This window comes from Cupressus sempervirens, chromosome 6 (genome assembly GCF_028749045.1).
Source record: "Cupressus sempervirens isolate cs-2001-9-10 chromosome 6, ASM2874904v1, whole genome shotgun sequence".
NCBI classification, from domain to species: domain Eukaryota; kingdom Viridiplantae; phylum Streptophyta; class Pinopsida; order Cupressales; family Cupressaceae; genus Cupressus; species Cupressus sempervirens.
Window position 1 is genome coordinate 195,986,885 of NC_143123.1, and position 144,179 is coordinate 196,131,063.

The window sequence follows — 144,179 nt, forward strand, 5'->3', positions numbered from 1 at the left end:
TACTTGGTTAATATTGGAAAGTCTTCATTAACAAACTACTCGGTTAATACTAAGATATACAAGGTTAATACTACAAACTCTATATTGCTTGGTTATTACTGGCATTTGTGTAATCATAAATGACAATATACAATTGAATAATTGTTTCCAATAAACTCCCTATTTGGCATTGATGGAAACACAACATGCCAACATAATTTGATAAAAGTATGATCAATAATAAAATATTCTTAGTTTCATTCTAATTCTCATGTATATTAGCTCCCTTTGAGATTGTGCTAGGATTTTTCTCTGATGCTTTCCTATCACTTCTTTTCTATCATTTTCTCCTTCTTAGCTATACACTCCATCATCAAGGCGTTCCCTCAATCTCATTAATACTTAATTATTCACAATCTTCCATGTTGACACTAAAATCCCCCTCTTTGACATCAACTACCAAAGGATACAAACATCTAAAATTACAATATACATTTTGTATTGATTCATATACAATATGCTCTACATTTCAATGCATCAACTTGATTGATCTTCAATGGAGCTTGGTTGATGTCACACTATCTTTTTCTTTAGTGGGCATTGGATGGGGAAATAACCCCTAGTGTACCTCTTAGATACATAAATGCATCCTTAGGTAAAGCTTTGGTAACTATAGCTACTATCTACTCCTTGGTCTTCACATATTCTAGTTTCATCTCTTTGTCTTCACCCAATTCCCTTAGGAAATGATATTTGATTGCAATGTGTTTTGTCTTTGAGTGCATCACTAGATTTTTGGATATATTGATTGGACTTGTGTTATCGCAATAGATAATGACTAGCTCCTTGATTTCTTCCTTCATTCCTACCATCAATTGTTTGATCCACATTATGTTAGAAAAATTAACTACTACAACAACATACTCTACTTCTACTGTGGATTGAGAAATATAATTCTATTTCTTTCTTTTCCAAGACACTAGCCTCTTTCCAAGAAAGAATGCTCCTCCACTAGTAGTTTTTATGTCATCAATACTTCCTACCCAATATGCATTAGTGAATCCTCTTAACTCAAGATTTCCTCCTTTACTGTACCATAATCCATAGTCTTCAGTTACTTTTAGATATCTCAAAATTATTTTGACTGCCATCATGTGATTTTGTTTAGGATTAGTAGAAAATCTGACAACTATGCTAACTGCCAATACAATATAAGGTCTTGCATAAACCACATATTGAAGTTTCCCAATCATTGATCTATAAGTAGTTTGATTTACCTCCTTTGAATCATCATTCTTTGAGAGCTTATGTCTACTAGACATAGGTGTACTAACTAGTTTGGAATCTTCCATTCCGAATGCTTTCAATGTTTCTCTGATGTATTTTGATTGAGTGATGAATATTCCATCCTTCATCTAATTAACTTGTAGAACCACAAAAAAATTGATTTCTCCAAACATAGACATTTCAAATTCTTTCATCATTTCTCTAGAGGATGATTTACATAAGTTATCATATCATGTAAATAATATATCATCTACAAATAATTTTGCAAGCAATATCTTGTCATGTGGTCCTTTATTGATATACAAATTGTTATTATCATTTGTCTTCTCAAAACCAATTTTTACTACATATCCATGAAGTTTTTCATATCGTGCTCTAAGAACTTATTTTAATCCATATAAGGCTTTATGAAGTTTACATACCATGTTTCTTTGGCTTGGATCTAGGAAATATTTGGGTTGATCAATGTAAACTTCTTCCTCTAAGACTTCATTTGAGAAAGCTGATTTGACATCCATTTGATATACTTTGAATCCCTTTTGTGTTGCATATGCTACAAGTGTTTTGACTCCTTCAATTATTGCAACAAGGGCTAGTATTTCTCCATAATCAATGCCTTCTTCTTGAGCATAACCTTTGCATGCAAGGCTTGATTTTTCCCTTGTCACTTCTCCTTTCTCATTCATTTTATTTTTGAATATCCATTATGTACCAACTACATTTTTATCCTTGGGTCTAGGAATAAGAGACCAAGTTTTATTCTTTTCTATTTTCTCAATATCTTCATTCATATCTTCTATCCAAGTCTCAGTTTCTAAATCATCTTTTTCAAATCTAGGCTCAACTTCACTAAGTAAACATGTACCTTTTAATTTTTTCTTTGTTAATATTTCCTTTTATCTCTCCTCCAATTATTTGATCAAGAGCATGATGCATTTTGAAATATTTAGCAAGCCTTAGATATATCTTTCTTGATTTTGAATTTGGTTCTCCAAGATCTTCATCCTTTTTCTTGGGCTCCTTTGGCTGATCTAGTTGTAACTCAAGTAGTACTACCTATGACTTGGGTTGAACTGCCTGGGGATGTAACTCAAGTTAAACTAATTGGACCCAGATGCCTTTGTTTATGACTCGAGCTAAACCTCTAGTGAATCTCTAGGTGCACTTGGTTGTTGATTGGCTTCAACCTTCTAAGATAAGGTTTCAGGTTCCTCATAATAATAGACAAATGTTCTATAATCTTTAGGGTCTTTGCTACTTGGTTCTTCACTTCTTTTTACAAACTCATCAATTTTCACATGTGCACTTTCTTTGACTTTGTGAGAGGTAAGAATTTGATATTTGTATGTCTTTATTTAATTAGAGTACCCTAGGAATATTCTTTCATCACTTTTTGCATCAATCTTTCCTTTCCTTAAATCTTTTAACATATAACATTTGCTTCCAAATACTCTAAGATTAAAAAAAAAGGCTTATACCCATACCATAATTCATAAGGTTTTTTTTTGTACCTTTCTTCAATTGAACTCAATTTAGTGTATGAAATATTGTGTTGATTGCTTCTCTTTGATATTTTGGTGCAACATTCTTCTCTATCAATAGTGTTCTTGCACATTCCATGATGGATTAGTTCCTTCTCTCTAATATTCCATTTTGTTTTGGAGTTCTGAGTGATGATACCTATCTTTTGGTTCCCCTTTCATTATAGAACTCATTCAATTAATTTAAGATGAATTCTCCTCCTCTATCTGATCTTAGGCATTTAAGATTATTTCATGTTTCTTTCTTAACTTTAGCCAAGTACCATTTGAACTTTTGAAAAGCATCAGATTTATCCTTCAAAAATATTATAGTCATCAACCTAGAATGATCATCAACAAATAAAATAAAATTATATATATCTCCACAATAACTTTCTACACCAATTGGCTCACAATGATCTACGTGAACTAGTTCCAAAAATTCTTTAGAATTGAAGGACTTTCTTTTGAAACTTCTTTTACTCATTTTTCCAATTTGACATTGTTTGCACATGCCCACCTCAGGGTTCTTCAGATAAGGTATGAATTTTACTCTGTTGTTCTTGATTATGGTGATCATGTTATTGAAGTTAACATGACACATTCTTTTAATCCATAGCCAACATTCTTCAACTTGAGCTAACAAAAAAGTACTTTCATTGAGATCTAGGTAAAAAAATTATTTTTGTTTGATTGCTAGTTCCAACTAGTTTTCCTTTTCCATCCAATAGTTTAGCTTTTCCATTCATGAATTCAACTTTGTATCCTATATTTTTCAACTGTGCTACATTGAGTAGATTATTTCTTAATCCTTCAACCCAATATGTATTCTCATATTTGATTTCATCAGTTAATGCTATGATTACTTTTCCTGTTTACATAAAATGGTTCATTGTTTCCAAATCTAACACTTCCACTATCAGTGTTCCAAATGTTCAATTTTTTTTTTATCACCAGTCATATGATGAGAACAAAAACTATCTATGATCCATGTATCATTTTTTCTAACATGAGAGATAAGTGCCATCTTTTCATTTTCCTCATCATCAGATTCATCTTTATCAACAATATAAACTACTTCATCTTCACTATCATCACTATCAAAAAAAAAATCAATGTAACATGATAACTTACCTTTTCCTTTGTATTCCTTGTATTTTTTGAAGTCTTTCTTTCCTTTGAACTTGTTGAACTTATTTTCATCTTTATCTTCTCTTTTTGTACACCTCATAGCTATGTGACCAACTTTTTCACATGAGAAACAAATGAATGGAATCTTTCCTTTGATTTTTATTTTCCTCTTGCTACCCTCTTTTCTAGGAGAGCTTCAATGAATTCAAGATATTCATCTGAATCATCATCTTCTTTACTATCAACTTGTTTTCCTTTTGAGTTCCCTTATTTTCTACCAAGGGTTAGTTTAGCTTTGAATGTAGATTCAAGATTGTTAGAAGGAGCATTATTATCAAAGTTATTCAACTCAAAAGAAGTCAATCTTTCCACAAGAGTATTTAGGATTAAATAATGTGCAAGATTACATCTCATCTCTTGAATAGCTAAAACTCTAATTGCATATCTAGGAAGAAGAGTTCTTAGTACCTTGTCAATTGTTGTTTCATCACCAATTTTACCTACTGTAGCTCTAATTGACTTTACACTTTCTTTGATCCTTTTAGTATATTGGGTAATGTTCTCACTTTATTTAGATTTTAATCAATCAAACTTACCTCTTAAACATTTTTCCTTAGCTCTTTGCACATTTTTTTCATCTCCAAATACTTTCTTCAACTTTTTCCACATGTCAAATGTAGTAGGATGATCCTTGACTTAATCAAATTTAGAATAGTTCAAAGAGGATGTAATATCGATCATCATAATATTGTGATCCTTTGATTCTTTTATTTGGTCCACAGTCATTGGCTTGGGTGGTGGAATATGTTTTTTCTCCAAGTAGAATACACCAACAACACTGATGCTTGATATATGAAGCCTCATCATTTCCATCCATGCTGAAAATTTTTCTCTGTTAAGTTTAGGGATCTCCCCTTGGTAAGACATCCTGATGTTTATCTTAGGTCTTTAAAATATTTTTCTGTAAGTACCAATTGCTCTAATACCAATTGTTGGAAATGTAACAGGAGTAACTAAGAGAGGAAGGGTAAATTAGTTACCACAAAAAAAAAACTTTTCCCTTAGATGTCAATATAAACTTTCACTGGTCATGCACAACTCGATAACTTGGTTAACACTATAATTATATTGATGCTCAATTAACAAAGAAATCTTAAGATTTATTAAACTATTTTATCCTTTAGTAACTTAGTTGAAGAAATATAAAGCATAAGACAATAACATGAACACAAATGACACCAAGATTTAATGTGGAAGCCCAATTTGGAAAAAACCACTTTGCAATTAGTCACAATAATTTTCACTCTTCTGAAGTGAGCCTTGTTAGAAGCCAACCTTGTTAAAGATTACATAAAATATTGTTAAGTATGACCTTGTTAGAGGGTTTATATCACCCTATTACAAGTGGCTTGGTTAGGGGTCTTCAAACACTTCAATCATGAATTGTCACCTTGTTAGAGGATTTAAAAAATGACTATTAAGTCAACTCTATTCAGATATTTCTTTATTGCTAAAAAAATTAGAAAGAAAAAGTAATTTGACCTAATTTATGAAGAAACTATCTTTGTAGATTCAGATCTCTATTCTGGCTTGACCTCTAGATCCTTCTCAATCAGATGTTTCTTTGCATCTTATCTTCCACATTTTCCTTCTTCGCATTTTCCTTCACTCACATATCCATCTTTTGTATATTATTATTCTTACACTCTATCCTCACAACTTGACCTTTCTTATATATCATAAGATAGGAAAAGTCAGCTTGGATACCCTTTCAAAACATCAATAAACATCCAAATAGTCAACCTCAAATAATAAAACATTTTACAATTTCAATTTATTATCACTCGATCAACACTAGAACTGAATACTTGGTTGACACTTTGACTTCTTCATTGCCCAACCACTCAGTCAATATTGATCTCCTTTGATACCCAACCACTCAGTGAATATTACAAGAAGGTACCCTTCCCCAACTACTCGGTTAATACTAGAAAGTCTTCATTACCCGACTGTTCGGTTAATACTAAGATATCCAAGGTTAATACTAAAAACTCTACATTTCTTAGTTAATATTGTCATTTGTTTAATCATCAATGATAATAGACAATTTAATAATTATTTCCAACAATAATCCCTTGCCGGGGTGGGAAATTGGAACTATAGTTGGGCCCTACAATTCTAAGGGGTCATTGGACCCCTACCATTCTAAGGTAATCGGTATATAGTTGGAGGTCCCCAACCCACCTTGCATAATTCTAGTGGCAACGGGTAGGAGGCTCTAAATGCTAATAGTTTTAGCATGGGTTTCATTTTTTAGGAAGAATTCTAATTATAGTGTTGGGAGATTAAAATTGGTTGTTTGGGTAGCCCTCACAATTCCCTTTCATGATAAGGCTAATTAATTGGAATTCAACTAGGATTGATGCAATGGTTGAGGGCTTGACTAAAAGTATGAATGTTGGGAGCCTTTCATCCAATAGTCCACTTGCCAGCTTTTGTTTCAGGAGTTGGTGAAAGGTTAACACTTTGGGAGGGGCAAGGAGCCTATCATATAATGGGGTACTAATCAAGGAAACAATCTCCTACAAAGATTCATTCCACTACAAACATAATCTCCAAGTATGTCTGGGGGGATTCTCTTTCTCTTGTTGAATCTATGATTAACTTCAACTTAAATATTGGAGAAGGGATTCAATATCCTCTCCTCATTCAATAGTTGAGTGCCTATTATCTATTTCAGAATTTGTGAGTGAGGTTGATCCTATAGTTTCTTGAAGTGATCAAGGGAATGGTGTTGGTGTTCCCAGGGAGAATGAATGGAAAGATTTTATCATCGCTTGACCGGGTGGAGGAAGAACAAGTTGTGGTGATTGACTTGTTGGTGAGTGAAATAGTGGATATGGAAATTAATTGGGTGACGAGAGATAGTAACCATGAATGAAATTATCTAATAGAAGTGGGTAGGAAGTGATTAGATGGAAGAAATTGATATCATTTCCTTACCACCTCCATTTGCTAACCCCCTACTATTTGTTAGGGCCTTAGAGGGGAATATTTTTTTTCTATTATTGATTGATTGTAAGGTAGATGAGATCATTTCTTAACTTCTCATCATAGGGTGGGAGGGACATGGAGGAAATAAAGGAATAGTAGTAATGGGGAAAAATTCATTGGGTCATACTCGACAAAGTAGAGAAATCAAGATTGGGAAGGTCGGTGATTGGAATACCTCTCTATCATGAGGAAGTAGATTATTTGATTCCATACTAGGTGGCAAGTCAATTTTCCTTCTACACCTTTATTGATGTTGGCCAATCACCCCTATCAAATTCCTTGATTGTATCACCTACCAAGTTGTTGATTAAAGCATCCATCCTTACTTCCCAACCCTCGAAAGTAAGCCAATTCCAACTAGCCACCAGAATCTCCTATCCTAGATATCTGAGTGGATCAAATTTCTTCTCATTCCATCCAATCTAATTACTAAAATCAAATTTTAGATTCATAACCTAAACCCATAGAATTTTAGGATCATTGAAACTCCTTTTATATGACTAAATCTACACACTACCAAGCTTGAGTTAGAAATGAAACTAATCTTAGAGATTGAATTACCTTCAAAGGATTTATCTTATCTAGGCTCTATCTGCCTCTACTAATCAATTCCTAGTCTTCATTCACAAAAATAAAATTTTTGGTGTAAATAATTATTCACTATTTACACTTACTTAAGTATACCTAGGTTTATGCATTATTTTATTATTTCTTAGGTGAGACACTTAGGAGTTTGCATATTATTATGAGTTGTCATGTTGACAAAACTGGAGTAAGCAACTCTAATTCAACACATAGTGTCTACAACACTAGAGTTTGCATAATTAACTAAGTTTTCATGTAGAAAACATAGTCATTCACACACATGAGGCCTATTGGGATCTTCAAAGAAAGAAAATGGGTGCTCTCTCAAAATTTGAATTAGCTGGATTGCTTGTAGGTGGGAAATTGGTTGGGGAGAATCTGGTTGGCGGTACTGACCTTGGGGGAATGATAGAGGATGCTGAGAAGTTTATGGGGTCAGAATCTTTGGTTGAGGTGGACAATGGAAAGTCTTTGGGCAATACTGAAATTTTGTGTGGGGTCTATATCCCACCTTTGGGATCCCATTCTGCATCTCATGTGTCAAGACAAGATCTTGAGAAGGAAAAAGAAAATGTTGTCTCTTTCAAGGAAACGACGTTTGCAGAATAGAAGTAAGGGGCCTTGGAGGGAAAATCTTGGTCATCTTTGTTTGGCAAGAAACCAACTTGAAAGTCTCTCTTTATGTCAGTGACTGCGAAAACTTGCTGGGAGAAAGGTGAGTTTCAAGTTTTTATCCCAGACCCTTTAGTTGATTTTTCCATGTCTTCCATGGATTTCACTTTAGTGGGCAAATTTTTAGGTGCTAGACCTGATATTGAAACTCTTAGAAAGATGGTGAAAAGGAAATGGATTATTAGAGGTGAGGTATATGTTTCCCCCATGTTGAATGGCTTCTTTTTGTTTATCTTCAACTGTAAAGAAGACATGGATATAGTTCTTTGTGGAGGGTTGTGGTCTTTTGGCAAAAGTTCTCTTACCATTAGAAAATGGGAACCCAATATGGATCTTTCTCACTCATTCTTCTTAACCACTCCCATTTGGGCTAGACTCCCTGGACTCCCTATTGAATTTTGGCATAAAGATATCTTTAAAGGTATCGCTAGTTCCTTTGGTGAACTAGTGGCTATGGATAATGCTACGGCTTCTAGATCCAAACTTCATTGTGCCAAACTTTTTGTTAAGGTGGTAGACTTGAATCACCTCCCAGCTAAGGTGGATCTAATCTCCAAGTTGGGTAAAAGAACTCAAGAAATCCTATTTGATGATCTGCCTAATTCTTGCTATGCTTGTAAGAAGCAAGGGAATTTGGTTAAAAACTGTCCCTCTGAAAGTGAAAATCAGGCTAGTAGTGGTTTGGAAAGGAAAAAGAAAAAGATTTAGCATAAGAAAGTTTGGAAACTCAAAGAAGGCCAACATCAAGAACAAAAAAGCAATAAAATTTTTCAAAATCAATAGGCTAAGGCAGAGAAAGAGCTCACTTTTGAGGAAGCCAACTCTAAGAAAGAAGGTTCTGGTTTACAATCTGAAACCAGTTTACCTGAAAAAGAATTGGAAAATCAGGCAAATATCTCTAAACAAATTGTTATTTACTAGAGGATAGAAGAACAAAGGGGAGATATTGATGACAAAACTATGCTTGAGGATGGTGAAATCTTGGCTGATATTGGAAACTTACCTAGGGAAGGAGATCTTCCTTCTTCTCAATCCAGGGAGATTCAGATGCAAACCCAATTAGAAAAAGACCCTTCTTTGGTGGAACCTCCTCCCCTGGATGATGCGAAAGAAAATGGCTCAAATCATAAACCTATCCAAAGGAAAAGGGTTGAAAAAAAGAACAACACCAAGGGGGTAGAGACTAGAAGCAGCAAAATAGATCAACATATCAAGGCAAAACCTCCTATTTCTTATCTGGAAAAAATTGGGAAAAAAATAGATCAACACACTAAGGTAAAACTGGATGTTGGATCCCCAGGTAATCCTAGAAGAAGATCTACGAAGAAAACTAGAGAGTTAGAAAGTATGCAAAATATTGTTGATGGTAGGTAGGAAACTATTCTAGATTTTTCTCCTAAAAAATGGATATGAAGATTATAACCTGGAATATTAGGGGGTTGAATAGTACTCATAAACTGGACATTGTTAGGAATTTTGTTACAGGACAAAAGCCTGATTTTCTCCTGCTTCAAGAGACTAAGATGAATAAAGAGAAAGCAGAATAGATTAAAGCTTTTAATAACTATTCTTTAAATGCTAGCAGTTCAGAAGGGGCATCAGGGGAAACTTTGATGTTATGGAAGAAGAATTGTTTCTCTGGAACAATTTTGTTTGCTAGTAAACACCTTATGATAACCAAAATTTCTAGTTTAGACCAGAAGGAAGAGTGGTATATTGTGAATATTTATGCTCCAAACTCAAAGCTTTCAAGGAAAAAGGTCTAGGATTTTGTTTCTAATTTTAAAAGCAAAAACTATTCTGGCTGATGGATCATTATGGGAGATTTTAACATCCCTCTTTATGACCATGAGAAAATGGAAGGCAATGCTACTCAGTTGGAAGGAAGATTGGATCTAAGGGAATTCATCAATAAAGAAGGCTTAATGGATATGGACCTCTATGGTATCTAGTACACATGGAGCAACAAGAGAATTGGTAATGAATGCATTCAGGCTAGGCTTGACTGTGCTCTTATTTCTCCCGATTGGACTAAAGACATCATTAGTAAACTAGAGGCTTGTCAAAAAATCAGATCGGATCATTTCCCTCTTATATTCACTATTGAGAAGATTAATCTCAAGAAGAATTTTCCTTTTAGATTTGAGAAGATGTGGATGCAGCACGCTCAGTTTGAAACTAAATTGAAAGAATGGTGGAATATAGAGTATGAAGGCACTGCCCTCTTTAGAATTGCTTCCAAGCTCAAAAATGTTAAAAGGGAAGTCAAAAAATGGAACAAGAATAGCTTTGGGAACATTTTTGAGAACAAAACTGCTGTTAAGGAGCATATTCTTAATATACAAGAAAAAATACAGAAGGAAGGTTATACCTCTGATCTCCTCCTTGAAGAGAATGAAAAGCTTGTCCAATACCATGACATCATCACTAAAGAAGAAATCTTTTGGAGAAAAAGATCCCAATTGTTATGGTTGAGAGAAGGGGATAAAAATACTAATTTTTTCCATCTTTCCACTCTAAAGCATAGGGCCAAAACTTGCATTTCATATCTTAAAATGGGTAATGTGAAAATTGTTGAAGACAAGGCTATCATGAATGAGATGGTAACATTTTTCTCTTCCCTTATGATGGCTGATTCTAACATTAATGTGGAAAGTTAGGCTAAATTCCTCAAAGTAATTCCTCCACTGATTACTAAGGATTAGAATAAAATGTTGTGTTCTATTCCTAAGGACAATGAAATTCTCAAGGCTATTAGATCTTTGGGAGGAGATAAAGCCCCTAGCCCTAATGGATTCCCCATGTTCTTCTTCTAGAAGCTTTGGAAAGTGGTTGGTAAAGATGTATGTGATGCTATTAAGGAATTCTATGGGGCTAAACAATTGCTCAAAGAAATCAACTCCACCTTTTTGTGCCTCATTCATAAGAAAGTTGGGGCTGATTCTTCAGATCAGTTTCATCCGAATAGCCTTTGTAACTCTTTCTATAAATTTATTTCCAAATTTCTCACTTCAAAACTTGTTTAGGTGATCTCGTTGATCATTTCTGATCAACAGAATGGTTTTGTCCCTGGTAGACAAATCCTTAACTCTATCATCTCTGCTCATGAGAATATTCATTCCTTGTCCTGTTCTAACAATCAAGGCTTCATTATGAAAGTGGACATTACTAAGGCCTATGATAGAGTGGATTAGTCTTTCCTATGTAATATTTTTCTTGCTTTTGGCTTTGATCATAAGGTTGTGGGTCTAATCCGCCAATTGGTCTCTACTGTCTCTATTGCGGTCTTGGTTTATGGCAGCTCCTCTCCCTTCTTTTTTCCTTCTTGAGCGTTGAGACAAGGTGATCCTTTATCCCCCATCCTTTTTGTTATTATGGCTGATTTTTTGGGGAGATTTATTGGGGACTTGGTCCAAAGAGGTTTGCTCAAGGGCTTACAACCTTCTTCTCAACCGTTAACTTGCTCCCATGGACAATTTTTTGATGATACCATCTTCATGGGTAAGGCTGAAGTGAAAGACACTAGGATTTTAAAGGAGGCTATTAACTTATATTCTGGTACTTCTGAAAAAGGGGTTAACTAGAGAAAAAGTGTTGTGTTCTTCATTAACACCCCTATCCACAGACAAGTTAAAATTGCTAAAATCTTGGATTGTTCTATAGGTTCTCTCCCTTCCTCTTACTTGGGGCTCCCCCTAGGTTTGAAGGTCCCTGATGCTTTCTAGGAAGATCTTATTAACAAATTCAGCAAAAAGTTGGTGGGTTGGAAAGGAATTCTTTTAAGCCAAGCTAGTAAGTTAACTCTTCTCAAAGCTTGTCTCCAAAGCATTCCTACTTATGCTTTAAGTCTTTTCATAATTCCTTTTAAATTCTTTGATTCAATTGATAAAATTCAAAGAAACTTATTATGGACTAGCTTAGAGGATAAATAAGAATACCTTTAATTGCTTGGGATCTAGGTTTTAAACCTCACAGTGAAGGGTGACTAGGAATTCAAAAAATTAGTAGTTTGAATAAAGCCCTTCTAGCCAAATGGGGGTGGAGAGTGTACCATGACAATAAAGAGTGGAGCTCCATTTGGAAACATAAGTATCTCTTCAATGCTCACTCCTTTCCAGATTTCCTCGAATCTCCTGATGTTATTCACTCTTCATCCATTTGGGGAGCTGTTCAAGGGACCAAGAAAACTTTTTAAAAAGGATGTTCTTGGAAAGTTGGTAATGGACTTAAAGTGAAATTTTGGGAAGATATCTAGCTTATTGATCACCCTTTGACTAAAGATTTCAATGACAAGGCCTTAATTGATTGATGCAAGCAGAGATTTGGTCTTCTTGTTTGTCATTACTGGTAGAATGATTCATGGGTGAATTTAACTAATGTAAGTCATAGCTTTAGTAATATCCAACTATCCCTTAATGCTGCTTCTCTTTACCCTTATATGGAGGATGAGATTATCTAGCATGCTAATCCTAGTGGGAAATTTAAAGTCTCTTCTATCTTTGCTCCTAAGGATAAGAACAATCAACCTCTCTGGTCTAAAGCTTGGATTAAGGGTCTCATTCCAAAAATCAACATTTTCTTTTGGACACTTCTCCAAAAGAAAATTCTAACTCTTGATAACTTTCAAAAAAGAGGTATAAATTTGGTTAACAGGTGTTCTTTATGCAGAAAGGGACTCGAAGATAGAGATCATATGTTTTTGAATTGCTCTTATACCCAAGAAGTCTGGACCGAGATCTTGAATTTTTGGGGCATGACATGGGTGCTTCAAAACAATGTGGATCTTGCTTTCAAGAGTTGGAGATGCCCCTCAAAGGATCCTGATGCCCAATTTCTTTGGAAAATTACCCTCCCCCACCTCTGGTGGAGCATATGGAAAGAAAGAAATAATAGGATATTAAAAAATAAAGATCTTCCAGGATGGGTGCTTGGTCAGAATATTATCAGAGCCTTCAAGGAGAATTTTATGTCCCAAAGGGAGCCTGCTCAGACCTTCCAACTTGATCACCCTTTAAGATCTCAAGGATGTAAGTTGAAAATTGATAATCCTAGATCAATTATAAAGTGGCTTGTTCCTCCTAGTGGATGGATCAAAGGAAATTTTGACAGAGTTGCCAAGGGTAACCCGAGAAGAGCAGGATGTGGAGGTGTTCTTAGAGATCATATGGGAAATGTTATTGATGCTATTGCTGTCCCTATTGGTCACTCAAATAGTCATATTGCTGAAGCTACTGTTTCCCTTTATACCACTATTGTAGTAGTTTATTTGGGGTACTCCAAATTATGGTTGGAAGGAGATTCTTTGAATATTATAAATATTCTATCTCTTGGTCTATAGAGGCAATGGTTATGAAAATCAAAAACTTATTTCAAAATTTTGAAAAGGTGGTCATTTCCCATACTTATAGAGAAGCCAACGGGGTTGCTGATTGGATAGATAATCACACAGTTCAAATGGGGCAAAAGATGAGGTGGCTCAATGACTTAAATAAACATGTGGATCTTAAAGCAATTATTAATTATGATGTTATTCATTCCAGAGTGGGAAAGATTTACTTGGATTAGAAATTTAATGATTTGTGGGAGTGGCCTTACGACTATCAAATTACAATTCCCAAGGAGGTATATTCATGTGAAGGCTATGTGCTCTCTACATGTATCCTCAAAAAGGCATCCTCGATATCATGTCACAAAAAACTGGTCTCACTTCTACCTCTCTACTTTTGATATCTGGGTGCCTCTAGTTTTTTGTTTGCTCTGCAAGATGGGAGGTGAACCGAGGAAGTAGGAACCCAAAAAATATGATTATTGGAAGGCTAGGCAAGACGTTTGGAAGATTCTCTAGAAAGGGAAGGTGGTCAACTACCTAGAGCAGTTGCATGGTTTCAAACCCCATGTCACCACTACCTTCTTCAAAAATTGGGTGGACAAAAAAGTTACTCTACATGGAGTTTCTACAAAGCTTACAAAGGAATTCATTGTCGAGGTCACTGGCCTTCCCATGAAACGTATCAAGTTTTTGAAGCAAACCAGTATCTCTAATGTGGCCTACAAAAAAATCTCGAAGACATAAGAAGAGGAGTTACAATTGGAAAAGAATGGCGACTTCTATGATGTGCAACAGATAAAAGGTATTTGGTGTGATGTGCTTGGTTGTATTTGTGACTATTTCATCCTTGATGGAAGAAATAAAAGGGTGCACAAATTCAAATTTGTCTTCCTCAACCATTTCAAGTACAAGGACAAAATTTCCTTCCCTTTCTAGTTGCAATTTTCTTTGCTCCAAAGTTTGAATGCCCATAAAAAGAAATAGTCTTGACCTATATTACATGAAGGTTTGATTTTACTCATTGAGGGTTTTTGTAAAAATAAATTCATTTCTTCATCTTCGTCCACTGGTAAGCATAAGAGTCCTAATCCTATAAAAGGTAAAACGGATGAGAGTATTAAAGAGAAAATTAAGGCTAAAATGAAACCCTCTAGCTCTCAAAGACAAATTGAGGAAGAGGATACTGAGGTGGAGAGCACTGAAGCCTCTGATAAGGATGCCCCTAAGGAAGAGGAGGGGACAGATGCTGGGGAGTTTAGCTCTAACCTGGATGGTTACCCAGATTCAAAAGACAAAAATGAGGATGGGAGAGAGGAGGATACTACTAAGGTGAATTCGAAATAGAGCAAGTCTGAAAATGAGGACACTCATATCATGTCTGGGAGAGGTGATAAAGAGAAAGAAAATTTAATTGATGATCTTGCCATTTTGAGTGAGGAGGAAAACATGGGGAAAGCTTCCACTCCTATTAAGGAGACTGAGGGATGTGATAAGGAGGGTTAGAGCCACCATATTGAAGTGAAGTTTGGTGAGGAGGAGACATTGGATGGAGGGATTTATATTGATAAAGTCGGCCCCTTACCACACACCACTGCTGATGACATGGGTGACTCCCTGGGGAGGGAAACCAAACTCTCCTTCCTTCACTCTGCTAAAAAAAAAGCTGACTCTTTCCTTTAGGTCGATTCCTGGTTATATAATGAAATAATGGGACTAAAGAAGAAAGTGGATACCTTGCAACAAAACTAGGAGGTTGACCAGGCTATCATTCAACACATGGAGGTGCAAATGGGAGATATCCTAAAAAAACTAAAGGATTATGAGCAAAATCCTAGAGTGCAAGTATCAGGGAAAGTGGAACAAAAATGGAGCAAGTTACCTCAAGCATTTGTGTAGCTGCTGCGACTTTGGGAAAAAGAGTTAATGAAGGTATCATATCTTTGGAGGGCCCTAGCAAGAGGACATGACAAAGTTCGAGGAAGAAAGCTTTGATTGTTGTTGCTTCTTCGGCTGCTAATTCCATCTAGGACACAACTAAGATTGGTAAGGAGGCTGTGAAGATGATTACAGAACTGCAATAGTTTCCTGGGTCTTCTTTTCTAGTCAGGTTCCTATTCAGGTCCTGTTTGCTAGCTGGTTCTTATGGTTCTTAGGTTTGGTCCTATTTTCTAGCTTTTAGTTTAACTTGTACTATTGGTTCCAGGTCCTTGTAATACTTGGGTACTTTATCTAGACTTATTTAGTGGTTTCAGGTCCCTGTAAAACTTGATTTTGGTTCTACTTTTCAGTATGTTTATGGGCTCTTTCCTGCTGGTTAGCTTATTTTTTCCTTTTTTAAGGATGTGAAAGGGTTTTGGGGTCCCTTCAAAACTTGTTTTTACCGTAATCTAAAACATAGTCATTCACACTACTATTTTAGCACATGGTGCCTATAAAATTATTTTGTGTGCTACACCTTTGTAGGCTTATCCTCTAATCTTCACACTTACTCCTATGCTTAATGAAGGATAATCCACACTTGGTGGACATGTGCCTGGTTGTATGACTTATCATGTTGCTAATTTCTAAGCATTCTAGAGACCTTTATATACATGCACTCCTAGTGAACTTTAACATTGAGCTGAATACATATTGTTATTTTGATCATACTTGTTTTGGTCTAGTGTTGTGTTTGTGCTTGAGTTCCTTGATCTTGGGTGAATTTTTCCCTAAGGAAAATTCTTACATGGTATTAGACCTTGGAGAATTTCTCTTCACATGGTTGTTCAAGACAACTGTTGCTTCAGTACCTCAACCTAGATCTAGAGTATCGTAGTCATTCATAGTGTCTAGAGCTAGAACGAACCTTACCATTGTGTTCAAAACATTGATTCAATGAAAATTGACTATAAATTTTCCTACCCAAGTCCATAGTCAATTTTGAGGAATTTTTTTTTTTGCAAACTGGCACCTGAAGGCATGACTTGCAAGTTTGGTATGCTATTATTTTAGATATGCAATTTATCCTTTAGATCTACATTTAACTTCTCTAAAATTTCTATTTCCATTTTACTACAAATTTTTGAAAAAAATAATTTCCCTTCAAGCTTGCGAAGAAATTTTTTTTGTACAGGCATCAAGAAGTGACACCCCGGACCTACATGAAATATTTTTTTATTAATCACGGCATATTCCTTTTAATAGTGGCATCATACACCCCTATGGACCACTCATTTTCTAGCCACAAACTACATAGTCTGGTAGATGAAATTTCCAACTAGCCACACAACCTACACTAACGGCTTCACTTTCTTACAAGCACCGTGGGCTACATTTTTTAAACAATGCAAAGGTCTTAATTCCCACCAATGTGGGACTAAATTTTAAATCCCACCAGCCATTTTATATTTCACAACATCAATGCACAATGTATTTTTGATATACAAACTCATCATCTCGATAACCATAGATAGTCCTACTGGTGAATCTTGTTCACATATTTTGACAACACTGCATTTATTTCATAGTCATTGTTTCAAACCTCTGGCTATGTGACTCCCTAGCACTAAGATCTATAGAGACACATGGCAATACACAAGGTGTCCATGTGTCCTCTACTCCAAAAACCTATAAGGCCACACAAAATTTGTCTGCATAGACACGTGGCAACAGCTACACCTTTCCCTTCACATACATGTGGATTCACTTAGCCTAGCTCAGATACTGCACCACCCACGTGGCATTGCTAATTTAGACTATCCACATTAGTGTACCATCTCTATCAGCCAACACATAGACAACCACTTTTTTTTCTATACTGTCTATACATTCCAAACAGTCGCCACATCAGCATACGACCTTGCCATGTCATCTAGGGGGTCAATTTTTTGCTGATGTTAGCATTGCATGTCATTAAATTTGACGATCATTTGACTGTTATTTCTAGGCACTTTTGAACTATTATGATGGTTGTTTGACCATCAAATTTAAGTTTGTAGTTTTCTACCTAGACCCCTCTCTAGATGTAGTTTTGATTTGATAGTCTGACTTTGGGAGGCCATAACTTAGTCATTCGGACTCCAAATCAGGTGCAATTTTTTTTTTGTGTAGAATTTCTTGAAATTTTCAATGGTGCAATTCTTTTCTAGATTTAATGCATGGATTTGTTAGAAATTTCATTTTTGGGGAACTATACCTATCTAATCCTACATTTTATAACTTGAAATGCTTCATATGGGCTCATCTAGACATATTTTTAGGTTCTATTTTTTTTTTAAGTGCATTATTTTTCATCTTCTTTCCATATTGACAATCATATTATAGGCTTGTGTCGACAAAAGTCTCACTTTTAGAATTAGGGCCTTTTCTATATTTTATTACTTTTATTACCTTTCAAAATTGTTGTACATTTGAGCTATAGTACTTAGTGACAAATTTGAGCTCAAAAGGTAGTTGTAAACAAAAAAATTAGAAGTCCACTTTATACATTTTGACAAGTGGCCTATTATACACACACTACGTATAAAGTGCCAAAAGCATCCTTTTGGGGGCATTCTTTGATTGAGTGAATAGGGGGGGGGGGGGGGGGGGTGTATTATGTTTTTTGTGTCTCTCTCTTTTACTCTGCATCATGGGTTCACCTAAAGTTCCACTTCTAGCTTCACACAATTATTCTACATGGAAAGATATTGTATGGAGTAGATTAACAGTAAAAGGTTTAAATCTTTATGTTGATGGTACAATCCCCAAACCGACTAATGCTATAGCACTCTCTGATTGGCAAATTAAAGACCAACAAGCTTTAGGAATTATTAGGATTTGTGTACATAGAGATCTCTTCTTCCACATTTCCAGTTTTAAGGAAGCCAAACCTACTTGGGAAAAACTTGAATCATTGTATGGTAAGGTGGATGAGGAAAAGGGATACTAGATTGAGGATGACCTACTTCTCTTGGATCCAAAGAATTTTGACACAATTCAAGATTATATCAACAAAGCCAATGAGTTTAGAGAACTACTTAAAAATTGTGGTAATCCCATGAAGGATGATAGGTTGATTCATCACATCCTAAAGAGGCTACCTTTAGAGTATGCTTCCTTTGTTTCAAGTTATAATACTCACATGTTAACCATGGGAAGCACTTTCCAAAAGCCTACATTTGATGCATTTGCAAAAAATTTGATTTTTGAACAAACCAAGTTGATAGATATGGGACTTCTTATGTCATCAAAGAGAAAAGCACTGGTGGCTAGTGATAATAACTAATCAAGCCAAAGTGGAAAAAGTTCTAACAACAACAAGAAAAAGTAGTGGAAGAAAAAATCACAATCTGAGATAGAACAATCCTCTTCATATCAAGGTGGTTCTTTTTCCATCAAGAAGGGAAATAATGAAAAGAAGGACAAACTTTTTTTGCATATTGCAAAAAACCAAATCATGATGAGCATCATTGCAAGACTAAGAGAATCGATGAGTTGGAAAACCTACTCAAGAAGAACAAAATTCAAGTTCCAAATGCTTCCAAGGATTCAACTCCAACCACTTCAAAGGGAAAAAGGCAAGCACTTATGGTTGGTTCAAGTTTTTCATCAGAATGGATTCTTGACTTAGGTGCCTCATATCATATAGGTTCTTCAAAGGGAGATTTTTCTTCATTGAAGTAGTCACAAGTACCACATATCTTTGTAGGATATGATACAAAAATGGAATTTGAAGGGAAAGGATATGTGGAGATGGAAAATAGGGAATTCAAAGACATTATCTATGTTCCAAACCTTAGCTCTAATCACCTCTCAATTTAGCAAATCACTCACCTTAGGGATGGAAACAAAGTTGAGTTCCTTCCAAATTCAATAATGGTGCGTAGTCTCAAAGATGATTCATTGGTTGTAGTGGGGAAAGTCAATCATGAAAAGAGGCTTTATTCCTTCTCCCACTTTGTGCCCAAGTCTCCTTGACATGCCTTGTTGACTCAATCTAATTCACAAATCAAATTATGGCATGAGTGATATGGACATCTTGCCTTCTACTATCTTTAGCAACTTTGCTCAAAAAACATGGTCAAAGCTCTACCTACAATCAACTCTTCTAAGGGTGAATGTTCAACATGTTCAGTGGATATGTATCTAGAGGAGAAGCTTGATAAAGGGAAGTCTTCAATAGTACTAGTTGTTCTTCAGTTGGTTCACATGGTACTAGCAGGTCCTTTTACAATGACAGCAATCAACCAGAGTCACTACATACTCACTTTCATTGATGACTTTTCATGCTACACATGGGTCTACTTTCTTCATCACAAGAATGAAGTAGTTGATAAGCTTGAAAACTTCAAGAGGCATGTTGAATAGCAATCAAGGAAAGCCATCAAGGTTCTTTGGATGGACAATGAAAGAAAATATTTGAACACAAGACTGAAAGACTTTTGCAAACTTGAGGGTATTGATCTTCAAAATCCACCAGTGTTTAGTCTACACAAAATAAATGTTGCAACACTGAGGATACGAACTCTTAAGTCCATGGCAAGTTGCATGATATAAGCCAAGTCTCTTGATCCTACACTTGAAGTCAAAGCTATAAGAAATGCCACTCACATACCTAATAGGTCTCCTCATAACGCCTTATATGGGAAGACTCCTTTTGAGGCATGGTGCGACAAAAAAATAGTTGTGAAACACTTCAGATTCTTTGGTTTTCTAGCATGGGAAAACATATCTTCCAGGGGATGCAAGGCACCACCACCTAGGCCTTGTACTTTCACCAACTATGAAGGTAGTGTTAAGGCATACATACTTAAGGATCCTGATACTCATGAGATTTTCATAGAGAGGAATGTTCACTTTGAGGAAAGTTCACCCAACTTATCCTCTAATCCTCTCTACACTTCATACATTGTGGAAACTAATAGTGACACCAGTGGTAGTGATTCAATAGACTCAGATATGTGTGATCCTATTGACAGATGTAGAAAGAGGTCACATTATCAGCACATTCCACATGCATATATTTCCATAGTGATAGGACAGTAGGGTACACCTTGTCTTCCAGCTTCAGCATTAGAGGATGACTACATAGAAAATATTTTAGGTTTGTTTGTGGATTCATACATAGCAGATTTGGGAGACATCATTGATGATATACATCTTCTCTTTGATGAAGAAGATCCTTCCTCATTTGTTGTGAGGGCTCACTCTGACCCTCATTTCAATTCTCTACATGATCAATCTTCACAGGTTGATATGTGTAAGAATTTTCCTTAGGGAAAAATTTACCCAAGATCAAGGAACTCAAGCACAAGCACAATAGTAGACCAAAGAAAATATGATTAGAATGATGATATAATATTCATTCAATATTTCAAAGTACACTAGGAGTTCCTATATATAAAGGCCTCTAGAATGCTTCTAGAATGCATAGGAATTAGCAACATGATAAGTCATACAACTAGGCACATCTCCACCAAATATGGGTTATCCTCCATTAAGCACAAGAGTAAGTGCAATGATGAGAGGATAAGCCTACAAAGGTGTAGCATGTAAAATAATCTTGTAGACACTATTTTCACTTAGGTTTGCACCCTTGTATAAAGCCTATGCATGAGGACAACCTAGTGAAACACAGAAACAACCTCCAAGCTGTGGGACTTGAATTGCGAGGTTGAGTCTTTGAAGAAGGCCGACTTCTTCTTACTATCAAGATGCACCTAACTACTCTTGGAGAGGAAAAGGGAGAAGGAGAGCATGAAAGAAAATCTACCTAATCTAATCTAAAGAAGTGATGCACCAAAATAGAGTGTTCAGACCAATCTCTGCCCATATATGCACTATTGAACCAGAATGAAACTAAGGATATACACATTCAGACTTGCTTTAACCTAAAAAACCACATGTAGATTAGAATACCAAGATGAATGACACAAGGAAAGAGAGATTCACTTATATTATCATTCATAGATCCAAGGAGATACAGTCATGCATATTACAGACCTCAACAATAGAGAAAAGTTAGAGAAGGATTGACCTTTACAAAATTTACACAAATTGCCTTTATAATTCAGGCATAACTGAGATTTTTCCTCCAAAACTATCTTGCAACCACCGCCATCAAGGCTCTACCAAGGATAATCATGGGGATATAAAGAAATCTGATCTTTTGTGTCAAATAATGCCTTGAGAGGATGGAAACGGTGCCATAACTATGATCTGATCAGGTAGATCCTAGTTGAAATTGATCATAAAGATTAGATTCATGTAAAATCTTGGCTTTCCCCTATTTTTGGTTCATAAATCAGCATGATCAACAGGTCAACATAACCCTAGCATCGGGATGAGCCACATGGACCAACCAGTTTATTTCATTTTTCCACCTAGCAGATTCTTCTCGAGTTGACCATCTCCTTCTCTAACTAACTGCACCATTTCATCTCAAACCCTGACTGCGATAGCCTACAACATAACCGCTAGCCCTTAACTATCAATTTTGGCTAGGCTCGCAAAGACACGTGTCACCTAGGCACTATGTCGCTATGCATATCATCCTCGCAGCTTCTCATAGCGAGATAACGCCTATCGTGGATCTTCCTTAATCTGACGATCATGAAGACTTGCCATTTCCTACGCTTTGCCTTTAAAATTTTGGGCCCACAATACACCTCAACACACCTGGCATCTGACTCAGTCTGAACTGGTGACCCACAAAGAAAATGGATCCACAGAAACACGTGGTGGCTACCCGCTTTCCTATATTTTTAAATTTCCTCACATATTGATAATGCGGGGAAGCACCAACCCTCGATCCTTGAAGATCTGATGGTAATCAAAATTTGTACTTTCTAAACTTCTGAGAAGATCTATCGTGACATCACCTGGGACACGTGTCATTAATCTGCTTCCCCATAATATTTATATTGCCTACACCTTGATTTTGCAGGAAAGCCTCAGTCGTGGATTAGATCACATCGGACAGCGAGGACTTATCTAGTATTAAGTTGCGAGGAGGGCAGGCAAATGATGTCATATGGGACACGTGCCCTCCACCCATTTTCCCACATTTTTAAATTTCCTTGCATCTTGATAATGTGGGGAAGGGCCAGCCCTTGATCTGTGAAGATTCGACGGTGCTTGTAACTTGTACTTTCTAGACCTACACGACTACACACTGAGACACCACTTGGACACATGTCAACAACCAACTTTCCTGCATTTTTTAGAAGGTTTGACAAAGCTCAGAATGTAGGGAAGTGGGCACCAATAGGATTGCTAGCTTAGCCAGCCACCTTGTCCAACCTACAACCCATAGAAGGGACATAGACCCACCTGCCATGCATTGCAAAAGGGCTTTCCCGCATTATTTAAGGGTCACACATCTTGATAATGTGGGGAAGTGGGAAACCATGGATCTAAACTAATCTGACAATGAGAAAGATAGATCTAGCTTATTAAAGTACCAACCAACAGAAAATGGCCACGTGAAGACACATCTGACAACCCTCATTTGCGGCCCCCCAAGTGAAGCAGGACCCACATTCCGCACAGTCATACCTCAACCAATGAAATAATTGACCACTATCGACGTGTCTGACAAATATTTGCTGATATCTAATGGGGCATACTTGGGGCCCACCCGGCAACTCATGTTACCATAATGTTATTTTTCTTCTGGGCGCTATGTCGCCAATGATGAGAAGAACAAATTTCTCGATAGTACCATAGTGCCCTCAATTGATTTATCCAAAACTGGCACTGGAAAAAAAACCAGGCAAAGAGGGACCTACCTAATATGTGCCAAAAAAGGTGTTATGTTGCTAACACAAAACAACTTGCAACTCTTCATAGCAACATAGTGCCGACCATTGATATGGGGAAGATCTAACGGTGTGAAAGTTGAAAGCTAACGGAAGGAAAAAGTGAAATACACTAAGGTTTAATCATTTAATTTTTTGGTATTTCTCTGGCACTAAAATAACATTAAACCTGGGAACTAGCCATTGGTGGGTAGGTATTCAAAATTCAAATATTTGGCAGGGAGGCACAAAATGCAACTTTTTTGGCAACTCACAAGGGATGTTAGCCTGCTATGCATAAGACCAGTGGCCTAAAGTATCCATTGGGCTACAGAGTCGAGAAGATGTAGATTCTGAGCACTGTGAAACCCTAACCCTACCTCTGAGATAGCAAAACACCAAAACCCCTGTCACTACAACTGGAACCAAAAAACAAAAACCTTCTACAACCTTCAAAATTTCAAAACTTGTTGTCTCACAGAGAGACAAACCTGTGCTTGTGCACTTCTTGGAAAATAGGAAACCAACAGAAAGAAAAACTACTCTAATATGTACAAATATTTACAAAGAAAGGGGTCAAACAAACCCATTGATTGGTTTTCTGAAATAACTGCCCTTCCTTATCAACTGATTTCTTCCTTCATACAAAGGGGCAGCCAAATGGATCAGCAGGTATGACAAGCACACTACTACATGAAATATCTCTTTCCCAATGCTGAAAATAGTGAAGCTTTCTAGCACTGGGGGGTTACCCTATGGAGAAACACATAATTGCTCCTCCTTTTGATAATCTTCCTCATGCTTTGGAGTGAACATGACTAGGGGCAACTTGCTAATTTGTTGCAGAGCTAGAAACCTTATGGGGCACCCTCTTGATGGTGTAGGGCTAGAGGAATCATCCTTGACCACTTGATTGTGCTCTGCAATGGTAGTATTCAACTGGTTTGGAAGTGGCTCCTCCTTTTGATTTTTTTCCACATCTTGTTCATGCTGCCCATGAACCACTTCCTTTGGATCTACTGGGATGGTGTGATCTTCAACTTCTTGCTATTATGGAACATGCTCCTCATATATAGGAGATAATAATTCAATATCTATGGAAGAGTAGAGAGCATCCAACTCGTCCAAAAGATCAGTCTCATCACTAATCTCCTCCATTACAGTTGCAAGGACATGCATAGGTTGAAAAAAAACCTCATGCAGGTTAGCATATTCCTCCTCAAGGACAAAGCTATTCTTGAGGCCTTCTTGTCCATCCTCCACATCATAGAGTGTTGTCTGCTATAGCGAATGATCCTCTTCCTCCTCTAGCAACAGATCCTCATTCACTAGCAAGGGCTCAAAAGCCATGACTTGCTCCTCAAGAGGAGGAACAAACTTATTGTCTTTTTCTTTTTCCTCAACAAAAGAGGGAAGCTCTTCAGGTAAGAGGGTTGGGTCCTCTTCCTTTGGCTCAGCAGCCTCTTCTTTGTTCTCCTTAATAGACTGCAACTTCTCACATGGAATCCTTGTGGGTTTGGATTCACTCTCCCAAAACTCTGTATTTGAACCATCATAAGTCCATACAACTGGCCCACCTAGAAATAATCTAATAGTAATAGGCTTGGGGTTTTCATAACTATTCCAACTCTTCCTTACATGGAGTGGAGGGGCTACAATAATAGGCTCTTGTAAGGGAGGGGGCTTCCTAAAGCTTCAGATGACATATTTTGGAGAAGGGGGGGTATCTACCTCCTTGGTTTGAAAATGAGTTGATTGGAGCCTCATTTACTGCCCTCTTGCTGCAACAACTTCCCTTGCAAGGTTCTCCTCAAAATTTCTTTGTTTCTTCCTCTCTTCTTCTTCTTGTCGAAGATAGGCCATCTCCTTCTATTGTCTGTCAAGTTCCCTTTGCCTTGCAACCTCATTAAGCTACCCATCCATCTCCTCAAGTTGTCTATCCTGAGCCAATAACTGTTCATCTCATTCATCTACCTTCCTATTCCATGAATCCATCCTTCTTTGGAATCCCAGCAACATATATTTAAGGTCTTCAATTAAGGATGTTGGGACTAATGGAGTAGAAGCAGGTGGAGGGTCAAAATTTGGAGTAGCTTGGCTATAAACAACTTGGGGTGGAGATTAAGATTGGCAATATGAGGGCTGAGGAATAAAATTTTCATGATATGGGGGATAATAATAGCTATTTCTATGAAATGAATCCATAACAAGGCTTTCATAAAAGATGATATTTCATAGAAAACTTGAAAATCACAAAAAGATCAAAGGTGATCTTTACATACCAGCACTATTTCTCCTTGAAACAAGTAGATTTGAACTAGAGTCTCCATGGTGTTTGATTGAATGCCTCCAAAGGTTGGTAACACTAAGCATAACACCCAAATCCTTAGTATATCAGGATCAACTAGCTAACTAGCAGACTTAAAATCTTCTGACTAGTGTCCCACCAAGCGTGCCAAAGACTGTTGTCACTTAGGTTAGCACCATTATCCAAAGCCTATGCATGAGGACAACCTAGTGAAACATGGAAACAACCTCCAAGCTGTGGGACTTGAACTGCGAGGTTGAGTCTCTAGAGAAGTTCGGCTTCCTCTTACTATCAAGATGCACCTAAGTACTCTTGGAGAGGAAAAGGGAGAAGGAGAGCATGAAAGCAAATCTACCTAATCTAATCTAAAGAGGTGATGCACCAAAATAGAGTGTTCAGACCAATCTCTGCCCATACATGCACTATTGAACTAGAATGAAACTAAGGATATACACATTTAGACTTGCTTTAATCTAAAAAACCACATGCAGATCATAAGACCAAGATCAATGACAGAAGGAAAGAGAGATTCACTTATATTATCATTCATAGATCCAAGGAGATACAGTCATGCAGATTACAGATCTCTACAAAACATCAATGAGAGGCAAAGAATTCTTGCATTTTCACACCAATGGCTGAAGGAGATAAGGTAGAATATCATTCAGTTCAGAGGCAAAGAGAATTTTTAAATTGAAATTGCAGAGCTACAGTAGAGAAAAGTTAGAGAAGGATTGACCTTTACAAAATTTACAAAAATTGTCTTTATAGTTTAGGCATAACTAAGATTTTCCCTCCAAAACTATCCGGCAACCATTGCCACCAAGGCTCTACCAAGGACAATCATGGGGATCTGAAGAAATCTGATCTTCTGTGTCAAATAATGACTTGAGAGGATGAAAATGGTGCCATAATTGTGCTTTGATCAGGTAGATGGATTAGATTGGAGGTGGAGTGTTCCTCTTTGTTTCATATTTACTTCAGGGTGGTTGAAATCGATCATAAAGATCAGATTCGTGTAAAATCCTAGCTTTCCCATGTTTTTGGTTCATAAATCAGCATGATCAGCAGGTCAACATAACTCTAGCATCAAGATGAGCCACATGGACCAACCAGTTTATTTCATTTTGCCACCTAGCAGAGTCTTCCCAAGTTGACCATCTCCTTCTTTAACTAACCATGCCATTTCCTCTCAAACCCTGACCGTGATGGCCTACAACATAACTGCTAGCCCTTAACTTTCAATCTTGACCAGGCCTGCAAAGACATGTGTCACCTAGGTGCTATGTTGGTATGTGTATCATCCTCATAGCTTCTTATAGTGAGATAGCACCCGTCGTGGATCTTCCTTAATCTGATGATCGTGAAGACTCACCATTTCCTAGGCTTTGCCTTTAAACGCCGGTCTAATGAAACACCTTAGCACACCTAGCATCTAACTCGGTCTGAACTGGCAACCCACAAAGAAATTGGTCCCACAAAAACACATGGTGACTACCCGCTTTCTCACATTTTTAAATTTCCTCGCATCTTGATAACGCGGGGAAGCGCCAACCCTCAATCCTTGAAGATCTGACTATAATCAAAATCTGTTGGAAATGATTGAAATGATCATAAGAACAATTATTGGAATAATATATGGAAGTGGTAAAGAATGTCCTCAATCATTGTTTTGTCGTTGATGTCAAACTTGCTACTTGCAGGGATGACAATTGCTTTAGTGATCCAAATACTATCAATTAGTTGATTGTCAAGGTGGAGGCAATCAATAAGATGTAACTAGAACACCTAGAGAAAGGTTGAAGTTATGATGTTGTAATGAAGTACAAGGATCAGTAAATCCATTAATGAAACAATGTATTGGATGACATACTAAAAGATACAAACAATGAGCACACTAAAACATATCAAAGATCTAAGGTTTTAGCTAAGTCTTTTGTAAAGCTCATACTAAGTTTATTAGAAAGAAGGTGCTGAGCAAGCTAGTAAGTGCCGAGCAAGTTCAAGTACTGAGAAAGTTCAAGTGTCGAGCAAATTCAAGTGCCGAGCAAATTCAAGTGCCGAGCAAGTTCAAATGCCGAGCAAAATCAAGTACCGAGAAAAACCAAGTGTTGAGCACTAGTAACTCAATAATGCTGAGTAACACAGAGGTGCCAAGCACCAGTAACTCAATAATGCTGAGTTGCTGCATTATTTAGAAAATTGAAGATTCGCCAAATCTAAGCCGACAAATTTGTTATCTAGAAATCTGTGAATTAAAAGGAAGATAAGAAAAATGAACTGGTGGCACAGAACACCATGTAGAACGTTTTCAAGATACAATTGGCAAAGTTTCAAGAAGAAAACAAGATATGGGGTAGATACATTGTATCCTACCTAATCCATTTTGAAACCCTAAAATTAGAGAGGGAGAATTGAGTGGCAAAGGAAAATGAGACTTGTATATAAAGACATAAGTTAATGAAGAAAAAGTGTGGAATAGAGGGGATAGTGTGAGAGAGAGCCGTAGTCAAGCATAAAAGCATGAAATGTTGAAGAATGTGCTAAGGAGAAGAAAGCACAGGAACTCTATTTAATAGATGACCTCAAGGATGATTGCATTGGAAAAATGAGTAGGAAGACTCAAGGAAATGAAGATTGAGAGGGAGACAAGAAGTCAGAGCTGAAGTGATTGAAGCTAAGCATAAGGATTGAACTAAAAGAGTGATCTGAAATCTGAAAAGTATGTTGTAAGTTATGTCAGATCAAAAGACCATTATCATTACTTTCTAGCAATTGTAATAGTATGATAAATCCTATGGACTTAGGTTGGTTTAACAGCCATTAGATAAATCCTTTAACAGGGTGACATTCCAAGTGAATGTTCTAAAGACCTTTAACCAAGCCCATTCCTAACAGTTTGGTGAAATCCTCTAACAAGGTCACATTTAAAAGTGTGTTGTAAGCCTTTAACAGGGTAGGCTTTTAATAGGGCATCACTTCAGAAGAGTGAGAATCAAGTAGCATGTTACTGGTGGTTTTTTCCAAATTAGGTTTCCATGTAAATCATTGTGTCATGTGTTAATCTTGAATGTTTTATCTTTGCATGTTGATTTACAGTAATTTTCTTATATGACTGATTTAAATTTGATCATTTGAAAAGGGTATTAATAGGGCATTTGGACCTTGAATAACTGATTCACCCCCCCCCCCCCCCCCTCAGTTATTCTAAAGAATTCTAACAATTGGTATCAGAGCCTGATTGTTGATTCAGTTTAAAGGGACTACTAGTAGAAAAGATAAAAATGCCAAAGAGAGAAGTTCCCAAGCTCAACAAAGACAACTTTGTCGCATGGCAAAGTTTGATGAAGCTACATCTTGGATCCATAAGAGATTATGCCCAAAATTCAATTGTCACTGAACATGTAGATCCAACAGGTGCTCCTACTGCCGAAGACATGAAAAACAAACAAGAACACAACCAGACAATGCTAGAAATTGCCTCTGCACTCAGCTATGCTAAATTTGATGATATCAAAGGATGTGACACTACATTCAAAATGTGGAAAGCCCTATCAGACATCTATGGAGGAGATCAGAATGTACAAAGAGCAAAAAGAGAAAGTCTCAGAGGAAAATTTGATGACATGAAAATGGAAGAAAATGAGAATGCTGCTCAGTATGGTGCAAGAATAAAGGAAGTGGTAAGTGCAATAAGATGCTTGAATGCTCAACTGGATGAAGATATTGTTAATAGTAAGTTCTTAAGAACCTTGCTTCCTATCTATACTATTAGAGTATCAGCAATACAAGAGCTAAGATGTATACCAGGAAACAACCTAAGCTTTGAAGGTATAATAGGTAGACTCACTGCATTTGAGTTATCTAACTTTGACAACTACAAACCTGAAAATGTTGAATCTGCTTTTAAGGCCAAGTTATCACTAAAAGATGTCAAACAGGTGAAATCAAGGAAAGGAAGAAAAATGAAGTATGTATCTAGTGACAGTAGCACTGATCAGGAAGATGTGGAACAATTGGAATCTTACTCACTAGAAGATTTCATAGGGGCAAAGGAAAATTCAAAGGTAAGATGCCTATCATTTGTTTCAATTGCAATGAAGTAGGTCATATTGCTGCAAGATGTCCACAGAAAAAGGATTCCAAGGAAGGCCACAAATACAAGAATAGAAGAGATGATTACAAGAGAGATTACAAAGAAAAAGGTAAGAAGTGTTATATTGTTGAAGAAAATTCTGATGACAATGATGATGAAGTTGTTTATGTAGCCATGAAGGACCAATCTGATGAAGAAGAAGCCACAGCACTGGTGAGATGTATAAACAAGAATGACAGATGGATCATAGACAGTGGATGCTCACATCACATGACAGGAGATAAAAGTAAGTTTGTAAACTTTACTCAGTATGATGGAAATAGTGTTAGATTTGGTAATGATGCTCCATGTCAAATCAGAGGAAAAGGTTCCATTAAGCTCACAGACCAAATTTCATGTGACAATGCATACTATGTTGAAGGATTAAACTACAATTTACTGAGTGTCTCACAATTAGGCAATATAGGTTGCAAAGTGGAATTTGAAAACAAAACTGCAAAAATCTATGACAATGATGGTAAACTAATAGGAAAAGGAGATCAAACAAAGAGTAATTTGTTTTACCTTGATATGGATGATGCTTCTTGTCTATTTGCAAAATTTGATGATGAATGGTTATGGCATAGAAGATTATGTCATGTCAACTTTGACAATCTGGTCAAAATCAGTAAAATGAAGAAAGTCAGAGGACTACCAAAACTAAAAAAGCCTGATAATATCATGTGTAAACAATGTTAGCTAGGAAAGATGACAAAGTCAAGTTTCAAAAGAAAAAACTATACATCTAAAGAGATACTTGAGTTAGTTCACACTGACTTATGTGGTCCAATGGAAATACAAAGCTATAGAGGAGATAAATACATAATGTTATTTGTTGATGACTATTCCAGGATGATGATTGTTATGTTCTTAAAACAAAAATCTGATGCTTTTCAAATGTTTAAGTGGTATGTGGCCAGAGTTGAAAAGGAAACTGAAAAAAGCTTGAAATGTCTAAGATCAGATAGAGTTGGTGAATTTACATCAAATGAATTCAAGATATTCTTTAATGAAAAAGGAATCAAAAGACAGACATCAGCTCCTAGAACTTCCCCATAGAATGAAATTGCTGAAAGAAGAAACAGATCTGTAATTGACTATGCTAGAACATTAATGATGGAAAATAGTGTTGCTCTAAAATACTGGAGAGAAGCTGTAAGTGTAGCTATTCATACATTGAACCGAGTACAAGTCAAGAAAGGTACAAATACAACACCTTTTGAATTATGGTATGGTTACTCACCAAATGTAAAACATTTCAAAATATTTGGTTGCAAATGTTTTATCCTTAAAGATGTTAGAAATGGAAAATTTGATGCAAAAAGTGATGAAGGTATATTTCTTGGTTACTCCACAAGAAGTAAGGCATATAAGTGTTTGAATATTAACACTAACAAAATTGTGGAAAGTGCAAATGTAAATTTTGATGAGTACACAGAAGTCCAAGCTGAAGAACCAAAGAAAATGGAAGAATACAGAACCTTTGTATATTCTTATGAAGGAATGACTGCTGATGAGGATGATGTCAATCAAATTGAAAGTCAACAACAAGTGTCAGTTTCAGCCGATTCACAACCAGTAAATGCCGAGTTGCATTCAGAATTCAAGTTATAGAATGAAGAAAATGCACAATCTGATTCTAAAGACAGCATACATGATGAAGAACAACCTAACAATGAAGTGCATAGTGATCCTGAATCCGAAAGATCAAACATGGAAACAAGGACAGAGCCAAGATTATCCAAATATGTAAAAAGACATCACCCTGTTGAACAAATAATTGGTGACAAAGATGCAAGACCAATGATAAGGAGTAGACTAAGAAATGAATCATGTCTGATCAGCAAATCTGAACCCAAGACAGTATACGGTGCTTTACAAGATGGCGACTAGTATAAAGCTATGGAAGATGAAATTGATCAAATAAGAAAAAATAAAACCTGGAGTTTGGTCCCCAGACCAACTGACAAGAATGTAATTAGCACCAAATGGGTATTCAAAAACAAACTAGATGAGAATGGTGAGATTACCAGAAATAAAGCCAGATTAGTCTGCAAGGTTTATGCTCAAGAAGAAGAAATAGATTATGGAGAAACATTCACTCCTATTGCAAGAATGGAAGGAGTAAGAACTTTACTTGCATATGCTGCCTACAAAGATTTTAAAGTCTATCAGATGGATGTAAAATCTGCCTTCTTAAATGGTATACTAGAAGAAGAAGTCTACATTGAACAACCAGAAGGATTTGTTGATGAAAACAATAGGGATATGGTGTGTAAGTTACATAAAGCACTCTATGGTTTGAAACAAGCACCTAGAGCATGGTATGAGAGACTTCACAAGTATCTAGTGCAAATTAGATTTGAAAGAACTGATGATAACAACAACATGTACATTAAAGCTGAAGAAGGTAAAGACATTATTGTATCTAAAAATTTTGTGGATGACATAGTATTTGGTGGTAAGGAAGTACTTTGCAAAGGCTTTTCTGACAAGATGAAACATGAATTTGAAATGTCTATGTTTGGAGAAATCAAATTTTTTGTTGGATTGCAAGTTCATCAACTCAAACATGGAATATTTATTACACAATCAAAATACATCAAAGAAATTCTTAAAACATTTGGATTGGAGGAATCCAAACCAGTCAGCACACCAATGGCCACAGGAAATAAGCTATCCAAAAATGATGAGTTAGCTGAATTCAATCAAACAATGTATAGATCCATGATTGGAAAACTACAATATGTTGTACATAGTAGACCAGACATAGCATTAGCAATTGGAATAGTGACTAGGTTCTCTGCCAATCCTAAAGAAAATCATCTCATAGCAGTAAAAAGAATAATGAGATATCTCAAAGGGACTGATGATTTTGGTCTATACTACAAAAAGAATGGAAAATTTGAACTCAATGCATATACAGATGCAGACTGGGGAGGAAACATTGATGATAGAAAAAGCACAAGTGGAGGTGCATTATTTCTAGGAAAAAGGCTGGTTACTTGTACTGCAAGAAACAAACATGTATATCCCAATCCACTGCAGAATCAGAATATGTGGCAACTGCAGTCAATTGTACAAACATTGTATGGCTCACACATCTATTGAATGGAATGAAAGAAGAAGTAATAAAATCGGTGATATTGTATTGTGATAATACAAGTGCTATAAACATATCCAAAAATCTAGTGATGCATGCAAAACCCAAGCACATTGCAATCAAGTATCATTATGTCAGGGAATTGGTAGAAGACAAACAAGTGAAGTTGGAATACATTCGCACAAAGGAACAGACAGCAAATATCTTCACCAAACCATTGCCCAAGGATGCCTATGAATATCTTAGAGGCAAGCTGGGGGTTATACCCCTAACTCAAGCAGTTTAAGGCAACAAGGAAGATGCCTTGCATCAACAAGAATAAATCACTAAAATATTAATAGGTTGATGCAAAGGATGATAGCAGGAACAAAAACTCCAAATCAGTCACAAGTATGGTGACAGAGGGAGAAAGACAACAAGAAGCCAAAGCTTATATTTTGCATGATAAAGATGCCGCATCTTTGGCATTTATGTCAAAGAGGGAGAAATATGCTGAAAACTGATCAATGCAAAGAAAGAGGGAGATATATGTGATCAGTAGTGAAGTAAAAATGCAGCAAATCAATACAATCTTGGTGGTAACTGAATTGATTACTTGATCAGTTTGGTTTGCCATCAATGCCAAATAGGGAGATTGTTGGAAATGATTGAAATAATCATAAGAACAATTATTGGAATAATATATGGAACTGGTAAAGAATTTCCTCAATCATTGTTTTGTCATTGATGTCAAACTTTCTACTTGCAGGGATGACAATTGCTTTAGTGATCCAAATACTATCAATTAGTTGATTGTCAAGGTGGAGGCAATCAATAAGACGTAACTAGAACACCTAGAGAAAGGTTGAAGTTATGATGTTGTAATGAAGTACAAGGATCAGTCAAGCCATTAATGAAACAATGTATTGGATGACATACTAAAAGATACAAAGAATGAGCACACTGAAACATATCAAAGATCTAAGGTTTTAGCTAAGTCTTTTGTAAAGCTCATACTAAGTTTATTAGAAAGAAGGTGTCGAGCAAGCTAGTAAGTGCCGAGCAAGTTCAAGTACCGAGAAAGTTCAAGTGCCGAGCAAGTTCAAGTGCCGAGCAAATTCAAATGTCGAGCAAGTTCAAATGCTGAGCAGAATCAAGTACCGAGCAAAACCAAGAGCCGAGCACCAGTAACTCAATAATGTTGAGTAACACAGAGGTGCCGAGCACCAGTAACTCAATAATGCCGAGTTGCTACATTATTTAGAAAATCAAAGATTCGCCAGATCTAAGCCAACAAAGTTGTTATCTAGAAATCTGTGAATTAAAAGGAAGATAAGAATGACGAACTGGTGGCATAGAACACCATGTAGAACATTTTTAAGATACAACTGGCAAAGTTTCTAGAAGAAAACAAGATATGGGGTAGATACATTGTATCCTACCTAATCCATTTTGAAACCCTAAAATTAGAGAGGGAGAATTAAGCAGCAAAGGCAAATCAGACTTGTATATAAAGACATAAGTTAATGAAGAAAAAGTCTAGAATAGAGGGGATAGTGTGAGAGAGAGCCGTAGTCAAGCATAAAAGCATGAAATGCTGAAGAATGTGCTAAGGAGAAGAAAGCACATGAACTGTGTTTAATAAATGACCTCAAGGATGATTGCATTGGCAAAATGAGTAGGAAGACTCAAGGAGACGAAGATTGAGAGGGAGACAAGCAGTCAGAGCTGAAGTGATTGAAGCCAAGCTTAAGGATTGAACTAAAAGAGTGATATGAAATCTACAAAGTATGTTGTAAGTTATGTCAGATCAAAAGACCATTATCATTACTTTCTAGCAATTGTAACAGTATGATAAATCCTATGGACTTAGGTTGGTTTAACGGCCATTAGATAAATCCTTTAACAGGGTGACATTCCAAGTGAATGTTCTAAAGGCCTTTAACTAGGCCCATTCCTAACAGTTTGGTGAAATCCTCTAACAAGGTCACATTTAACAGTGTGTTGTAAGCCTTTAACAGGGCAGGCTTTTAATAGGGCATCACTTTAGAAGAGTGAGAATCAAGTAGCATGTTATTGGTGGTTTTTCCCAAGTTTGGTTTCCACGTAAATCATTGTGTCATGTGTTGATCTTGAATGTTTTATCTTTGCATGTTGGTTTATAGTAATTTGCTTATATGACTAATTTAAGTTTGATCATTTGAAAAGGTTATTAATAGGGCATTTGGACCTTGAATAACTGATTCACCCCCCCCCCCCCCCCCCTCTCAGTTATTCTAAAGAATTCTAACAAAATCTATACTTTCTAAACTTCTGAGAACATCCATCGTGACATCACCTGGGACACGTGTCGTTAATCTACCTCCTCGCAATATTTATCTTGCCTGCACCTTATTTTTTGGGAAAGCCTTAGTCGTGGATTAGATCACATCAGATAGTGAGGACTTTTCTAGTACTATGCTGCGAGGAGGGCGGGCAAATGACGTCATATGGGACATGTGCCATCCACCCGCTTTCTCAAAATTTTTAATTTCCTTGCATCTTGATAATGCAGGGAAGCACCAGCCCTTGATCTATGAAGATCCGACGGTTCCTATAACTTGTATGTTCTGGACTTGCATGACTTCACACTGAGACACCACCTGGATGTGTGTCAACAACCCTCTTTCCCACATTGTCAAAAGGTCTAACAAAGTTCAGAATGCGAGGAAGTGGGAACCAATAGAATTGCTAGCTTAGCCAGTGACCTTGTCCAACCTACGGCCCACAGAAGGGACACGGACCCACCTGCCAAGCGTCGCAAAAGGGATTTCCCACATTATTTAAGGGTTGCACATCTTGATAACGTGGGGAAGTGGGGAATCGTGGATCTAAACTAATTTGACAATGAGCAAGATAGATCTGGCTTATCAAAGTACCAACCAACAAAAATTGGCCATGTGAAGACACATCTGACAACCCTTAGTTGCAGCCCACCAAGTGAAGTAGGACCCACATTCTGCACAGTAATACCTTAGCCAATGAAACAATTGACCACTATCAACATGTCTAACAAATCTTCGCTGATATCTGACGGGGCATACTTGGGGCCCACCCAACAACTGACGTTGCCATAATGTTATTTTCCATCTGGGCACTATGTTACTAAAGGTGAGAAGAACAAATTTCTCGATAGTGCCATAGTGCCCTTAGTTGATTTATCACAAAATCGGTGTCCGAGAAACAACCAGGCAAAGAGGGACCCACCTGATACATGGCAAAAAAGGTGCTATGTCGCTAACACAAAACAATGTGCAACTATTCATAGCAATATAGTGCCGATCGTTGATATGGGGAAGATCTAACAGTGCGAAAGTTGTAGGCTAGCAGAAGAAAAAAGTGAAATACACTAAGGTTTAATCATTTAATTTTTTGGTATTTCTCTGGCATTAAAATAACATTAAACCTGGGAACTAGCCGTTGGCAGGCAGGTATTCAAAATTCAAATATTTGGCAGGGAGGCACAAAATGCAACATTTCTGGTGACTCACAAGGGATGCTAGCCCACTATGCATAAGACCAGTGGCCTAAAGTATCCATTGGGTTATAGAGTCAAGAAGATGTAGATTCTGAGCACTATGAAACCCTAAGCCTACATCTAAGATAGCAAAACATCGAAACCCCTGTCACTACAACTAGAACCAGAAAACAAAAACCTTCTGCAACCTTCAAAATTTTGAAACTTGTTGTCTCACAGAGAGAGAACCCTATACTTGTGCACTTCTTGGAAAATAGGAAACCAACAGAAAGAAAAACTACTCTAATATGTACAAATATTTACAAAGAAAGGGGTCAAAAAAACCAATTGACTGGTTTGCTGAAATAGCTGCCCTTCCTTATCAACTGATTTCTTCCTTCATACAAAGGGGAAACCATATGGATCAGCAAGTATGAAAAGCACACTGCTGCATGAAATATCTCTTTCCCAATGCTGAAAACAGTGAAGCTTTCTAGCACTGGGGGGTTACCCTATGGAGCAAAACATACCTGCTCCTCCTTGTGATAATCTTCCTCATGCTCTGGAGTGAACATGACTGGGGGCAACTTGCTAATTTTTTGTAGAGCTAGATACCTTATGGGGCACCCTCTTGATGGTGTAGGGCTAGAGGAATCATCCTTGACCACTTGATTGTGCTCTGCAATGGTAGTCTTCAACTGGTTTGGAAGTGGCTCTTGTAAGGGAGGGGGGTTCCTAAAGCTTGGTATGACATATTTTGGAGAAGGGGGGGTATCTACCTCCTTGGCTTGAAAATGAGCTGATTGGAGCCTCATTTCCTGCCCTCTTGCTGCAACAACTTGCCTTGCAAGGTTCTCCTCAAAATTTCTCTATTTCTTCCTCTCTGCTTCTTCTTTTTGGAGATAGGCCATCTCCTTCTGTTGTCTGTCAAGTTCCCTTTGCCTTGCAACCTCATCAAGCTGCCCATCCATCTCCTTAAGTTGTCTATCCCAAGCCAATAATTGTTCATCTCGTTCATCTAACTTCCTATCCCATGAATCCATCCTTCTTTGGAATCCCAACAACATATCTTTAAGTTCTTCAATTAAGGATGCTAGGACTAATGGAGTAGAAGCAGGTGGAGGGTCAAAATTTGAGCAGCTTGGTTATAAACAACTTGGGGTGGAGATTGAAATTGGCAATATGAGGGTTGAGGAATAAAATATTTTCATCATATGGGGGAGAATAATAACTATTTCTATGAAATGAATCCATAACAAGGCTTTCATAAAAGCTACAATTTCATAGAAAACTTGAAAATCACAAAAAGATTAAAGGTGATCTTTACATACCAGCACTGTTTCTCCTTGAAACCAGTAGATTTGTACTAGAGTTGCCATATTGTTTGATTGAATGCCTCCAAAGGCTAGTAACACGAGTAATAACACCCAAATCCTTAGTATATCAGGATCAACTGGCTAACCAACGAACTTAAAATCTTTTGACTAGTGTCCCATCGGGCGTGCCAAAAACTGTTGTCACTTAGGTTTGCACCCTTGTCCAAAGTCTATGCATGAGGACAACCTAGTGAAACACGAAAACAACCTTCAAGCTATGGGACTTGAACTGCAAGGTTGAGTCTTCGAAGAAGGTTGGCTTCCTCTTACTATCAGGATGCTATCTACTCTTGGAGAGGAAAAGGGAGAAGGAGAGCATGAAAGAAAATCTACCTAATCTAATCTAAAGAGGTGATGCACCAAAATAGAGTGTTCAGACCAATCTCTGCCCATATATGCACTATTGAACCAGAATGAAACTAAGGATATACATATTTAGACTTGCTTTAATCTAAAAAACCACATGCAGATTAGAAGACCAAGATGAATGACACAAGGAAAGAGAGATTCACTTATATTATCATTCATAGATCCAAGGAGATACAATCATGTAGATTACAAATCTCTACAAAACATCAGTGAGAGGCAAAGAGTTCTTGCACTTTTACACCAATGGCTAAAGGAGATAAGGTAGAATATCATTCAGTTCAGAGGCAAAGGGAATTTTTACATTGAAATTGCAGAGCAATAACAGAGAACAGTCAGAGAAGGATCGACCTTTACAAAATTTACAAAAAGTGCCTTTATAGTTCAGGCATAATTGAGATTTTCCCTCCAAAACTATCTTGCAACCACCGCCATCAAGGCTCTACCAAGGACAATCATGGGGATCTGAAGAAATTTGATCTTCTGTGTCAAATAATGGCTTGAGAGGATGGAAACAGTGCCATAACTATGTTCTAATCAGGTAGATGGATTTGATCGGAGGTGGTGTGTTCCTCTTTGTTCTGTATTTACTTTAGGGTGGTCAAAATCGATCATAAAGATCAGATTCATGTAAAATCTTGGCTTTCTCCTATTTCTAGTTCATAAATCAGCATGATCAGTAGGTCAACATAACCCTGGCACTAGGATGAGCCATGTGGACCAACCAGTTTATTTCATTTTTCCACCTAGCAGAGTCTTCCTGAGTTGAGCATCTCCTTCTCTAACTAACCATGCCATTTCCTCTCAAACCCTAACTGCAACGGCCTACAACATAATTAATCGCCAGCCCTTAACTATCAATCTTGCCCAGGCCTACAAAGACACATGTCACCTAGGCGCTATGTCACTATGCGTATCATCCTCGCAGCTTCTCATAGCGAGATAGTGCCCACCGCGGGTCTTCCTTAATTTAACGATCGTGAAGACTCGCCATTTCCTGTGCTTTACCTTTAAACTTCTGGGCCCATAAAACACCTCAGCACACCTGGCATCTAACTCGGTCCAAACTAGCAACACACAAAGAAACTAGTCCCACAGAAGCACGTGGTGGCTACCTGCTTTCTCGCATTTTTTAATTTCCTCACATCTTGATAATGCAAGGAAGCGCCAACCCTCGATCCTTGAAGATCTGATGGTAATCAAAATTTGTACTTTCTAAAGTTCTGAGAACATCTGTCATGACATCACCTAGGACATGTGTCATTAATCTGCTTCCCCGCAATATTTATCTTTCCTACACCTTGATTTTTCAGGAAAGCCTCAGCCATGGATTAGATCACATCGAACGGTGAGGACTTATCCAGTACTGAGCTGTGAGGAGGGTGCGAAAATGATGTCATATGGAACACGTGCCCTCCACCCATTTTCTCGCATTTTTAAATTTCCTTGCATCTTAATAATGCGGGGAAGTGCCGGCCCTTGATCTGTGAAGATCTAACAGTGCTTGTAACTTGTACTTTCTAGACCTACACGACTACACACTAAGACACCACCTAGATGCATGTCAACAACCCACTTTCTCGCATTGTCAAAAGGTTTGACAAAGCTCAGAATGTAGGGAAGCGGGCACCAATAGAATTGCCAGCTCAGCCAACCACCTTGTCCAACCTGTGGCCCACAGAAGGGACATGGACCCACCTACCATGCATTGCTAAAGGGCTTTCCTGCATTATTTAAGGGTCATGCATCTTGATAATGCGGGGAAGCAAGGAACCGTGGATCTGAACTGATCTGATGGTGAGCAAGATTGATCTGGCTTATCAAAGTACCAACCAACAGAAACTAGCCACATGAAGACATGTCTAACAACCCTCATTTACGACCTGCCAAGTGAAGTAGGACCCACATTCTACACAATCATACCTCAACCAATGAAACAATTGACCACTACTAATGTGTTTCACAAATCTTTGCTGATATTTCATGGGGCATACTAGGGGCCCACTCGACAACTGACGTTGTTGTAATGTTATTTTCTATCTAGGCACTATGTCACTAACGGCGAGAGGAACAAATTTTCCAATAGTGCCATAGCACCCTTAGTTGATTTATCCAAAATCGGCACCTGAGAAACAACCAAGCAAAGAGGGACCCACTTGATACGTGGCAAAAAAGGCCTATGTCTCTAATGCAAAACAATGTGCAACTCTTAATAGAGACATAGCACCGACCGTTGATATGGGGAAGATCTGATGATGTGAAAGTTGCAAGCTAGCGGAAGGAAAAAGTGAAATACACTAAGGTTTAATAATTTAATTTTTTGGTATTTCTTTGGCATTAAAATAACATTAAACCTTGGAACTAGCCATTGGTGGGCAGGTATTCAAAATTCAAATATTTGGCAGGAAGGCACAAAATGAAACAAACACCATGTGCTAAATTAGGAGTGCGAATAATTTTATTGTCTACATGACAAATTAGTTAATTATGCAAACTATAGTGTTGTAGACACCATATGCTAAATTAGAGTTTCTTACTCTAGTGTTGTCAACATGACAACTCATAAGAGTACACAAACTCCTAAGTGTCTCACCTTAGAAATAATAAAATAATGCATTATCCTAAGTAAAGTGTAATAAGTAAATACTTATTTGCACCAACACCCCCCCCTTAAGTGCAACTTAGCCAAATGTGCTTAAGCTTACGAAAGCTAGAATGAAATGCAAGATGGGTATTCTCTACTAGGCCATGTTAGGTACCCATGTGCATAATGAAATGCAATCTCTCATAAAGTGGAGAAAGAGGGAAAGCCTTATGGGAAAAACCCTCCCCCCAAAAGAGAGATAAAAGGACAAGATGCATGGATGGATGGAGTAATCAAGACCCCCCCATTACAACATACATCAAGTATATACAATAGTGAAGAATGAGAAGGACAAAACCCCATAAGAGGAAAAAGTCCCCCCCATAATATAGAAGAAGAGAGACAAGATAGTCCCCCCCCCCAAATGAACAGTCTTGATCAATGATAGCTTCTCCAAGGAAGAAGTTGGTCCATGAGTGATGTATAGTATTCCTCTCCTTTGGAAGAAACAATGGAAAAGGTACAAGTGAGATGCTTCCCCTGTGTGTAGAAAGGATCCCAATGATGAATGATGTCTTTGAAACTTGCTCAACTATCCTTATGTCAATACTGATGGTTGCCCCTTCCAACACCACTGAAAAGAACAAATGCAAATCTAGCAAGGATGTTTGTAGAACCTATCCCAAAGAACCCATTGTCTCCTCAAATGATAAAGTGACCTCCTACAACTTCTATACATAAGGATCCACAATCATATCAACCTGTGAAGATTGATCATGTAGAGAATGGACATGAGAGTTAGAGTGAGTCCTCACAACAACTAGAGAAGGATCTTCTTCATCAAAGAGAAGATGTATATCTTTAATTATGTCCCCAAGTCTGTTGTGTATGACTCCACAAACAAACCTAAAATGTCTACTATGTAGTCATCCTTGTTGCTGGAGTTGGAAGACAAGGTGTACCCTATTGTGTTGGACCTATCATTGTGGCAATGTATGCATATGGACTATCCTGATGATGTGATCTCTCACTACATTTGTCAATAGGATCCCACAAATCTAAGTTTTTTGGATCACTATAATTGGTTTCACTATTAGATTCCACAGTGTATGAAGTGCGAAGAGTAGAGGATAAGCTGGGTGAACTTTCCTCAAAGTGTACATCCTTCTCCACAAAAATCTAATTTTTCTCAAGATCCATAAGTTTGTATGCCTTAACACCATCTTCATATTTGATGAAAGTGCAAGGCTAGGTGGTGGTGCCTTGCATCCCCTAGAAGATATGTTTTCCCATGCTAGATAACCAAAGACTTTGAAGTTTTTCATAGTTGATTTTCTACTGCACCATGCCTCAAAAGGAGTCTTACAATTTAAGGCATTATGAGAAGACCTATTAAGTATGTGATTGGCACTACTTATTACTTCAACTTCAAGAGTTGGATCAAGAGACTTGGCTTGTATCATGCAACTTGACATGGACTTAAGAGTTTGTATCCTCAGTTCTACAACATCTATCTTGTGTGGATTGAATGCTGGTGGATTCTGAAGATGAATACCCTCAAGTTTACAAAAGTATTTAAGTCTTTTATCCACATATATGCTTTCATTTCCCATCCATAGAACCTTGATGGATTTTCTTGATTGTTGTTCAACATGACTCTTGAAGGCTTGAAGCTTATCAACCACTTAATTCTTGTGATGAAGAAAGTAGACCCATGTGTAACATGAAAAGTCATCAATGAAAGTAAGGATGTAGCAGCCTTGGTTGACTGATGTCACTGCAAAAGGACTTTCTAGTACCATGTGAAATAATTGAAGAACAATTGGTGCTCTTGAAGACTTATCTTTATCATACTTCTCCTCTAGATGCATATCCATTGAACATGTTGAACATTCACCCTTACAAAAGTTAATTGTAGGTAGACCCTTGACCATGTTTTTTGAGAAAAGTTGTTGAAGATAATGGAAGGAAAGATGACCATACCACTCATGCCATAAAGTGATGTGTGAATTAGATTGAGTCAACAAGGCATGTGAAGGAGACTTAGGCACAAAGTGGGAGAAGGAATAAAGCCTCTTGTCATGATTGACTTTCCCCACTACAACCAATGAATCATCTTTGATACTTCACACCATTATGGAATCTATAAGGAACTTAACTTTGTTGGCATCTCCAAGCTGAGTGATTTGGTAAATTGAGAGGAGATTAGAGCTTAGGTTTGGAACATAGAGAACATCTTTGAATTCCCCATTTTCCATCTCCACGTGTACTTTCCCTTCAACTTCCATTTTAGTATCATCTCCCACAAAGATGTGTGGTACTTGTGACTACTTCAATGAAGAAAAATCTCCCTTTGAAGAACCCATATGATATGAGGCACCTAAGTCAAGAATCCATTCTGATGAAGAACTTGAACTAGCCATAAGTGCTTGCCCTTTTCCCTTTGAAGTGGTCAGATTTCAATCCTTGGAAGCACTTGGCACTTGAATTTTTTTCTTCTTGAGTAGGTTTTCCAACTCATCGATTCTCTTAGTCTTGCAATGATGCTCATCATGATTTAGTTTCTTGCAATATGCACAAAAAAGTGTATCCTTCTTTTCATTATTTCCCTTCTTGTTGGAAGAAGAATTGCCTTGTTGTGAGGAGGATTTTTGTGTCTCAGATTGTGCTTTTTGCTTCCACTACTTTTTCTTACTATTGTTAGAACTTTTTCCTCCTTGACTTGAGTGGTTCTCATCACTAGCCACCAATTCTTTGGTCTTTGATAATGTAAGAATTCCCATATCTATCAAGTGAGATTGCTCAAAAATCAATATCTCTAAAAATGCATCAAATGTAGGCTTCTGGAAAGCACTTCCCATGGTCAACCTGTGAGTGTTATAACTCAAAAAAAAGGAAGCATACTTTGAAGGCAGCCTCTTCAGGATGTGATGAATCAACCTATCATCTTTCATGGGATTTCCATAATCTTTAAGTAGTGTCCTATACTCATTGGCTTTGTTGATATAATCCTGAATTCTGTCAAAGTTCTTTGGATCCAATAGAAGTAGATCATCCTCAATCTAAAATCCCTTTTCCTCATCCACCTTACCATACAATGTTTCAAGTTTTTCCCATGCAGGTTTGGCTTCCTTGAAATTGGAAATGTGGAAGAAGAGATCTCTATGTACACAACTCCTGATAATTCCTAAAGCCTATTGGTCTTTAACTCTCTAATCATTGAGTGTTGTGGCATCACTAGGTTTTGCAATTGAACCATCAACATAAAGACTTAGACCTTTTACCATTAATCTACTCCATATAATATCTTTCCATGTAGAATAATTGTGTGAAGTTAGAAGTGGACTTTTAGGTGAACCCATGATGCAAAAAATGAAAAGAGAACACAAGAGAGACACAAAAACACAATACACACACCTCCTTTTCACTCAATCAAAGACCCCCTCCCCCCCCCCCCCCCCCCAAAAAAAAAAAGAAGAAGCTTTTGGCAGTTTATATGTAGTGCGTGTACAATAGGCCACTTGTCAAAATGTACAAAGTGGATTTCTAATTTTTTCTATTTACAACTACCTTTTGAGGCTCAAATTTTTCACTAAGCATTGTAGCTCAGATGTACAACAATTCTAAAAAGTAATCAAAGCAATATAATGCAGAAAAGGCCCTAAGTCTGAAAGTGATATTTTTGTCCAAACAACTTTAGAATTTGAATGTAGATCTAGAAGGTAGATGAAAAATAACACAGTTTCAAAAAAAGGAACCTATTTTTTAGTCCAAATGAGCTGATACGAAGCATTTCAAGTTGCAAAATGTAGGATTAGATAGGTATAGTCACCAAAAGATGCAATTTTTGACAAATCCATGTACCAAATCTAGAAAAGAGCACCACCATTGAAAAGTTTAAGAAATTCTACCCAAAATAAAATAAAAATTGCACCTAATTTGGAGTCTGGATGACTGATTTATGGCCTTTCAAAGTCGAACTATCAAATCAAAACAGCATCTGGAGAGGGGTTTGGGTAGAAAACTATGGGCTTAAATATGATGGTCAAATAATCATCACAATAGTTGAAAAGTGCCTAGGAATGATGGTTAGATGACTATCAAATTTAATCTCGTGAAATGATGATGTCAGCCAAAAGAAGGCCACCTAGGTGATGTGGTAGGCTAAGAAGGCATATGGACAGTACAGTCAGATGACTTCACTTGTATGGTTTTGTATGGTAGGTACTGACATGGTTAGGGTACAACTATTGAGTTAGCATAGATGTGGATGCCTACATGTCTTGGTTACATGGTGTACCTATGGCTCACAGTTAGTCTACATGGTCAGGAGTCCAAGTTGGCAATGGGGCCATGTGACATGGTGCAACGGCTATGATGTGGTTGTGTGTCATAGTGTGACTAGTCAGAGTAGTTGCCAGGAAGTTTGTGCCATGCCAAAAAACTAATGCATGGTAGCCAAAACTTTCTCAGAGTGTCAGACTAGAAAAATAGGTGGTGGCTATCGAGATTTATAAGCCAAAGGGTTGCAATGTGGAATAGTCCCACATTGACCATGGGTGGAGCACTAGAAGTAGTAAAAAGAAAACTTGCTGGCATAAAAGTAAATAAAGTGAAGTGACCGAAAAGACTAATATTTTCAGTTGTGGTGTCTGTCAATAGACTATGAAATTTGACAAAATTTGTAAGTCTGATGTTGGATTATGTCGTTGTGAGCCAGAAAATGGTATTAAGCAACTACTTAAAGGAATATTCCTATAGAATATGTTGTACAGGGCCGGGGTGTAACTGCCTAATACCTATGCAAAAAAAAGAATTCTCTATTGCCCAAAGGGCAAAAAAAATTCAAAAAAATAGCTTCAAAAATTTAAAGAGAAAAAAAAAGATTAGAAAATCAATTAAATAGATCAAATAATGACCATACAAATCATGCAAATCGGGGATTTGGGTGCCAATTTGCAAAAAATAATGGACTCAAAATTGACTTTGGCCTAGGGTAGGCAAATTTATAGCCAATTTTCACTAAATCGACATTTCAAACACAATGGCGAGGTCCATTCTAGCTCTAGATGCTCCCAATGACTGCAATACTCTAGATTTGGGCTGAGGTGCTAAAGCAACAATGGTCTCAAATGGCTATGTGAAGAGAAATTCTCCAAGAGCTCTGATACCATGTAAGAATTTTCCTTAGGGAAAAATTCACCCAAGACCAAAGAACTCAAGCACAAGCACAACAATAGACCAAAGAGAGTATGATCAAGATGATGATATAATATTCATTCAATATTTTGAAGTACACTAGGAGTGCCTATATATAAAGGCCTCTAGATGCTTCTAGAATGCATAGGAATCAACAACATGATAAGTCATACAACCAAGCACATGTCCACCATATATGGGTTATCCTCCATTGAGCACAGGAGTAAGTGTGATGATGAGAGGATAAGCCTACAAAGGTGTAGCATGAAAAATAATGTTGTAGGCACCATGTGCTAAATTAGGAGTGTGAATAATTGTGTTGTCTAAATGACAACTCATAAGAGTACGCAAACTCTTAGTGTCTCACCTAAGAAATAATAAAATAATGCAAAATAATAAAATAATGCATTAATGTAAGTAAAGTGTAATAAGTAAATACTTGTTTACACAACAATATGATTGTGGATCCTTGTGTACAGTAGTTGTAGGAGGTCTCTTTATCATTTGAGGAGATAGTAGATTCTTTGGGACATGTTCTACATTCATCCTTGCTTAGTCTAACATTTTTCTTTTTAGCAGCATTAGAAGGGGCAACAATTAGTATCGACATAGGGACAATTGAGCAGGTTTTAGAGGCATCTTTGATCTTTCGAATTCTTTCTACACATCGGGGAAGCATCTCATTTGTACCTATGATATTTTTTCTTCCAAAGGGGAGGAACATTATTTAGTAGTCATGGATCAGCTTCTACATTGGAGCAACTATCATTGATTGAAACTCTTCATTAGGCAGGGGGGACTACCTTGTCTCCTTTCTTCTTCTCTCTTTTATGGGGGGTGACTTTTTCCTCTTATGGGGATTTGTTCTTCTCATACTTCTCTTTTGTATATACTTGATGTATGTCGTAATGGGGGGGTCTTGATTACTCCATCCATCCATGCATCTTGTCTTTTCATCTCTCTTTTTGGGGGAGGGTTTTTCCCATGAGGTTTTCCCTCTTTCTCCACTTTATGAGAGATTGCATTGAATTATGTACATGGGTACCTAACATGGCATAGTGGTTGGGACCCATTATGCATTTCATCCTAGATTTTGTAAGCTTAAGTGCATTCCCCTAAGTTGCACTTAAGGGAAGGTGTTGGTGTAAATAATTATTCACTATTTACAATTACTTAAGTTTACTTATATTAATGCATTATTTTATTATTATTCATTATTTTATTATTTCTTAGGTGAGACACTTAGGAGTTTGCATACTTTTATGAGTTGTCATGTTGATAACACTAGAGTAAGAAACTATAATTTAGCACATGGTGTCTACAACACTAGAGTTTGCATAATTAACTAAGTTGTCATGTAGACAACACAATCATTTGCACTCCTATTTTAGCACATGGTGTTTACAACATTATTTTGCATGCTACACCTTTGTAGGCTTATCCTCTCATCATTTCACTTACTCCTGTGCTTAATAGAGGATAATCCACACCTGGTGGACATGTGCTTGGTTGTATGACTTATCATGTTGCTAATTTCTAGGCATTCTAAAAGCATTCTGAAGGCCTTTATTTACAGGCACTCCTAGTGTACTTTACCATTGAATTGAATACATATTGTTATTTTAATCATACTCTTTTTGGTCTACTATTGTGCTTGTGCTTGAGTTCCTTGATCTTGAGTGAATTTTTCCCTAAGGAAAATTCTTACATAAATGGTGGTTTTTTCCTTGGGGTGGGAGGAGATAGAGGCACCAATTTCAAAGTCTTGACAAGTTTTTTGTTCAACTATATGGTAGGCTATCTTTATGAATGTTCCAGTTGTGACTAACACCTTTGAAATGCATTCAACATTTTGTAGGGGTAGGGTGAGGAGAATAATTCAAAGCCCTTCTAGCCCTAGTATAATTGACTCACCTTGACCTTCCTTCCTTACCTTTTCTTATATTCTCAACCCAGTCGAGTGAAAAGAGAGTGGCTCACCTTCCATCCATGTTACTAGGTGAGTGAAATAGTTTCCTACCAATAGGTGAGAGATGAGTAGTTTAGAGGTATATCTTCCCACCTAGCTTGCTTGATTATAGGTTAGTGAAACACTTTCAACTCTCTTGCCCCACTTGACTTGGATATAAAGGTGTTATAAGCGGTATTCTTAGAAGTAGGCCTTAACTCACCTTCCCTTGAGCGCACTTCCTACCTTCATATGCGTACTCACCTCCTTCCCCTAACTTAATTAATATAGGAAGGCTGGGCTAAGAAGAAACCAATACTTAAGTAAGGTAGATCCATTCTCATTACTACATGTAATTACATAATGATCTCATCATGAGAAGAGATAGGAAGGTTCACAATAGAGAAAGCCTTTCTTTATGTGGTAGGCATGCATAGCTCAATCCTCAACCTAACTCATGTCGGTAGATGAAATGATATACCTCCCTATGCTATGCATAGCTCCATAATGTTGGTGGATGTAGGAAGTGGTATGCCTACCTTACCACTCTATGGATCTATCCACACCTATGTGAACCCCCCCTAGAATAGTAGGGCAACATGATTAGGATAACTCAACTGAATATACCCCTACAATTCTATGGTTTCTTTCCTTGGCCTTGAAGGTTCTCCCAACCTTTACACTAGTAGGGCCAAAGTCTATGTGTAACATGCTAACCCTACTGCCCCACTATAGAGGATAGGGAAAAGGCCTTTAGAATAGTAGGGCTAGATTCTATATGTAACATGCTAACCTTGTTGCCCCACTATAGAGGATAGGGCATATAAAGGTAGGGGTCTAGTTCATATGACTATGCCCTAATATTATATTATCGAAGCATGAATAATCTTCCCTAGAATTATTTAGGGAGGGGGGATTATTGGATTAGCCCCTCCCTTTCCCTTTCAATATAGGGGGTAAGTGGTGAAGAGCCTACCATTATTGTGGTATGATGGGAAAATCATAGGAGGACAGTATTCTAGTTTGAGGTATGATGGTGTACTAGAGTTTAGACTGACAGGATTGGTCAATCAAACATGCAATGAAGGCTCAACTCAAAGGTCATTTGGATAAATATCTTAATTACCAACCTCCCCACAACTACAATAGTATAATTCTCACACTTCCTCACTATCAAAGATCCCTTTCATTTGCCTACAAGCATTGAACAATATGAAAATATTATATTGTAACTATAACAAACCCATTTTGAATTTCTCCAGCCCTTGATCCCATAACTAACTTCATCCTTATCTTTGAAAATTCTCAAGAAATATTTATTTCAATCAAATGTAGGCCTCAAATTAATTACTTTCCAAATTTTTCTTCCTTCCCTTTCTTGCTTAACACTACACTTTTCTTGGTCAATATTAGGCTCGGTTAGCATTGTTTTTGATCAATTAATATTGCACATCCTTTAGTTCATCATTAGCTACTCGATGAAAAAATGTAGTAGCTCAATTAATACTAAGATTCTTCATTGACCAACTAAATTGTCTTCCACTTCATGACTTTATAAATTGTGTATACATGATCTCAACACTTAATCATATCATTAAAAACAATCAAACCAACATTACACTATTAGAATCTAACTCATTCAAGTTTTCATTGAAATCTATACACTTATCATTATACTTTCTTTGAATCTCTTTATTTTTCAAATGATATGGCACTCTACTAAATTAGCATAATATCTTACCAATCAGGCTTGACATCAATGAAAACATAACAACTAATATGAATCTTCTACAAACAATAACATCATTATTAGTTGGGGCTTACACACCCCCTCCCCTCTTGATATTCTTGTATGTTCAATAAAAAACTATACAAATACTTTTCAATAAATATTTTTAAAGAAAGAAATGATTTTTAGTAAAGAAAGAAATTCCATAATAGAATTGATTTACAATACAACCAAGAATCAGAAAGAATAGTAATTTCAGTAGGTAAATTTTGAGTAATAAGATTATGGAATGAAAATTAATTATTCAAATATACATGGGGTAGTTAGATTCCTTCTTTTGATCATAGGCTTGAGGCTAGGTGGTTCCATATAAATGGATATCATAACATGGGTTTTAATAGTGAAATAAGAAGATACCTAGGCCCTTCAAGAGATTTTTGAATTATAGGAAATTATGAAATAATATTAGTAGGTGAAGGTGTAATGCCTTGCCCAGAGATCCTTGGAACACAAGGATAAAACTTGCACTGAATAACATTTTTCTTAAGATAAGTTACTTAACAACAACATAAAGTAACCAAGTGTAAGAATGAAACATCTACTCAAGATAATAAAGTAGGCAACATGGATAAAATCACATGTCCACCTACACTAGAAGAAGTTTTACGAACACTTCCAAAGATCCCCAAGCACCAAGTCATAACTCATAGCCCAAAGATCACACAAATCATGAGAATATACAAAGGAGATGTTATTTTTAAACCCAAAGTAAAAGGTCATAGCATGGTTAAACATGCAGGTCCATTTCCAACTAACCATAACATAATCAAGAATCATAAATGGAGACCCTCAAACAATCATGCACAAGACAAGGGATCAAGATTACAATCACTCATCTACTAGACACCATGCTAAAAGACAAACGTTGATTCCTAAAATTTGGCTAAGTCTAAAATTTTGAAGCCTTAAAATCTAAGTTTGAAATTTTGAAGTCTTGAAATCTAACTAAGTCTAAAATCCTAAAGCACTGGAATTTTCTAGATTCTTTATCTTAACTCCTAGAGGGTTAGAGCCTATCTTAAATGAATCAATGCATATATGAACATGTATCTTAAGTAAAAGAAAGAAGAGTATGCGATAAGAAAGAAGAGTGCACCAACATATACTTTAAATGATAAATTTTATACACCCTATAGCTGATCTATTTTAATATAGGAAGATGCAAGACCCTACAGGGTATTCAAAACTATAATTTACATATTCTCAAAGTGAGTGCAAGCACTCACTATTTTCCATGTGAGAACATAGCCACGATGATCACGCAAGGTAGGATTTACTCTTACACAAGTACTATTCCCTATGATCCACATGAGTTTCCCCATTAGGATTGCACAAGAATTTGTATTTCCACATGAGAGAGTACATACTCATGCAAGATAGTACATACTCCCATGAGATAATTCCAATTCCATGCAACATAAATCTAGAAGCACAACAAGAAAGCAAGAAGAAATGCATAAAAACGTGAAACCTCCACACTAGGGACTACTAGATCAACATAATTCGAGGAATGATCAATCAAGAGCATAGAAGTAGATCTAAGAACTTGAATGAAGATAAAATAAACATTGCAATAACATACATTCATCTATACAAAAACATAAATCTACAAAATGAACATAAACAATATTACAATGAAAAGGAAAGAACACACACATGATATAACCGAATAAAATCAACTGTGCTAATTTCCTCCCTACCATAATGGCATCATAAAACCTCAAGGTCCCTAACCATACCCCCGAGAATAAATATCAAATTTTCAACAAGATTGTTTGGAGTTGTCTCATGAAATCTTTCTTACCAATAAACCATCCATTAGCATCAAATGAAATAAGAACATCTAACATGTTAATCTACCAATACCATCACTAATCCAAAGCATTGGTAAGAAACATCATCAAAGCAATAAGATACAATCATCATGATAAATGAATGTATCAAGTAACATACTAATCATCATCTAAACATGATATCAAATGCATCCAAAGTAAAACATAAATCACAAGAAATCATACTTCGGATACACTAAAGTACCAAGTGAACATCTAGCATCGGCCTCAAACTAGAAGTAGACCATCTCTATACACTAGTCTCAAGTAGTGATAAAGGTAGCTATGCCTCCCAACCACATGGTACCTGTAGGCCCACACCTACCATGCTCATGGAGATAATGACCTGACTACAATCACATAAGAAAATCACCCATGGCTAATGATGAGGCTAAATATTGCCTCTATTTCATGATAGTTTTAAACACTTTGGTAATACTCTATTTCATTTTCATTAGGACATTGTGAACTTCTGTTTACCTAAACCAATGATTAACCTCTTGGTAGATAGTATGTCATCTTTTGCCAATCTCATATATATGATGCAGTATTTCATATAATCATTAGAATGTGTGTTCTTATATTTGAATTTAATTTGATAATGCTTATTTGCAAATATCTCTGCATTATAACTAACTTTTTAGCAATGAAGCTAAAGATGATTGGAAGAATTCAAAGATGAACGTTGAAGACAACCAATAGCATTCAAGGAGAAAAGAATGTTGAAGATCAGCTTCGGTAGAGAAAAATCATAATGGTACCAAAGGACATGACTACAAGTATGGAGGAGCTATGAAGACTACTACATTCTCTACATTTATTATTATGGAAAGTGGTTGTTTAGACTTTATTATTCCTGCCTTGAGCCGTTATCTTTTCTTCCCACCTGGACTTGTTATTTTCCTTCTTTCTCTCCTACGAATTTATAGCTAGGTTGTTTACTTTTCTATTTTAGAATAAGCATCAATCTTCTATATATAGGGATCAGACCAAGTGTGTTATTTTAGTTAGAAGGAGAAAGTTTATGAAAACAAATTGTTAACTTTTGCAGTGAGTTGATTTTACAGTTCTACATATTGTTCCCATGTAATGAATTTCTAAAATATAATGAAATAGTTTTTGGCTTCTATCCTATGTTAGTAGTTTAGTTGAAGCCAACCAAGGGGGACCACTTGGGGGTTGGATTAGATTAGGATAGTATAGATTTATTTCCAAGCATTTTTAGTAGTGCAAGTAGAAGTTGTAAGTTCCTCCCTATAGCATCATACTTTGTGAATGTTCCTGCAACATCTGTGAGAATAGTTATAGTAGATGAAATGAGTTGGAATTTATGTTAGCCTTTCATTGTATTTCCAATATTCATAAAGAGTTAGGTGTGTTAGCTTCTTATAGCAATAGTGTAAGTTCTTTTTCTTGCATTTTACTTTCTTGCAGCATAAGCATAGTGACTCATTAAGAGACCTAGTGCACATATTGTGCCAACCATTTCAAGTATACATCCCTGGGTTGACAAGATTAAATACACCTCATAGTGGGAAAAATAATCCTTAGAATGAATACACTATTCCTAAGCATGGCCTAGAGCATAATTATTATATACCTATTGTGAGGTAGACTAGCTAACACACACACAACAATCAAATATGATACCAACGTCTATATGATCATGGAGAAAATGGATTACATTAGGTCATTGGTCAAGCCTAGTAAAGATAACTATGTAGGGACTCAAGTGGAGTTTAATACGCTTGGCATCAGAAATCCCAAGCTAAACTGGTATGGTAAATCAACTCCCTTGGGAGGTCACTTACCCAGTGTGATAACATCATTTCCCTCAAAGGCCACAAACCATTTCCCTTATATAGCATGGTAAATCAACTCCCTCAAGAGGCCACATACAATACAAGTATTCTCTTATCTTATCTTTAAGTTTTATTCCCATTAATTAATTTTGGTTGTCACTTATTATAACCTCTCCATATTACCTTGTCAACCACTTTCAAGATGTGGTACACAAGAGAAGCCACTCCACTACCTACTTGATGGGGACACAACCCACGCGCAGAATGGACACAATAGGAAAAGATAAATTGTATTAATTGTGAAAATAAGCTAGTACATTCAGTACAGAGAAAATAGACTTCAAAACATGCCCTAAGGGCTTACAATAACATAAATCTAGAGATAATTTCTCCTTTCAGTACCTCCTCTCAAACTCCACTCCAAACTGCCTTTTACAATGCCAGAAATGTCCTTAAATAGACCTCGGAGGGTTAAGGACTAGGAATACATTCTAGAAAGTGCTAGTAGGCATCACTGACCAAGTAGAAGGCTCTAGAAGCTACGTTAGAAGTTGGTGCAAATCTAGAAGAATCCAAAAATGGTAACCGAACTTCTGGGAGGCATAACTTTTGAACCGTAGCTCCGATTGACAAACCGTTTACATTTTTGGAAAGCTCTTGAAGTGCTCTATAGCGCTATGGACCAGCTTTGCTTGTCCCCCATTTTTTGGCCCTTTTCGAGGTCATTTAATTCCCCTAACCTAACTTTGAAGCATTCTTAGGAGGTCTCCAAAACCCAAAAACTGTGATAACTTTCAAACCGTGGGGCCTTTTGACCTAATTCTTTTTATGGAATGCTCTAAATTACAATTACATTCATTTGGCCAATTTACACCTCCTAGTTCACCAAAATGATGGCTCAATTACATACTCCTATTTTTTTGGCATTTACACATATCCCAAGGTGTTCAAATACTCTATCCTAGAACATTGATAGTGGAACTATGAGAGTTGACACTTTTATTTGACCCAAATGGGTATCCAAAAATGAAAACACATGAAACAGAAACTAAGTCTAAGTACATTTTTTTTGGGTGACATAGGATTGCCCTTATACCTCTAGATGCTCCTGCATCACTACTCTACATTTCCATGGTCATTAGATGATGAGTGCTTGTACGTAATGCAAGCTTGTAACCCAACCCCCAAATGAGAAATCCCTCAATTGGCCTATATCCAAGAGTTCGGGTCTCACAAGATCTTATCATACGCATGTGCTTGTGTGTGGGAACAACCAACTTCATGAAATAAATCAAAAAAATCAAATATAAAGTTTCCATTAAACTATTAAATCACAATAATTGATAATTTCTACGACCACCATGGATTCCTAAATGCACAAATACTTCACTGGTCTAGTCACAAATGCATAATGAATCTAGATTTGCGAATCAACCAGATGATTTATTATTTAATTAAGCAAGATACATCACCCATACAGGGATGCCATTGGCTCAGTATGAACAATCAAGTCACTAACTCCATGTACCACTACTAGGGATATGAGTCATGAAAAATAAACAACCCAATCAAATGTAGATGCACAATAATAATATAGCCAAAGAGGCAATTCACAAAATCACATAAAAAATCATTTAATGAATTTCATTAAAATAATCTATTTAAATCATTTATTTGCACCATAATAAAAGTTTACTACAAGAAAAATGTAAATATCCATAGCATAAGCACATCACAATAAATCCAACAATATCTGTATCAATGATCCAAAACCATAATCTCATCAATTAAGCATAAGCATAAACAACCAGCTAAGGCAACAATAATCAAATCACCCCAATGGTGTAGATCACTCATGGGTCCCAATCATGATCACTTATGAAGAAATCTTGATTGTCAAGATTTCATCCCTCAGGATGACTTATATGAATAAAATGGAAGAGGCACTACAAAAGGAGAAAAGATTGATAGTTAGTACAAGAAAAGAAGCATAATTTTAATTACCATTATTTGAGTTCCTAATATACAAAAGTCTGAATATTTAAACATTGCAAATAGAAGGGGTCCTCCTCATAACCATGAATTACCTCCATAATCCTTATACATAAAATGGGAACTTAATAAATCATTGACCTTTCGTTGGGGGTGATTGAACATATTTGAAGATTTCAAGGTAGGAAATGTAACGTGTTTACTGTAATGCTAATAGTGTTGCTAATAGGCTAGCTATCTTGTAACAACTAAAATAAACATGGAATTTTTTTTCCCCTATTGATACTTAGTGTAAAATCCCATCTTGAATGTTGTCAAATATGGGACAAAAAAACTCATCTTTATAAAGACACACTTAAGTTTCTCTCTAAACCAAATGTTAGTAATAAAGAATATAATAGAAGTGTTATTGAGCTTGTTTTATTGCACTTGACATAGATACATTGATTTCCTTCAAGAAAAAAAATATCAAGTTACTTTTAAGGGTGAAGTGTTGAAGCTCTCACTAAAGGATGTATTTAGGACTAGCTCAATGATGTTGTTGCGTGAGATTAAGTTGGTGATGGGAGAGATGCCTTTCTCTCATCTTTACACCCTTACTAAGTAAATACAATTATCTCTTCCATGTTTTTAATAATTCTCCTAAGTATGTAGGGTAATCAAAAGAGACAATTCAAACATTAATAAAAATTGTCATAAATGCTTAGTGGTGTGGCAAATTGAAGAAAGTAATGGATGATCTATTTCTCAAGCTAGGGTTTACCCAAATAACAAAAATTGGTATTAGATCAACTCTTATTTATCTAACCCATAAGCGCCTCTCATTATCAAATCATTGGATGAAATTCTTTGCATCAAAAAGAGAAGTAGGAAATTGAATTCTTAGAGGTGGTTGTAAAAAAGTCCTCAATACTAGAGTTTTATTGAACATTTTATCTAGTGATAAAGTGTGCTTCTAGAAGATGGTCATGTAGAGAAAGGTGGAGAAAATGTTCACACTTAAGAAAAGTCAAGGATAGAATGTGATTGCTAATTTTTTCTTGTTTTATTTACCATTAATGACCATATATTATCACTATAAATATTATGATAATGTAAAGGTCCTTTGGTCGGACAACTAAACCATTCAATCTTGATTTGAAATAACTATACAAGAATAAAACACGTAAAATTAGTTTCACCAATAAAAAATGGATTATAGTAAAAGATCTCAAAACTCGTTTTCCAATCCTCTTCATTCATAAGAGTAGTCTTTAGAATCTCCTCAACATTAGAGGTCAAGCGGTCATTGGCTATGATGCCTAAGTGTGAGGAGTGTAAAGATGGAAGCATAGAGAAAGGTGGGAAAACTATTCACACTCAAGAATAGTTAAAGGTATAACATGATTCTAACTTTTATTTGTTTATAACTAATGACCATTTATTATGATTATAAGCTTTTGATAATATAAAGGTCATCTTGTGGAACAACCAAATGTTGCAATCTTAAATTTAGGAATCAATATACCAAAATACAACTCCCTAAAATAAATTTGACCAATTAAAAAACTAACACATTTAAATATTTGAAAAATATTTCTTGTAATCAACCCTCTTTGTGGATAAAATGGTCTTTGGAATCTTGTCAACATTAGAAGTCTATTGGTCATTCACTTTTTTCCCCTACATGCAAGGATTCCAAAGTTGGTAGTGTAGAGAAAAGTGGGGAAATTGTTTGTGTTCAAGAATAGTTAAAGGTATAATTTCATTGTTTGGTTTATCATTAATAACATATTATGACTAGGTAAACTTTTTATGGTATAAAGCCCTTCCTATAGAACAACTAAATGTTGCTATCTTATATTAGAATCAACATACTGGAACATAACTCCCCAAAACCAATTTCACTGATAAAAAATAAATATATGAATATTTTTGTTGCAATCCTCTTCCTTCATAACCAAAAAGACACCAATGTATAGAAAGACATAATAATCATTTGCATTAGGAATAGTTTAAAGATATACTATGTGTTTTTTTTGCTAATTGCCAATAACCATATATTATTACTAGATAAGTTCCACATAATGTAAAGGCCCTCCCGCTGCAACAATTGAACTATTATTATCTTAAATTTAGAAATTGATATACCAAAATATAACTTCCCAAAACCAATTTCATAGATTAAAAAAAAAAACAAAAACAAATTTAAATATGTGAAAATACGTGTTTTAATTCTCTTCCGGCCTGAGTTAGACTAGAGATAGAATTCATAGTCTTGAAAGAGAGGTCACAAGTTCAAATCCCACAAAAGGTAAGATATGACAAGAGACAATTTCAAATCCAACAAAAGGTAAGATATGACACGAGGCAAGTTCAAATCTCACAAGAAGTAAGATAAGATACGAGGTGAATAAGATATGATATGAGACAACTTAGTACATGTATGTTGACAGATCACGAGTTCAAACTCTACACACAAAAAAGAATGATATAAAACAAGTTCAAATCCCACTAGAGATAAAATATAATACGAAGCAAGCTCAAATCTTATAGACAACAAAATTTAGTACAAGACAAATAAGATATGATATGAAACAAATTAAAAAATATATATGCTTCATATCCTAAACCATTAAAAAATCTCTCTCAATCAGCTCTTCTTGTTGTAAAAATCTCCATAAAGTGAATAGAACCACACAATCAGAACCACACAATCAGGTCTTACTCTAGCAGTGAGAAATTATGAATGAAGTTGACTTGTTTGCTAATATCAAATTGAGTGGATAGAGGAATTGATCACTTTGTTTTTGGTATATGTCAACAAGAGCCATAAAATTTCCATCTGCTTTGGACCGTTCTTTGTTGAAGGTCCTGGTGACTGCCACGCAAGCGTCATGGATACCAACAAATCTTTATCATGGCAGGCGTAGCAAGAAACGATCACATCAACGCTGGTTTCTATCATGTTTTTGTGACTTCTACGACCCCTATCGCTTTGGCTTTGTCTTCAGGAAGGGGACCCAACTTTCCTTTTCTTCTCTACGCTATCATTGACATGTTAAACGATAGCATTGACAAAGAAAACGTCAAGTTCTCTTTCATAAATAACTCCCATGGACCCCTTCTTCTTCATCTTCATATTGGGTTCAAACAAAATTCATACTAGGATCTGCACTTCTATAAGGTGTCATGGATTTGTTGATAAGGATTATGGATTCCTACTTGGTTTCCAGTTTATATATATTTTAGAATAGTGTGTTGTGTATGATTTAGTCTTAACAAGGGATATTGGGTGGATAAGGTTGACAAGATTTTTTTAAAGATTATTTTGTTTTAAATTATTTTAATTTGATTGGTTATGTTTTAATGATTTTAGTGGGTAGTAGGAGAGCTTTTTGATCATTTTCTTTCTAGCTATTTTGAATTGATTGTCTATGTTTAGATGATTTTGTGGATTGTGTCGAGGAGAGCTTCTTATGAGAATTTCGCTTCAAGTTGATTTGAGTTGGTTGGTTATGCTTTAGTGATTTGGTAGAGAGTTGTTGAGTTGTATTTTGATCATTTTGCTTCAAGCTACCTTGAATTGATTCATCATGATTGGATGATTTGGTGAATAGCATCGACTAGAGCTTCTTGGGAGAATCTTGCTTCGAGCTATCTTGAGTTGGTTGGTCATGCTCTACTGAATTGGTGAATGTGTTGAAAAACTCTTCCTAGTAGTATCTAGCTTCAAGCTACCTTGAGTTGGTTGGTTATGCTTAAATGATTTGGTCGATAGCATTGATCAAAGTTGCTTGGGAGAATTTTGCTTCAAGTTATCTTGAAGTGGTTGGTCATGATTGATTGATTTGGCAAATAGTGTTGACTAAAGCTTATTGGGAAAATGTTGTTTTAAGCTATTGTGAGTTGATTGGTCATGTTTCGATGATTTGGTGGATAGTATTGAAGTGGTTGTACTTCAAACTACCTTGAATTGATCGGTCTTTTTCTTTTCTAGATTGAACCACGCGCTTTTTGTTTTCAGCACTTTTGTGTGATACACTAATTACTTGTTGTTTGTTGCAACATCCTTTTATTTTCTCCCATCCAATAATTTTACTTGTTTGGAACATTAACCCTATGCTTGTTGTTTGAAGCATTTAACTATATGGTTTTGTTTTTAACATTTTTTTGTGAAGTACTCATGGTTGTTGCAAGTTGTCAACCTTTATGTTATTTTGTCTTTTATTGATTATTTTTGGAACATTCTTTTATTTGCACTCATCTAATTATATCAATGATTTTTTAACTTCTCTATTACAAATGCACTTTATTTGTAAGATTTTAACTTTTCCAAACATTTATAATAATAAAAAAATCATACTAGGATCTGCACTTCTATAAGGTGTCATGGATTTGTTGATAAGGATTATGGATCCCTACTTGGTTTCTAGCATGAATAAATATATATTTTTAGAATAGTGTGGTGTGTATGATTTAGTTTTAACAAAGGGTGATTTGTTGGATAGAAGTATGTTGTAGTGATTGGGTGGATAAGGTTGACAAGATTTTTTAAAGATTATTTTGTTTTAAACTACTCTATTTTGATTGGTTATGTTTTAATGATTTTAGTGAGTAGTGGAGAGCTTTTTGATCATTTTCTTTTTAGCTATTTTGAATTGATTGTTTGTGTTTAGATGATTTTGTGGATTGTGTCGAGGAGAGCTTCTTATGAGAATTTCACTTCAAGTTAATTTGAGTTGGTTGGTTATGCTTTAGTGATTTGGCAGAGAGTTGTTGAGCTATGTTTTGATCATTTTGCTTCAAGCTACCTTGAATTGATTCATCATGTTTGGATGATTTAGTGAATAACATATAATAGAGCTTATTGGGAGAATCTTGCTTTGAGCTATCTTGAGTTGGTTGGTCATGCTCTAATGAATTGGTGAATGTGTTGAGAAACTCTTCCTAGTAGTATCTAGCTTCAAGCTACCTTGAGTTGGTTGGTTATGCTTAAATGATTTGGTCAATAGCATTGAGCGAAGATTCTTGGGAGAATTTTGCTTCAAGTTATCTTGAATTGGTTGGTCATGATTGAATGATTTGGCAAATAGTGTTGACTAAAGCTTATTGGGAAGCTATTTTGAGTTGATTGGTCATGTTTCGATGATTTGGTGGATAATATTGATGGAAGCTTTCTAAAACTATTATACTTCAAACAAGTGGTTGTACTTCAAACTGCCTTGAATTGATTGGTCTTTTTCTTTTCTAGATTGAACCACATGCTTTTTGTTTTCAGCACTTTCATGTGATACATTAATTACTTGTTGTTTGTTGCAACATCCTTTTATTTTCTCCCATCCAATAATTTTACTTATTTGGAACATTAACCCTATGCTTATTGTTTGAAGCATTTCACTGTATGGTTTTGTTTTTAACATTTTTTTGTGAAGTACTCACAGTTGTTGCAAGTTGTCAACCTTTATGTTATTTTTTCTTTTATTGATTATTTTTGAAACATTCTTATTTGCACTCATCTAATTATATCACTGATTTTTTGAATTTCTCTATTACAAATGAAATTTATTTGTAAGATTTTAACTTTTCTAAACATTTTTAGAAAAACACTTTTATTCTATATATAAAAATTTATTAAATACAATAGTAACTATAATAGTATCTAATATAATTCAAATAAAATAACTTCCTATAACTAGATTATCCTCAAAACAATTCAATATCAAATAAATAAATGCTCACTATCATTTTTATTTCCTTATTAATTTTAATTTCTTATTTATTTATTTAGGAAAAAAAGTTCGCCATTCTTTTATGTTAAAGAAAACTTTCTAATGGCCTGCTTAATAATTCTGCTTCTCAATTGACAGTATGCAGAAAGGTATGATTACTTTTTACAAAGCAACGATGGCAGTCATACAGGCATCAAATTTAAGATTCATATCTATTCATATCGCACGTTGAGATTGGAACTCAATAATAGGATTGAGTTTTTTTTTGCACGTTTTTTATGCCCATTGTGGACAATTTTGTACTTCGGCTATGAGTCATCACAAGCAACCTAAAATTCAATGCACATGGAAAATAACTGGAATATATCTTAAAAGGGCGACCTTTCATCTCAAGCCATATATATGGGAATCCAATTTTGGCATCTAATACTGTTATTATAAGGATAAAATATATTTGAGAAATAAGACTCGTTGAAATTGGAAATGAGATATTGTATTTGTTAATCAATTTCATTTGATTGAAGTTGACAATTCAATTTTTTTAAATAAGTTTAGTGGTAGAAAATAATGGGTGAAAATAGAATTAGAAAAAGATAAATCATATAAAATTAAGAATAGAATGTCTTTTTTTTTTTCTTTTGATCGGTAATGGGTTGGAGTCTAGATTAATTATAATTATTATTGGAACTTAAGATCTTCTTGATGAGAGGCTCACAAGTTACCCTTGTGCTATAGGCTATTGCCTATGAATAAAGAATGTCTTATAAATCTAAAAGATAATTTATTTATTTTTTAAATAAAATGCATATTATATTTTATCATATAATAATTTGTATTAGGTATTTTAAGATATACATTACATTGCATATTGGTGGATGTGACATATATCATTCATGTTGATTATAGTAGGTCATGGAAACAATTTGTGTAATTTGTTACATTAGATAGTGAGCAGTCATCCATTGGATTTAATTTTCCATTGTATTAATATAATGTGGCCTATATACATGAGGTGAATCTTATTATTGTAAGCAATTATGAAGTGTATGATTTTGTATTAGAGATATATCTTAGTGATACAATGTAGGGTGGCTTTTTTCATTATGGATATTCCACAGTGTTACACTACTTCAAGAGTTTAATATAGTTCTACTCATATTGGATATTAGGATATATCAACCTACAAACATCTATTGTGCAGTGTGTGATCTTTTTTTGTATTACATTACTACAATTTGAACCGAGCTTAACAATTCAAATTAGAAAAGTATTGAAAGATTGTGAAACGTCATCTTAATTTTTGTATCTTTATTACAATGAATTATTAAAACTTTACTAATATTAAAAAAAAAACTACTTTTCATTTATTTAACTTGTAATAATAAGTTAACTATGAAACATATTCCACATATCTATATGACAACTTGTTTATTTGATTTATGAACTTAATTTAAACACTAAACGTGTTACATACATGTGTATCATTAAAGTCATCAATATAAATTTTCACTTCCAAATCCTACTACAAATACTATAATGTTAAACTACTTTAATTTTTTCTAGATAGTTTTATTTCATGAGAGCAATAAAGTTCTATGTTAAATTCAAGTGGCCCTTAGTTTATTGGTGAAGATGAATTATTTATACATATGAGGTCTATGTCTTGGATAATTTTGATAGAATGGGACATTTATCATTTCATTGAATTTAACGTTAGTGTGCAAATAAAGATGCATGATAATTGCTATGACAATTATAATTTGGAGAGGTTTAAAGGATATTTTGGAGCTCCATATTCCACAATAGGAATTGTTCTCTAGTATCAATGTTCCTTTTATAGATTAGTGTATTTTGTGTGTTATAGTTGAATGCCTAATCTAAATCCCACTCTTCCTCAACCTCTTTCAAAAGATGTTCTTGCTGTGTTACGTTATCCTCTTATCTTTCATCTTTGCCTCCATTTATGCCTCTATTACCTCTATATTTAGTCCAAGCTCATTCTTGATATTTGTTGAATCAAATGATGAGATTATAAGTAGAGATGAAAACATGAGAAAGACATCTCATTATAAATAATGCACTACTATGAGAGTGATTGAGAAGACAAAAGATATTGTTCTCAAACTACCAACTTCCTCAAAAGTTGGAGCTTAAATTTTTAAGTTGAATTAAAACACATAATTCATGAGAGAGTGAGCTTTAAAATATACCTACAAAATTAATAGAAAGAAACTCTAGCTCTATTTTTAGGAAGCCGCCTTCTATGGGACCCCATCCTAGGACACCTTTCACTAAATATCTCAATGCAATCATTATTCCTAATTTGTAAAGTTGTTGTCAAGCTGACATTGGATCTCAATTCCACATGCATTGCATTGCTCCCCTTATTTGTATCAAACGTGGTTCTATTGTGTTTATTAGGTTAAAGATTGATCCTCATTTATTTCCTTCTCATTTTAGATTTTGATGAACTCTAGCAATCTTTGTAGAAACAATTGGTTTTCTTTATTATCATTGGCATGGGTTTGACCATATAGGCTCTCAAAAGGGTTGATCATGACAAGTCCTTCATTAATTAATTTTTTGAACTTTCCCCTCTAAATCTACAATGTATATTGTTCTACAAGAAAACATTAATCATGAGTTTCTTAGAAAACTCAACTAGCACCCTTCTGCTACCTTGTAATTTCTTCACATTCTTATATAACTTGAATTTCCAAAGATAGCAACAACCAAAATATATCCAAATTTTTAGATAAACCTTTAATAATTTCATAAAAAATTCTTCCCGTTTAATGTTGATATTCTCACCATTAAAGACCATTTCAAATATTTTGTAGATCTCTTTAGTGATAAAACAATAAAAATGTACTTAATAGATTCAAGAACTTCGTAAATGTTAGACAAATCAATATCATTATTTAATAATTAATAGGGAATCCTTTGAAGTAGATGGATTTTTCTAAATCAAGCCTTCTTAAGCTCAATAAATTTACTCCAAGACCTACACAAAATGCTCTACCATTTTTTACTAAACAAATTTAATGCAAACAATTATTAAGATGCATAAATATTGAATTATTATTAAACAAAGAATTATAAATAATCTTAGGATCAATGTTTCACATTTTGGTACCATCTTTGCAAGATTTATTCTTTATTTAATTTTTAATAGTCATGATGTGGAAATAGGGAGATGTATTGTAAATTATTCTATTGAAAGAATGATGGAGCCACTCCCAAGGTTCTCAGTGGTCATGGTACAATCACATGAAGACTCGACTGAATATAATGTAAAAATACAAGGAGCCCTTTCCCAATTTGAAAATCTTGAATCTGGAAACAAAGACACGTGACAATTTTTTTGTATTTTTAGATTTTAGAAACTATGTTCATGTGCATGCAACTAAAGATGTGGTCTAATTTAATCCCTACGATGAATACTAAAATCAAAATCAAAATTTTCAAATAAACTTTAAAAGATAGGAATTATCAATAATGTAAGAAAATTATTGAAAGAAAATTCTAATGGACATAAACCTTGATGAATTCTGCTTGCATATTGAATAACGGATTGAACTAAGAAAACCCACATCAATTTGACTCAAAATACTCAGAAATCATATAAAGTAGATGCAATCATCAAAGGAGCTCTATATAGTAATGACATATTAGAGTTCATCAAATTATGAAACCATACCAGAAATATGCACAAACAAGAAAAATTCATTCTCAAATACAAAAATAATATCCTTTCCAATCATTCACTACAACAAGAAAAACAAATCACAATGAACACCAACTAGTTAATTCATGGGAAAAATAAGAAGAGAAAATACAATTGGCTCTTAAATTCTCAAAATGAATTCTCAAAATTTACATAGATATAAGCTAAACACACCATAAATGCAAAACCAATTGTGTATTAACTTCTAATTCAAATGACACAACCGTTATATTATTATTATTATAGGTAATGGGCCAAAGCCTATATTATTTATTTATTTTATTTATTATTATTGTTGATATTAATTATTATTTGGTGCAAAGCTCAAGTAAATTTGAACCCAAGGCCTCCTAGATGAAAGGATCACAACTTTACCATTATGGTGTAGGCTCTTGCTTAAAGTTTCAACCATTATTACAACACCCATATGGATTTAAATATAGTTTGTACAGTGTGAAACCATGAATCAAGTAACTAGGATTTCTAACTATGCAAAAATGAAAGAATAAAAATATAATTGAATTTTAAATAAATAATTACACTCCTAAGTATTTTCTATCATATTGACTTGGATTTCTACCATTTTTTACACTAGCTCAAAAGATTTAGGAACAACTATAATTCTACTTATTTTAATTTTAAATACCTTATTATGAGCTCAAACAATTGATCCCAATGCCTAGAATTGATGGAATGAAATGATCTTGAGTTATATAACTAATTGAATACCTCAAAAAGTAAAAATGACTCATGAATTAAGATCCACATTCCCCCAAAATCTTCTTCTTCTTCTTTTCTAAAAAATGGGATTCTTTACTAATGTAGGAGCATCTTGGGTTCTTAGCAATCTTGAATCAACCAAAAACATTTCTATTATAGTTTGTTCTTAGTTTTCTAGTTTGTACAATTATTGTAATTTTTTGGATTACCCATCACACATTGGAATTACATATGGAATAGTTGGGTACTTATTTAGGATCTAGTTATAAATCATTTACTAGGATAACATCTTATTTGGTCAACTATTTCTTGATTTATTCCATATTCTCATTAGGTTATTATGTTCTTGCTAGTTTCTCAACCTTTTCATGGAATCCAATCTTGCAATTGAAAATCCTTATATGCAATGGCTAGTGGCACACATTCCTATGTCCATGACTCATATATAGACTTAGTTCTTGAATCGTCGGCTCTTACATGATTTTTTTAATGAGTTCTATATGATTTATGACCTATATTATTTGTGGTAATGTGTTTCCTATTCATGTGTATTGCAATTCATTTCTTAGTTGACATATATGTCATGTGGCATAAATAGTGCATTGTAATAGATCTCTTAAGGAGTATTTTTAATGAATACATATAGTTAGATGATTTGAGGTCTTTTACAAAATATTTCCAAAGTAATCAAGCTTGTTTTTCCAAGTATGTACATGAAGAAATGATGTCAATTCGATGTACTTGGATTTTCCAATTGAATAAACATTGATATGCATTTATCTTGTCATGTTCCTTGTTTATATTGTGTTTACTCTTGATGGATGCTTGGATAGATCTCTTTTAGATCCATCCATTCTTGATTGTACCAAGTGGTATCAAAGTGATGCAAGTAAGGTCAATACAAGGCAAGAGAAGTTCAATTGGTCTAGGTATGTTATTACAAGGCAATTAGCCAACCTTCCCAATGGGTTAGGAAACTAATTAAAAGTGTAATGACACTCCCAAAACCACCAAACATCTCAATGCTCCATGTTCCTAATCCCACACACAAAAATTCACCCAACTCCAACTTGACCCTTCACCTTCCTTTCAACCCCCACTAGCACCCTCCAGAATCTTTCAATAAATTCTCCTAGAAGACATCCTTTTAAGCACTATAGAGGAATTAAAAAAATCAATCAACATGGATATTGTTAGAAACTACAATTGGAACAATTGTTAGATATGTTGTCATTGATGTCAAACCTAGTGGAGAGACATTTACTAACAATGTAGAGTGACGATCTATTGATTGATGAAGAGGATTTGGAAAGAGAAATGACTAGATGAACTAGTGATGTTGAGGAGTAAAGAGGAGCAAGTATGATGAAATTACAGTGGGCACTTAATCAGCTAGTCTTTGAAAAGATGATGTATTGTTCAATCATCTTATGAAGTATGAAAGTATTGAGATAAACACAAGAAATGCCTAGTAAAATGTGGTCAGTCAATGAAGAAGATGAAATAGAATATAAATGAACTTAAGAGTTAGTCAAGAAAATAGTATTCCAACCGAGTGATAGTTATGGATGAGAAAGTTGAAGAATAAAAATATAGTAGCAACCGAGCATAGTGATAACTGAGCCAACTAGTGGAAGCCAAAGGGGACAAAATAATAGAGACTAAGCTACACAATGATGGTTGAGTGTCGGCTAAAGTTAAAATTTATGAAAGATTCAAGTTTGAGGCTGACATAGTTGAATTTTTTGGATTAATGAAAATGTATGGATGATAAGGATTAATGATTTGGCATATTTAATGCATGAATTGAGTTTTTTATGCGATCAAAGGAAAGGATTCAAAGAGAAGTTTCTAAAAACATCAAGAAATGAGTAGAAAGACAAAATGATGGATATGTTTAATGGATCTAACCTAACCCTAAGATCTATGTTGATGTTTAAGTAGAAAAAAATAAAACTACCTATTTAAGGAGGCATAAGAGATGTTTTTAAAGGTTGGTTCATTGTTGATTGGTGATCGTATGGAGAACTTGTGAAGAATAGATCAGTAGAGGTGAAATGCTATTTCTTGAAGGGATGCCAAGAAGATCAATGATGGAGATGTTAATAAAGTCCAATCAATGAACCAATAAATAAGCCAAATGGAGATCTGAATTTGTAAAGTGAGTTATGTTTTATAGATCAAACCTGTTGTTACTTTATAACCATGTAGTAGTCAAAATCCTTTAATCAAGATTGACCTAACAATCATGTTGTAAATCCTTTAATCAAGGTAAAATTCTAATGGAATGATCCAAACTCATCTAACCAGGCCAATCCTAACAAGGTGATTAAATCCTTTAATATGGTCAAGCCTAACAATGTATTTTGTAACCTTTAACAGGGTTGCTCTTAACCAAGCCTACTTCAAAAAAGTGAAAAGTGGTAGCATGTCACTTGGTGGTTTTTCTCAAATTGGATTTCCACATTAATTAATAGTGTCATATATGTGTGATGCATGTTTTTTAGTGTTACTTATTTTATTGTTGGCTAACATATACTAAATAAAGAGTTAAGTAATAAATTGAATGTTAAGTTGTTGATGAGTTGCTATATGGACCGAGTATTTTAATGAGATTGTTTGAGTTATTTGAAGTTAATGAAAATTTAATTAGTACATCTTGACTAGGGGATAATTTATTCAATCCCCCTAATTATTCTTAATATTTCAAAAATTGGCATCAAATTTTTTGGTACTTGTATAAAAAATTTGAAGGACTCAAGCCAAAGATCAAGATGTATTAGAGAGAAGTACCTAAGTTGAACAAGGAGAACTTCCTAGCATGGTAAAGACTAATGAAATTACATCTATCTCGACCTAGAGATTCTACATTGTACTACCTAGAGAATGATTACATTGAAGTTCCTAGACCCATGACTATTGAACAAATGAATATGCAAGAGCATAATCAAATGATGATTGATCTATAATCTTTCATAAGTTATGTTGAATTTTATTATGTGAAGGAATATATGAATGCAAAGAAAATGTGGGACAAGTTGGCACAAATTCATGGTGGGGACGACAATGTGTTAAGAGAAGAAGCTAAGAGTTTAAGAAGTAAATTTGATGACATGAGAACAAAAGGAGAAATTGTTGCACAATATTGTGGCCATATCAAGGAGGTTGTGAATGCTATTAGAGGAGTTGGAGGAATTATATGTGATGAGACTCTAATAATTAAGGTATTAAGGATTTTAATTCACATCTATGCAATTAGAGTATCTACAATTTAAGAACTAAGATGTACACCTGGTAATGATCTAACCTTGGATAGTCTAATTAGTAGACTTGCTACATTTGAGCTATCAATTTTGATAATTATTCACCTTATAGTATTAAATTTTCTTTTGATTATCAACTAACCCTTGATGGATCCAAGATAAAAAAGAAAATAAGATATGTGGACAGTGATAGTGAATCAGATGATGATCTTGAAGTATTATTGGCAAGAAGACTACCAAGAGAAAAAGGGAAATACAAAGGTAAACTCCTTATTATATGTTTTACATGTAACAAAGTTGGTCATATTGTTGCAAGATTTGTTGCTACTAATGAAAATGATGAAGAATTTTCTTATGTTGCAATGAAAGATGAAGCTAATGAAGATGAGAAAACTGCATTGATTTCACAAGTGAGCAAGAATTACATATGGATAATTGATAGTGGTTATTCACTTTATAATGCCTACCCCTACTTGAATTTTCTATTGTAGTGCCAAATTCTTTTAGGTCAATTTTATGATTGTATTTTATGATTATCGGTACTTGATGATTGTATTAGATTAAATGTATTTCATATTCAATGGATGTGTGTGTTGAGTTACTAAGATAATTTAGTTATTTCATGACTATTTTGATAATGATACATGTATGTTCATACAATGATTTCAATTATTTCATGATGTTAGTTAGATGAATTATTTGTATGCATTTCTATGGATACTTACCCCATACTGCATGTGTATGGTGTGTGTGTGTATGTTTTCTTAATGTTTGACATTTCTAATATGGTTGAGGAAGGGAGTCGTAGTCACCTACTAGTCGGGATCTACAAGATTAACCACTTCCTTCCATTGTCTATTTAGTTTAGAATATATGTGTTTGTACATGTGTGGATATTATGCAGATTGTAGGTACCAGGTATCTATTTTCTTGAATTGCCAAGATGAGGGTACCCTATTGTAGCATTTTGATGGTATAAGTGGGGAGATAACTCTTTGAATCCAAATCCTAAACCATATGCCAATTGTCCTAAAAAATAGGACAAGTATTTGAATTAGTTTACCCATCCAAATTTTTCAAGTGACGTGAATTCATGATTTTGACCTTAGAGTTTGATTTTGTCCTTTGTCTTTAGTTGAGTTGTCATTTTTGGTCTTCTGGGCATGTGGTGATTTCCTATTATAATTAAATCGAATTAAAAGATAATTTAATGAAAATGTTATAAAGAAAATTTAATATATATATTTTTAAAGAAGGGTAAATGCTTTGACCTAGAGCTATGAACTAGTGAGGCCACAAATGTGGGACCTCATCCCCATTAGATTTGAACCTTGATGGCAAGGATAACAACTCAACAACTTAACCATCAGAACATGCCACTATTGGCAAAGAAAATTTAATATTTAATTAATTGATAAATTAATTAAATAAAAGAATTAAATTTAAAATATTTAATTAAAGTTCTAATTTTGACATATTTATATTTATTAAATCAAATTATTATTATTGAGGAGTTTTATTTTAATAATAAATCCTAAATAATATTATTAGTTGAGTAATAAATATTATTTGATTAAAAAGAAAATATTAAAATATGTGAATATTTGATTAATTAAAAACTAATTAAATTTATGCTTTAAATAAAAAGTCTAAAATTAGAAATCTAAATTTAGAGGTCTAAAATTAGAAGCCTAAATTTAGAGGTCTAATATTAGAAGTCTAAATTTAGAGGTCTAAATTTAAAAGTCTAAACTTAGAGGTCTAAATTTAAAAAATTGGTTAAAGAGAAATTAAAATTTGATGTTATTTAATTACATTATTAAATATGTACTTTAGTTTAAAATATTTATTTTAAAAGTCTAATTTAACAAGTTGAATAAAAGTAGAATTAAAATATTAAAAGATTAAAGATTTAATATTTTTTCATTATGATTATTTAATTAATAATTATTAGATTAGAGTTGCATTTAAATAGTGAGCTTTAATATTCTTATTAATTTAAATAATGAATTAAGCTTTAAATAGTGCTTGCACTAATTAATAAAGTGGAGGAAAAGAAAATATAAAAGAATATTTAATTAAAAGGTTCTTTACATGTGCATGAAAGAATTAAATTTAAAATACTATATTAATGTTCTATTTTTGACGTATTTATATTTATTTAATTTAATGATAATTATTTTGGAGTTTTATTTTAATAACAAAATCTAAATAATGTTATTAATTGAGTTAATAAATATATTAGTAAAAAAAATGTCTCATGAATTTATTTAAATTAAAGAATAAAAATTTAAAGATAAAGTTATGGTTCTAATTGTGGCATGGTTATATTTATTTAATTTAATGATAATTATTTAGGATTTTTATTTTAATAATAAACTCTAAGTATTATTATTATTAATTAAATCAATAAATATATTATTAAAAATGCTTCAAAAATTAATAAGGGAGAGAAACTTTAATTTAATAAAGTTTATTTTAATTAAATTGCATAAAGTGTGTGCATGAAAATTAAAATATAATAATTAAAGACAAAGAGTTTTCACATGATTGCAAGATCAAAGCCCTGATTTGAGGAAAATAACTCTTTATTAAGGAAATCAGAGCTCATTTCTAGACACACAAGTTTGGAAGAGCCAATTTTTGAAAAGAGGGTTTTTGAAGGAAAAGGAAGATTCTTGTGTTTTTGGGCATTCATTGTCTTAGCATTAGATCCAAGTAGGATGTTATGGGTTTTTGCAGTAGTTGCTCATTCTTCAAATTCCTATCTTCTTTGTGTCTGTTGTGTTTCTATTTTTAAAATTTCTTTGGGTTGAAACCCTTGTTTGAGGAAATTGATTTCCATTATAGAATTGTTTGTGATTTAATCTAAAAACCTTTAGTAAATATTGAACTTTAGAGTTTTCAAAACCTAATGAATTATGAAATTCACTTTTGTATGCACTTTTTTATGATGTGTGATTTTACCAGTTGGGTGTCGGGTTGACTTAACTTTGGCTAGACAGGATGTTTACCAGAGGCTTGGGAGTTTTGTCTGTGATGTCATGATGATGCGTTGTATACGATATTTTATACTCAACCATAGTAATGTGTCTGGCATGCTCTAAGAGGTGTTTTGATCTATTGATTGATATTGTTTTCTAGTGTTCTTGTGTGAAACTAAGGTGAATGGTGTGACCTATTTGATATAACCTTTGAGTGTTCAATTAGTTGTTTTTGGATTACTTTCTAGTCGCTTGTATAGGACTGAGGTGTTTGTATGATTTGTTCTTGGTGATATCATTTATGACATGGTTTGGTTTATGTATACTTGATTTTGGGATCAGTCCTATTAGGATGATCATTTTGGTGGAATCCGTGATTATGATAAGTGTTTTTCAGTACTTGTTAATTGCTTGTTTAAGAATTGATGTATGATATGTGGTCTTTTCTGATATTTTGATTTTATTGAGCTTAGGGTAGGTTATCTGTATGTCATGTTAGGAAGTGGCTTGCAATGGAGGCCAAGGCCCTAAAGAGGTTGAAGGGTAACCCATTATAGGTTGTTTAATAAGTGATAACATTTCATTAAATGGGTCTAAAATGAATGAATAAGAGTCATTATTTTCCTCACCCATGCCTTGAGTGCTAGTACAAGCTAGGATGGGAGTAGAGAGGATGCTTGGTTACAACCATGCTTCGTTAGTATGCCTTGTTAGTACAAAAAGATACTAGTGTCATATAGAGTCACTAGCGGGGCAGAGGATTAAAAGACTAGTCAAGTAACCCTAGAGTTGGTTTATGTGATGACACTTGTCCACATGCATAATAGATTTCCTACATGTCTATGTTGCCTCTGGGTTTAGTTGCTACTTGTGTCTTGGTACCCCTAAGATAGTTTTCTTTTAGGTGATTCCTTGAACCTAGATGTTGGTTTTGATTTGTGAGTTTCCTATCATGTTTGGGACTTGAGAATATCTCCTCGACATGATGGGAGTGGGCCATTTAGGTTCCACGAGGTAGGGTGGTAGTTCTTTTTCTTATATTATTGAGATCCAACTGTCAAATTCCGTTGTTGGATGTGTTTTTGTAGATGTTCCTTTCTATCTATTTCTGTAGTTCTATGATGGGTGGTTATATTTAGTGTATTGTATTTGATTTCATAGATCTTACAAGATGATGTAATTTATTTCATGATGTATATTATTCTAGTCCTTCATACCCTATGACCATATATAGTGGATGATGGTGCATTATGATTATTGCCAAGTGGCACTCGAGATGACTGTATATTATTTAAATAGATTCATACTTGCACATTATTCATTGACGAGGATTTATTAGAGAGTGGATTTAGTCTTAATTAAAATTAAATGTGATTCAATGTCATGGGAGCCTTAAGAGTTTTAACCTATTTATGTGTTGTTGATGTATGAGTGTATGTTAATTGCTTCGACTATTCTATAACTGTTTTTGTATCTTTATCTTTCAAAAAAAATGTTTGTCAAACTTAGTGAAACTTTAGGTTAATTTCTTTTGGGTCACATGGTAGGGTGTTACACACTTCATATGACTGGTGGTGCAAGTAATTTTGAAAAGCTAGAACATTATAATAGAGGTAGTGTTAGGTTTGGAAATGATGCATTATGTTTTGTAAAAAGTAAAAGATTAATTAAACTAAATAATAAAATATGATGTGACAATGCATATTAGGTTGATGGGTTAAAATATAACATGTTGAGTGTGGCATAGTTGATCAATTTAGGCTATTGAGTTGAATTTCAAAATAGGAAGGCAAAGATCTATGATGTTATTAGTGAACTAATTGGAAGTGGTGATCAAACAAGTGGTAACTTATTCTATCTAACCCTATCTAAAGATACTTTTCTATTTGCACAATTTGAAGATGTTTGGTTATGGCATAAGAGGCTATGTCATGTGAACTATGATAATTTGGTAAGAATTAGTAAGATGAAAAGAGTAAAAGGATTACCAAGATTGAAAAAACTTGATAAAGTGATGTGAAAACAATGTCAAATGGGAAAAATGACAAATCTAGTTTCAAGAGTAAGACCTATTGTTTTGATGATATTTTGGAATCCATTCATACTGATTTATGTGGTCTTATTGGAGTGCAAAGCTATTATGGTGACAAATACTTCATTCAATTTGTTGATGAATTTTATAGAATGACTACTTTGTTGTTCCTACAAGAAAATCTAATGAATTTGAAATATTTAAGTGGTATTTGGCTAGAGTTGAGAAAGAAATAGGAAATATTCTAAAGTGCTTGATATTAGATAGAGGTGGTGAATTCATATTAGACAAGTTCAACATATTCAACAATGAAAAAGGAATCAAGAGATAAATGAGTGCACCTAGGACACCACTATAGAATGGTATAGCTAAAAGAAGGAATAGATTATTCATGGATTGTGTAGGGACACTAATGAGGGAGATTAAAGATTCACCAAAGTATTGGAGAGAAGTTGTAAATATTTTAGTCTATACTCTAAACTGAGTTCAAGTGAAGAAAGGCTCAAACAAAACACCTTTTGAACTATGGTATGGTTATGCACCTAATGTGCATTATTTTAAAGTATTTGGAAGAAAGTGTTAGATATTGAAAGATACAAGGAAAGGTAAAATTGATGCAAAAAGTGATGAAGGTATATCTCTAGGATATTTTACTAAGAGAAAGGCTTATAAGTGTTTGAATTGTAACACTAACAAAATTGTGGAAAGTGCAATTGTTAGAGTTGATGAATTTGTAGAAAAGAATGAAGAGGAATGAAAGAAAGAACTTGAAGACCATATGAATTTTGTCTATGTATATGAATATGAGCCTAGCACCTTATCTAAAACATAGAAAGAGGTTGTCAAGCATTAGCAACCAGGCATTACCAAGGTTCTGTAGAAGAGCTATGTCAAGCATCGATAGACTACCACACATCAAGGTATAGGAGTCAAGTCATAGATAGTAGGAGTTGAATATAAAAGAGAGGAAACCAAAAATGAGACAAACTAAGCCAAGTTACAACTAGAGATACCTGAAGTAGAAGAGCAAGCAGAACCAAGTGAAATACATGAAGAAGAAAGAAGACCTAAACTTGTCTTAGCAAAATATGTGAGAATAAATAATACACTAGACCAAATCATTGGAAGAAAATATTCAAGAGTTGTGACAAGAATCAAGTTGAATAATGATACATGTTTACTTTGTGAAGTTGAACCTAAATCAATTAAATATCCATTAGAAAATCAAGATTGGATTAAGATAATGAATGAGGAAATTGATCAAATAGAGAAGAACAAGACATGGACATTGGTACCCAAACCAAAAGATAGGAATGCGATTGGAACTAAGAGGGTATTCAAAAAAAAGATGAATGGGAAAGGTGAAGTCACAAGGAATAAGGAAAGAGTAGTTTAAAATGGATATCCACAAGAGGAAGGAGTTGACTATGGTGAGACATTTGTCCCAGTTGCAAGGTTGGAAGGAGTGAGAACTTTTCTTGCATATGCTTCTTACAAAGGATTCAAGGTATATCAAATATATGCTAAATTTTCATTTTTGAATGGAATCTTAGAAGAATAAGTTTATATTGAATAATTCAAAGGATTTTTTGATTCAAGAAAGAAGAACATGGTAGGTAAGTTGCACAAGGCTTTACATGGTTTGAAGAAAGCCCCTAGAGCATGGTATGAAAGGTTACACAATTATTTGGTGAAAATTAGTTTTGCGAGAGCTAATGACAAGAGAAATCTATACCTAAAAAGTGAATTTGAAATTAGAATATAGGTAGCTGAATTTTTTGTTGATGATATCATATTTGGAGGACGTGATTTTTTTTGCAATTCATTTGCTAATGAGATGAAAAAGGAAGTTGAGATGTCAATGTTTAGAGAGATCAAGTTCTTTATTGGTTTACAAGTTTATCAGATGAAGAAGGGTATTTACATTGCTCAATCAAAGTATGTTAAGGAGATATTAAAAAAATTTAGAATGGATGACTCAAGACCAATTGGAGCACCTATGGTTACTAGTCATAAATTTTCAAAGAGTGATCATTTTTCTTAGTAGAATTAAACATTATACATGTCAATGATTGGAAAGCTACATTCATTTCATAAAAAATTGGTATTGTTTCTATATTTTTTAGAAATAGGGGTGAGTGCACCAAGATGGTGTACAAAAAGGGGGGTATAAGTGGACACCTTTTTTTTGAAATCAAATAAATCTGAACTTAGAGGAGGCACTTGAGGTTCATCCACTCAATATGGAAATTTATGTAAAATATATAAATTTTAGTGCTTTGAATATACTTTCTAAACTACTAGAGTTTGTTAAAAATGGATAAGATTAGGTGGGTCAAACCCTATGCACACAAAAACTAGTTCCTAATTTTTTAGAAAACATGTAGTACAAAAAACATATTTATATTTAGTATTTTTCATAACCCTTTAATAGGATGATAGATAAGAGTCATATGTAGAATTTTTATATTTTTTTGTAATTTTCCAATGAGTACTTTTTTTTTTTATGAATTATTGAACTGACTACATCTTGAATTCTGGTACATGTTTGTGTGCTGAGCATAAGTTCCACCAAAACAATTGAATTTTTTTTTTTTTTTAAGTGTATAGAATCAAGTGTAGAAAAATAATATATAATTTATTTTGAATATGGTTAAGTATATCAAAAGTTATGAAAAAAATGGTAGACATATGTCTGTGAGAAATGTCAAGGCATTGGTGAAAGTAATTCAAGTTTGCATTGTTAATATTGTCCATATATATATATAGTGTTAGAGAGATAAGAAGGCATGTAATATTATGGTACTAATTTTAGAGATACTCACTTCACCATTAGCAAACCCGATGAAGGAAAAGATGAGAATTCATCTAAGAAGATGAAAAAATGTCTAAAGGAAAAAATAAATTGGAGGGAAAACAATCTCCCAAGCCTTTGGGTTGTTTCCCTATGCTATAACCAAGTGATAACCTGGTTATATTTCTAGGATTCAAACAACCCAATTAGGTTATGATAATGAAAAAGTGCATTCAAAACCCAATAAGGCTACTAAAAACCTAATTAGGTTTTGAAGAAGTAAAAGTAGGCTTTACTCCAAAGGTCATAACTTTTACATACAAAGTCCAATTGACTCCATTAAAAATGTGTTGGAGAGATATTGAAGAGATCTACAAAATTATATAGATAAATCAATCCTATGTCATCAAAAATTTATTTTCAATCAGTTTGAATTAAGTATAATCTAAAATAGGTAGTCATTATTTTCTAAATGTATAATCAATAGGTAAGCATGAATGCTAACATATTGTTAATTCTCTCCCTCTAAAACACACATAAACACACTCAAAAAATAACTAAATAATCCTAATATATCTCTCTTACTAACTCCTAACCTCTCGCATTCATTAACTAACTCCTAACCTCTCTCTTTGACTAACTTGTTACCCTTAAGCATTGTCTCTCTCTCTGAGTAACCCCTAATCCTCTCCCTCTCTCTCATCATCCCCCCCCCCCTCTCTCTCTCTCCATGTTATCCCATTCTCTCCATATTCTTTCACTCTCTCCATATCATCCCCTACTCTCTCTCTCTCTCTCTCTCTCTCTCTCTCTCTCTCCACACCCCCTCTCTCTATCCATGCTATCCCATTCTCTCTCTCTCTCTCTCTCTCTCTCTCTCTCTCTCTCTCTCTCTCTCTCTCCCTCCCTCCCTCTCTCTCCCTCCCTCCCTCTCTCTCCCTCCCTCCCTCCTATCCCCCAATATCTCTCTCCTATGTTCCTCTCTCTCCATTACTTCATCTCTCTCTCTCTCTCTCTCTCTCTCTCTCTCTCTCTCTCTCTCACTCTCTCTCTCACTCTCTCTCTCTTATCCTATCATCTCTCTCTCTCTCTCTATGTGAAGTTCCCATTTCAAGAATCATAGATCAAGGAGAGAGAGATGGAGGGTTAGGGATTAGGGGTAAGAGAGAGAGTGGATATGATAAAAGAGAGTGAGAGAGAGATAGGGGGATAGGATGGAGAGAGTGAGAGGGGATTGGACATGGACAAAGAGAGTGAGAAATATGGAGAGAATGAGATGGGATGGAGAGAGCGGGGGGGGGGGGGGGGGGGGATGTATGTACACACATGTGTGTGTGTGTGGGGTTTGTGTTTGTGCATGTGAGTGAGAGTGTGTGTGTGTGTGTGTGTGTGTGTGTGTGTGTGTGTGTGTGTGTGTGTGTGTGTGTGTGTGTGTGTGTGTGAGAGAGAGAGAGAGAGAGAGAGAGAGAGAGAGAGAGAGAGAGAGAGAGAGGTGTGGGGGGGGGGGGGGGGGGGGGTGGCGGGGGTTAGTTGGAGAGAGAGGTTGAAGGATTATGACTTAGATAGAGGATATGAATTTGTAAGAGAGACAAATATTAAGAGTTAAAAAGTGAATGTGTGTGTGTGTGTGTGTGTGTGTGTGAGAGAGAGAGAGAGAGAGAGAGAGAGAGAGAGAGAGAGAGAGAGAGAGAGAGAGAGAGAGAGAGAGAGATGTTAGGAGTTAATGTAAGAATGAGAGAGGCTAAAAGTTAGTAAGAGAGATATTAGGATTTATTGAGAGAATGAGTGAGTGATTTTTTATGTGAGAAAGAGATATAGGGAGTGAGAGAGGTGATATAAATATAAAAACTATGAGGATACTCTTACCTAACTATTTGCTCCATGTTTGGAAAATATTGATTACCTTTTTTAGACCATGATTGATTCTAATGGATGGCATAGAAAATATTGATTTCTTAGTATTATTCTAGTTGCATTATGTTGTTGATCTCTTCAATATATTTCCAACACATTTTGAATGGAGTTAATTAGAGTTCGGATGTGAAAATTATGGCTTCTGGAGTGGAGCCTATTTTTATTTCTTCAAAACCCAATTGGGTTTTGAATAACCCAGTCAGGTTTTGCATAACCCAATAGGGTTTTGAAGATATTTTCCATCCTAGAAAACTGATCAAGTTTTAAAACTTGATCGGGTTTTTTTAAAAAATTTTTTTGCTAGGCTTGGTAACCAATCCTAGCTATTTTTTGAAATTTTATATAACCCGATTGGGTTATTGACGTTTTTGGTTTTTTTTTGTGGTGTTCACTAAATTTTACACCATCTTGGTGCACACACCCATAGGGAATATTGAGATAGGGGGTGGATCAAGATTTTACAAACTTTTTCCCACAATTGAATATTGTTAATTACCTTATAACATGCATATGAAAGTAAACTAACAATGTTGAATAGTAATAATAACCATACACAAAGAGAACTCATAACACCATTTTTTAAAACTATTAAAACCTTGGCCAAGGGGAAACTTCTATGATGATGGTACCCACAAAATGATCCACTAAACAAAAGTATCATGTTAAGGATGTTGACCTTGTTAGGAGTCTATTAAGTACATACAGTGTCTCGGTCCTTGTTAGAGAACTAGGCTTATTAATAGCCTCAACCCTTTTAGGAGTTGCTATTACAATTATAATGTATGCAAGATGAGCCCACTACCCAAACATGTAATATACAATAAATTTTCTTTACACAAAGAGATGAATATAAAAACATCTTTCCTAGTTTTTTCTATTCTTTGCAATCTTCTACTCATACATCAGATTTTGCATTACATTTAGTTTGCATAACATGTATATTGTATGTACATAGGTTCACATGTCACATCTACTTTACATTACATCACATAATACAATCTTTCATCTATACCTCTTCATTTTACAAAACTTTCCCTATCGGCCTTTAAGCTTTCACACTCTTGGCAAAATAAAAAACTATTTTTTTCTATTTTAGGGTTAACATCTAGGATGTCATCCCTAATTAGTTAAATAATTATTTTGTAAATAAAATAATTCTTTAACTAGTAATTCATATTTCTCAGTCATGCTCTAATCTTTCTTGTAAATTGACTGTTTGGTAAATTGACCATAAATATTTTCATACTTTTTGTACTATCATGCACATTTAGCCACATCATCATGAGACTCTTTACTTTGCATAACTAACTGTGCACATGCCAAAGATTAACCAGTGAAGTTTTCCAAAGAAAATTCTATCTTCTCTGCAATATAAACGCCGTGATACTTAGATAATTTTCTAAGTACAACTGTCTTAAATTCAACTTCATGATCTACTTTGTTCATACTAAAATCATGTTGCCATAAATGAAAAGATCAATTTATTACCTTAGCCAAATTTCTAAATATCTCCCCCTTTTTCATTCATGGCAACATGAGGGAAAATTGGCTAAGTCCCAAAAAGAAACTTGTGACTTCAAAAAAAATTCAAAAACTTTTACAAAATTGGCCTTGAAATTTTTTTCAAAACTAGAAAACTATGGATATCATATCAACCATCTTTCCTTATAACTCCTAAATACATTACATTACTCCCCATTTGACTTACATACATTTATTATTTATATATACAATTTTCCATACCTTTTCTCCTTGTTTGACATCAATAGAAAAGATGTCATAACTTATTTACAAGTCAAAATTTGGTTCAATACCTCCGCACTAGGCAAATAGTCATGTCATACAACAATCAAAACTTGACTTTAAAATCTTGAAGTGTTTCTTCCATGAATCTCTAATTCCTTTAGATATGCTAAAAAGGGTGAAAGGTCCATAAGATGCAATCTCAACTACATTTAAGTTTGAATAGAAAAGTTTCTCAAATGATGTCTTAGCCTTAAGACATTCTTCTATCTATTTCTCCAATGTTCCAATTTTTAGAGAAAGATTTTTTTTGAGAAGTGAAAATCTCTTTGCAATTTTGTCTTTGTCCATCTCAATGAGCCTTATATCATCATAAATCTTCTCAATTTGTTCCTCAACATCTTCAATCTTCTGATTTGGCTACTAAATTTGACTTACATCCATTGAATATCATCTTCCAAATGTTTTAGTCAATGGAAGACCTAGATATTTAGCTATAGAGACATGCATTACATTATCAGAAGCTCTTGAATCTATGATGCAATTACTCAACCTATTCCTATTAATAAACAAAGAAATATAGAAAGGATCTAGTTTTTTATTTGGATAAGTGGCTAAGACAAGGGGTTCTCCTTCTTAAAACAACTAAGGAAGTAAAAAAAAATTCATCAGTCAAAGAGATTCTAGAAGTGCTAGCTTTATTGTTATGATCAACACTAGCATTAATATTAACATGATCCACATCCTTATTATTACAATGCTCAACTAATCTTTGCAATTGATCAAGATTAGACTTCAAGTACTCCAATGGAGATATCTGGATTCTTGTCTCTTCACAATATTGTACTATGTCAAAGGAATCATATGACTTACCTTTGTGCTCTTTTTGTGAAGTTGAAGGTACCATACCATTTTCTTTATCAATTTTGTTTGATGGTGTATTATTTTTGATAGGGACTGAATTACTAGTATTGTTTCTATTCTTCTGACCTCTAGTCATTACTATTAATTGAGGTCCTTCTAGAGTTGCAAAGTAGTCACCTCCTATCTCTAAATATGATTCATACTCCAAGAAATTTTTTTTAAAGTTGTCACAAGGAGCATGATCATCCTTATTTTCAGGATATTCAATTGTTTGTTCTTTATTATCCACCATCTACTTGTACTTAATCATATCAACACATGTATCTCCATCATAATCCACCCTTAAATGAAAGGTACACATATTTTGTCTTTTGGGAGGACCCTCGATTGATAATCTCTATTGAATAGTTGGTATTTGCAATGCTTTTCCTCCATTTGGATACCTAGAACCTTCTTGATAAGGTTAATGAAAAGAATGAGCAAGCCTATTCATTTGTTTCTTTAATGAAATAACTTCATTAGATAATTTTTGAAGCATGGCTTCTATATTGTTTGAAGTACTAGTTGTATTACCCATGGTTTGTTAGAAATGCTTTAGAATAACTGAGAGGGGGGGTGAATCAGTTATTCAAGGTCCAAATGTCCTATTCAAACTTTTCACTAAGTATAGTGAGCTCATTCAACTATTCATCCATCCAAACTTTAACTTATCTAGCCATCAACTTACTATAAATCAACATGCAAGCATAACACATAAGAAATCAACACATAACATAGTGATTTACATGGAAACCCAATTTGGAAAAAATCACCAGTAACATGCTACTCAATTCTCACTCTTCTAAAGTGATTGTTGAAAATGATTGAAAAGATCATGAATGGAGAATAATGGAACTAGAAAAGAATGTTTTCAATCATTATTTTGTCATTGATTTCAATTTTTCTACTTGCAGGAATGACAATTGCTTAAGTGATCCAAATACTATCAATTAGTTGATTGACAAGGAGGTGGCAATCAATAAGATGTAACAAGAGCACCTAGAGAAAGGTTGAAGTTATGATGTTGTAATGAAGTATAAGGATCAGCTAAGCCATTGATGAAATAGTGTATTGATGACATACTCTAAGACACAGAGAATGGACACACTAAGACACATCAAAGATGTAAGGTTTAACTAAGTTCATTTGTGAGTTCCGAGCAAACTAGTTGAAGCCAAGAAAATTATCAATTGAAGCTAGCCAAGTTCAACTTCAATGTGTGTTGAGCAATTCTTCAAGTGCTAAGTAACACAAGATTGTTCAAGTGCTGAGTAACACAAGATTGTTCAAGTGTCGAGTAACACAGGATCATTCAAGTGCTAAGTAACTTAGGAAATTTCTTCAGGTGTTGAGCATCAGTAAATAGCAGTAGAAGCCGAGTAACCCAATTAATGTCGAGCATTAGTAAACCAATGATGTAGAGTTGCTGCATTATTTGTTAAGTCAAAAGATTCACCAAATCAGTAACGATAAGTTTGTTACATTGAATTTTGTGAATTAGTTGGATGATAAGGATAATGATTATATGTCATAGAATTTTATGTAAACCATGCAAACCAATTCAAGGAAAATGCTTATGGACTTATCATGAAGTTTCTGGAAGAAACAATTTGGAGGGAAAAAAATATCGTTCTCTCAGATCAAATCAAGTTAATGAGTGGGAAGATTTGAGCGAGAAATGTAGAACAAAAATTCTTTATAAGGAGTTACAGGTCAGAAGATCAAAGTGTGGTAGTGGTCATGGTCATGTGAAGAAGCCAAGAGAAGGCTAGTGTGAAGTGTCAAGAAGAGGATACAGTGAGGAGTAAGCATAGAGCATCAAGACTCTGAGTTGATCAAGTGACCATAGAGTGTATTGGCATAATGAGTGGAATACCTCAAGGAGATAGATCTTGAAGGATGGACAAGCTGTTAGCACTGCAAGGAAGAAAAGCCAAGAAAAGAAAAGAACTGAAGAGAGATCTAAAATTTGCAAGGTTAGAGTTGCAATCTTTATCAGGTCAAAACCTTTCTAATACTTTCTTACCATTTTATTAGATATTGAAATCCTACATTGCTAGGTTAGCTTAACAGCTAGGTGGATAAGCCTCAAGAAAAGGATAGAAGATCCTCAGGAGAAGGATAAGAGATCATTAGGAGGAGGATAGGAGATTGTTAGAGAGGGATAAAAGATTCTTTTGAGAAGGTGACTGTAAATCCCATGGACTTGGGTGGGCCTAATAGCTCTATGTAAATCCTTTAACAGGGTGACATTCTAAGTTGAATGTTCTTAAGTCCTCTAACAAGGCACACTCCTAATAGGGTGTACAAATCCTTTAACAGGGTCACATTTGACAGTGTGTAAAGCCTTTAACAAGGCATGCCTTTAACATTGAAAACCATTGGAAGTGGTTGAAATCAACTATGTAGTTATTTTGTGGGTGTCATCCCCACCCCAGTTTTACCTTCTTATTCCTAGAGGGTTTCTGGGTCACCAAAATCCTTTGTGTTATGATGTGATGCATGTTTACTTTTCATGATTGTTTAATGTTTAACTGCATGCATGATAATTTCAATTATTTTCCATTAAGGATTTGACAAAAAATTTGTATTGGACAATATTGGACCTTGGATAACTAATTTACCCCCCTCTTAGTTATTCTAAAAGAATTCTAACAATTGGTATCAAAGCACACTGCTGATTTGTTTCAAGGTACTAGCAGCAGGAAGATCAAGATGTCCAAGAAAGAAGTTCCCAAGCTAAATAAAGACAACTTTTTTGCATGGAAAAGTTTGATGAAGTTGCACCTTGGATAAATAGGTGACTATGCATAGAAATCAATCACAGTTGATCATGTAGCCCCTATAGGACCCCTCACTACAGAAGACATGAGGAAGAAGAAGGAGCACAATCATGTGATGTTAGATATTGCTTCAGCACTAAGCTATGCCAAGTATGATGACATCAAAGAATGTGATATTGCACATCAGATGTGGAAAACATTATCAAATATCTATGGAGGAGATGATAATGTCAAGAGAACAAAAATAGAGAGCCTAAGAGGAAAGTTTGATGACATGAAAATGGAAGGAGAGAATGCTATTCAATATGGTGCAAGGATGAAAGAAGTGGTAAGTGCCATAAGAAGCCTAGGAGGATAGTTATTAGAAGAAACAATATGTAGCAAATACTTGAGAACTTTACTTCCTATCTATGCTATAAGAGTTTCAGCCATCTAAGAGCTAAGGTGTGTACTAGGCAACACATTGTCATTTAAAGGAATAATTAGAAGACTCACTGCCTTTGAGCTATCCAAATTTGACAACTACAAGCCAGAAAATTTTGAATTTGCATTCAAAGCCAAGATGACAATAAAAGACAATGAGGAGGTGAAAGCAAAGAAAAAGAGTGGAAAAGGAAAGTATGTATCTAGTGACAGCAACACTGATGAAGATGATGTAGATCATTGGAGGCATTAGTAGCAAGAAGATTTCATAGAGGAAGAGGCAAATTCAAAGGTAAGCTACTAATCATTTGTTTCAATTATAATGAAGTTGGTCACATTGTAGCCAGATGCACACAAAAGAAAAATTACAAGGATGGAGGCAACTTCAAGAACAAGAGAGAGGACAACAAGGACTATAGAGGTAAAGGCAAAAGATGCTACATTGTTGAAGAAGACTCGGACGAGAATGATGATGAAGTAGTCTATGTGGCTATAAAAGATGAATCAGATGAAGATGAAGCAACTGCCCTGGTAACTTGTATGAACAACAATGAAAAATGGATCATAGACAATGGATTCTCTCATCACATGATTGGAGATCAAAGTAAGTTCATTACCTTTATTCAATATGAAGGAAATAGTGTTAGATTTGGTATCAATGCACCATGTCAGATTAGAGGGAAAGGTAGTATCAAGCTTATTGAAAAGATATCATGTGATAATGCATACTATGTTGAAGGTCTAAATTATAACTTGTTAAATGTCTCACAGTTAGGCGACATAGGATGTAAGGTTGAATTTGAAAATGGAATTGCCAAGATCTATGATTCTCAAGGAAGTCTAATAGGAAAAGGTGACCCGACTAGGAGTAATTTGTTCTACCTAGACATGGATGATGCTTCTTGTCTCATTGTTCAAACTGATGATGTATGGTTATGGCACAAGAGGCTATGTCATATAAATTTTGACAATCTGATAAGCATCAGCAAAATGAAGAAAGTCAGAGGTCTACCAAAGTTGAAGAAGCTTGATAACACCATGTGTAAACAATGCCAACTAGGGAAGATGACCAAGTCAACTTTCAAAAGCAAGGCTTATACTTCTAATGAAGTATTAGAGCTAGTTCATACTGACTTGTGTGGTCCTATTAAAGTGCAAAGCTACAAAGGTGATAGATACATAATGCTATTTGTAGATGAGTATTCAAGGATGATGATAGTCATGTTCCTGAAACAAAAATCAGATGTGTTCCAAATGTTCAAATGGTACTTGGCTAGAGTTGAGAAAGAGACTGGAAAGAGCCTAAAATGTCTTAGATCTGATGATAAAGGAGGTGAATTCACATCAAGAGAATTTGAAGAATTCTGAAATGAAAGAGGAATCAAAAGGTAGACATCAACACCTAGGACTCCACCTCAGAATGGTATAACAGAAAGAAGGAATAGATCAATCATTGACTATGCCAAAACCTTAATGATGGAGAAAAATGTTGCACTCAAGTATTGGAGAGAAGCTATAAGTACTGTAGTCTACACACTCAATAGAGTTCAAGTCAAGAAAGGTACAAATGCAACACATTTTGAATTATGGTATGGGCATTCTCCTAATGTAAAACATTTCAAAATATTTGGATGCAAATGCTATATATATAAAGAATCTAGAAATGGAAAGTTTGATACAGAGAGTGAGGAAGGCACATTTCTTAGTTATTCTACTAGAAGCAAAGCTTATAAGTGATTGAATGTTAACACTAACAAAGTAGTAGAAAGCACAAATGTGAAATGTGATGAGCTTGCAGAAGTTCAAAGTGTTGAGGACACCAAGAAAGTAGAAGAATACAAGACCTTTGTATACTTTTATGAAGGTATACCTAATAATGGTGAAGTTGCAACTCAGAATGGCAATTAGCAACAAAATCTAGTATTTTTCGAGTCACAGACAGTGAATGCCGAGCAACAGACACATTCAAAAGTTGAGCTGCAGAATACAGACAATGTTCATTCAGACTTTGAGAACTGTCAACATGAAGGAAATGAAGAAATATCTGATGAAGATACACATGAAGATTCAGATTCTAAAAGAGACAACATGCAAACAAGTAAAGAACCAGTATTGGCAAAGTATGTAAGAAAACATCATCCTGCATCAAATTATTGGAAACAAAGAGGCAAGACCAATGACAAGGAATAGACTTAGAAGTGAGACATGTTTTCTTAGCAAAATGGAACCAAAAAAAGTAAGTGAAGCCATAAAAGATGATGACTAGTACAATGCTATGAAAGAAGAAATGGAACAATTTGAAAAGAATAAGACATGGACCTTAGTCTCAAGACCAACTGACAAGAATGTAATTGGAACCAAGTGGGTGTTTAGAATCAAGTTAGATGAGAATGGTGAAATCACAAGGAATAAGGAAAGACTAGTCTATAAAGGGTATGCACAAGAAGAAGGACTAGACTATGGAGAAAATTTTGTTCTAGTTGCCAGAATGGAAGGAGTGAGGGCCTTACTGGCATATGCAGCCTTCGAAGGATTTAAAGTCTATCAAATGGATGTTAAGTCCACATTTTTGAATGGTATACTTGAAGAGGAAGTCTACATAGAGCAACCAAAAGGATTTGTTGATGAAAATAACAAAAACAAGGTATGCAAATTGCATAAGGCTCTATATAGATTAAAGCAAGCCCCTAGAGCTTGGTATGAGAGACTCCATAAATATCTAGTGCAAATAGGATTTTAAAGGACTGATGACAACAACAACATGTACATCAAATTAGAAGAAGGTAAGGATATCCTTGTATCTAAAATCTTTGTGGATGACATAATTTTTGGAGGAAAGGAAGTGCTTTGCAAAAGTTTTACTGACAAAATGAAACATGAGTTTGAGATGTCTATGTTTGGAGAAATGAAGTTCTTTGTTGGATTGCAAGTACATCAACTAAAACATGGTATATTTGTGACACAATCAAAGTACATCAAAGAGATACTCAAGACATTTGGATTGGAAGACTGCAAACCTGTTAGCACACCAATGGCAACAGGTCATAAACTATCCAAAAATGATGAATCAGCTGAAGTCAATCAAATAATGTACAAATCCATGATTGGAAAACTACACTATGTTGTACACAATAGACCAAACATAGCATTAGCAATTGGAATAGTGGCTAGATTCTCTACTAATCCTAGAGAAAATCATCTCATGGCAGTAAAAAAGATAATGAGGTATCTCAAAGGAACTGATGATTTTGGCCTATACTACAAAAAGAATGAGAAGTTTGAGCTCAATGCATACACATACACATATTAGGGAGGCAACATTGATGAAAAGAAAAGCACAAGTGGAGGAGTATTATTCTTAGGTAAAAGGCTAGTTACTTGGACTAGCAAGAAACAAACATGCACATCTCAGTCCACTGCAGAAGCAAAATATGTGGTAGTAGTAGTCAATTGTACAAACATTGTGTGGCTCAAATATCTATTGAAAGGAATGAAAGAAGAGGTAACCAAACCTGTGATACTATATTGTGATAATAAAAGTGCTATAAACATACCCAAGAATCTAGTAATGCATGCAAAAACCAAACATATTACAATCAAGTATCACTATGTCAAAGAATTGGTGAAAGACAAACAAGTAAAGATGGAGTACATTCACACAAAGGAACAAATTGTAGATATCTTCACCAAACCATTGCCCAAGGATACTTATGAATATCTTAGAGGCAAGTTAGGGGTAATCCCCCTAACTCAAGTAGTCTAAAGCAACAAAGAAGCTGCCCTGCATCAATAGGAGTAGACCCTTGCAATATCAGAAGAATAAAGCAGAGGATAACAATAGGAACAAAAATTCTAGATCAGTCACAAGCATGGTGATAGAGGGAGAAAACATGAGATGCAAAGATTATACTTAGCATGATGCTACACCTTTGGCATTTATGTCAAAGAGGGAGATTTATGAGAAACTGATCAATAAAAGGTAAGAGGGAGATGTATGAGAATGTATGAGATCAGTAGTAGACAAAAAATTTATGAGAAACTGATCAATAAAAGGTAAGAGGGAGATGTATGAGATTAGTAGTAGACAAAAAATAGAGAGATGAAAGAGGGAGATTCAGAAGAGATAAGAAACTGATCAGCAAGTAGCTATGAAGGATTAGAAATATAGAGTAAGGATGCAACAGTCAAGAGGGAGAAGTAGAACAAAGGATTCAGTTTGTATCAGCAAAAGAGGGAGACATGATACAAAAAAGAAGATATGTAATGACAAAAATTTTTCTGTTTGGTATATAATTTTGGTGTTAACTAAGTTGATCAACTCAATCAATTGATTAGTTTGGTTTTACATCAATGCCAAAGAGGGAGATTGTTGGAAATGATTGAAAAAATCATGAATGAAGAATAATGGAACTGGAAATGAATTATTTCAATCATTTTTTTGTCATTGATGTCAAACTTTCTACTTGCAGGAATGACAATTGCTTAAGTGATCCAAATATTGTCAATTGGTTGATTGACAAGGAGGTGGCAATCAATAAGATGTAACCAGAGCACCTAAAGAAAGGTTGAAGTTATGATGTTGCAATGAAGTCTAAGGATCAGCTAAGCCATTGATGAAATAGTGTATTGATGACATACTCTAAGACATAGAGAATGGACACACTAAGACACATCAAAGATGTAAGGTTTAACTAAGTTCATTTGTGAGTGCCAAGAAAACTAGTTGAAGCTGAGAAAATTCTCAGTTGAAGCTGAGAAAATTCTCAGTTGAAGCTAAGCAAGTTCAACTTCAGTATGTGCCAAGAAATTCTTCAAGTATTGAGTAACATAGGATTGTTCAAGTGCTGAGTAACATAGGATTGTTCAAGTGTCAAGTAACTCAGGAAATTTCTTTAGGTGTTGAGCATCAGTAAATAGCAGTAGAAGCTGAGTAACCCAATTAATGTCAAGCATCAGTAAACCAATGATGTTGAGTTGCTACATTATTTGTTAAGTCAAAAGATTTTCCAAATTAGTAATGATAAGTTTGTTACATTGAATTTTTTGAATTATTTGGATGATAAGGATAATGAGTAGATGTCACAAAATTTTATGTAAACCATGCAAACCAATTCAAGGCGAATGCTGATGGACTTATCATGAAGTTTCTAGAAGAAACAATTTGGAGGGAAAAAAATATAATTCTCTCAAATCAAATCAAATTAATGAGCAGGAAGATTTGAGTGAGAAATGTAGAACAAAACTTCTTTATAAGGAGTTATAGGTCAGAAGATCAAAGTGTGGTAGTGGTCGTGGTCGTGTGAAGAAGCTAAGAGAAGGCTAGTGTGAAGTGTCAAGAAGAGGACACAATGAGGAGTAAGCACAAAGCATGAAGACTCTGAGTTGATCAAGTGACCATAGAGTGCATTGGCATAATGAGTGGAAGAACTCAAGAAGATAGATCTTGAAGGGTGGACAAGCTGTCAGCACTGCAAGGAAGAAAATGTTAGGAAAAAACCATGGATAGAAATAAAAACTACATGCAAATATAACCAATAATAGAAAATAATAGAACACACAGAAATAAACACAAGGCACCAAGATTTAACATGGTTCACCCAATCCCTGGGCTACGTCCACCAAACAGCAAGTCCGATCTTATTACAATCCAGTGATTACAACCTGATTACAATTCGTAATCCCTTACAGCTCAATACCGCCGCAAGAACCAATTTCGTATCACCACATATAAAAAATACCCAACCCTAAGCCCTTTTTATAGAAGTATTAAACCGCTTTAGGGTTATAACATGTCGGCCATATGTTGGCCATAATATGTCGGCTACTTCAAAAGAAAAAAAATTTCCCCACTATTTATGAAGTATGTACAGTACTTTCCTGATCAGTCACCACAATCTAACAATCTCCCACTTGGGGACTGATCAGGCTCCACACTAAACAACAATCTCCCACTTGGAGACTGATCCTATAGCAATACAACTACCGCATGGGGCTCCCACTGGATCAAACCACCCTGGACTCTGCTGTTCTTTTATTCACATTCAGTCTAAAAGACCAACTGAAGCTGAAGAGGAGTTCAGCTTCTCCCTTGTTACAACCTTTGTCAACATATCTGCTGGATTTTCATTGGTATGTATCTTCTCTAGCTTTAACTGTCCATCCTCCAAAACTGACCGAATGAAATGGTACCACAACTGTATGTGTTTGGTCTTAGAATGTAGAGCTGAATTCTTAGCAAGATGAATGGCACTCTGACTATCTGTGAACAAATAATTATCCTTCTGAGGATGTCCCAATTCTTCCAAGAAGAACTGAAGCCATATCATCTCTTTGGCTGCCTCTGTAGCAGCAACATACTCTGCCTCTACAGTGGAGAGAGCATTAATCTTCTGTAGTCTAGAAACCCAGCTCACAGCTTCCCCACCAACAGTAAAGACATAACCTATAGTACTCCGCCTGGTATCAATATCCTCAGCCAAATCTGAGTCAACATAGCCTAGAGCCCCCAAAGTGTAAACACTTATTGGATGTTCCTCTCAAATATTTGAGAATCCACTTGACAACATTCCACTGCTCAAAACCTGGATGACTCATATACCTGCTAACGACTCCCACTACATGTGCAATATCTGGCCTAGTGCATACCATAGCATACATCAAACTTCTTACAGCTGAAGCATAGGGTACCTTGGACATCTTATCCTCCTCTTCCTGTGTCTTGGGACACATCTCCTTAGTCAATTTCAAATGACCAGGTAAAGGTGTGCTGACAGCTTTAGCATTCTCCATAGAGAAACGTTGCAGCACCTTCTCAACATAATCAGCTTGAGATAACGTCAATGTTCTGTTCTTCCTATCTCTGCAAATCTTCATACCAAGGATTTGTTTTGCTACCCCCAAATCCTTCATAGCAAATGCATGTGCTAATTGGCATTTCAGCCCCTTAATATGATCCATGTTAGACCCAGCTACAAGCATATCATCAACATATAAACATAAAATAATGTAGCTATCATCATCCAACCTCTTAAAATAAACACAGTAATCTAAATGACACCTATTATATCCATGCTCATGCATAAAACTGTCAAATTTTAGATACCATTGCCGAGGTGCTTGCTTCAAGCCATATAAACTTTTCTTCAATTTGCACACTAAGTTCTCCTTACCTTTGACCTCAAAACCCTGTGGCTGAGCCATATATATTTCTTCATCCAAATCACCATGAAGAAAGGTTGTTTTAACATCCATCTGCTCTAAATGCAAATCTTCAGTAGCCACAAGACTTAAAACAGTACGAATAGAAGTCATTTTAACAACAGGAGAAAATATCTCATCAAAATCAATTCCCTTTTTCTGTGCAAATCCTTTTACAACTAACCTGGCCTTAAATATTTTCTTACCTCCTTCCTCTTCTTTCAACCTGTAAACTCATTTATTCTATAAAGCCTTTTTACCTGTAGGCAACTTGCACAAATCCCATGTCTTATTTTTCAGCAAAGAGTCCATTTCATCTTTCATTGCAGACTCCCACTGAATCTTAGTATCCACCTGCACAGCTTCATCATAACTTTCAGGTTCACCAGCATCAGTAAGTAAAATAGAATACAAAGAGGGAGAAAACCTTTGTGGAGGTCTAATTGGCCTTGTTGACCGTCTAAAATTCACTGGTGTGTGTGGTATTTTTTGTTGCAGTTGTTGCACATCATGAGGAATGGCTGGAACATTAGCTTTTGGAGTATCATCCAACACTACATAATCATCTTCTTTCTTCTCATATTGCTGCAATAGATATTTGTACAACACTTTTTCATTGAATACGACATCCTGGCTTCTTATAATTTTATGATTTTCAAAATTCCAAAGCCTATAGCAGATCTAAGACATTTTAATTTCTTACCAGTCTCATTTTCAACCAAGCATTTCCATTTCTTAAAAGGTTGAAATACATCAGATTTCTGTCTAAGGAAATAAACCCATACTTTTCTAGTTGCGTCATCAATAAATGTAACATAATAATGAGAGCCACCAAGGGAAGATCCCTGAGCCGGTCCCCATACATCTGTATGCACAAGCTCTAATTTCTCCTTTTTGTTTTCCTTCCCTGTCTTTACAAAACTCACTCTCTTTTGTTTTCCATACACACAACTTTCACAGAAATCCATATTCACACATTTTAGACTTGGTAAAGCTTTCCTTGAATGAAGTACTTTCATACCTTTCTCACTCATGTGCCCAAGTCTATTGTGCCACAGCGCTGTATCAGAATCTACAGCAGCTATTTGTTCTCCCTGCTCAACTGCAGTAATTGTTCCTGAATATTCATTTTTCTCTGAAACAATCAAAGTAGAAGGAACAATATGACCTGTACAAAGATATAAGGTGCCTACTTTCACACCTCTTGCTACTACAAGGGAACCTTTTGAAACCTTCCAATTTTTATCATTAAAAGTAACTACACAACCCTCATCACCGAGTTGCCCTGCTGAAATTAAATTTCTACTTAGTTTTGGAACATGTCTTACCTCATGTAGTAGCCAATGATTCCCATTCTGCAACTTAATCTTAATTTTTCCCTTTCCAACAATCTGACAGGGTTCATTATCCCCCAAATAAACAAGCCCAAAATCCCCTTGGACATAATCAATGAAATAACCTCTATGAGGTGTAGCATGAAAAGAAGCACTAGAATCTAAAACCCATGAATCATCAACATTCTCTAAAGACAGAAGCAAAGCATCCTCTTCGGATTTGTTACTTACCACATTTGCCTCTTTGTCTCCATCTGATTTATCTCCTTCATTTTTCTTTCGAGTCCAACAATCTTTCTTTTTGTGCCCTAGTTTCCCACAGTACCAGCAATCATTTGGTCCTCTCAATTGAGACCTCCTCCCCTTTGACTTTCCTCTTGATTTCCCACAATTTCTAGAGTTACTTCCTCTTTCAGTCGTTCTGACCCTGCTTTGTACATTTAAAGCACTTCCTGATGTAGATCCACCTGAGGATTTTCTACGAGTTTCCTCACTTAAAATAACACCGATCACATCATCATATTTTAGGGTACTAGATCCAGGAACAGAATTACTCACTGCCATTACCAAGCCATTCCAGCTTTCAGGCAAAGAACACAAAATCAAGAGAGCCCTAATTTCTTCATCAAAATTGATACCCACAGAAGATAATTGACTAGTAATAGTATTAAAATGATTTAAATGATCTGCAACAGATCCACCTTCTGCCATTTTCATATTAAATAAATGCTTCATGAGAAATACCTTATTTGAAGCAGAGGGCTTTTCATACAATTTCGCTAGGGTTTTCATCAAATCTTTTGTCGTCTTTGCTTTTGTAATATTAAATGCCACCGATGGTGCCAAGCATAATCAAATTCTTTCGAGTGCCTTTCTGTCCAAAAGATCCCATTCAGCCTCTGACATAGTTCCCTGATTCTTGGCTTTTCCTTCCAACGGCTTCCATAAATCCTTCTGATATAAATAGTCTTCCATTTGCATCTTCCATAACTGGAAGTTCTGCCCATTAAACCTGTCAACCCTCAACTTACCCTCATGTGCCATCGCTCCCACTCAACTGTGAGACTCCCACTTAACCATGAGACTTTCCTACAGAGGATAACTGAAAGACAACCTTGCTCTGATACCACTTGTTAGGAAAAAACCATGGACAGAAATAAAAACTACATGCAAATATAACCAATAATAGAAAATAATAGAACACACAGAAATAAACACAAGGCACCAAGATTTAACGTGGTTCACCCAATCCCTGGGCTACATCCACCAAACAGCAAGTCTGATCTTATTACAATCCAGTGATTACAACCTGATTACAATCCGTAATCCCTTAGAGCTCAATACCGCCACAAGAACCAATTTCGTATCACCACATATAAAAAATACCCAACCCTAAGCCCTTTTTATACAAGTATTAAACCGCTTTAGGGTTATAACATGTCGGCCATATGTTGGCCATAATATGTCAGCTACCATGTCGGCTACTTCCAAAAAAAAAAAAATTTCCCCACTATTTATGAAGTATGTATAGTACTTTCCTGATTAGTCACCACAATCTAACAGAAAAGACAAGCAAAGAAAAGAATTGAAGAGAGATCTAATATCTGCAAGGTTAGAGTTGCAATCTTTATCAGGTCAAAACCTTTCTAATACTTTCTTACCATTGTATTAGACATTGAAATCCTACATTGATAGCTTAGCTTAACAACTAGGTGGATAAGCCTCAGGAAAAGGATAGAAGATCCCTAGGAGAAGGATAAGAGATCCTTAGGAGGAGGATAGGAGATCCTTAGAAAGGGATAAAAGATTCTTTTGAGAAGGTGACTATAAATTCCATGGACTTGGGTGGGCTTAACAGCTCTATGTAAATCCTTTAATAGGGTGACATTCTAAGTTGAATGTTCTTAAGTCCTCTAACAAGGCACACTCCTAATAGGGTGTAGAAATCCTTTAACAGGGTCACATCTGATAGTGTGTAAAGCCTTTAATAGGGAAAACCATTAGAAGTGGTTGAAATCAATTGCGTAGTTATTTTGTGGGTGTCATCCCCACCCCAGTTTTACCTGCTTATTCCTGGAGGGTTTCTGGGTCACCAAAAATCCTTTGTGTTATGATGTGATGCATGTTTAATTTTCATGATTGTTTAATGTTTAACTACATGCATGATAATTTCAATTATATGACATTAAGGATTTGACAAAAAATTTGTATTGGACATTATTAGACCTTGGATAATTGATTCACCCCCATCTTAGTTATTCTAAAAGAATTCTAATAGTGATGCCTTGTGAAAGGCCTGCCCTGTTAAAGGCTTACAACACATTGTCAAATGTGACCTTTCTAGAGGATTTATCCATCCTATTAAAAGTGGGTCTGGTTAAATGACTTTAGAAAATTCACTTGGAATGTCACCCTGTTAAAGGATTTACAAATGGTTGTTGGGCCAACCTAAGTCCATAGGATTTTCAAATCTAATACAATTGCTAGAGAGTATTAGAAAAACCTTGACCTTACTACAACATACAACTTATCTTACATATTTTAGATCACTTCTTAGCTCATACCCTTGCCTGGCCTTCAATCTTTGCCACTTTGACAACTTTCCCTCCTTTCAAGCTTAGTCCTCTTGAGTCTCCATACTCAATGTACTAGTGCAATCATCTCTCCATGACCACTCATAGAAGTAGAGCCTCTGTGCTCTTCCTTCTCCTAGATGTCTCCCCCTTTGACACCCTTCTAACCACTTCATAGATTTGGCTCTTTAGCAACAATAGTATCATCAACTCTTTGCTTCTTAGGCTATGAATCCTTAAATAGAAGTCTTGGAGTAACTTTTCTTGCTCAATTCTTCCATTCTTTAGTTTCAATTCACATGGATTAGGTAGGATTCATTGCATCTAACCCATATTATATTTCCTCTATAGACTTCTTAAATAATCCTTTAGAATTTGCCTAAAAATGGTTTACATAAGATTCTATGCCACCAACTCATCGTCCTTATCTTCCAACTCGTTCATAAAATTCAATGTAACCACTATTTTGGCTTAGTTTCTTCATCATTTGAAATAATGCAACAACTCAGCACTATTGAAATACTGATGCTTGACACATACTATGTTACTCGGCATCAACTTTGTTTTTCTTGATGCTCGACACCTGAAGATCACTTGGCACCAACTAAAATTTTTATGATGCTTGGCACCTAATCTTCACTCAGCACACACTAGAATTTCTTGTTACTTGGCTCCTACTAAGAATTTTCTCAGCTTCAACTAACTTGCTCGGCACCCACTAAAGATCGTAGTTTGAGCTTTGCATCCAACCTTGTTACAACTTCTTCCTCTAATGTTTCTAAGTGTGACCAATCTCTGTAAATTTGAGTATGTCATCAATACATCATTTAACCAATGTCTTAACTGATCCTTGCACTTCATTACAACATCATAACTCAACCTTTCCCTTAGGTGCTCTTGTTACGTCTTGTTGATCAAATCCTCTTCATCAATCAACTAAGTGATAGTACTTGGAGCTTATAAGAAAATATCATCCCTATAAATAGCAGGTTTGACATCAATGACAAAAAAATGATTGAAAACATTCTTTTACAACAATCTCCCTCTTTTATCTTTAACAATGAGCTTTTCAATCAGATTTCCAACATGGTTCTAGATTGAATTTCTCTTTTCCACTTACTAGAGGCTATCATGTCATCCTCCATCTCTATAGCTAGTGTCTAAGAAGCTTGTAAGATTGCTACATTTTCTCTTCTAATTTGATATCCAAGATCAAGAGGCATAGAGCTAATGTAGAAGGTTTTCTTATTATCATCTATTGGTTCATGTTTAGTAGGTATTCTCTTGATGAGTTTATTGATTTTTGCATTATAATCTCTCATAGAAATTGATGGTTCTTCCTTTATTTGTGCCAATTGTAATAACAATACTTGTGCATCCTCTATACTTTTGTAATGTTCTTCAAACCTTTGTTTCACACTATAATCTATGATGTATCCTACATGTAAATATTGGAACCAATGAGCAACATTATCTACAAGGGTATCCATAAGCATTCTGATAGCCACATCTTCATGTTGAGGATTTACTATGCCACAGGCTTTATAGAAAGAACTAAGTGTTGTTCTGGAGAGATAATACCATCACCATTAAATTTTGGAAATTTTTTCCTTGACACTCTTGGAAAATCATTTTTTTTTTTTTAGGGCAAGAGGTCCAATAGAATTTACCCAAGGGATTGCCATAGCTACTGGTATAATATTTTAATTTTCTTGAAAAGTAATAAAAACATGAAGTGCAATATCAATTAACAATAAAGCATCAAATAAAGGAGGAAGAAAATTTTTGGAAATAGGAGAAGTAGAAGAATGACTTATCTTTCTTCTATTAGGAACAATTATAGGCAAGTGAGTATCTTGGATTTGTTTGACTATAGATTCCCTTGCATGTATTCTTCCTCATCTACAAATATCTTCTAGAATAGGGAAGTTGGCTTTTTTGAGTTCCTCATATATTGGATCAATTATTCCTCTTTATTTGGAACTCTTGGTATACTTAGAATCTAGGATGTATCAAATATTTTAGAAAATGGTTTTTGAGTTTACCTTAACACAGCTGATCAAGGAAACTTTACTAGTCTTCAACTTTGAATTAGCTTTCTTCTTTCTAGCAAGTTGAGGCTATAAAATTGGTATCAGGTTCTTATGGAAAACACTTAACTCCCACAAGGCCTTTCTTGCAACTCAAAATATATGTGAAATTGGAGTGCAAACTAACATGGAGGAAAATCCTTTAGAACTTTCATTTGAATCCTCCCTAGTATAGTCACCAAAAACTGTTGGTTGGCAGTTTGTTCTCTTATAATATTTTATAATCTTGACTCTTTATTACCCAATATTTTGGAGATACAGAAGGATGTTACCAAAAAATGGGTCAGTGTATGTGTTCTATCACTGCCCTTTGAATTAGAAGGTATAGATCCCTTAAGAGTTTCAAGGATATGCAATGAATATGTCTTTATTAGATCAAAAGTTTTGACAAAATTAAGCTCTTAACCTGAGAGCAGTAAAGGATAACCAAATTGCTTGTAGACAAAAACAATTTAGGAAAGATGGATTTGAATAACCTATCATACTCAATGGAATGACTATAGTAGATTATCTTGAAATTCCTAACTTTAACTCATTTTCCAAATGCAAATTTAACTTATCTAAATGAAAAATGGAATGGAAGAGGAAATACACATGAGGGAAAATAAAATTTATTTGAATACTAAACTTGAGTGAAATGGAATTCCATAAGGTACTAATAGATTCATACACATCTATCCTTCAAACCCCAATGGAATTATCTAACATGTTATAAAACTAGCTAGAGATGAAGTGTAATCATACATGAAGAATTAAATAGAATTACCTATACTACAAACATCAAAATTAAATGGAATCCACCTAATTATCATAGGATCACATATCATTGTCCTTCAACTCTTAATGTAAAACTAATATAACAATGGGCAAAAAACATGAAAATAAAATAGGGTAAATGGAATTATAGACCAATTCACCATCAAGTTTGCTAACCTTTGCATTATCAAATGAGGTTACATTTATAGTTTTATATTATTCTTTAGTTCAACAGAGCAAAAATCACAAAATAGAAAAGAAAATGAGAATAAAATATGAAATCATCCAATGATATGAACATGTGGCATATTTTCTATTGAAGATTTTTCATCTGTGATATTCTTGAAAACACATCATGACTATTCAGCTTCATGCAATCTCAAAAATCCTGTAGAAATCAATATTCTCTTCATATTCCATTGTTTGGCACCATGTCTGTATTATTCATTCATATAACAATGGTCACTTCCATTTTGAATTTCAATCATTGATCTCAAATCAATAGTCAAGATTAAATCATTATATCCTCCTTTGTTTCTCCCATTACATTTTCCTCAATGGGTCCCTTTATAGACATGCATCAGTATGACATTTTACCACATTAGTTAAACTTCATTCATTTCTAAAAAGTATGAATACAACCATCTTCAATGTTTCCAAATCTGATGACTGAGATTAAAAACCCTTTTATGTTATATCTCCACTCATTTGATTTCTTCATTCAATGTGATAATGTAATTATTATTTCCTAGGTTGACCTTAACTACTTTCACAATCTTAAAAATTATAAATTTCATTTCATGTTTGACTCTACAACAATGTGATGACTATAACTGCAATTGTTCCTCGAATCTTCACGACAATTATCTTAGATCTACAGTTTAAGCTTGAGAAATAGCAATTTAGTTGTTTCACACCTTCGAAGCTCTTCACATTAATATAACATTTAATGTTATGATCATGTGAATACCATTTGATGTTTAAATACTATTATAGTCACCAGTTTACAACTTATCATTTCTTAAATATTTTCTAACCTACAATCATGCGATGACTAGCTCTCCCAGTTTCTCAACCTGAATCCCAATTTATGATTTTAACCATGCGACTGTGTGATTCTTCCTTTCCACTTTGTCATTTCCTTAACCAGAGTTTTTTGTTAATAATCAATGACCATGTGATTTAAATTCATCCACAACTTTGTAACTGAAAATTTCTTGATCACATGATTACAGGTGATGATGCAAAGACTATCTGGGTTAACTATCCATTATTTCTTGCAACTTTGCAGTATTATATTTGACTATTTTCTGTCATTTGCAACTATTCAACTATCATTGATCTTAAAGATTGAATAGATGAGATCCATGAAACCTTTCCTTTCTCATTCATTTTGTTATACAAGCCTATCTATTCCACATGTCTGATGGTCATTTTCTTGTATTTGTTAAGCTCTAAGCATCTATGAAGAGCAAGGAAATGCCAAGTGTTGATCACCTGAGATCCAATGGTTCTTGTGAAATATTGAAATTTTTTTTCTAGTATGCTTCTAATATTATGATCCTTCAATGATATGATCACACGATATTCACATAACATCTTGACCTTTCCAAATTAGCATCCTAATCCTATGATATCTCTTGCACATTTTGATCTTATGATAATGCAATCATACAAATAGTTGAAGCATCTCAACTCAAAAATTGGAGGTTTCCAAACTTATGACTTGTCGAGGCATCAAATATATTTTCTTCAACTTTTCCAATCTCACAACTAGGGCATCAATCATATCATTGTAACTCCTCAAAATTTCTTGATCTTAAGATACTATGATCTTGTGATCATTTTGAGTATAACTTCAAAAATAACTAAATGGGACCCAAAATGACAAGTAAGATTTTGAATTTTCTATTGGCCAATGGTGTATAGTCTTTCATTCATTTGACTTTTCTCCATCATGTAACCTATTATGATCGCATTTGAACTATTCATATACTGAATCGATGGTTCTCATTTACTCATCCTCATATTTTTATCTTACGAGTGTTTTGACTTTTCTCTTTAGCATGAATTACTTTCTTTGCTCATTGATCCTTGATCATTAGCAATGTCTGTCATGGAAACTACATCATATTATTGAATCTTTGTCTTCAACATGATTAGGAAAAAATCAATAGAAAATCTAGACCTTCTTCTCATCAAGATGGCACATAAAAAACCCTCCAAAACCTAATCACCTAGCCATGGACTAGTGCATTTCTCATATAATTTCTTGCATCAAGTTAGCTCAAAGGAATGATGAGAAGAAAGGCCATCTTATCAGAAATCTAGACTCAGACTCAAGACATTGGCACTTGATTTTACTTAAGAACTAAAGCCAAAAGATATGAATTGAAACTTGGTCAACATACCCCATGGGTCAAACCTTCCCTCTTTCCCATGTTGACTTTATCCTATCCCACCCTTAGTCAGTGAGATTGTGATCCCAAAAGTAGGAACACTTTCCCACAAAACCTATGACCCAAATCTACTTTCTCATGAAATTTGTAAACTAGATTTTCTTTCCCATGAAAGTAGTTTATAACTCTCCATTTATCCCCTTACCCTTGGCCATTTTGTGTGATTGTGATCCCACTAATTACTAGTTCGTTCCTACTATACCTGTCCCTATAGGAATGCTATAAACTATAAAAACTAAAATCATAGAGAAACATTTTAGTACCTACTCCATGGTCTAGTTTCTAGCATGCCCATACTCATTGTACCACATTAGCCTGATGCTCTAGGCATCCCTGCATAGCCATCACACCATCTAAATTAGAGCTTAGAAATGATAATATATAGTTATAAATTTGAGAGCCATTTCTCCTTTCTAGCCCTTCTAGACCTTCTTATAGGCCCCCTATGGTACCCTACTTCCCTCTTTGTCCCCTATAACCCCCAAGTTTTTTTGTAGCCCTATTATTTTTCAATTTAATGGAAAATTTTAACACTCTTTTAGTCCCTCTGCATCCTCCTACTCACCCCAACTTGTTGTAACTTTCAAGAAGTCATTGAACCTCATCTCCTATCCTTGTCACCTTCTTGAGGGGGCATTACATAGTCTAATCTCTCCTCTTTCTATTCAAGACTGGGGCAACTCTATCTCTTAAAAAAATCTTCTTCATGTCATTTATGTTTGAACTTATTTGAAATAATGTTGTCCTAACGCTATGTCAAATAAGGGAAAAATGTAGATACCTAAATTCAATTATATCACTAAGTAATTTTATTTAGTCATCTTCTAGGACATTATTGATTAAATATTAAATGTTAGATTAATTAATCATCATCCCCTAGTTAATTAATTTATTTAATCTACTATATTCCAATTGATAAAAATAAATGACAAACCAAAGTCTAATTATCAATTAAATTCTTATTCCTCTATTAAATACAATAATTGCACTATACCTATTTAATTTAATCCTAAATTCTCTTTTATTAAATAAATTATTTAATAAATCAATTCCTAAACTCTAACCATCCCTAAACCCTATCATTATCCAAATACAACCCTATCTAATTGCTAAAGCATAACCATCTCTAACATTTTTAGTTTGTAATACATGAAATGGTAAATTGATTTTTTGTTATGAATATTATATAGTTAAGTGAATCATCAATTTATCCTTGAACTTTAAAATAGACCAGTACCTTATCCAATGGGATGTAGAGTCAAAGATTAGCAGATTTGGACCTTTTTAATCAACTTGTGATTAAAATTGTCAACATTAAACTCTAAGTTTCATTCTTATCATAACCTTTTCACAAACCCTAAACCTTATCCATTATAGAAAGAAATTACCTAATTCTTTAAATTAGCATCAATCAATAAGAGATATATAATTTGTGTAAATTGCATTAAATTGAATGAAACTTGTTCATATCAGTCCCAAGATTATGAATATATTAAGGGAAATTCCTTCTTATTAAGATATTTGTAATGCTAATAGAAACTCATAATATAACTCAAAGACAAGCCATGAGTACCAAATGCTCACTTTTTGTATTCAAGTATGCAATAACTGAACTCATTTATATAATCATAGAACAAATGGATGGATTGCAAAATAATACATGATAATGAGAAAATTATACATATAATTGACCTCTACTCTTCATTTTGTAAATCCATATATAGGATTGAAACAAGCTATAGATGAGAGGAGGACACATGTCAAAACAAGAATGGATACAAAAACTTGAAAAATGGGAACAAAAAGGTATGCAGGACATTCTTCCCAAAAGATCGATTTGAAAAAGAAAAGTTGAGATAGTAAGTGAACATTTATATCATGCTTTTGATTTTTCTCCTCTTTGTCTTTCATTGTCCTTCATGAGAAATATCTCAACTACTTCCTATCAGTAGAGCATTAATTTCTCCTACCACCTCCCAAACATAAATTTCCCTTTATATGGGTCACTCTATAGTTTTGACCTCTTGCAAATCCTAAGTTGCTTTGGTCCACCTAGAATCCATAACTGCTTTTGATTCAACAATAAATTTATTTAGATCTATTTCTACCTTAAAAAGGGAATCAACTAACTTATTGTATGGGACATTAGAAGCATCTTCAAAAATTGATACTATAGCCTTCTAAGTTAAAATGGTACCAAAGGAATTGGACCATTCCAACCAATCTATTATTGTGTTTGTAGCATCCAAAATTGATGGTATACATGCTGTATTCACTGAGATAAAACCTTTAATTTTCCTTGTATAATTTGTAACTTCCTAGTGAAGAAACCAATCAATTGTTTTACTATCTCAAGGCCTTCCTTCACTATGATTATTTTATTAGGAAAATGTGGCTTTTTAGCCATTATTACAATTAGTCTCTCCAAGAATTGAGTTTGTGGCCCCCAAAGATTAAATGTGGGTGATAGCCATGAAAGTGCCTCATTGTAAAACTGCTCAACACTTTGTAAAGAAATGAAAAATCTATGAACCTATTGTGATATATTTTTCAAAATTTCAATCATATTGCTCATCAAACTCTTAAGGATAGTTTTCCTTATCTCATCTCCTTTCTGAGTAGATTGAGCATCAATCTTCATCTTCCTAGGTTATATTATTTCCTCTTCCCCCAAATCTTTTGTTTGTGTTGGGCCCTTAGCTATGTTCCTAGCTAGCTATTATTGATCTTTATGTTCTTATCTCTATTTTGTAGCAACTACTTGCTCTGCCTGTACAATTTGCTCCCTAAGTGATGCAACTTCATTTTCAAGTGCTTGGACCTTGGCCTCAAGCTCTATAATTCTTTCCTTGTACACATGGCTCTTTCTAATCTCATCTTCATAGATCTTTCTGACATCAATGTAATCATGTATGGATTTAGAAAGTCTATTCTCCATCTCCTCTATTTTGGCTTCATTCAAAAATGAAAAATGTTTCATGGCTTTAGAAATATCTATGCTAGAGGTTCCCTGTAGAGTCCATACAATCATATTATCTTTTTTAGTGCTTTGTACACCCATTAATTTTAGCTTGTTTGATGATGGATCTGTTGGCGCTCAAAATTGTAGCCCAAATTTTGAGCACCATTGAAGAAATTGAGCCCTATAAACGCTTTTTGATGCACATGTACTCGGATATCAAGTTGAGGCCTAAGAGGTGTTCGATGCTTCTAGCACCTTTCATTCAGCATCCCTAAGTGTTCCATGATGACAGATTGACATTTTGAGCTATTTTGTGAAGTCTTGTTTTGAGTAGTCAGATCTGGAATTTTCACGTAGTGTCAGACATTGATAGGAGGCCTTGTTTGTAAGTGAATATCTCACACCCAAAAAATGTTTTGTGATCCACCACTTTGTGAGTGTCTAGTGTCCATATCCAAGAACCTATGTTTCAGATTTTGAGTCATTTTGAGTTCGTTTGACTAGGTTTTGAATCCCTCAAATTTGGTCAATTACTGTTTTTACACATTTGCAAATTGCACACAATTCTGGGAAGCCTTGTTTGACGTGCTATAACTTTTGACAAGTTGACCAAAATGAGAAAATTCCTTTTGCATTGCATTGTAGATGTCAGAGACTTGTTATGTTTTAAGTTTTAGCTTATGACGAATTACTGGTGTCAGCATTGTAGATTTGTCAGAACCCTTGTTCGAGACATTATAACTCCTAACTCGTGATTGGTAAGATCAAATGGATTGTACCAATATGTTGTCCTCTAAAAATACTTTAAGTGTGCCAATTTTTAGGTCATGGCTAATCCGTCTACACACTTTTCTAGGTCAATTCCATTTGTAAAAATCACTTTTTGTCAGTGTTTCTAGTCTGCAAATTCCAAGTAGCCTACTTTGAGCACTCGCCATTTGCATCTTGATATTCGTCACAAACCCAAATCATAGATTTATATTCTCCTCATGAGAGGGAACCAACACCCTAGTTTTCATTTCCTCATGTGCTCATTTGCCCAGTTTTCAAAGCCAAATCCAAACCAAGTTTATTGCTTCCTGACATGTTTTCTTGCAGGTAATTTTGAGAAGGAAACTTTGACGGTCAATATCTTTTGAGTGAGAATTTTTCATGAGAAAAGATTCGACGAGGTGAAAGTATGTCGAACAGAGAATCAACATGTCTGATTTCGAGGCTTGGTCAGGTGTTTGGGTCAGTTTTCAAAGCCAGTCAAAGGACCTCCTTGCAGCAATTTAACAGTTTGCAAGAAAAGGATGAAATGAGTTTTTAACGATCAGTCAATGAATCAAATTTGATTCTTATTAGTTCAAGATGATGAATAGATTAGTTTGAAGGTTCAGTTGTTCGAAAATGAAATTTTTTTTAGCCTGACCCCCTTTGGGGTCCGATTAGTCCTACCAGATTGATAAGGTGGAGTATCTTCTAGTCATCTTTCCACCAAAAAGTGAAATGTAAAGTCCTGCTTTTTATTTGCAAAGAAGGTTGGTTACTCAATGGCAAAGGTAATAAATGTTGTACAATCAGAACATTCACATGGGGATCTTATTCTTGCTTCTAGAGCATCATAAGTAGGATTGGCATCACCTTCTTCATATCTAGTTGAGATGGTTAAAATGGAAAGATTGTTCAAAGTAGGCATAGAGGATGCAGTTGGTTTTCTTGAGAAATCTACTGCAATGAATCTAGATTCTATTGGGTGTGTCAATTTTGATAGTTTTCTAATTATATTGGGCATGCTGAGAACTGCTTTTGCTGAGCAGATATTTTGCTTCTTTGATGTAGAAACCCATCATTTAATTAAGTTCCTATATGGTCCAATGTCACTCTTGAAACAACCAAGATTTCCTCTTGTTTATTAGTTTACATTTAAATATTGACATAAATAACAACAATTTTCTCCTGAAGGAAGAGGTTGAACAAATGGTGGAACTAGTCTTCTCATATATTTCTAATAACAATGTATGTCAAAAATTTTAAGTTTTTAATGTTGAAGGTGAAAAGGAGCAATCCATGCATACCAAAGGTGAAGACTCATGCCAAGAAAGAAGGGGCATCTCATGCACAAATGCAGACCTAAATGAATCCCACATCCAAGCAATCAAATCCACCATAGAAGCCGCTAGGATAGAATGAAGATGTTGCGTGAGCAACAAGAAGCAGATCATAAAGAAAAGAAAGCAGCTAGTTTAGAAGTCATTTGAAACATGGAAAGATGACTCATGTCAAACAAGTTGGAGGTGGTAGGAATAGTGGAGGAGATCTATGCCATTATGAAGAGCATCATAGATTCATGCCAAATAGAAGTCGCAGGTAAAGTACGACTCCACGCATTTTAAAAGAGAAAGTTGTCCATATTAATGAGCAAACTCTAGCCTACGAATGAAGGGAAGATCCATGCATGTCTAGTGGAAGGCGATAAATACTGAGTTGCCCATAGTCTAGAGAGGGGGTGGAAAAGTCCTACTAGTTGCCATAGCAGGGGCCAACCATGGAAGACACCCACTCAAAACAAAGCTCCATGCCTTGGAAGGAACAAAGAAGCCCCCTGCGCAGATATGGAAAGCCCATGCATAGACAATGCTTGTTACATGAAAGCCAAAGGCATGGAAATGAAGTACCCATGCACCAAAAAAGGCTTCACATGAGGAGAACCTACCATATGTAAAGGAAGCCTGCATTAGTAAGGGGTTGCTTAATCCCACATATAAGCCCATGCATATTGTGAAATGTTTAACAACAAGAGTTTTTTAAAAAGCTAAGTGCTAGGTTGGTGGGACCCATGTGCTAATGGAAGATAGTTGGTGTGCAAACCAAGGAAATTTTGAACAAAGTTCCATCTGCACTAACATGGATCAAGTCAAGGAGATTGCGACATGTGGACAATCCTGTGGTTGTCGCTATGTCACCAAGGGAAGTTGCTTACTTGATAACCATAGTGACATAGAGACATTGATGTGGCAGGGATGACATGGCAATGATGTGGAGTTACTGACCAACCACAAAGTGCCATGTGGCACAAATTTTGAGGTAGGTTGTGATGTGGCGAGTAGGTCTAGAGATGCACTAGATCATGCCACATGGCAGATCTGAGGGTTCTTGTTAACTCACTATAAGAAAGATGCAGGGAAGATAACATGGTGAAGTAGTGAGAAGATGACACATGCCACCAATGAGGATGTCCAGTTAGAATGTGACACATGGTGCTGCTTAGGTCTGAGCCAATCAAAAGATGAAACGTGTCACCAGTGATCAAACTTGGGTTGACCCATTAAAATTGAAAGGGCTGGGTAAAAATAAATAAATAATTTTAAAATCTCATTCTTAAAATAGTTTTTCATAAACTTGCACGTCAAATTTAAAAAGGTTTCATAAGGGCTTTTCTATTCTAAAGTTTTAACTTTAGAGATATTTTAAATTTTTCAAAATTTAAAATTCAAGATGTGTAGAGCTAAGTTTTCTATCTAGAGGGCATTTTTCAAATTGAGATTAAGTGGGTTTTTGATAAGAAAAATATGTGATATTATATATTGTCAGAATCGAAAGAATCCAAATTTTCCATTTTTGAGGTCAGTTTATGCACAGGTCTTCATCGGTTTGTACTATAGGCCAATTTGTGAAATCTAAGGCATTGGTGGAAAAATAGGTTAAAATAATCATCATGAAGTATCAGAGTTTGTTTCAGGGAAATTTTGAAGGCTTGGTAAAGTCTAGGTGTGAAGAAAATCAGCTATAGAGTGTTCCCTTGGCTTTTAGAAGTCAAAAATTTTAACTGATTTTCATTTTACCATAAGTAAAAATAAAGAATCAAATTAGTTATTTGTTCAATCATACATTTCAGATATTTGATGCTTTTGAAGACATAACTGATTAAAGATTTGATTCAGCATTTGAGGGAAAAGAGAAGAAAGATGGTTTTAACCTGCTGAGAAGGTTTTCCAAGTGTTTAGATTCAATCTGGGAAATTGCTTCTTTCCTATATCTTTCATTCTTCTTCTCATTAGTAGGGGTTGGCAGTTTGCTTTGGGTAATACCAACAGGGTTCTAGTTTTGCACTGTTAGACCATTCTTGGTTCTAGTTTTTTGTCACTAAGAAACCAATCGGTTCTAGTTTCTGGGAAGAAAAAACCACTCATTTTTGAGAGACCATATTTTGGTTCTAGTTTTGATGGATCCCAAATATTGAGACACCATACTTCAGCATAATTCTTTCATGTGAATAGCAGTAGTGCAGATAATACATGAAGTTTTGATATGTTAGGTATTTTTCATGTTTTAATTTTATAAATCTGAATGTATAATTTCAAGGAAATGAATACATATGAGCAGTAATTTCACTAGTTTGATTCTAGTTCTTGTCTCATGTCTCAGCAATCTATAAGTCTTATGTGATTTTGGAACAAAGATCCAAGACCCATTTGCATCCCTTTTAGGTTGTATGTTTGATTTATTTTGCTATTGGACCAAAGGGCCAAGTAAATGCTTGATATGTTTAATAAGGTTACTGGTTACTTGAGAAGGACCTTTTGTGAGAATGCGATCTGAATGAACATTGATGTCTGAATCACAAGGTGATTAGATAGATCTGATGTCTGGGTATACAAAATATGTCCTGATGTCACAGATGTATGTTTTGAATTCATAGAATTGCCCAAATGGATTAGGAACTGATCAGTTATAGGATCACTTGTTATACTACTGCATTTTTGAGGTTGTGTTGAATCAACATCATTAATCAAATGTTTTCCCCTTTCATGTTGAAAGCTATTCAATGTTAACCCGCACTTAGCTTGCTAGTTTCATGAGTTATGTCCTTTGCTATTTCATGCTTGTGATTCCTAGTTAAGTATAGAAGATTTAGGGGTTTTTATCCGCTTTACATTAGATTCAATGTATGCTTTGATAACTGGTACCATATAAAGAATCTATAGGTCCACCCACTTAGGTTTTGTAGAGCATAAAGTGCAGAAGGAGTGTAGCCTTATAGTTGGCCCAGGTTCTTGGTGAAGTGTATCCATTATTGGAGATAGCTGCCCATAGATGCATTCTTGCCTTGCATACTTGGTTGTTTAAACATTGTTAAATCGAGAGCCAATAGGATACATACTCCAAATTGCCAGAGATTTGGTATCAATGTTAAAAATAGTTCCTATCTATAATCCATCAACACCAAATGCCTCATATGAAATGGTATTTTCCTACCTTCTTATTCAATCAAGCATAAAAGCTTGTTCCAAGTCGCATCCAAGCACTAATAACATACCACTCCTTTTTACAATATCCCTTGCCTCCTCTAGAGTTGTGACTTCATTCTTAGGTTCATAGGCCTATAGTTTCTCCACTAGTTCTAGTTTTTGCTCATCTGATTCTCCTGGTTTCATTTTTAGTACAAGCTCACTCTATTTTATCTTGTATAGAAAGCTCTTGAATTCAACATGACTTATGAATTCATCATCTTCTAAGAACTATTGGGCTTGAATGTTTCTATCATCTACCCTTGCTACTACTAATTCCATGTTAGTGAGTGTATTCTTAGCTACATTTATCCTGTCTTGTAGGTAATTCTACCTTAAGTCAAAAAAATACTGACTATTGCCAAGTAAGATCTACAATGTCCTCTATTTCACTTCTATAGGGATATGGAAAATCTTCTATCTCTTATTTCCCTTTGTGACCCATGATGCATCAGGGACATCCTTTTCTTCTTTCTCTAGGGTCACATCAGGTTTAGGACTATCAGGGCATACCCTATCTTCCTCTCCTATTGGTCCTTCAGGAAGCTTAGCCATAATCTTAGCATGGTCAATGACCATCTTCTTGATCCTTTGAGGATTGGGAATATCCATGTAAAATCCCATAAATTGGAGATCTTCTCTCTTCATTTCTCTTTCCACCCTTAAGACATCATCTAGCTTTGCTAGTCTATCAACTACCTCACACTCTACAACTATGTTTGGAATAACATCCTCATGGGGTAATTCCCTAGTGCTAGGCAATACATAATTTCTCATCTCCTTAAGGGTAATCTGCATCTAGTTGTCAAGGTCATACATTGTATAGGGACCAATTGACAAATTGTAATGATGGAGATAAGAATGGATCTGATCTAGGGCCTCTTTTCCAATTGTAAATTCCCCAACCCTCAAACACCTACACAAGAAAGTGCCCTTATGCACTTTGGGTCCTAGATAATCCCTATTGACCATAAATAATTGCCATATGAATTCAATTATACCCAATCTAGGAGGCATAAACTTTGGTAATATATGGGGTGGTTAAGGACAACCATAAACTCTCATTAAGGAAAAAGTTGGAAATAAGAAAATGTCCCCCCATTTGTGATCTAATCTTTTTCCTTCAGGAAGAAGAGCTAGTCTCAAAAGGCCTTTTAAAATCTTAGGTTCCCTAAAGTAACCTAGATCTAACATTCTCATTATTTCAACACTAAAATTATTATAGAATGAAACAAAATCAAAAAAATGACAATTGTTATCCCGTACCCATGTCCATAACTAAACTAGTAGCTCTCCATTTGCATTATAAGTATGGTCAATGAAATCAGGACTTACACACCCTACATTCTTGTAGAGGATCAGGTGCATCAGTAGTGAGTAATGATGGAACTTGAAATCCTTTAGTTCTCCACTTTGAGCCCTAGCAATATCTTCTTTCATCACCTCCAAAATATAATTAATATAATCATACTCCCCTCCATGGTAAGAGTCTTGCACATTTCTGGCAATTATAAATTCAGCTCCATAGACCATTTCAATTCCATCTTTTCCAACCACCTTATGGACACCATATACTATCTTTACAAAATAATTTTTAAACTTGTCTAGAGGCATCATTTTTTCTACCTTTTTAGGGTAATCACCCATATTTTTCAAGTCCATGGGAATATGTTGTATCATAGATTTCCTAGTATAGGCCTTGGTATTCACCTCAAATTTCCTCTACAAATATTTTAAATTAATAGGCTGGCCCATAGCTCCATCCAATCCAAAATCCTTAATGAATGATTCATGGTAGTGTACACAAAATGGTTCCATCTTTCTTATGAAAGGATCTAGTGCCTAGATTGTAGGAACAAAGTATGGCCTTCATCAAGTCCACATCTATAGACACTTCTAGAAATATCAACTTAGCTAAGTTCTTCATCCATGGATTACATACTTGAATCTTCTTCTCCCAGTTATTGTAGAAATATTTAAAAAGTTTAGAACCAGTAGCACCAGGACACACACCATCTCTACAAAGAGCATAAGGGTTGATAAAGGTATGATCATCTACAACATTGGCATTAGAAGAATCAGGGAACTTTTTTTTCCATTCTTCAACAAACCTATTTGGTTTCTTTTATCTTTTTTTCCCTCCTTTAGAAGTTGAAGTCTCTGCAACTCCCATATTTGATGCTTGAATCTCTTCTACCTCTTTATCATACATTTGTATAGTATGTTAGCAAATAGGGTATGGAATTTTCTCTCAAGGCTTTGAAACAACTATCTATATACACTAAAATCTCTACAACTACTCAAATTCTCTTTCTTTGCAAATGGTGAACTATAATTATCAAATAGGAATCTTTTATAACTCAATATATACAAATCAACGTTCATCTTTGCATTGATTTTCAGCATACTTGAAACATAATATTAGCTTATTCTATCAACTAAGGGGAGTGTCGCCATTACTATCCAATAATACACTTTTTTTACCATGCTCAAATCTTATTGGTTGAGTAGCCAATTTTTGTTTCCAACTAAAAAAAAGTGACTTAACATGTTTTACATCAAAATAGGTCCTATGATCTTATGGTCATGACAAATAAAAAGAATCCTTGTACTATCTTACAGCTGAAGAATATTTTCCCGATGTTATGAAACCTTTTGAAAAATCCTTACAAATAGTCAAAAACCATGGCAAAACCCTTTATGATCTTATGACTCCTTAGTTGTCATGGTGTTGGTGCTGACTTTTTCTTCCTCTACAATCTTATGGCAAACAACTTATGTTGAAATGGCATAGCATCTTACCTTAACCTATTTCACCTTATGATCTTATGATCATGGTCATCTTTGTTACTTTGTAACATCTCCAATTATCCTTCAAACTTTTATGATGCTACAAGAAACTATGGAACTTTACTATCTTAGCATCATGGGCCTAGCCTTTTTCATTTACAATCTTATGATCGTGGCTTATTCATAAAATTAGAGCATATTATTCATTACCCTAAGATCTTACAATGAACTATATATTGTAAGATTAGAGATCACCAAATTCCACATAAAAATTAATATAAAAATCTTTCCTGGTCCCACGGATCCAACTAAGCATATATCTGGTATTCGTTTCACAATCTAGTCAATCAAATTTGGACACCTGTCACCTATTTAATAGTGCAATATCACTTTTCCTTCTCTTATATCACCTTACAATCCTACAATTATAGGTGTCCTGTAACATCTCAATAACCATATATTTCCTTTATGATCTTAAGATGCCCACTACTTCATAACATCATAACACCTTCCGTCACTGTCCCCAATGCCACAATTACCTTCTTTGTCATAATTTCATAGAAGATGAAATGAAAACCACTCAAATTGCCATATGATCATACAATACAAAGGAAATTTTAAGATTGGGAAAAATAAATTTCTCATCTACGATACTATGATACAACACTTATCTTAAGATCGGGACATTGAAAGCACTTCATCGTGATCCTCTGCTAACCCTTTTGTCATAACATCATAGTAGATAATGTAAAATAAAAATGAAATCCTACTCAACTATAAAACCTAGGGTTAGGGCTTAGACTCTAATTTTTATAGATATTATTTGCAATATAGCATGGAATCTAAACTCTAGGGCACCAAAAATCACACTTGGGATAAAATGAAATATAATCAGACTAGGGGAAATAGATGTTAGGGTTTTCCTCTAAAAATAAAAAATAATAATATATAACCCTAACATTCACAACATTTTTTTAGAATTTTTACCATAAAATTTGAAAATTAAGCTTAGTGAAAATAGGGGCTACCATTACTCAAAGAGGGGAAAATACAATCACCCAAACCATTCTATTAAACTATAACCCCTATTCCCAACATTTTTAATTTATATGCTACACTACATTTTATGTTTAATCAATTTGGCATAATGTATTGTTTATTTATCCTTGATCAAATCATAAAGCAACCATTTATTTTATTTTATCCTATGGTTTGACCACCTTATCCCAAGTCTTTATTTGATTAGAATAGCACACTCCCTTTTAATTAAATAAATCCCCTTTATCCAATGTACACATGAAAAGGAATGTTCTAATCTAAAAATAAAAGAAAAAATCCTTTTGTCTACATCTTGAATGCACACTTTTCAAGGGGAGAGGAATATATTTTTCCTCTTAATCCCTTCCACACATTTTTTTTCCTCTTAAACATATCCATTAATTTTTCCTCTTGAGAATTTAGTACACCAAAGTAAAAATGAGGATAATTTTCCACCATAGATTTGTTGGAAATCTGATTGAAAAGATCATTGTAAGAAGAAGATTGAAGATCAAAGAGGGAGAATGTTGATAAAGAATGTTTTCAATCATTGTTTTGTCATTCATGTCAAACTTTCTAATTTTAGGAATGACATTTGTTTATAAGATCCAAGTACTATCACTTAGTTGATTGGTGAAGAGGATTTGATCAACAAGATGTAACAAGAGTACCTAAGGGAAATGTTGAGTTATGATGTTGTAATGAAGTGCAAGGATCAATTAAGACAATGGTTAAATGATGTATTGATAACATACTCAAAGATATAGAGGTTGGTCACACTTAGAAACATTGGAGGAAGAAGTTGTAACAAGGTTGGCTGCAAAGCTTAAAACTAAGTTCATTAGTGGGTGTTGAGCAAGCTAGTTGAAGTCGAGCAAATTCTTAGTTGGAGCCGAGCAACAAGAAATTCTATTGTATGCCAAGTGATTTTTAGATGCTAAGTGATTTTTAGGTGTTGAGAAAAGTATCATGTGCCAAGCATCAAAAAATCTTAGTTGGTGCCAAGTGAACTTTAGGTGCTGAGCATCAAGAAAAATGTAGTTAATGTCGAGTAACATAGTATGTGCCAAGCATCAGTATTTCAATAGTGCCGAGCTGCCACATTATTTTAAATGACAAAGATTTCCCAAATTTGAGGCAACAAAGTTGTTGGCTTGAATTTTGTGAACTAGTTAGAGGATAAGGATGATGAGCTGGTGGCACAGAATTCTATGTAAACTATTTTTGGATTAATTCAAAAGTATTATTCAAGAAGTTTCTAGAGGAAACAAAATATGGGTTAGATACAATGAATCCTACCTAATCCATACAAATTGAGATTAAATAATGGAAGAATCAAGTGGGAAGAAGAGTTCTAGACTTCTATTTAAGGAGTCATAGACTGGGAAGCAAATGTTGCTAATGCTGCTACTACTGAAGTGCCAAGTTGTGAAGTAGTTTGAAAGGTGTCAAGGCAAAGACATCTAGGAGAAGGAAGAGCACAATGGGTCTACTTCTACTAGTGGTCAAGAAGAGATAATTTCACTAGTATATTGAGCATGGAGACTTAAGGAGGGCAAGCTATCAAGAGTTGTAGAGATTGAAGGCTTGGCAATGTGAAGAGCTGAGAAGTGATCTGAGATCTGCAAGTTAGGTTGTATGATATAATTAGGTCAAAATCTCTAATTGTTACTCTCTAGCAATTGTATCAATTAGGATAGAAGAAAAATTCTATGGACTTAGGTTGGCCTAACAACCATTTGTAAATCCTTTAACAACATGGTATTCCAAGTGAATGTTCTAAAGTCCTCTAACTAGGCCCACTTCTAATAGGGTGGTTAAATCCTTTAACTAGGTCACATTTAACATTGTGTTGTAAGCCTTTAACAGGGCATTCCTTTCATAGTGCATCACTTCAAAAGAGTGAGAATTGAGTAGCATGTTACTAGTGGTTTTTTCCAAATTGGGTTTCCATGTAAATCATTATGATATGTGTTGATCTTTTATGTGTTATGCTTCCATGTTGATTTACAATAACTTGCTGATAAGGAAATTTAATGCTTGGATGAATGAATGGCTGAATGGGCTCACTACACTTAGTGAAGAAGTTTGAATAGGACATTTAAACCTTGAATAAATAATTCAGCCCCCCTCTTAGTTATTCTAAAGCATTTCTAATAATTAGTATCAAAGCCATCTGCTAATTTAGTTTCAAGATACTAGAAGCAGGAAGATCAAGATGTCAAAGAGAGAAGTTCCCAAGCTCAACAAAGAAAACTTTGTTGCATGGTAGAGTCTGATGAAATTGCACCTTAGATCAATAGGTAACTATGCGCAAACCTCAAGTGGAACAAAACATGTAAATCTAGCTGGACCTCTTATTGCAGATGATTTGAGCAAAAGGAAGGAGCACAATCAAGCAATGCTAGAGATTACCTCTACACTCAGCTATGTAGAATATGATGACATTAAAGATTGTGCTATTGCATTCAAGATGTGGAAAGCTCTAATAGATATCTATGGAGGAGATCATAATGTATAAAGAGAAAAGAGAGAAAGCCTTAGAGGAAAGTGTGATGACATGAAAATGGAGGAAGGAGAAAATGTTGTTCAATATGCTGCTAGAATGAAAGAAGTGGTAAGTGCAATAAGAAGTCTAGGTGGTCAATTGGAAGAAGAAGCTATTAACAAAAAATACTTAAGAACTCTGCTCCCTATATTTTAGCCATCCAGGAGCTAAGGTGTGTATAAGGAAACACACTAACCTTTGAAGGAATAGTGGGGGAACTTACTACATTTGAATTATCCAACTTTGATAACTACAGACCTGAAAACCTTGAATCTACTTTCAAGGCTAAGATGACAATAAAAGCCACTGAGGAGGAGACACCAAGAAAGAAGAGAAGAAAAGGAAAAGATGTATCTAGTGATAGTAGCATAGATGAGAAAGATGTGGAATAGTCAGAAGCACTATTGGCTAGGAGATTCTAGAGAGGCAAAGGTAAATTCAAAGGCAAGCTCCCTATCATATGTTTCAATTGCAATGAAGTAGGTCATATTTTAGCAAGGTGTACATAGAAGAAGAACTACAAAGAAGGAAACAAGTACAAGAATAAGAGAGAAGATGATAGCAAAGACTACAAGGAAAAAGGTAAAAGATGCTACATTGTTGAGGAAGATTATGATAAGAATGATGATGAAGTAGTCTATGTGGCCATGAAGGATGAATCAAATAAAGATGAAGATGAAGCAACAACATTGGTTACATGTGTGAACAAGAATGACAAGTGGATCATAGATAGTGGATGCTCACATCACATGATAGGAGATAAAAGTAAGTTCATTACCTTTACTCAATATGATGAAAATAGTGTTAGATTTGGTAATGATGCTCCATGTCAAATCAAAGGAAAAGGCTCTATTAAACTCATAGAGAAAATTTCATGTGATAATGCATACTATGTTGAAGGATTGAACTACAACTTGTTGAGTGTATCACAGTTAGGCAATGTAGGTTGCAAAGTAGAGTTTGGAAGCAAAACAATCAAGATCTATGATATTGATGGAAATCTGATAGGAAAAGGTGAACAAACTAGGAGTAACTTGTTTTACCTAGATATGGAAGATGCAGCCTATCTTTTTGCTAGACTTGATGATGTGTGGTTATGGCACAAAAGGTTATGTCATGTTAATTTTGATAATCTAATTAGCATCAACAAACATAAGAAGGTCAGAGGGTTGCCAAAATTGAAGAAACCTAAAAACACAATGTGCAAACAACGTCAACTAGGGAAGATGACTAAGTCTAGTTTCAAAAGAAAAACATACACTTCCAAAGAAGTACTAGAGTTAGTTCATACAGACTTATGTGGTCCAATAGAAGTGAAAAGCTACTTAGGAGATAGATACATAATGCTATTTATAGATGACTATTCAAGGATGATGACTGCTATTTTTTTAAAGCTAAAATTTGATGCATTTTAAATGTTCAAGTGGTATTTGACCAGAGTTGAGAAGGAAACAAGAAAGAATCTGAAATGTCTAAGGTCAGATAGAGGAGGTGAGTTTACATCAAAATAATTTGAGACATTCTACAATGACAAAGGCATCAAAAGACAAACATTAGCACCAAGGACTACACCACAAAATGGTATTGCTGAAAGATGGAATAGGTCAATGATTGACTATGCTAGAACCTTGATGATGGAGAAAAATGTTGCAATAAAGTACTGGAGAGAAGCTATAAGTACTATTGTTTACACCCTAAATAGAGTCCAAGTCAAGAAAGGTACAAATGCAACACATTTTGAATTATGGTATGGTCACTCACCTAATGTAAAAAATTTCAAAGTCTTTTGTTGTAAATGCTATATTCTTAAAGATACTAGAAATGGCAAGTTTGATGCAAAAAGTGATGAAGACATATTCCTTGGCTACTCCACTAGAAGTAAAGCATATAAGTGTCTGAATACTAACACAAACAAATGTGTGGAGAGTGCAAATGAAAATTTTGATGAGTATGTAGAAGTTCAAGTTGATGGAACTAAGCAATCAGAGGATTATAGATCCTTTGTATACTTCTATGAAGGAATGACTATTGAAGACAATACTACTAATCAAGTTGGGAATCAATAACAAATTTTAGTATTAGCCGAGTCACAGCTAGTGAATGCTAAGTTGCAAAATGTAGAAAATGCACATTCAAATTTTGAAAATAGTATACATGAAAGAAATGATGAAATACTAGATGAAGAAGGAAAAAATGACTCTAAAGCTAAAGGATCAAACATGGAAGGAAGGACAGAATCAAGGTTAGCCAAGTATGTAAGAAGACATCACCTTGCTAATCAAATCATTGGTGACAAGGAGGCCAGTCCAATGAAAAGTAATAGGCTTAGGAATGAATCATGTCTATTGAGCAAGGTTGAACCCAAAATAGTGAAAGATGCACTACAAGATGATAACTGGTATAAAGCTATGGAAGACGAGATAGATCAGATTGAGAAGAAAAAAACCTAGACACCAGTTCAACTAGCAAACAAGAATGTAATTGGTACCAAATGGGTGTTTAGAAAAAAACTTGATGAGAATGGCGAGATAACAAGAACCAAAGCTAGATTAGTTTACAAAGGCTATGCACAAGAAGAAGGACTAGATTATGGGGAAACATTTGCCCCTATTGCAAGAATGGAAGGAGTAAGGACATTACTTGCATATGCTATATACAAAGGTTTCAAAGTCTACTAAATAGATGTGAAATCTTCTTTTATAAATGGTATACTAGAAGAGGAAGTCTACATAGTACAATCAGAGGGGTTTGTTGATGACAAGAACAAGGATATGGTCTAAAAACTGCACAAAGCACTTTATGGGTTGAAGTAAGCACCAAGAGCATGGTCTGAGAGACTGCACAAATATCTTTTGAAGATAGGATTTGAGAGAACAAATGACAACAACAACAACTTGTACATCAAAGCTGAAAAAGGTAAAGACATTTTGATATCTGAAATCTTTGTTGATGATATAATATTTAGAGGAAAAGATGTTCTTTGCAAAGATTTTGCTGATCAAATGAAGCATGAATTTGAGATGTCAATGTTTGGAGAAATCAAATTTTTTGTTGGATTACAAATACATCAATTGAAGCATGGAATTTTTGTGACCCAATCCAAATACATCAAGGAGATACTCAAGACATTTGGATTAGAAGAGTCAAAACTAGTTAGCACACCAATGGCAATAGGAGATAAGTTATCCAAGAATGATGAGTCAGCTGAAGTGAATCACACATTATATAGATCAATGATTGGAAAGCTACAACATGTTGTACATAATAGACCAAACATTGCATTAGCTATTGGAAGAGTGGCAAGATTTTCTACAAATCTAAGAGAAAATCACTTGATGGAAATAAAGAGAATACTAAGGTACCTAAAAGGAATTGATGACTTTGGATTGTACTACAAGAGGAGTGAAAAGTTTGAACTAAAAACCTACATTGATGTAGATTGGGGAGGTAATATTGATGACAGAAAAAGCACCAGTGAAGGAGCACTTTTCTTGGGAAAAAGGTTGATTACATGGACCAGCAAAAAGCAAAGTTGTACCTCACGGTCCACTGCTGAAGCTGAATATGTTGCAGCTGCTATAAATTGCACCAATATTGTATGGATCAAACATTTTCTGCAAGGTATGAAGAAAGAGGTAAATGAGCCTGTGATACTTTATTGTGATAATACAAGTGCTATCAACATATCAAAGAACCTTGTAATGCATGCTAAGACCAAGCATATTGCAATTAAGTATAACTATGTAAGAGAGTTGGTGGAAGACAAACATGTCAAGATGAAATATGTTAGCTCAAAGGAATAGATTGCTGACATCTTCACAAAAGTACTACCTAAAGATGATTTTGAGTATCTTAGAGGTAAGTTAGGGGTGATACCCCTAGTCAAGGCTACTTAAGAATAAGCAAGACTTCCCTGCATCAAATGAGCTAATTGTTGAAGATTTTACACAGTGATGCAAAGGATGTTTACTTTAGGATTCATGCCTAAAATAATCAAAGTGTAGAAGTTCCAAATTAGTCACAAGCAAGGTGATAAACAAATAAATTGAATGAACTTGCAAATGCTACACTTACATGGTAAGATGCTAATATGTCTTTGGCATTATTGTCAAAGAGGGAGAAATGTCAAAGAAACTAATCAACAACTGTTGAGTAGATCAAGAATAAAAAAAGGAGAACTATTAGAAAATCAAAAGTATGAGGGAGAAATGTCAAGAAAATGCAGAAGCTGATCAGAACACAAAATAGTAGAAGAAGAGCAATGCATATAAAGAATGAAAACAAAAGAAGATGATACAATAGCTAAGAGGGAGAAGCAAAAATGAAGCAATCAAGATAGTAGAGGGATATGTGCAAACTAATGGTGATGGTAATACAATCACTTTTTGGCATTTGACTTACTGATTCTAACCTACTTAGCATTTGGTTAAATAGTTTAGTTTGATGGTTGATTAGTTTGGTTTACCATCAATGCCAAAGAGGTAGATTGTTGGAAACATGATTGAAAAGATCATTGTGAGAAGAATATTGAAGATCAAAGAAGGAGAATGATGATAAAGAATGTTATAAATCATTATTTTGTAATTGATGTCAAACTTACTATTTGTAGGAATGAAATTTTCTTTTAATATCCAAGTACTATCACTTAGTTGATTGATGAAGAGGATTTGATCAATAAGATGTAACAAGAGTACCTAAGGGAAAGGTTGAGTTATAATGTTGTAATGAAGTGCAAGGATCAGTTAAGACAATGGTTAAATGATGTATTGATAACATACTCAAAGATACAAAGGTTGGTGACACTTAGAAACATTAGAGGAAGAAGTTGTAAGAAGGTTGACTACAAAGCTTAAAACTAAGTTCATTAGTGGGTGCCAAGCAAGCTAGTTGAAGCCAAGAAAATTCTTAGTTGGAGCTAAGCAATAGGAAATTCTAGTGTATGTCAAATGATCTTTAGATGCTAAGTGATCTTTAGGTTCCAAGAAAAGTATCATATGCCAAGAATTAGAAAATCTTAGTTGGTGCCAAGTGAACCTCAGGTGCCGAGCATCACGAAAAATGTAGTTGATGCTGATTAACACAGTATGTGCCAAGCACCAGTATTTCAATAGTGCCGAGCTACTACATTTTTTTAAATGACAAAGATTTGTCAAATTTGAGCACACAAAGTTGTTGTATTGAATTTTGTGAACTAGTTGGAGGATAAGGATGATGAGCTGGTGGCATAGAATTCTATGTAAACTATTTTTGGATGAATTCAAAAGTATTATTCAAGAAGTTTCTAGAGGAAACAAAATATGGGTTAGATACAATGAATCCTAACTAATCCATATGAATTGAAATTAAATAATGGAAGAATTGAGTGGGAAGAGGAGTTCTAGACTTCTATTTAAGGAGTCATAGATTAGGAAGCAAACACTGATGTTGCTACTACTGAAGTACCAAGTTGTGAAGTAGTTTGAAGGGTGTCAAGGAGAAGACATCTAGGAGAAGGAAGAGCACAAAGGATCTACTTCTACTAGTGGTCAAGAAGATATAATTACATTGGTACATTGAGCATGGAGACTCAAGGAGGGAAAGCTATCAAGAGATGCAAAGATTGAAGGCCAAGCAATGTGAAGAGCTGAGAAGTGATCTGAGATCTACAAGTTAAGTTGTATGCTATAATTAGGTCAAAATCCCTAATTGTTACTCTCTAGAAATTGTATCAATTAGGATAGAAGAAAAATCCTATGGACTTAGGTTGTCCTAATAGCCATTTTTAAATCCTTTAATAGGGTGGCATTCCAAGTGAATGTTCTAAAGTTCTCTTACTAGGCCCACTTCTAACAAGGTGGTTAAATCCTTTAACTAGGTCACATTTAATAGTATGTTGTAAGCCTTTAACAAGGCAGGCCTTTCATAAGGCATCACTTTAGAAGAGTGAGAATTGAGTAGCATGTTACTGGTGGTTTTTCCCAAATTGAGTTTCCACTTAAATCAATATGATATGTGTTGATCTTTTATGTGTTATGCTTCCATGTTGATTTACAATAACTTGCTGATAAGGAAATTTAATGCTTGGATGAATGAATGGCTGAATGGGATCACTACACTTAGTGAAGAAGTTTGAATAGGACATTTAAACCTTGAATAACTAATTCACCCCCCCTCTTAGTTATTCTAAAGCATTTCTAACAAGATTTTTCCTCTTAATATTCATTGTCTATTTTTCTTTAAAAGGATGCTCTCTTTACACTGTCTCATAATTATATGTTTTCATGATATTGTAATTTTTACCATTTCTCATGTTCATTCAATTTTTTTCAATTAGAGGCCTAATTACTAGGTGAATTGGTTATTTACAATACCCTAGTTTGTGGTTATTGTGCCCTCTTGATTAAAGATTTGTTGTTCATTATGCATCAAATGGAAAAGTACATATACAATCAACTAAAGTAAAGTATCATACTAAAAGGAAATGAAGAACAATACAAGTAATTAGAATATTGTATATATATTAAATGGAATATCAAATGTATGTAATGTAAAGCACATGTAATAATGATCAAATAAAGTGCATGGACTTCCACTTGTCGTGAGCATATCCAACCACACACTAGATATCCTAAAGATGAGTACATGCATACATATGAATAAGAGAAGTGTAGGGTACCATACATTGCCTGTAAAGAGCCCCAAGAGGTTGATCCAATTTTTTGACTCCCACATCCTTCCATCATCTAGCTTTCCACAAGACCTACATGGGTTTCAAAAGAGAAAAGGGTGGGGGAGGGGGTGGGGTAGGTAGATCCAAAAAAGATCTAAGAAATGCTTGATATCCTACAAGTGATTGTACATGTATTCATCCCTAAAACAAACACTATCCACCTAGTTATACTCAAGATAAGTTCAAGAGATCAAGGGATCATGCAGAAGAAAGAAAGACTTACCATGTTTTATCTAATGTTTTTTGTTCGATGTGTACTAGGTGATGTTGACTATTGCTTTCCAATAAAATAATGGGATCACCCAAAATATCCAAAAGTGTCGGAGGGTAGCTCTTTGAGCCCCCTTTCATGTTGAGGATTTTTTGGGTAAGAACACTTTCAGGAAATTAAAAATTCAAAAATCTCTCTTAGTGCTATACATCAATGTTGTGAGGGAGGCTAGAATATATCTTACCAAGAGTTACTAGGATCACTCCAGCATCAAGCAATTTTACTATTACATCTTATAAGAAATTACACTAGAGAAAGAAAAGAGTATGCGTAGGGGATCACATTGTGGAGCAAAAAATAGACAAAGACATATATTCAAAAGTATTGCATTATCATAAGCTAAGAGCTATAGGAGCTATGTTATCATGAGACAAGTACTACAAGAAGAAAATTAAAGGCTCATATCCACAATCTAGAATAAGAGAGAAAATAATGCAAAGGCTAATTTGATATTAGTAGGTATGCATCTCAAATCAATGCATAAACATGTCTATTAACTAAATGGGTGAAATATGTGTTACCAAAAGTGGATCGGCTTGAGCCATGCTTCAATATTTTTAGCATATTATAAGAACAATAAGTCATGATGCTCAAGTATATCATCTATCACACAGAATGCATGCTATTTCATTTTATATTACATATACAAGTAGATCATAAGCAACATGATAGAATCTCTCCATAAGTATAGTAAGTCACACTAGTAGGTTTGGTATTAATTTTTGACCTTATGCCATTTTCCATTTGATTTTAACTCTTTTTTTGTTAAGATCCCAAGTTGGTCAAAAATTCAACCAACATGAGTTCGTTTTGCCAAAATTTAGACAATCATGAGTTTGTTTGGTAGAAATCTTGACCAGCATAGATTATTAAAAAAAAGGGGAGAGAAAAAGTGCATGGGAGGTTTGATTTTCACTAAGAGCTAATCACTCATAGGCACGAGAGGAGGGATCAAGCTCATTTCTCTGGTAAGTCATTGACCCCATACCATTTTAAATGTAGGTTATAAGTTGTAGGATTTTAAAAAAAAGTAAATGCAAAAGGAGGTTATAATAGCTATGTCCTCTAAAATTGAGCTCATTTTTGTTTTTTAATAATGATAGAAAGAAAGTGAATGCAAAAGGAGGTTATAGTTTGTAGGATTTTGAACTAGAGCCAAAACCTCAATAAAATGGTAGTGTCTTTGGTGTCATTTCTACAAAAAATTTACCTCAATTCTAATTTGTACCTTATACATATGCAAGTCATCAATATTGATTATAGTAATGATATTTCTATATCTACCTTATCTTTGGAAATATACAAGATAGTAAGATCTTCATGATTACTTTTCTTCAGTATTTGCAAACTAATTTTTGAAAGGTAGGTACTTCCTTGAGCAATCCAATAAGGATAAATAGCTGATAAGAAATACTTGATGATTTCTTTGAGAATAGGATTGATTCTTATAATAGATCTCATTGTTATTAGATACTTGCACCCATAGTTTGGGATAGCACATTTCTTTTTCATAAATGGACTATTAATGGTTAATCAATGTCTTTGCATATTTATGAATAATTGGTACTTATTAGTTTGTTCACTTCACTTGTCATTACTTGATTAATCTTCCATAGGTATTGATAAACACAATATAATATTGATTTTTCATAATGTGACTTCCTATTTTCTGATAGGAAATTACATACATATGTGCACACACACACACACACACACACACACACACACACACACACACACACACACACACAACTATGACTTCATTTATGTTGTTTGATGTGAACATGGGAACACTTGAATGGTGTAACAAAATTTTTCATTTGATGTTTAGTGTTCCTAATCAATACATCCTCTAATAGTTATAATTGATGGGTGATTATGATGATCATTTGAGCAATACATAAGGTGATAATCTTTGCATGCTTGCTGACTTATATTTCATGTAGATAATAAAAAATTACCTATCATGGGACTGGCAAGTATAACATTAAACCAATTGCCTCCAATTAATATTGAATCCAATATACAATCTATTATTTTATCAATATTTTTTTGGTAAGTCTATTACTTTCATCCTACTACTGATTGCTAAGAATTACAAATATTTTTCATAAGGAGACATGGATACACTACAAGGCACATGCAGGGATTTACTTCACATGCCTTCTTGAGCAAAGGTAGACCTTAATTAATGTAATCATATAAATTATATAGAAAAAAATATCATATTATTATGTTCTTTTATTTATTGCTTTGGAATTAATTTTTATGGAATTTTACTGACATTGATTTCATAACTTGATACTTATTGATAGGGAAAAGCACAAATGAGAGAAGATCAAATGTGATCTAAAATTTAGGTGTCATTTTTAGACGACATCGCTTATAGCCCTGACCCCATCTTTATGGCCTATAAGCTTATAAAAAATATAGTGATGAAATTCTTAACCTTGTCCTCGATCAAAAAAAAACATTGGAGATAGAGGAACTGAAACATGAATTGATACTTAGAGTCAATTCTTTCCAGGTAAGCAATAATTAATCTTAAACAATAATTAAAGTTCAATAGATGTTTATATTTTATAGTACATTATGGATCATGATCTAAAATATTATGTGTACTTCTTATAGGATTTTCTCACACCTATGAGACCACGCGGTCAATATGGTTAGGGTTGTAGTGCACAACCTATTGGATACAATTGATTAATTTTGTGTTGTCTTTGATATTACACAAATGTCATATCAGCTGATAGTCAGTGCATGCAAAGTTCACTTGGTTAGTGAAGATAGTTTTCCTAGTCTACTGAGCATTCCTAAGTCTACCATGTATAGAAGGTAGTATCTACCAAGCTCACTCAGGTGTCAAAGGAAGTTATGTAGAAAAAAGTGTTAACTAAGATCACTTAGTCAAGAAAGGGAAAGTTGAACAAAGTTAGTATTAATTGAGTTCACTAGGTTACCAAAGGAATTTTGTAACTTTGCATTATTAACTAAGATTCTTTTAGTTAATAAAAGAAATCACTTCGAAATCAGTTTCTATCGAGCTAGATTGGCTACCAAAGGATTTTCTTATTTTGGCATGTAAAGCTTAATTATTTTGCTTATTGATTCTAGCCGACTATGGTAATGAATATTGGTTATTCTAGTTTGTATTTGAGTTGACTTGACAATCTAGAAGGTATTAGTAAATGGTCAAGTTGTGATTTCAAAGTGTGCGATATGAAAGTTGAATGAGTTGAAATATATAAAGAGAAAGGAAGTGAACTTGAAGGATAAGTAGCTATCCTTGTGGAGCAGAAAAGTATTATTCAATCAGGAAGGATCAAGTATAAGCTAGAAAAGAAATCTATAATCAATAATTCAGTTGCATCACAATTAGGTCATTTCATTGTTACTCTCTAACCATTGTAGTAGTAATCTAAAATCTCTTAACAGAGTTGGTTTAATAACCATTTGTAAATCCTCTAACAAGGTGGCAATTCCTTTGAATTGTTTCAAGACCTCTTGCAAGGCCACTCCTAATAGGGTGATTAAATCCTTTAATAGGGTCATACCTAACAATGTGTTTTGTAACCTTTAATAGGGTTGACTCCTAATAGGGCTCACTTTAAAAGAGTAAAAAATAGTAACTAGTTGCATTTGGTGGTTTTTCCCAAATTGGGTTTCCACATTAAATCCTAGTGTCATATGTGTTCATGTTATTTATTTTATGCTTGCAAGTAAATTACTAATAACATCTTAAGATCTGCTAAAGTTAAACACAATCTTCATTTATCAAGTTACAACAATTCCTATATGCTTACCAAGTATCAACATTAATCAATTTTATCAGTTTATATTTTATTTGACATCTAAGGGATCTAGGGTTTATTTTAGTAGTAACTAATTCACCCCTCCCCTGTTAGTTACTCCTCTTATATTTCCAACAATTGGTATTAGAGCTTTTGGTGCTTGCAAAGAAGGTTTCAAGGACCTAAGCTAAAGATCAAGATGTCTTACAAGAGAGAGATTCTATAGCTAAACAAAGACAACTTTGTAGCATGGCAAGTACTTATCAAGCTTCATTTGGCTACCATCGATGACTCAGGATGCAAATACCTTGATGAAGAATACAAAACTCCCACTAGAACATTATTAGTTGAAGATATTACTGACAAAAAGAACCATAACATCATGATGATTGATATTTCATCTAATCTCAGTTATGTTGAATTTGAGGAGGTCAAAGATTGTAAAACTACTTTTGATATGTGGAAAAAACTAAAAGAAACCTATGGATGAGATGACTATGTAAGAAGAGCCAAAGTAGAAAGCCTTAGAGGACAATTTGATCAAATGAGAATGAGAGAAGATGAAAAGTTTTCAAAATATGTGGAAAGAATTATGGCTAGTGTTAGTGCAATCAGAGCATATAGAGGAGAAATCAAAGAAGAAATTGTTGTAACTAAAATCCTTAGAAATTTTCTTCCCATCTATGCAATCAGAGTGTCTATTATTCAAGAAAAGAGATATGATCCAAATAACATGATAGGCTTGGATGCCCTAGTAGGAAGATTGATAGCTTTTGAACTAGACAACTTTGACAACTGTGTTCCTACTTACAAGAATATTGAGTGTGCATTTGAAGCTAAACTCTCACTCAAGGAAAAGGGCAAGAAAATAAAAGATAATCAATTAGAAAGTGAGGAAGAAACTAAAGAAAGTTTTGATAATGATCTTGAAATTGTTGAAGCCCTACTTGCAAAGAAATACTTTAGGATCTGAGGAAAGTACAAAAGTAAAATCCCTCTAATTTGTTTCTCTTGTGAAGAAATTGGTCATATTATTGCTAGGTGTCCAAACAAAGAAGGTAAGGAAGAAAAGAAAATCCACAAGTACAAAGGCAAGAAGGAATTTAAAGGTCATGAATCCCACAAAGACAAAGGTAATAAAACTTGTTTTATAGCTAAATATTCTGATAACAGTGAAGATGAAATAGTGTATATTGTTGTAAAAGATGAATCTAATGATGAAGGAGATAAGATGGCACTTGTCTCTCATGTTAGTAGAAATGACAGATGGATCATAAATAGTAGATGTTCTCACCATATTACTAGAGATAAAACTAAGTTTCAACATTTTGAACACTATGGTGCAAGTAGTGTAAGGTTTGGAAACAATGAACCTTCTTACATAAAAGGAAAAGGTTGTATCTCATTAACCAATGAACTTGTATGTGATAATGCCTATTGGGTTAAAGGACTAAAACATAATTTACTAAGTGTGACACAACTAAACAACACTAGATTCAAGGTAGAATTCATGAATGGCAAGGCAAGACTACTGGACAACCAAAAAAATCTGATTGGATTAGGTAGGAAAACAAAAGGTAACCTATTTTATCTTGATCTTGGTGATCGCTCATACTTTATTGCTCAAGTAGAAGAAAGCTAGTTATGGCATAGAAGACTATGTGATGTAAACTTTGATAATATGGTCAACATAAGAAAACTTAGAAGAGTAAGAGGTATCCATAGTTTGAAGAAACTTGATTTTAGATTATGCAAAAATTTCCAAATCAGTAAAATGGGAAATACTGGTTTTAAGAGAAAAAACTATCAATCTAAAGATGTCTTGGAAATTGTGCATACTGATCTATGTGGACCCATTGGAATAGAAACTTATAGTGGAGAAATTTTTTTAATTCTTTTTGTTGATGACTATTCTAGAATGATGATTGTTAGGTACCTAAAAGAAAAATCAAATGCTTTTGAAAAATTCAAATGGTATCTTGCTAGAGTAGAAAAAGAAACTAGAAGAAGATTGAAATGCTTAAGATTAGATAGAGGTGGTGAATTCATCTCAAATGAATTCAACAATTTCTACATTGAAAGAGGAATCAAAGGACAAGTATTAGCTCTTGGTACTCCTAAGTAGAATGGAACAGCTGAAAGAAGAAATAGATCCATCATGGATTGTGGAAGAATACTAATGATTGAGAAGAATGTTGCTATCAAATACTGGAAGGAAACTGTCATCATTGTAGTTCATACTTTTAACTAATTTTAGTTGAGGAAGGACTCAAACAAAAGTCCCTATGAATTATGGTATGGCTACAAACCTAATGTAAGTTACTTGAAAGTATTTGGCAGCAAATGTTATATCTTGAAAGAATCTAGAAAAGGAAAATTTGATGTAAAAGGTGATGAAGATATATTTCTACGATATTCCTAGAAAAGTAAAGCATACAAATGTCTAAATTTGTCCACTCACAAAATCATAGAAAGTGCACCTGTGAGAATTGATGAGTTTGCAGAAAAAATTGAAGAAGAAAACAAAAAGAAGTCAGAAGATTACAAAAGATTTTTCTACTATGAACATGATACATTTCCAAACACATTTGATAAAAAGGATACTTCATGTTCTAAGCTCTCCAAGTCTCTAATAGTTATCGAGTTGTAGGAAGTTCAAACCAAGTCACAGGGACTTGAGTCACATTCAGAGGCTACCAAGTTAGTGCATATCGAGTTTGAAGGACCCAAGCCATAGATAGAAGACCCAAGCCTAAACTTGAGATTCAAAATGAAGACAGTGCAACTCATTTAAAAGAAAAAGAACTTGTATTGGCTAAATATATTAGAAGGCATCATTTTCTTGATCACAACATTGCAGAAAAATTAGATGGAACAATAACAACAATCAAACTAAAAGGTACATGTTTACTTGCTGAATTTGAACCTAGAAGTGTTAAAGTTGTACTGAAAAATAAAAGTTGGATTGAGGCTATGAATGAAGAAATAGAATAGATAGAAAAGAATAAAACTTGGACTCTTGTTCCTAGGCCCAAAGATAAAAATGTGATTGGTACAAAATGGATATTTAGAAATAAGCTAAATGAAGATGGAAAAGTGCCAAGAAACAAAGAAGGATTTGTATGTAAAAGCTATTCTAAAAAAAAAGGTATTGATTATGGTGAAACCTTTTCCCCTGTTGTAAGATTAGAAGGTGTTAGGACTTTACTAGCTTATGCAGCTCAAAGATGATTCAAAGTATATTAGATGGATGTTAAATTTGTATTCTTGAATGAAATTCTTGATGAGGAAGTGTACGTTGAATAGCCAAAAGGTTTTTTTGATCTTGAAAAAAGGGACACAATTTGCAAATTACATAAAGCCATATATGGTCTAAAATAAGCTCCTAGAGCCTGGTATGAAAGATTACATAACTATTTGATACATATTGGTTTTCAAAGAACAAATGATAACAGTAGCCTATATATCAAAGAAGGAAGATATAAGAAGATTGTGTTGGTAGAAATATTTGTGGATGATACTCTATTTACAGAGAATGATGACTTATACAAAGCATTCTCAAAACAAATGAATAAAGAATTTGAAATCTCCATGTTTGGTGAAATAAAATTCTTTTTTTGATTGCAGATACAATCGAACAAGAATGGTATCTATATCACTCAATCTAAGTATATCAAAGAGATACTCAAGAAGTTTGGAATGGAATATTCGAAACTAGTTGGAACTCCCATCTGTGCTAGACTTAAGATTACCAAAGATGATGACTCCAAAGAAGTAGATCAAACCTTATATAGATCAATGATTGGGAAATTATAGTATGTATTACATACAAGGCTTGATATTGCCTTAGCAGTTGGGATAGTGGCAAGATTCTCAACAAAACCTAGAGAAAACCACATGATGGCAATAAAAAGAATCTAGAGATATTTGAAAGATACTAAAGACTATGGCTCATGGTAGAAACTTGGAGGCAACCTTGACCTAAAAGTATTTACTGATGTTGATTGGGTAGGAAATCTTGATGATAGAAAAAGCACTAGTGGTGGAGCATTCTTTCTTGGTAAAGGGCTAGTATCTTGGACAAGAAAGAAGCAAAACTGCACATCTCAATCCACAATAGAAGAAAAATATGTGGTTGTAGCAGTAAATTTCTCTAACATTGTTTGGTTCAAACAATTTTTTTTGGAAGGAATGAAGATTGAAATCAAAGAACCAATAGTCATGTATCTTGATAACACTAGTGCAATCAACATATCAAAGAATCCAATGATGCATTCCAAAACAAAGCAAATTGCTATAAAATATCAATTTGTAAGAGAATTAGTATAGCACAAAGAAATTAGATTGGAATATGTGCATACAAAAAAAAAATTGTAGATATATTCACCAAGCCATTACCTAAGGATGCATTTTTGTATCTAAGAGGTAAGCTAGGGGTCATTCCCCTATTTGAAGCTCATTAAATAAAGTTTAGTGATGTATCAATAGGAACTAAGTTGAAGATAAATGAGCTGATATAGTATTGACAAAGACATATTGCAGATGAACCTATACTAAAGGTACATTGATACTAATTAGAATTGTCTTTGGCATGTGTTGTCAAAGAGGGAGAAATTTACTGTCATATTAATCTAAAATTTTGTAATTCATAGAGGAAGAGTACTATAGGAGAAGTTTTCTATGTAAAATCAAAGAGGGAGAAAATTTTTGATAGAGGAAATTTTGTTCTTGAAATTTCATTGTGCTACGACATGTTGTGTTGCCATCAATGCCAAATATGGAGATTGTTGGATACATTTGATTAATTGTGTGTTGTCTTTGATGTTACATAAATGTTATATTAGTTGATAGTCTGTACATGCCGAGTTCACTTGGTCAGTGAAGACAATTTTTCTAGTCTACTAAGCATTCCTGAGTGTGCTATGTATAGAAGGTAGTATCTACCAAGCTCACTCAGGCGTCGAAGGAAGTTATGTAGAAAAGAGTGTTAACTAAGCTCACTTGGTTAACAAAGGGAAACTTGAACAAAGCTAGTATTAACTAAGTTCACTTGGTTACCAAAGTAATTTTGTAACTTTACAGTGTTAACTAAGCTTTTGTTGGTTAACATAGGAAATCACTTTAGAATTAGTTTCTACCAAGCTAGGTCAGCTACCAAAGGATTTTCTTATTTTGGCATGTAAAGCTTAATTATTTTACCTATTTATTCTAGCCAACTATGGTAATGAATATTAGTTATTCTAGTTTGTATTTGTGCTGACTTGACAATCTAGAAGGTATAAGTAAAAGATCAAGTTGTGATTTCAAAGTGTGTGATATGAAAGTTGAATGAGTTGAAAGATATAAAGAGAAAGGAAGTGAACTTGAAGGATAAGTAGGTATCCTTGTGGAGAGGAAAAGTATTATTTGATTAGGAAGGATCAAGTATAAGCTAGAATAGAGATTTGTAATCAGCAATTTAGTTGCATCACAATTAGTTCATTTCATTGTTACTCTCTAACCATTGTAGCAGTGAATTAAAATCTCTTGATAGAGTTGGTTTAACAACTATTTGTAAATCCTCTAACAAGATGGAAATTCCTTTGAATTTTTTCAAGACCTATTACGAGGCCACTCCTACCAAAGTGATTAAATCCTTTACTAGGGTCACACCTAACAATATGTTTTGTAACCTTTAATAGGGTTGGCTCCTAACAAGGTTCACTTTACAAGAGTGAAAAATAGTAACTAGTTGCATTTGGTGGCTTTTCCCAAATTGGGTTTCCATGTTAAATCCTAGTGTCATATGTGTTCATGTTATTTCTTTTATGCTTGCAAGTAAATTACTGATAACATCTTAAGATTGGCTAAAGTTAAACACACTCTACATTTACCAAGTTACAAATTTTTTTTTATGCTTATTGAGTATCAACAGTAATTAGTTTTATCAGTCTAAATTTTATTTGACATCTAAGGGATCTAGGGTTTATTTTAGTAGTAACTGATTCACCTCTCTCCTCTTAGTTACTCCTCTTATATTTCCAACAATTGGTATTAGAGCTTTTGGTGCTTGCAGAGAAGGTTTCAAGGACCTAAGCTAAAGATCAAGATGTCTTACAAGAGAGAGATTCAAAAGCTCAATAGAGACAACTTTACAGCATGAAAAGGACTTATGAGGCTTCATCTAGCTACCATCAGTGACTTGGGATGCAAATACCTTGACAAAGAATACAAAACTCCCATAGGAACATTATCATTTGAAGATATTGCTAAGAAAAATAACCATAATATCATCATGATTGATATTGCATCTACTCTTAGTTATTCTGAATTTGATGAGGTCAAAGACTATAAAACTACTTTTGATATGTGGAACAAATTGAAAGAAATCTATGGAGGAAATGACAATGTAAGAAGAGCCAAAGTAGAAAGCCGTAGATAAAAATTTGATCAAATGAGAATGAAAGAAGATGAAAATGTTGCAAAATATGTGGAAAGAATTAAGGCTAGTGTTAGTGTAATTAGAGTATCTAGGGAGAAATCAAAGAAGAAACTTTTGTAAGTAAAATACTCAGAACTTTTCTTCCCATCTATGGAATCAGTGTCTACTATTCAAGAAAAGAGATGTGATCCAAATAACAAGATAGGCTTGGATGTCCTAGTAGGAAGATTGATAGCTTTTGAAATAGACAAATTTGACAACTATGTTCCTGCTTCTAAGAATATTGAGTCTGTATTTGAGGCTAAACTATCACTCAAGGAAAAGGGAAAGAAAATAAAAGACAATCAATCAAAAAGTGAGGAAGAAACTAAAGAAAATTCTAATAGTGATCTTGAAATTTTTGAAGCCCTACTTGCAAAGAAATACTCCAAGAACAGAGGAAAGTACATAGGTAAAATTCCTCTAATCTATTTCTCTTGTATATAAATTGGTCATATTGTTGCTAGGTATCCAAAAAAAGAAGGAAAGGAAGAAAAATAAACCGCAAGTACAAAGGCAAGACAAAATTTAAAAGTCATAAATCCCATAAAGAAAAAGGTAAGAAAACTTGTTTTATGGCTAAAGATTTTGATAACAGTGAAGATGAAATATTATATATTGCTATAAAAGATGGATCTGATGATGAAGGAGATAAGATGAAACTTGTCTCTCATGTTAGTAAAAATGACACATGGATCACAGATAGTGGATCTTCTCACCATATGACTAGATATAAAACTAAGTTTGAACATTTTGAACACTATGATGGAGGTAGTGTAAGGTTTGGAAACAATGAACCTTGTTGCATAAAAGGAAAAGGCCATATCTCATTAACAAATGAACTTGTATATGACAATGCCTATTGGGTTGAAGGACTAAAACATAATTTACTGAGTGTGAAACAACTAAAAAACATTGGATTCAAGATAGAATTCATGAATGGCAAGGCAAGACTACTAGATAACCAAGGAAATCTGATTGGAACATGTAGGAAAACAAAAGGTAAGCTATTTTATCTTGATCTTAGTGATTTCTTATGCTTTATTGCTCAAGTAGAAGAAAGATACTTATGGAAAAGAAGACTATGTCATGTAAACTTTAATAATATGGTCAAGATAAGAAAACTTAGAAGAGTAAGAGGTACCCCTAGTTTGAAGAAACCTGATGTTGGATTATGCAAAAATTGTCAAATTGGTAAAATTGGAAAGACTAGTTTTAAGAGAAAAAACTATCAATTAGAAGATGTCTTGGAAATTGTGTATACTGATCTTTATGGACCCATTGGAATAGAAACTTATAGTGGAGAAATTTTTAAAATTTTTTTTGTTGATGACTATTCTAGAATGATGACTATTATGTACCTAAAAGAAAAATAAGAAACTTTTAAAAAATTCAAATGGTATCTGACTAGAGTAGAAAAAGAAATTGGAAAAATATTGAAATGCTGAAGATCAAATAGAGTTGGTGAATTGATCTCAAATGAATTCAACAATTTTTGCATTGAAAGAGGAATCAAAAGACAAGTATCAACCCCTAATACTCCTGAGTAGAATGGAATAGCTGAAAGAAGAAATAGATCCATCATGGATTGTGCAAGAATACTAATGATTAAGAAGAATGTTGCTATCAAATATCGGAAGGAAGCTATCAGCACTATAGTTCATTCTTTGAATCAAGTTTAGTTGAAGAAGGACTCAAAAAAAACTCCCTATGAACTCTGGTATGACTACAAACCTAATGTAAGTCACTTGAAAGTATTTGGCAGAAAATGTTATATTGTGAAAGAATCTAGAAGGAAAATTTGATGTAAAAGGTGATGAAGGTATATTTCTAGGATATTCTTGCAGAAGTAAAATATACAAATGTCAAAATTTGTCGACTCACAAAATCATAAAAAGTGCACATGTGAGAACTGATGAGTTTGTAGAAAAGACTAAAGAAGAAAGCAAAAAGGAGCCAAAAGATTACAAAAGATTTGTCTACTATGAACCTGATACATTGCCAAACACATTTGACAAAAAGGAGACTTCATGTCCCTATCTCTCTAAGTCTCCAAAAATTATCGAGTTGTAGGAAGTCAAAACCAAGTCACATTGACCCAAGTCACATTCAAAGGCTATTGAGTTAGTACATACCAAGTCTAAAGGACCTAAGACAAAGATAGAAGGACCTGAGCCTAAAGTTGAGATTCAAAATGAAGACAATGCAATTCATTCAGAAGACAAAGAACTCGTATTGGCTAAATATGTTAGAAGGCATCATGCTCTTGATAAGATCATTGGAGACAAATCAGATGGAACAATGATAAGAAGTAAACTAAAAGGTACATGTTTACTTGCTAAATTTGAACCTAGAAGTGTTAAAGATGCACTAGAAACTAAAAGTTGGATTGAGGCTATGAATGAAGAAATAGAACAGATGGAAAATAATAAAACTTGGACTCTTGTTCCTAGGCTCAAAGATAAAAATGTGATTGGTACAAAATGGGTATTCATAAATAAGCTGAATGAAGATGGAAAAGTGTCAAGAAACAAAGAAATATTGGTATGTAAAGGATATTCTCAAGAAGAAGGTATTGATTATGGTGAAAATTTTGCCCTATTTCAAGACTAGAAGGTGTTAGGACTTTGCTAGCTTATGCAGCTCATAAAGGATTCAAAGTCTACCAGATGGATGTTAAATCTGCATTCTTGAATGAAATTCTTGATGAGGAAGTCTACATTAAACAACTAGGAGGTTTTTTTGATCCTGACAAAAGGGACATGGTCTACAAATTACATAAAGCCTTATATGGTCTACAAAAAGCTCTTAGAGCCTGGTATGAAAGATTACATAACTATTTGATACAGATTGGTTTTCAAAGAACAAATGATAACAATAGCCTATATATCAAGGAAGGTGTTGGCTCTTGATTTAATAGAATTTGAATCACCAAGAATGCAAGGAAATAATGCATCTATGGGTAGTTATCTCCAATAATGGACACAATTCACCAACAACTTGGGCCAACTATAAGGCTACACTCCTTCTTCACTTCAAGCTCTACAAAACCTAGTTGGGTGAACCTCTTAAGATCTAATTATGTGACCAATGCAATGAGCATAATCAAGATCTAGAATAACAGATGAAACCCCTAAATCTTCTATACTTAACAGAGAAATCACAAGAATGAAATAGCTAATAGCATGACTCATGAAATTGGTAAGCTAAGTGAGGGTTAGACTTTGAATAACTTTCAACATAAAAAGGGAAAAGATGGGTCAATATGTTTATATTAGCAAGACCTAGGTATGAGCAAAAAAATTGAATGATCCTATCTCTGATCAATACCTTATCGATTGGGAAATTACATGAATTACAACCATACATCTCTTGGAAGTCTTTGACATAATTCCTACATCAAGATCCCCGATCTATCTTTCACCTTGTGAGTAGACATCTACTTCAAAATGAATCTCGTACTTAGACTATCCCATCATGAAATTTGCAAACCCTATGATAAACATCAAGAAATTACATGGCTCTTTATTCCATCAACAATATTCTTCAATCACATACATCCTTAAATAGAATGCAACCTAATTCATGTTCTTTATTCACAAACTAGAAAAGATTACAAATCCATGACTAGGAAATAAGATTCAGACTGAATTTAAAACCCTTTCTTGTGTTTTATTCATTCTCCTTGAAAATGAATACATGAAAGATGTATAGAAAACAACTCACAAATCACCTAATAAATTCAAACTATCTACATTAAAACTTAAATGCTACTCAATATAAGAAGAAAATGTTGAAGAATGGTATCATAGATCTGAGAAAACTCAAGATTGGAACCCTTCCAATGGATGAAAGAAAGAAAGATATAGAGAAAGATGAATTCCCAAATCTGCTATATGCCTAACATCTATCTACTTGAAATTCCATCTTTTTTTGTTGAAAACTTCTTTCATCTTTCTACCAATTTTGATCTAATTTTTTTTTCATCATTACTTTGTGACAAACTTGTAAAATATCTCTACTCAATGATCAAAACTTTTGTGATATCAAAATATCTAAAAATCCTCATGAAATGTTGAAGGAATTGAGGTTTAACTGATATGAAAGTGACCAAATTTGACCCGAACTGCATTCTTACCATGTTTTACCAAGCTTCTAACTAGATTTTCAATTTTTACCAATTCTATTGAGAAGGCCCCAAGCTTTACATTTTTGCCTATAACTTGAATCGGTGAGGACTTGTGCAAAAACTAACCTCAAAATTAGAAAGTTCACCTTCTCCTAGTTTCAGCAATATATAATATGACTATATTCACCTACTAGGAACCTCCAGAATCTCAATTTTTAAAAATACCCCCTACTATAAGTGTCTGGTTTGCATCCTTAAATTTTCAAAAATTTAAAAATTCTAAAGTTTCAACTTTAGAATAAAATATTTTTGCATTTAAAATCTACATGTGACTTCCCTTTTTTTTTAAAAATAATTTAAATTATTTTTTAACACTTTCAAATTTTCACTATACACTTCAAATTTGGGGTCAAACTAGGTTTGGTTGACTGCCATGTATCACTTTGTGATTGGCTCATCTGATTGCCACATCACCACCTAGAATGCCACATCACTACTCAATCAACATCTACCTTGTCACCTCCACATGGTGCTCTTTGAATGGTCTATGATTCTCATCTATCACATCATCATTGGCCTAGGCCCACTACCATGTGGTACTTTCCTGCATTCTTGCATTTCTTAACCTCTGAGCAGCTTTATTTTGCGAGGATGTGCTGACCATTGATCTAGGCCATGTGTCACAATCTTAGTGTTTGGTTCAAAACTTGTTTTTCTAGTGCCACCTCACTTCATCTGGGACCTATTTCCATGTGTTGATCAGGCACATTCCCACATTATTTAACCAATGAGTAGCTTCATTTTGTGGAGATTCACCCATTGCATGATTAGGACATGTGGCAACATCCAGTGTGTTTTCCTTTTACCCCACCACATCACCACATGCACACATTTGTCTTAAATTTTGGATAGGTCACCTCTAGCTGGCATCTAGGGGCCCACACTAAAAGCTTGCACTTCAAAAGCACTTGTCTCAAAGACATTATAGTGTATGCATGGAATAGAATTTAAACAAAAAATGATACCCCTACATAGGCTATGTGGGACAAATCATTTTTTTGATGAATTTCCCTTTTACTCATCTGTGCGTTTCAACATTTTGCTTTTGACTATTCTAGCTCTTCTCCTCTGCCATAGCGTGGAAGATCTTCATAATTTTGGGCATTCTCTACCTTTTCCTTGGAGTGTGATAAGAAATAGATCTGAGAGTTATTTAGCATCATGAGAGGAATGCTTCTCAACTTTATGGGCCCCATAACATAAGATACATCCCTCATGAATGAACCAAGGTGCTCGAAAATTTAGCCAAGGATGTCTGCCCTACATTATACACTACCCTTGCCTCAATGCTAGTAGCCTACAAGTTACATGCCCTAGCTTGAAAACAATGCTAAATAATTTGATACCAAATGCAGTAGCAACAGGGGAGCCCATACTTCAAATACCTTAGAGTAAGTGGGCTTGTGTGCCATAATCTCGAGGGTGTAGATGCTTTGTCTTGCCTCCAACGTAAGCAGCCACTTTGTCTTTTTGTGTCAAGCTCCCTCCTACCCTAATGCCTCTCCCTTTATTTCATGTCATTTGTGGGCTTCTTTCACCTATGTGGGTCTTTGTTTAACGTGCCTTCATGTATGGGAAGGGGCATCCTGAGGATTTGTTTCTATTGCAACTGAGCTAAGAGGACCATCCGTAACACATATGTAAGGAGAAGCTTCCAAATTATCCTTAGAATGATAGCATATGAATAGTCCACAACCAAAACATGCCATACAAAATTGCTTTTTCACCTTTCCCTTGCCCTGTTTCAAAAGAAATTTGCTCAATTCAGCAATATTAACTCTTGCCAGATATGCTTTATCTTTCTTTCTTTTTGGCATTTCATGTAATTGAGTATCTGTAATGAGTACATGAGCACCACAGTTCTTGTAGTAATAGACATAAAGATCTGAGTCAGGGCCATTTGGTGCAACATCTTTGCTAGAATATGTGTGTGTTGTTTGCTTGGGCATTTTTACTCTTTGCTTTGCTTTTCTTCTTTTCTGATTAGGAGGGCAACAATCAGAAAAAGAATTCACCATGCACATCCAAATGATCTATCTCATATAAGATGGATGAGCATTTTTTGTAGAGAGGGCTAATTAAAAATGTAGCACATAATTTTATGATTAACATCATATTGGTCAGCACAATGAAAACTCATAAAATAACTATTTGAGATAGAAAAAAAAAAATTCAAATGAAATACAATAACTTCTATGGTTGCACTACAAGTAAAAGCTTTTCATACACCTCTCGAGTAGATAAATCTTCCACCACCAATAGCTTTGACTTGTTGTTCCATCCCCTGTGTAAGGTCATCTATTGGAGAAGAGTAGATCCATGTAATTGCCTCATCTTGGGTGAGAAATGGGAACTTCCCAATTTACTAATGTGGCACTGATCCATTTCTTTATTATTCATGTTGTGTATAATCCATACACTTTTTTTTTCTTGAATAAAGATATAAGGATATCAAGATTTTTAACAAATGCAAACATTAAGAACGGTAACATAACCTTGATATCTATGACATTAATTGATCTGATGGAATCAGTCAGGCCCTAAAGTGGGTCTGGCTAAAACAAAATTCATTTTCAGACACCTAAAGTGCCAAATTGATCCATTCAACCTTTCATCTTGATTAGAATCAAATTTGATTACTAAACCATCAATTACAACTTATTTTACCATTAATCTGCAAAGTGTCAATTTAATGCTAGAGGGTCTTTTGATCAGCTTTAAAAACTAACCAAAACACCTGGCCGGGGTCTGAGATTAAACACACTAATTCTCTCTTCCACACACTCTTACCATGTCAAATCCCATCTCATGAAGAATTATCATTCAAAAGATATTGACTGTCAAAGTTGCCACTAGCACTGCCTGCAAGAAAACATGTCAGAAAACACTAAATTACATTTGGAACAGGCTTCAAAAACTAGGTAAATGGCCATTTGGGGGCACAAATAATATGGCGTTGATTCTCAATCATGAGGATAGTATAAACCTACAATTTGGGTTCATGAAAAATAAAATGGCATAATTGGCGAGTGGTCAAAGTGGGCTACTCAAAATTTTTGACTGGAAACAATGGTAGAAAAGCAATTTTTGCAAATGGAATTGACCTAGGAAAGTGTACAAATGGATTTGTCAAGACTTGCAAAATCGCACACTTAAAGTATTTTTAGAGTACTACACAATGGTACAATCTGTTTGATCTCACCTATCACAAATCTCAAGATATGACATCACAAATAGGGGTTTCAATAAATTTTCTCCTTTTGACACCAGTAAAAAGTTAGAAATTGCATTTGAAAAATGATCAAACTGATTCATCATAAGCTCAAATTAGGAATATAAAAATTATTTGACATCTAAAATTTAATGCAAAATGAATTTTAACATTTTGGTCAACTGGTTCAAAGTTATAACATGTCAAATAGGGCTTCTTAGAGTTTAGAACAATTCATATCAGCATGACATCGATAAACAACCAACTTTGAGGGATTCAAAAACTAGTCAAATAGACTCAAAATGACTCAAAATCTGAAATATAAGCTCTTAGATATGGAAATTAAACACTCCCAAAGTGGTGTGTCATAAAACATTACTGGGTGTGAGATATTCAAATGCAAACATGGTCTCCTATCCTTGTTTGACACTTTGGGAAAAATGCAGATTTGACAATTGCTCAAAATGGGACTTCACAAAATGGCTCAGAATGGCAATTTAACTTCATGAAACATATAGACATACTGAATGAAAAGTGTTAGAAACATTAAACACCTCTTATGCTTCAAATGGGCAGCCGGGTACATATGCATTTAAAAGCATTTATAGGGCTTAATCACTCGATGGTACTCAAAATTGGGGTTACAATTTTGAGCGCCAATAGAAGGACCAGATAAGAAGATTATGTTGGAAAAAATATTTGTGGATGATACTCTATTTATAGGGAATGATGATTTATGAAAAGCATTCTCAAAACAAATGAATAAATAATTTGAAATCTCCATGATTGGTGAAATAAAATTCTTTGTTGGATTGTAGATACAACATAGCGAGAATGGTATCTATATCACTCAATCTAAGTATATCAAAGAGATATTCAAGAAGTTTGGAATGGAGGAATCAAAACCAGTTGGAACCCCCATCTATACTAGACTTAAGCTTACCAAAGATGATGACTCCAAAGAAGTAGATCAAACTTTATACAAATCAATGATTGGGAAATTATAGTATTTAGTACATACAAGGCTTGATATTGCCTTAGCCATAAGGATAGTATCAAGATTCTTAGCAAAACCCAGAGGAAACCTCATGATGGTAATAAAAAGAATCTTGAGATATCTAAAAGACACTGAAGACTATGGCTTATGGTACAAACTTGGAGGCAACCTTGACCTAAATTTATTTACTGATGCTAATTGGGTAAGAAATCTTGATGACAGAAAAAACACTAGTGGTGGAGCATTCTTTCTTGGTAAAAGGCTAGTATCTTGGACAAGAAAGAAGCAAAACTACAGATCTCAATCCACAACAAAAGCATAATATGTGGCTACAGGAGTAAATTGCTCTAACATTGTTTAGTTCAAACAATTGTTGGAAGGAATGAAGGTTAAAATCAAAGAGCCAATAGTCATGTATTGTGATAACACCAATGCAATCAACATATAAAAGCATCTAGTAATGCATTCCAAAACAAAGCACATTGCTATAAAATATCACTTTTTAAGAGAATTAGTACAGGACAAAGAAATTAGATTGCAATATGTGCATACAAAAGAATAAATTACAGATATATTCACCAAGCCATTACCTAAGGATGCATTTTTGTATCTAAGAGGTAAGCTAGGGGTCATTCCCCTACCTAAAGCTCACTAAATAAAGTTTAGTGATGCATCAATAGGAACTAAGTTGAAGATCAATCAATTAATGCAGTATTGGCAATGACATATTGTAGATGAATCTGTACTAAAGGTGCATTGATACTAATCAAAATTGTGTCTGGCATGTGTTGTCAAAGAGGGAGAAGTTTACTATCATATCTTTGTGAAATTTTGTAATTCATAGAGGGAGAATACTATAGGAGAAGTTTTCTATGTAAAATCAAAGAGGGAGAAACTTTTTGACAAAGGGAGTGATGTTTTCAAATTTTCATTATGCTATGACATGTTGTGTTGCCATCAATGCCAAAGAGGGATATTGTTGGATACATTTGATTAATTATATTTTTTCTTTGATGTTACACAAATGTCATATTAGTTGATAGTTTGTGCATGCCGAGTTCACTTGGTTAGTGAAGACAGTTTTCATAGTCTATCGAGCATTTCTGAGTTTGCTATGTACAGAAGGCAGTATCTACTGAGCTCACTCGAGCGTCAAAGGAAGTTATGTAGAAAAGAGTGTTAACCAAGATCACTTAGTTAACAAAGGTAAAGTTGAAAAAAGCTAGTATTAATCGAGTTCACTCAGTTACCAAAGGAATTTTGTAAGTTTGCAGTGCTAACTAAGCTTTTGTTGGTTAACATAAGAAATCACTATAGAATCAGTTTCTATCGAGTTGGGTCGGCTACCAAAGGATTTTCTTATTTTGGTATGTAAATCTTAATTATTTTACCTATTGATTCTAGCTGACTATGGTAATGAATATTGGTTATTCTGGTTTGTATTTGAGCCAACTTGAAAATCTGGAAGGTATAAGTAAAAGGTCAAGTTGTGATTTCAAAGTGTGTGATATGAAAGTTGAATGAGTTGAAAGATATAAAGAGAATGGAAGTGAACTTGAAGGATAAGAAGGTATCCTTGTGGAGAAGAAAAGTATTATTTGATCAAGAAGGATCAAGTATAAGCTAGAACATAGATCTATCATCAGCAATTTAGTTGCATCAGAATCAAGTCATTTCATTATTACTCTCTAACCATTGTAGCAGTGATCTAAAATCTCTTAACAAAGTTGGTTTAAATTCCATTTGTAAATCCTCTAACAAGGTGGTAGTTCCTTTGAATTATTTCAAGACCTCTTGCAAGGCCACTCCTAACAGGGTGATTAAATCCTTTAACAAGGTCACACCTAACAGTTTGTTTTGTAACCTTTAACAGGGTTGGCTCCTAACAAGGCTCACTTCAGAAGAGTGAAAAACAGTAACTAGTTGCATTTGGTGGTTTTTCCCAAATTTGGTTTCCACATTAAGTCTTGGTTTCATATGTGATTATGATATTTATTTTATTCTTGCAAGTAAATTACTAATAACATCTTAAGATCTGCTAAAGTTAAATATACTCTACATTTATCGAGTTACAACAATTTTTGTTTGCTTACTGAGTATTAGTAGTAATCAATTTTATCAGTCTAGATTTTGTTTGACATCTAAGGGATCTAGGATTTATTTTAGCAACAATTGATTCACCCATACCCTCTTAGTTACTTGTCTTATATTTCCAACACAACCTTCATGTAAATAATCCTTAAACCTTTAACCATTTATTTAACCTTTTAGGATCTTCTAGTTAGTATCCCATTTGATCTTTATCCATTGGAAATATCTTTTCTAACAATATATTATTCAACTTATGATAAAGTGTGGATGCCTCCTTTGGTCACCACTCTGATATTGCTAACTAAATTGTTGGCAACAAGGATCTTGCATACATCATCGACTATACCAAGTACAACTAGTAAAACCTTGTTTTTATATATTTTGTTATGTGCTAATCATGCATTTTTTTTTTTGTTGGGTGGATTTTATACTCATGGACCTATTTTATGCACTAGTAGATACACCTATAGTTGATAGAACAACATAGACCACTACTACTAAAGTTGAACCATTTCTCGGAGCAGCTTGTGTGACTAGTACTGGTTCATTTATGGGGACATTGTTTCTGAACAAGAAAACTATGTTTCTATTAAAATTAACAAAGCTTCCAAGTTTTTTAAAATCCTTATTATTTACAGTGTAATTGTAGTTTACTTATACATAACTATTTTTGGACTAATAATCCCATGATGTTTTTGTTGGAAATGATTTTTCTATGACACTCTTTTTGAAATGGCATTGAAGCTATTTGGACTCACCATACATAAAATGTACATAGTTTCATGTCATTGCTACAATATTTTTCTTTTCTTCCATTTGTTGTACTATATTAATGTTATTGATCTAACAATTTTATTTTTTCGAAAAAGGTGGAATGAACAAGGTCATGAATTAAAAAATCAACTCATTAAATCTTTTGAGGACCTCTTTGGAAAAATTTTTTTTGGTAGTGCCCTACTTAAAAGAGCATCCAAATATATAAATAATGTGAGGGATCGATATAGAAGTGGTCTAAAGGATAACCCAAAGTAGGAGTGTCCTATGATTCCACTGATGGAGTGGAATGAAATAAAGAAGATGCAAAAGAGAAAAAGGATACTATTAAAAATAGATAATACTAAGAGGGGGTGAATCAATATACTACAAACTTTTACCCATAGTTGTATATTGTTAATTACTTTATAACTTGCATATGAAAGTAAACCAATAATGTTGA

At 34.5% G+C, this 144,179-nt stretch overlaps 1 pseudogene; it reads left to right on the plus strand.

The window, feature by feature from the left end:
* The first annotated feature begins 104,772 nt into the window (after positions 1-104,772).
* LOC149551910 (lysophospholipid acyltransferase LPEAT2-like) lies at positions 104,773-105,767 on the plus strand (annotated as a pseudogene).
* Positions 105,768-144,179: the final 38,412 nt, after the last annotated feature.